The sequence below is a fragment of the Erithacus rubecula genome, assembly GCF_903797595.1.
Source record: "Erithacus rubecula genome assembly, contig: scaffold_118_arrow_ctg1, whole genome shotgun sequence".
Lineage (NCBI taxonomy): Eukaryota > Metazoa > Chordata > Aves > Passeriformes > Muscicapidae > Erithacus > Erithacus rubecula.
The window spans coordinates 156,557-288,312 of NW_027636213.1; the positions used below are offsets into that span (position 1 = coordinate 156,557).

General features: G+C 49.5%; 1 protein-coding gene across 1 annotated transcript; it reads right to left on the minus strand.

The window, feature by feature from the left end:
• Positions 1-41,642: 41,642 nt before the first annotated feature.
• LOC306815350 (olfactory receptor 14J1-like) lies at positions 41,643-106,158 on the minus strand (the record flags this gene model as incomplete). The annotated part of the gene is made up of 2 exons (XM_079331928.1): positions 41,643-42,329; positions 105,865-106,158. The coding sequence occupies 2 exons, from the start codon at positions 106,156-106,158 to the stop codon at positions 41,643-41,645; spliced, it is 981 nt and encodes a 326-aa protein (XP_079188054.1).
• Positions 106,159-131,756: the final 25,598 nt, after the last annotated feature.

The window sequence follows — 131,756 nt, forward strand, 5'->3', positions numbered from 1 at the left end:
CAACCTCCTTTTATCCCAATTTCCCGGCCGCTTTTCCCTCTCTCTTTCCCCATTGGCTGAGGTACTTGAGAGGAACAGACTTCCTGGAATGCCTGACACCTGACATTCCCCTCTAATGTATAACCCTTCCTTTTAATTTTTAATTTTTATACAATTCATAGTTTTTCCCCGTTGCTTCTTTCATCTTCCGATATCCAATTTCATTTACCAGCAAACCTCCAATTTGTTTGTAAAGGCAAATCTCTTTTCCCATTCATCAATCAATATAATCCCTCCCACTGTTTCTTTTTTCTCTAGGTGCTAACTTTATCTACCATCAAATCTACAGCTTGTCTGCCCAAGATGTACCTGAAGGCCCTTCAATAAATAACAACTGCTTTTTGTTCCCTTAATTTTGTCTGGCCTCTGTATTTAGGTAGTGTCAGAAAAGGCATTAGGTTAATACAATGCTTATTTTTAAAAACTCACTGGCCTATGGAACCGCATGATACCTTTTCCATAGGAAGAACTGTAAAGCAACCAGCCCAGTTGTGCCAACTTTTACCAGCTCAGGTGTGACTTTGGGGTTGCCAACCACCAGGGACCACCAGAGACCCCCAGGACAGAAGAAGGCATGCAGAAAGGGAAGACAAAGTATATTAATGATTTTGGGAGAAATAATTATCATATGTATGCTTATTCCAGGAAAATCAGTGAGTATGTATATAAAATGGAGTATAGAAACAGATGCATTTCCTATTATCAGTGAGTGAGCTTAGTGGAGTTATGCCCCACACATCCAGCCAAGTAAAGAACTCCTGCTTTCTACAGGAAATCACAGGAGACATTCCTCAAACATAGAGCTGAAATGCACAAGGAAGAAAATGCTCACAACATATCACCAAACTGTTTCCAAGCCACCAAAAATCCCTGAAATGTAACCAGATAATTTTATTTAAACTGCAGAATGTGACAGACTCTTATCTTTGCTTTGCAAAGAGCAACAAGTATAGTGTGTCCACTTAAGACAATTCTTTCTAGAATAACACATTCCTCAACTTCCCCTGAAGCTGGTATTTTGTACTAAATGCAGACATGATTAAGACTTTTTTTTCCAACCTGACTTTCATGGCAGTTCACTTGTGCCCTGTGAATCCCACCTTAAAGAGCTTTTGAAGAGATTGCTTTAACTGCAATGACTTTGTGCCTGTAATCAGGAAGTATTTTTAATTATTCTTTTAAATATTGCTGCCCTCAAAGTGGGTTTGCCTGAGGAGAACAGAAGCTCAGACATGCGAGTGTGAGCAGTCTGCTTCCCCTGGAGAAATCAGAGCAAACACAGAGCTCACATATGGGATTTGAGGGGTCCCAGTTGGTTGAAAGGTGGCAAATGCTGTCCTGATTGTCAAGGAGGACAAGAAGGACACCAGATACTCCAGGCCAGTCAGTTTCACTTCGATACCTGATAAAATAATGGAAAAGTTTATTCTGGGTAGTATTGAAAAACACTTGGAGGACAATACAGGCATCAGTCAGAGTCAGCATGGCTTCATGAGGGGAAGGTTCTGCTCTGAAGTCTGATTTCTTTCTACGACAGGGTAAAACCCACTCGGTTGATGCAGGAAAACCAGCAGATGGAATCTTTCTGGATTTCAGCAGAGGTTTTTTTCCTGTGTCTCCCAGAATGCTTCTGGACAAAGTGTCCAGCACACAGCAGGATAAACACATGGCGTGAGCAACTGGCTCAGGGGTCAGGCACTGAGGGTGGCACCACACTGGCAGTGGTCACCAGTGGGTTCTGCAGGACTCCACTGTCAGCCCCAGCTCTTCAACATCTTCAGTAAGGACCTGAACATGGGACTTGAAGGGATAGTCAGTAAATTAACTGATGGCACTAAATTGGGAGGAGCTGTCATCTGCCTGGAGGGCAGAGGCTCTGAGAGAAATCTCACAAGTAGAGATGGGCAATCACCAACTGTGTGGAGTTCAACAAGGGCAGTGTCAGATTCTGCCCCTGGGATGGGGCACCCCTGCCTTGGCATATGGACTGGGAAGGACAGGCTGGAGAGCAGCTGCAGGGAGGCACCTGGGGGTCCTGGCCAAGGGCAAGTTGAACATGAGTCAGCAATGCCCTGGCAGTCCAAAGTGCCACCGTGTCCTGGGGCAGCAGGCCCAGCACCAGCAGCTGGGCCAGGGAGGGGATTGTCACACTCTGCTCTGCACTGGGGTGGCCTCACCTTGAGTGACAACACAACATAGAAAAGACATGAAGCCATTGCACAGTGTCCAGAAGAGGTCACTAGGATGAGGAAGGATCTGCAGGGGCTCTGTGAGGACCAGCTTGGTTTGTTCAGCTGGAGAGGAGGAGACTCAGGTCAGACCTCACTGAGCTTTTTAACATCTTCCCAAGGGGCAGTGCAGGGACCAGCACCAATCTCTTCACTCTCATGAGCAGGGACAGGACTCAAGGAAACGGCTGGAGCTGAGTCAGGGAGGCTTAGGTTGGATATCAGGGAAAAGTTTTTCACCTAGAGGGAGCTTGAGCAATTGAACAGGGTCCCCAGGGAAGCGGTCAGTCCCAGCCCCAAGTCTGTCTTGGGACAAAAAGCATTTGGACAATGCTCTCAGGCTCACGGTGGAATTGTGGTGTTCTGTGCAGGGACAGGAGTTGGACTCAATGATCCTGATGGAGTCCTTCCAACTCAGCAGATTCTGAGCTTCTCTGAAATTACTTCAACATCCAGCACTCAGCTTTCACTCAAGACTAAAGCTGTTCCAGCCTGGTGAACTCAGTCATTCCACTCCTCCTAAGTACAGCACCTACAATATCCCTCAACTGCTTTGGATGAACAAAAGAAATAAACTGCATTTAAGTGTCACAGTAACAATTCCCTGCCCTTCCTTACTGGCTGCTTCCAACAGAGGCCATTTACAGGGCTGCTCGGCAGGGGCCATGGTGTGCCCTGGCCATGGGAGGGGGCAGAACAGGGCATGGGTGCCCCCTGTGTGCCTGCCACCCACGAGGGGTGTGGCAGTGACAGAGGACATGTGGCCTGGCCGTGCCACCAGGGATGCTAGGATGGGGGACAGGTAGTCATGGAGGTGCCAAAAGGATGTGGTGACACCAGGGGACAGGCATCCATGGAGGTCCAACCACGAGGGGACACATGGCCAAAGAGGTGCTACCATGACTGTGGTGACACAAGGGCACATGTGGCTATGGAGCAGCCACCATGGGTATGATGACACCAAGGTGGCCATGGAGGTGGCACCACAGGTGTCATGATGCTCATGGAGGTGCCACCACGAGCGTGGCAGGGCCAGGGGACACGTGTCCATGGGTTGCAAATGCTGGCAGGTGTGGCAGTGTGACAGTGACAGACCAGGTGTGGGGCTAGGCTAGGGTGGCTCCATGCCCACCCCATGGGTGGCCCCACAAGTGCCAAGTCAGTTTGGCTGGGTCCTGGTGCCGGAGCCGCAGGACCAAGCCCGGTGCCACTGTCCCCTGGCATGGGGACATGTGGGGACATGGGAGTGACGAGGGGGGGACAAGGCACTCCAGGTGGCTGTGCCAGGCCAGCACCTCCCACCCCATGCCCCAAAGTTCATCACCTCCCAACCATCATCATCATCACCCTAAAAGTCATTTCTTCCCCAAACCATGACCTCAAACCATCCCCATCACCCTCCAGCCATCCTTGTCACCCCGAAATTCATCACCCCCCACCCACCATCATCATCACCACCCACCCATCATCACTCCAAAATTCATCAACCCCACCTATCATCATCATCCCATCACCCACCACCCCCAAAATCATCCTCATCATCCCCCACCCATCATCACCCCCCACCCATTGTAATCACCCCAAAAATCATCACCCCCCACCCATCACCCCAAAATTTCCCCCACTCTCCCACCCTTGTACCCTCTCACCTGCCCTGGTGACAGCACGTCTACTCCTCCTGCCCACGGAGTGCAGGTACTGCTGAAATTCATGTGGCCTCATCCCCTCACATCCCCGTGGCTTCTTGGGTGCCTTGGAGGGGTGGAAAATGCCCTCTGGAACAGTGACCAGCACATGCTGGCCTTGGGGACACTCCTGTCACCAGCCCTGTTGCTGTCGGTGTCAGAGTGGCTGTAGGAGCGTTTCCAGCCCTGCAGCCGCACCCAGCCCGGCTCCCCGGGGATCCCCCACCCCTTTCAGAGTCCTTCTGGGTGTGGCAGTGGTCACGGTGTGCCATTTGCAGGTCTTCGGTAGGGCAGGGGGCTCGGGAGTGTCTGGCGGGGCTTCCACCTCCATGTGTGGTGGGGGGAGTTCATTTCAGGAGGTCCAGGGCCTGCATTACATGGCAGTGGGATGGAGGGAGTAATTTTGGAAGGTCCAGGGGTTGGATTTGGGGGTGGTGGGATGGGGAGAAGAATTTTGGGCTTGGATTTGGGGTCAATGGAACAGGGGAGGCATTTGAGGGGGCTGAATTTGGAATGATGAGACAGAGAAAATAATTTGGAGAGGTCCATGGGGTGGATTTGGGGGTGGTGGGGGTGCACTCCCAGCCTGGCATCCCCACCTTAAAGGGTCCCAATTTGTGGAGTCCCAAATTCTCGAGATGTCCCTGCCCACCCAGGGAAGAGGTCCCCACCCAGTGAGTGCCCACACCAGCCCCCCTGAGGCCCCACCCCTTCTGGTGACCGAGGAACAGAGTGACAGGGGGACAGGGTGATGGGTGCCCCCCCAACCCATGCCGCGGGCACAGGGGAACTCCCCTCGGGAACGCCACTGATCCCCCTTTGTCACCCTCAGGGGCGGGGGCTTGGTGCACAGGACCCCCTTGCTGTGCCATCTCCGAGGTGGCACCTGCGCTTTTTGTCACCGCCACCCACGAGTTTGTCACCAGTGCCCCAAAGCAGGGCATGGCCCACATCCTACAGGACGGTGGGTGACAGCATTTTTGGGGTCAGCCCTGGCCACTTCCACCCCTCATCATCCCCCTGAGGATTCTGTGCAACCCCGCACCCACCACGTTGCAGATTCATGGCTCTGGTGTCCATCTGGATCAGTGTCCATCCAGAATGGGATCCATGGCTCTGGTGTCCATCTGGATCAGTGTCCATCCAGAACGGGATCCATGGCTCTGGTGTCCATCCCTGGCTCCCTGGCCCTGGCTGCTCTTCACTGCAGAGTGGACAAGACCCACATTCAGTCCGAAGATGACACCAAACTCCCTCCCACCAACATCACCAGGCCACCCAACCGGAGTGCCAGTGTCCCCTGGCAGCCGGGCCAGCTCTGAATCTCTTGGAAGTGGAGATCCACAGGCCCGGGCCAGGGACACGAGGGCATCCAGGATGGTGAGCACCGAGTCCATGTAGTACGGGGGGACAGTTGAGGACACACTGCTGCGGGGATTTGTCCTCCCTAGTCTCCATCCTCTGCTCCTTGTCTGGGCGAGGGAAGGGCAAGGAGAGGATGGGATTTGCCTTCGTACCAGAGGGAAGGAGATTCCCCCATTGCGTCCCCGTCAGGACAGCGCACACAGCGGGGCTGTCCTGCAGCCGGGGCCGTGCTGGGCTGGGAGATGAAGCAGGACAGAGGGGGAAAGAGGCAGTGACTTTCTGCTCACCTGCCTCGGGTTCCCGGACCATCTTCCTCACGGCTTTGTCTTCCTCCTTCGGCCAAGGTTTGGGAATGGGAAATCCTGGTTTGGGGGGGAAAACAAGGGCTGAGCGTATTGGGTTCTATGGTCCCGCTGACCAAGTGCTCGGCCCCTTTGCGCCTCAGGGACCCGGAGCCCGCTCAGCACCAACCTCCCGCACCCCTCCAGGCTGCCGGGGGTCCCTCGGCTCCGGGATCGCTCCTCTGCGCTCCCCCCGCTTTGGGGCTCTCGCGTTCCCCTCCAGCTCTCCCGGGGACCCCCACAGCCAATACCGCCCCCTCTCCGCCGGTAAAAAGCGACCCGGCACGATCCATTCAGGGGCATTTCCAGCTCAGCTTTTGGCTCCTGCAAGATCCAAGCATCCCCTGCCCTGGAAAAAGCCGTCCCCTAGAGTCCCGCGATGGATTTGTGGCCAGCGCCCCCTCCCCGCTAACCTCCTCTCCCAGGGGAGGGCCGATGGTGCCGTACCCGCTGAGCTGCCCCCTGAGGGGGCGGCCGGGCTACGCGCGAGGTTCTGCGCTCCTCCTTTTCCCCCCACTCCCCCTCTTTCTGTTCCTGCTCCTGCTCTTGCTTCTCCTGGGTCCCTGCTTTTCCTCCCTCTCCTCCTCTTCCTCCCGCTCCCCCTCCGTTCCCCGCTCAGCCCGGGCAGGTGTCGACACCCAAAAGCAGCCGCGCTCCGGTCTGGGAGGTTCCAAAGCGGCCTCGCCCCGCGCGGCGATGGGAATGATAGTGGGAGCACTGGGAGCGGTACTGGGAGCACCGCAGGCGATCCTGAGAGCCCTGGGAAGGAATTGGGAGCGCTTTCCCCCCAGTACCGCTCTTACTGGGAGCATTGAGAGCAAGGAGCGCCGGGACGCGGCTACAGGCGGCGGTGGGCGGGGCCAAGCACAAGGGCGTGGTTATGCAAATAAAGGAGCGATCGCGCGCTGTGATTGGTGGGCTCGAGCAGCGCGCGGTTTTCCCGGTCATGTGAGAGCCGAGGGGAGCCAGAGCGATGGCGGCGGCGTCTGGTAGGAGGGAACAGGGACCGGGAGTAGGGACAGGGCCGAGAATACGGCAGAGGTACCGGGAACGGGGGATGGAATGGGGACAGAGACTGGGAATGGGAGCTGGGATGGGAGTATGGGAACAGGACAGGGAGTGTGCAACCAGCAAGCGGAGAGAGAATCTGGGATGGGGATCAGTGTTCAGCAGTGCTGCAGTGAAGCCCATTGGGGCTGGGAGCTCTGCAGCTGGGCCTGCCCTGGGCTGCTGCGGCCCAGGGCCCACAGGCTGGAGCTGCAGCCTTGCTCCTGGGGCAGAACAGGAGCCTGGGGCAGGCCCATGGCCCCTGCACGGCCCCAGCAGGAGGGAGGGCTCTGAGCCCAGGGCTGCTGGCAGGATGGGCTGCTGGGGCCAGCTGGGGGCCATGAGCAATGCCCAAAGGAACATGGAATGGGACGGTGAATGTGAAAACAGCAACCAGAGAGAGAATATGGGATGAGGATTAGGAAGATGGGACCAGGATTGGAAATGGGAATACGGGAGTAGAACTGGGAGTGGGAACTATGAAATGGGACAGGGATTATAGAAATGGAAGTATGGGAATGAGAGCAGGAATATGAGAATAGGAACAAACAAGGAATATGGACTGGAAATATGGGAAAGGCAACCAAACAGAATATGGGACAGGGACAGGGAATGAAAGAGGGAATGGGATCCAGACTGGAATGGGAGCAGGATGGGACTGGGAGTGAGGTGACAGGGGAATGGGCAGGGGGACATGGGGACAGTTCCAGGGCAGGGGGTCCTTGATCAACTGTCCCAGAACATCCACCAGGATCTCCCAGTGCAGCTGGAGCTGCTGGGACTGGGGTGCCCAAAGCCCTGTGCAACCCCCCAGTCCCTCCCAGGAACCCTCAACTCCCTCGGACCCAGCATCTCTCTTATCCCTGGGAAGATCCCCCCATGTCCCCTTCCATATCTTAGTTCAACTTATTTATTTTTACCCCAGTTTTGTGTGTTTGGGAAGGGCAAAGAAAATCCAGAAAGAAAAGGCCATGGGGAGCCAGGAGGATGTGGAGCCCCAGCCAGGTGTCTTCCCAACATAGATCACCTGGGACCACTGGGGCTCTGCCCACTGGGGGTCACTGGGGATCATCCTGCCATGGGGGATGGAGATGGAGCAGTGCAGTGTCTTGGTTTGAAAGACAGGTGTCTGCTAAGGAGGGTGGGAGCCTCTCTTGAAACAGAAAATGTAAACTCCCTCCCTCTAAATTAATGTAACTTTGAAATTAATGAGCTCTCAGGCAAAGATGGGAATTGGAATAACAGTTATTCCTTGGGAAAATAAAAATAAAAATATAGTAATACAACAAGCAAAACAGTGACATAGTTGTAATACAACCTAATGCCCTGTTGGTCAGGGTGTTGCTAGCAGTGTGATTAAATGCTGACTATAGCTTTCCTGGAGTGACAGATGTGGTTTGTTGAAACATGATTTTGGAGAAAGATGTAGTTTCTTTTTTAAGGTCTAGTGGTGATGAAGATGGTCCTGGTCTTCCACTGGGAATTTAGTGGGAAAAGGTTGCTCTGATGTTTCAAATTTTGGATTTTATTTAGGTAGGTTATGCCTTTGCTTGAGGTTAGACTCATCTAAACAGCCTTAAAATACCTTTTTTATGTACTACAGGGACTTTATCCCCTTCCACTGTGTGCAAGGGTTCAGACTGGGCAGGACTTGATTGATGGACTTGGGTGTTAAATATTGAGGTTGCTTTTGTTAAGTTAATTTCTCAATTTTTGAAGGCCTCCCCACCAAGTGCCTTTAGGGTAATTTTACGTAGTCTGTTGTACAGTTCAACTTTCCTGGTAGCTGATTTATGATAAGGGATATTATATATTTCTTCAATATCCTGGTTTTGGGCTGAGGTGTTTCTAAGGCTGTTCTTGAAATGGGTCCTGTTGTCTGACGATTCTCTCAGGGGTGCTGGGTCTTTATAGGACTTGCTTTTTTGTGCTTCAGACGGTGTTTTGAGTAGTAGTGTGAGGTACAGGGTGGGTTTCTAATGATCTAGTGGTGGCTTCTACAATTGTGATCACGTAGCACTTGCCTTGAGGGGTTTGAGGCAGTGTGATGTAGTTCATTTGCTGGGCTTCTTTATACTTATATTTGGAATACTGGCCCCCATATTAGAGAGGCATTATCGGCTTGGCTTGCTTGATTTTAGCACATGTCTTACAGTTATGGATAACTTGAGAAATTCTATTTATGGTTAAATCTACTTTTCAGTTTTGTGCCTATTTAGAGGTGGCATTTTTGCCTTGATGGCTTGAGGCACTATAGGCCTATTGAGTTAGGAACAACTCTCCCCTATGCTTGTAATTTAAATTTTTTTGTGCCATCTCTATTTTTGCAGCTTGATCTACTTGTTTGTTCTTTTGGTGTTTTTTATTACCTACCTTTTGGGGACATGCCTATCTACAAAATGGACTTTTACAGAGAGTTTGTCTGAGTGGCAATGTTTTTCCACTCATCATCAGCCTCAATTGGTTTTCCTTTATCTTGCTAGCTGGCCTTTTTTTACCTTTCTAGCTAACTCCACAGAGCATTGGTTACTATTTATGATTCAGTATAAAGGTAGAGCTTTGGCCAGTTCTCTCTTTCAGCAGTGTCCAGGGCCAGCTGAATGGCTTTGAGTTCAGCAAGTGCACTTGATTCACCTTCTCCTTCAGTAGCTTGTGTGACTCGTCGTGTGGGGCTCCCTGCGGCCACTTTCCACTTCTGGTTCATCTCAACCATGAGACAGAAACTGTCAGTGACAAGAGCACAGCGTGTTTCTTGTGCTAGTAGTTAGTGGTATGGTGGAGCTTTTTAGCCTGGGTTACTTGTTTCTGCTCCTTTTTGTTAGTGAGACTAAAGTTTTAATCTTGTGGCCAGTTTGTAATTATTTTTTAAAATTTCAGGGCAATTCAGATTTCCAATGGCTCACTGTGTGATGAAGGCAATCCATTTATTCCATGTAGTGTTGGTGGTGTGGTGGGTAGAGGGATCCTTTTCTTTAAACATCCACTCCAGGACCGGGGTAGTTGGGGTGCCAAGAGGAGTTGTGCTTTTGTACTAATTACTTCTGAGGTGGGTTGAACTTTCTTATTTTTGTGGGAGTGTAGTTGGCTTTGGTCTTTCCGTAACTTTGACTCTAGAATTCTAGTGCTCAGCCTCAAGTCTCCCCAGGCACCTTCTGCTAAAGGCTCCAGGACAAGCCATTGTTCCTGGCTGCAGAGTAAAGCACATTCCTCACTTTTGGTCCTGTCCTGACTGGGATAAAGGCTACTGCATGAGCCATTTTCTGCTTAATGTGGGCAAAGGCTTGTTGCTGTTCAGGGCTGGAGTTGAAATTGTTCTTCTTGAAGGTAACCAGGTAGAGAGGGCTCACAGTCTGGCTGTACTCAGGAATGCATTCTCTAAAAACCTATGGTGCCTAGGAAAGCTTGTGTTTCCTTCTTGCTGGTTGGTGGAGACATTGCAGTGATCTTATTGATAACTTCAGAGGGAATCTGATGCCATCAATCTACTACCTCACTCCCAGGAACTGGATCTCTCAGGCAGGTCCCTTGGCTTTGCTCTTCTTGATGGTGAAGCCAGCTTCCTGCAGAATCTGGATGATCCTCTCTCCTTTCTCACACACTTTTATTGCTGTGTTCATCCACACAATGATATTACTGGTATACTGTAGATGTTTTGGAGCTTTTCCCCTTTCTAGTGCAGTTTGGGTTAGTTTATGGCAGATAATGGGGCTGTGTTTCCAGCCTTGGGGCAGTGGGTTCCAGGTGTGCTGGACACCCCTCCAGGTGAAAGCAAACAGGCCTGCACTCTGCTGCCAAAGGAATGGAGAAAAATGCATTGAAAAATTGCAATGTCAGTGGTGCCACTTTGCTGCCTTGGACTCCAGCTCGTACTGGAGTTCCAGCATGTTTTCACAGCAGCACTCAGCAACTATTGAGAGAGAGACAGGGACTACTGACTGGTGATCAGAATCCAAATTTACTGTGAGCTACATATGCTTATATACTATTTTTAGGAAGGCTAGTATTTTTTTTTTATTGCATTGATTGGGTTAATCATCACACATATTGCAACTGTTCTTCTTAATTCAGTCTTCTTTCCTGTCACCAGTCTTGATCCAATCTTCATGCAATCTTCAAAGCTCTCTGTGTTCTTACCAAGGCCTCTTGGTTATCCAGCTGCTTATGCTAATTAAATCCATGGTACTCTCTGTCTTAGCTCCCACAGTGGAGTCACTCCATTCAAGGCACAATAGCCTACAGTCAATTTCTATTTTCTGTCAGACTTGCCCAAGGATGAGTGGGTTTTACTGACCACCCTTTGGGTTTTGTGAGAGTCCATCTGAGCCTCTCGTCTGTTTCTGCCCAACGACCCTCGCCTGAGGCCTGCGCTGGCCAGGGATGGGAGGAACGCCAAGTGACTGTTCCGCAGGTGATGCCTACCAGGACTGGTTTCACATGACAGCTAGTCACGGGGAGTTTACACAACAAGCTCCCACAGATGAGAGACAATGGACTGGTCAGTATGGGCTGACCTGCGTGTGTTCATGACGACAAAGGTGGTCTGAGCGTCCTGTTTCCACCTGTTCCCCTGCGTAACGAGCTCCACATACAATAGTCCATAAATCTTCCCACCTTTTGGCCAGAAGCCACTCGCTTTGGGAAAGGACTATAAAAGTTACTTTCGCAAAGGAGACCCCCGAGATCTCCCCAGACGGCAACAGACATCGACTGGCTGGCTCCACGAGGATTCGTCTGCCTGTCCTGGTAGCTATAATCCCGACCCCCCTTTCTCTCTCTCTCTCTCTCTCTCTCTCTCTCTCTCTGTCCCACTATCGCATTTTGGTTGGCACTAAATAAATTGCATTTCTGTAGAAGTAAACTGGTTTTGTCCCCTGCTGTGTCTTTTGCGCTCTGAGATCCATAAAAGAACCAGTCGCGACTCGCTCCTGAATTGGGCGGACCGTGACACACCCTCAGCAAGGGACCCTCAGCCCCTCAACACCCCAAATTCCCAGCAGGGGTTGGGGATCTCAACTCCTCTCATTAAACCCTCAGCAAGGGACCCCCCAAACCCCACCAAGGGCTCCTCTTCCTGATCCAAATAAATTCATTTAGCTGTTAAAGTACCCCTTTGTTCTGATACCCAAAGAGGCTGACCTGGAACAGACACTAGACAGAGTTAAAGGAATAAAATAGAATTTAGTAAGAGTATTACACGGATATACCTTGGGGAGTACAAGAGGCTTCACCCAAGCTGGACTCCAAGTCTTGAGTTTTCACAGTTTTATAACTTTTGGTCCATTTCCATAGGGTTAATTGTCCAATTCCAGTTCCAGGTTATGCAATCCCACCCTCCCATATTTCTCTCATCAATTCACTGCTGTTTGCACTTTTTGTATAAATTATACTTTTTAAGGCTGAAGCTGCCACAGTGTCCCTGGTCCTGGGGCTGGAAAAGGATTGTTTTGTCTGACTGAACTGTGAGGAGAACCTCCTAACACTTTACATGGAGTTCAGAGTCACACACTAAGGCAGTGCAGAATCTGGAAAATAGGAAAACTAAAATTTAAGGCATCAGCTCCGATCCCGGGCACGTGCTGGGGGTGTCCCTCCATGGACACGTTCCATCGGGCACCGCTCCCTCGGCTTTACAGACATCCTGATAGTCAAGAGACTGCCCGAACCCCTCCCGAAATCCATCCGCATTTTTCACACGGTGAGTTCCGTCACTTAGGATTTTTTGGATTTTTGTAATTTATGTTTTCCATGGAGTAAGATTGCCACCTTCTGTTCGCTGTTCTGAACTACACAGCGTATTTTGGGGGGCTTGCTTCTATTTTATACGATTCCATCGTTGTTATAAGAATATATTATATTATTGGCTTTTCGCAAATAATAAAATGAATGCTGTATGTATAATGTTGCGAAACTCTGCTGTGTAAATACAGTTTATTTTAGTTCCGCGTGTGCGCGGCTCTGGACTCCATTTCCCAGGGGGCACAGCGCGTCGCTGGGCGTGGCTCAGTGCGTCACTTCCGCCGCGGCTGCGCTGACTCGTCTTTGCGACGCTGGCGGCGGCAGAGACGGTGAGGGGCGGGCGGCCGGAGCATCTCGGGGCCGTGTCCTCGGGCCTCGGGGCGCTGGGGCGGCGCTGGGAAGGGTCTGTAGGAGAGGCTCGGCCGTGGGTGGAGTGGGCAGGAGCAGCCGGGGCTGTGCGCTGGGGAGCGGCTGCAGCAGGGCAGGGCTGGGGGAAGGAAGGGGCTGCTGGCCCCGCGCTGGGCCGGGCTGGGCAGGCGGGTCCGGGCCGAGCCCACGAGGTTCAGCGAGGCCAAAGGCAGGGGCTGCACCTGCACCGAGACAGCGCCGGGCTGGGAATGGAGGGAGAGCAGCCCTGAGAAGGATTTGGGGCATGGGGTGACAAGAAGCTCAGCATGCTGTGGCTGAGCTACCGTGCAATAGGGACACAGAAAGCCAACACTGTCCTGGGCACATCCCCAACAGCTGGGGCAGCGTGTGAAGGGGGGATTGTGCCCCTCAGCACAGCGGCTTATCAAGTCACTGCCTCCTAAGAGTAAAATTGATATTTCCCACAATGTTGTCGGGTTTTTGTTTTTTTTTTTTTTTGTTTTTTTTTGTTTTTTTTGTTTTTTTAATGTTTTAATGCTCTTTTTGGAACATTAAAATTCAATTTGTAAAATTATATTAACCAATTTGATTGTAATTTTCCTTTTTCTTTTTTGATTGTCTGCATATTTTTTTCATTAATTAAGACATATCCTGACGTTCTTTTTATTTTTAAACATTTGGATGAACTATTAAGATGTATCTTTTCCTGTTAGGAGGGCTTGTTCTTTTATTTCCCTCCTTCTGGTATAACCCCTATTCCTAATGGTGTCCGAAAATTTTTCTTCCCAATATGTTATTACTTATTTGAGTAATTAGTAAGATATTTCTCCTCCATACTTTGGTTTTACTTTTAATTATTGCACCTTTAATTAATGACAGCAACTTCAAATTCCTTTTCCCTTTCTCCTGCCATTTCCACAGTGTTACTACACATATCACATTTTTTTGAACACTTACTACACAAGTTCATCTTGTTCCAGTATTTATTATAAATTTTAATACTTTCTTTTGTGGGCCTGTTTTCTTAAAGGCTTTGGATGATAGAGCCCATGATCTCCCCATCTTCTTCCAGATGTACCTCCCGAACTACTCTCAGATCCCTTCCCAGCTGAGGGCACCTCCCTCCACAGTGTATCTTTTCTTCACAGCACAAACAGGCATTCTCAGCCTGCTCCTGGTACCTTGACTGTGCCAGGGCTTCACCCTTTCCCTTCTCCCCGCCTCTAAAACAGGAATGTTTAGGAGTAGTGGGATGGGAGGGACTGTCAGGATGTCTCTGGATTTCAGCTGAACTCTCAGCACTTTGGTATGATATTCTTCCTTTACAGAGGGATTTCCTTTGGGCAGTGGGAGCCGGAGTCACTAAGGGAGCAGTGGCAAGGGCGGGGTTTAGTAACAGACCTGAGAGTGCCCGAGAGAGAGAGAGAGGTGGGGGCAGAAGGCAGCACTTGTGGGGAGAGTGGTTGGAGACAGAGCCTGGCATGGGAACCGCCGAGGAGCCTCCATCAGCAACCAGATCAGTGCACGGCCCGTGCACACGCGGCTGGTGGCGCCTGGGAGGGGACAGGGGACAGGCAGAGGAACCGGCGTGGGTTGTGCTGGCACGGGCGGGGAGCCCAGGGCAGCCGGGCCACGGCTGGAGCAACCTGTGAAAAACCCGCAGCAGCCTGGATGGAGGCTGCGGCAGGCACCGGGAGAAAAGCTTCGGGTGCCGAGGCTGGGGCAAAACCAGAGCCAGGGGGAAGGCAATATTTCCCGAGGATCCCAGCTCTCTTTTCTTTCCTTCTTCTTCTCCTTCTCCTTTCCTTTCTCTGTCTCTGGGGTTTTTGATCTTTTAAAAACTTATTTTTCCAGGGGTTTGGTGTCTCTTGCCCAATACATGGCATACTCCCCATTCTTTGGATCACTGGATTCTCCTCAATTTACAAATACATTCAAGGGCTGGCAAATCTAAGCCTCCCAGGGCATGTCTGCCAACACTTTTCCTTCCCCTTCTTTCTTTGAACCTATCTTACCTGCTTCTTGTCCCATTTTCCCAAGACTTTTCCCATTCTTCCTGGCCTCTGCCTCTCCTTTCTAACCAATTTCTCTGGTAACTTAAATATCACTTCCCTCCCCCACAGCAAAGAAAACTCTTATTTTCCAAGAGTACAATATAATCCACCTCTTTCCAGAAAATAAACTTTTAATTAATAATACATATGCATTCATTCACACATACTCAATTTTATTTCTTCAATATGTTTTTCTCACTAATTCTTACAAGACAACACAATACCAAAGTACCTTTTCTTTACTGTCACATTTTTGTTGGACAACCTTGGATGCTCTTGGGAATTTCATCCCTCAATCCAGCAATGTTTTGGGTCCCCTACTTTTATCCTGTTTCCTAGTAATCCACTACTGTGGACGGTGCTAGGAAACCCTTGGCTCCCTTTATCCTTTGTATCCCAGTTCTTACATGAACCCTGATTTTTATCTGAACCTTTGGTACCTGGGTTCTTTGGTTTTCTAAAAAAACCTGACCCATTCCTGACTGGTCCTTTGGTGCCTCTGGCCTCGACTTTTTAAATAAAATCCCTTTGACAAACGCCCCTGGCCCCTGATTTTTATTTTAAATCCCCTCAAGGAGCTCTCCCAGCCCCTGATTTTATTTAGAAGTCCCCTCTTCACTCACTTTGTTCCTTCACCTGCCGCTTGTCTCTTGAGAAGTCAGAACTGAGGTTAGAAGAACTCAGCACTCGCCCTGTAAATGCTGCATCTCAGAGAGACACCAGTCACACACCACCCAACCAAGCGATACTCACAGTTCACTGATGTTCTTGCCTGGATCTTTATGCACAGGAAATTACAGGTAACTTACTGCAATTTTCCTCGGGGAACTCAAATTCCTTGCCCATGCTATTGCGTAGCGACCTGGTTCAGGGACCCAGCACGGTGACCTTTAGCCCAAGGCCACTCGGTCCATTAGCTCCAGACACCAACGTGGTGGACAGCAAATGGCGTTTATTCAGGGGTCACAGGGGGTTTTATGGCTTTAGGTAGCTTGTGTCATTTCCTCTAGATCATCTCCGGCCAGCGGGGGGGGCTGCCAGGTACAGAGCTAGGGTTTGACCACAAAGGGGAAGGGGTCACCAGCTGCCCATAACAACCCGAAGTTCTTCCGCGCGCATTGTCCCTATCTCTACATTTCCCCCCTCCCTCAGGATTAGTAAAAATCATATAAAGGTTACATAATGTAGGCATTTAAAAATTTCATGGGTTAGTAAAGTTAGTATAAAATTGTAGATGTGTTAGTAACAGGCACACTTTAAAGTAGTTGTCTGCATTCAACAAGCATAATGTTAACTGTTCCTAAACGCTTTTTAATGAATAGCACTAATTTGTTGAATATGCAAGGCCCAAAGATTAGTGTTAGTAAGATTATAATGAGTGGGCCTATGAGGGTAGAAATTAGGGTGGTGAGCCATGGGGACTGGTTGAACCACGATTCAAACCAGCTCTGTTGAGCTTCTCTGTCTATCTTTCCGAGGCTCAATCGGTTTCTCAGTTCGGCCATGGAGTCTCTAACGACTCCTGTGTGGTCGGCATAGAAGCAGCATTCCTCTTTCAAGGCGGCATACAGGCCTCCTTGCTGCATAAACAAAAGGTCCAATCCTCGTCGGTTTTGAAGGACAACTTCAGAGAGTGAGGAAAGGGATTTCTCAAGGGACAAGATGGATTTCTCGATCCTTTGCAAGTCTTCATCGACAGTCATCTGCAGTTGAGTCAGTCCTTGATGCTGGGGTGCCAGGGCCGAGACGCCAATGGCAGTGCTGGCATCTCCTAACTCAAGGAGCATCGCGATGGTGATGCCTGTTATCACTTCTCGCTTGTGAAGCCGACCAGGTTCCTTAAGCAAGTGGAACACCTCGACGTCCTGGTGGTACTGGACTCTGGGAACAATAAGAACTTGGACACAAAAGTCGGTAGAATGATTGAATTTGTCAAGGAGTACACATGGGGTTACCCCAGTTCAGTGACAGACCCACATTCCTGATGCAGTTGGGATCACCCACTGGAACTTTCCCCCTTTAAGTTTGACGAATTCCCGACAGACGTTCCCTCTCTGCTTTGACAAGGTTGCATTGCCGAAGCATCTGCCTTGGCCAGTGACTTGGCTTAGGGCGATGCCTCTCCGGGGGGTGTCCTATCTGCATTGGCGTGGACTGTCTGACTTTGAAAAGATAAATGGGAGATCAAGAGCGACACCTTCGTAAAAAGGGGGTTGTGCATCATAGCATAACCAGCATGATTCTGTGAGGTTTGGGTTGGACTGGTTTAACGATAAAAAGGTAGCATTTAACACACTTAGGAAAGGATCAGAGAGGGTAGGTTTGACTAAGAAACTGCATGGGAAGGAGGTAGATTGTGGCACGTGTGTTTTGTGGCTGGAGCTATGGTTAGCTGCAACTTCCTTCCTGGGTCTACCCACTGCAAGAACACGATTGGGTCTGGCTGATTGGGACATTGAAGGTGGGAATCTGATAACTTGTATGTTTGTCCAGATGCGGCAATCGTGATGGACAAATGCTGTCCACACTTTGCCTGTGGTCCAGCTATTGTGGGTTGGCTGCAGGACTGTCATTACATAGCCTGTGCATGTGTGCTGTTTTCTGCCTTGGGGCATGAGTACGTACTTATCCATAGCAAATTTCGGTTCAATACAGCCGTGAGGAAAATACTTAATTTGTAGGAACTTATCAGGCTGTTGTGGCTTCCATCTATCACTTGTCACTATAGTTTCACACCCCCAATACCCACAATATCCATGCCCTGGGTAATTACAGTAACTTTTCCCTGGGTTGGAAGCAGAACACCAGTAGGTTTGGAACATAGCTGGTTTATCAAACTTGGGGAATCCCGTATGAAAGGGAAAAATGTCTTTCAGTGTGAACTTGAAGGTTGGGGTGTCAGCTGTAACAATTTCTTTGATGACCCTCTCACTTGAGAGATGGCACAGAACCCACCTGAACGGCTGGTGAGGGTAATGCTTCGTGTCTGCCTGTCCTCTGCCTACCACACCTTTTCTTCGGGCTCTGCCCCTGCCTCCTCCCCCAGGGGCGGGACCGTTCCCTCCCCCGGTGCTTCCCCCGCCTCCTGCTGGGGGAGGTTCTTGCCTTATAAGGATCTAATTTAAATTGGGCATTGTGATAGGTCTGACGCTCACTCCCGGGGACCGCCCCTCCTCCCGGCGAGCCTGCGCCTGCGCCGTTCAGAACGCCCGTGGTTTCTCCGCCTCCCGGAGTACACAATGCCTGACCGCGTGGTTCGGCGCCATTTTCAAACTTATACGGCAGCGGGTCTTTAGTCTCTGCCGCCTGTATCTCCGAGATAATGGCCGCATTCCGCGCCTCTTCCGCTAATCCTTGCCACAACACCCGCGTGCCTTGCTCCCCCTCCCCGCACGGAGGTGGGTCTTGAGTCGGCGTTTGCGGGGATGGCTCCGGGGTGCCCGCGACCGCGCGCCCGCCCGACTCAAACTCGTCCGTGGTCTGCGTCGCTGCTCCGATTCCCAGCTGCGGCGCCGGCAGGGAACAAGCCCGGGAGGCCTGCCAGGCGAGCTGTTCCTGCCGGGCAGTTCGCAAAGCCTTAACTACCCTCCCCCAGGCCTTAAGTGCTTTTCCCGAGCCAGAGGACATAGTGTCCTCAGCCAAAGCGGTGGTGCATGCACCCCATATCTCCGGATGGAGAATATCCACCGGGCTGTCTATAGCCCCAAGCTGAATAAGTCTCGGCACCGCAAGACAAAATTATTTCAGCTTACAATCTAACTTCCACTGTTCGTGGAACTGACTCACGACCTTTGCGAGATGTTCCGTCATCCTCGCCGGTCTGGGGACGTCTCTGCCACTGCACTAGGCCAGCCTGTGCAGTCGCCGGGTCCTGTCCAGGAGAACCCCGAAATCCGGGTGATTTTCCAGGGTTTCGGCACCACTTGTTGCGTAGCGACCTGGTTCAGGGACCCAGCACGGTGACCTTTAGCCCAAGGCCACTCGGTCCATTAGCTCCAGACACCAACGTGGTGGACAGCAAATGGCGTTTATTCAGGGGTCACAGGGGGTTTTATGGCTTTAGGTAGCTTGTGTCATTTCCTCTAGATTATCTCCGGCCAGTGGGGGGGCTGCCAGGTACAGAGCTAGGGTTTGACCACCTAGGGGGAAGGGGTCACTAGCTGCCCGTAACAACCCGAAGTTCTTCCGCACGCATTGTCCCTATCTCTACACCTCCGGACACCATACAGTCAGCTACGGCTCTACCTGCTAAAAATTGCCTTCCTCCTCCAGTAGTAAGCTCACCATCTTATTAAAAACGAATTTACATACAAACAGCCCTAAACAACACTAGACACAGCAAGTGCATGGGCAATCCCACGAGCGTGGAAACACACACCCCCATTTCTCTGAGAGTTCCCAGGGAGTGTGTATGGTACCTCGTTTCTGGCATGGCTAGGTAGCAGTACCGCCATGGAACATTCCCTTGGGTTCTCTGCTGTTTCTAGGAATAAAGAGCTCCGTAGTTGAAGGCTTCAGTTCTGGGCACGGGGCTCTCCGGCCGCTCTGCGATTGATGATCACCCACAGCAAGGGGAGAGAACAGGAGAAAGAGAGAGAAGGAGATTGGCAATCAGGGCTCGCAGTCGCAGCGCCCAGTCCTGCTCCGCCGGGGCTCGGAGCCGCAGCCGCAGGAAAAAATGGATCCGCGGCTGGCGGTGCTCGCCCCGCTTTGGGCCGGAGGCGGCGGGTTGCAGGCAGAGCTGGAGCGCAGGCCCCGGGAGCTGAGCACAGCCCGGCCCGGGGGTCCCGCAGTGCGCGGCCGAGGAGGGTCCCGGGGGATCCCGGGAGGGGATCCAGGGGAATTCCCAGGAATTTCCCCGAGCCCTCCCCCCGCTTTTCCCTTCGGGCGCTTTTGCTTTTGCCTTCCGCAGCCGGCGGCAACGCCGGGATCTGCCCGGTGACCAGTGACGCCTCTGCACACTCGGCTGCCATTGGTTGGCTGGAAAGAGCGGCGCCAATGGCGGGGCTGGAGCCTGCTAAGAGGGCGGGGCCGAGCAGCGCCATGGCTCCAGCGCTGGGGCTGGGGCGCTCCTGGGGGCTCTGGAGGGGGCGACCAGAGCTGAGGGGGACTCCCGGCCCCGGGACTCTGATCGCCCATTCCGGAGCACGGAGGGGCCCCTACATCCCCATTCCCGGGTGCCTTGATCCCCCCGAACCCCCATTCCCAGCCATACGTTTCACCCTGCACTCCCTTATCCAGCACCAGTAACCCCGGCACCCCTTTCCCGGCCATCCCGCCTCTCCTGGCCCGCAGAGTCCCCTATTCCTTGACCCAGAGACCCCCTACACCCCTATTCCTGCCTTTCCCAGCACCCAGCCCCTCCTTCCCTCAGCACTGAGGACACCCTTGACCCCTATTCCCGGCCATCCCGGCTTTCCCCGCCCCGTGCTGCAGGTGGGGACACCTTGGAGCTCCCTTTGCTGCATACAGGGAACCCCTGCTGCAGGAGGTTTCCGCCTGTGCCTTCCTGTCCCACGGCAGCGTCCGCGGATCCCATGGGCTCACCAAGGACGGCCGGGAATTCCTCTCCTTCCAGCTGCGATCCGGGACTTTCGTGGTGGCCGCCGGCGCTGCCCAGGTCACCAAGAGGTGCTGGGAAACTGAGGAGATTGAGGCTGAGGAATTCACAGATAACCTGGAGCACACCTGCCAGGAATGTCTCCAGAAATATGGCAGGGATGAAAGCAGAAGGGGAAGAATTCCCTCCTGGAGTGCTCTGCCTGGGGTGTTCTGTGCAGTGCGGCAGACAGTGAGAAACACTCCTAGGCTGTCACTCATCACAGTTCTCAGGGTTTTGGGTGAGATGCTTGCAGCAGATCCAGCACTGAGAGGAGTTCAGGGGAGTCCTTTAGCATTTGGGGTCCCCTGGGATTTGCATAGAACCCCCCGGTCCCCCCAGGATCTCCCTGAACACGCTGGCGCTGTCTGAGCGCAGTGAGAAGGTTCATACCCGGCACGGGGTCCCAGCTCTGTCACCGGCATCGCCCAGGTACCCCCAAAACCTCCCGGGAACCCTCAACCCCCCCTCTGGGACACCTCAGCCTTCCCTGGTATTCTGAAAACATCTTCGGGACCCTCCAAAACCTGTCCAAGGCTGCAAAACCCCATACGGGCCCCCCAAACTCTCTGAGGACATCAAAAGTACCACAGGACCTCCCAACACTCCCCAAGAATCACCTTGAGACAATTTACACCTGGCACGGGATCCCCATGTCCATCACCAGCAGGTATCCATAAACCACCTTGGGACCCCCAATTCCACCCCAGGAATCATTCATATTCCCCCATCTGCACCTCTGAAAACCACCCTTGGGAACTCCCAAAAAGTCCCCTACAAGCCCCGGAGCAACAAACTCCCTGTAGAAACCTTCCCAAGCGTTTATACCCAGCACAGGGTCCCCATCATCATTGGCATCACCCAGGTACCCCCAAACGTCCCAGGACCCCAACCCCCCCGGGGCTGCTCTGCCGGAATCAAGGGAGTCGTGCTGCACTTTTTACGGGGAGTTACAGTGGGCACCGACTATAGACGGCTCTTAAAGCGGTGATGGTAGAGAAAACCCCAAAAAATCCACCCTGGGGGCAAAACATCCCCTACAGGGGGATGTAGTGGGGGCTCTCCTATAAATGTCACTTTAAGTCGCCATGATCCCCCCTTAAAAGGCGCCTTTGGGGCTGCGGCCCCACAAACACCCTAAAATGGAGAGGAAAAAGCACCCTTGTAGTGGTGGGATTGCCCCCAAAAAACAACAAAATGAGAAAAACTTCTCTTCTAAGGTGCCTGAAGAGCCTTAAACGCCCTCAAAGAGGGACAGGATCCCCTCCTGTGCTGGGGCTGCTCTGAGCCGGGAACTCTCCCGTTCGCTGCACTCGGGGAGCCCCGAACGACGACGGGTCCTGGGCTGAGCCCCCCACTCAGCCGGGGGTGCGGAGAGAACTGGGGGGGCTGGGACGGGGCTTGGGGGTCCTGGGGATAACTGGGGGACCCTCAGTGGGTCCCACTTCCCGCTGTCCCCCCTCTCCCACCTCTTTCCCATTTTCCCCTTCAAAGGGTTTGGGGGTGACCCAGCCTTTTCCCTTCATGTCCCGGCCCGACCACGCGGCCAGAGGGTCGGAGGAAGGGGAGGAGGAGCAAGAGGAGAGACAGAGGAGGAGGAAGGATAAGGAGATTGAGAGGAGGCACCACGTGCGTTCCCCACTCTCTGTATCCGCAGCTCCTTCGCCCCCAGACCATCGCCCCCCGCATCCCGCAGGTGCCCGGGGAGGGGGAGCTTGCCCCAAATATCCTGGGTGGTTTTTTGAAGGGGGGAGGGGTATTTGGAGCTGACACGAAATAGATTTGGGGCTCCCTGTTTCATTCTTTCTGCCGGTGCGGGCAGCGCCATGTTTGGAGCTTGTGGCGCTCCAGAGCCGAGCTGCAGATGCCCCTCGGGGGGACATCGGGGGGTCCCCGGGAGGTGTTTTTGGGGGTCCCGGTGGCGGCAGAGCCCCGGCGGGGGCGGGGGGATGCGGGTCTCCCCGCAATGGGGGTTGGGCTTCCCGGGCCGGGCCCTGAGAGCTCTTCCGGGCCCGTGGGGACCGCGCGGGGCCGGCGGCATCGGCGGGGGGACACCGGTTTGGGGGAGCCCCGGGAGAGCCGCAGCTTCCCTGAGCGGGACCCCAGAGAGAGGAGAGCCCCAGAACCCCAAAGCGGGACCCCGAGAGGGGGGAGGGACCCCTGGGATTGCCGGGACCCCGGCGGGGGTGCTGGGGCTGGAGGGGCGCGATGGCCGCAAAGGGGTTCGGGGGTCCCAGTGCCGGGAATGGCTGCTCCCAGTATGAGCCCGGTTGCTCCCAGTATGAGCCCGGTCAGTCCCAGTATGATCCTGGTCACTTCCCCTCGGTGCCGGTGGGATCCCTGTTGCTCCCAGTATGAACCCAGTCATTCCCAGCCATTCCCTGTTGTGACACACTTTGCCCCCAGCAGGGTGCCAGTTGCTGCCAGTTCCTCCAGATTTTGTCCAGTGTGTTCCCAGTTCTCCAAGTTGCCCCCAGTACAGTCGCAGTCACTCCCAGTATGATGCCAGTGGCCCCCACTCTGATCCCAGTTGTTCCCTCTCAATGCCAACATGACCCCAGTAGCCTCCAGAATGATCCCTGTGACTCCCTGTCTTTCCCACTGTATCCCAGTCACTCATATTTCCTCCCAGTCCCCTTCAGCATGGTCCCACTCACTCCCAGTTGTCCCCAGCATGATCCCAGCTGTTATCAGTGTGCCCAGTATGGTTACAGACTCTCCCATTATATCCCAGTTGCTCAGTATGGTTTAGTTACCTCTGAATTATCCTAGTCTTTTCCAGTTACTCCCAGTTGCATCCAGCACGACCTGTTTCTTTCAGTTGCCCAAAGTATAGTCCCACTTACTCCCAGTATGATCCCACTTGAGGTCTCAGTTCCCTCAACATGGTTCCAATACATTCCAATTGATCACAGTTGCTCCCGATGTGTCCATGTTTGCTCCCAACATGGGCCCAGGAGCTCCCAGTAACCCCCAGTCAGGTTCTATTAACACCCATTGTAATCTGAGTGGCTCTCAGGATGATCCCAGTAGCACCCATAGTCACTCCCAGTATGGTCCCAGTCACTTCTGCTACAATCCCAGTTGCTCCAAGTATGAGCCACTGCACCCAGTCGCCCCAGTATGATCCCAGTCATTCCCCGTATTATTCCAGCCATGCCCAGAGTGACTCCCTGTCAGTCCCAGTTTGGGTCCAGTTGCTCCCAGTCACCTGCAGCATGGTTCCAGTCACAGCCAGCAATTTTCCAGTCACTCCCAGTCTGATTCCAGTATGATCCCAGCCAGTTCCCATAGAATCCCAGTTTGGCCTTGGCACAGGCATAGCTGCTCCCATTATTATCCAACGTGGTCCCAGTTGCTCCCATTTATTGCCACTATGGTTTCAATCTTTCCCAGTGCATCCCAGTTGCTGCCGGCATGCTCCCAGTCACTGCCAGTTGCCCTGAGTTTGTTCCAGCCTGATCCCAGTTGCTCAAAGCCACTCCCAGTCATGCTCTGTGCAGTCCCAGTTGCTGCCAGTATGATCCAGTATGATCCCAGTGTCCCTCAGCATGCCTGCAGTAATTCCCAGTCACTCCCAGTGCCAAGAACAGGAGCCTGGGGCAGGCCCATGGCCCCTGCACGGCCCCAGCAGGAGGGAGGGCTCTGAGCCCAGGGCTGCTGGCAGGATGGGCTGCTGTGGCCAGCTGGGGGCCCTGAGCAATGCCCAAAGCCTTGTGCTCTCTGCAGCTGGCCAAGGGCAGCAGCAGGGCTGAAGGGTTCGTGTGGCACAGGCAGCCCGAGCTGTGGAGCCCTCAGGCCCCCGTGGCAGAGGCGCCCTCAGGAACGGCACCGGGACTGGCACCGGCTGTGGGGATTGGTTGTGGCTTTAGATCTTCCCAGAGCAGAGCAGCTGCTGGCTGCTGTAAAGTTGTTTCTTGTGAAGGCACGTCAGGCTCCAAAGGCAAAGAGCCCAAGGCTCTCCAGTCCCTGTTCAATCTCTCTGCCATAAAGTCCCGATGGAAGCAGGAGCAGCTCTCTGCTGCAAGAGGTGGAAGCTGCGGCTGCTGCAGAGTCTCCAGAGGCAGATGCTCCCTGGCCTTTCTTCTCCTGTTCTTTTCTTCTTCATCTTCCTCTTCTTCTTCTCTCACGTGCTGGTAGTGGTGGTGATGATTGCGGTGGAGGAAGAGAGAGTGATGATAGAGGAGCAAGAGAGAGCTCTCACTGTAATACACAGATTTTTATTGAGAAATAACCCAATGAGCCAAAAGCTGAAGCATTTCTCCTAAACCTATTAAAATTCTGCTTCTCAAACACGAATGTTTACGCCAAACTTGTGCACATGGCCTATCTGCTCTATGAGAAGAATATACAAAATATTTTTAGTCTATTTTTATTCTGCATAGAACTGTGCTTTTAAGCTCTCAGTGAAGCTTGCTTTTTACATGAGATTCGATGGCTTTTACTTACTAAGGCATTTAAAACATATTTCTACATACTTCAAACTAAGATTTATACTTCTCCTTCATATCTATGCAACTTAATATTCTAGTTACCTAAACTAAAGCTCAGACCTCTATTTCATGTTGGAGTGGCTTGATTTTATTTTATTTCTCAAAAGGTTTTTAATTTAAATTTTGCATTCTGTTCTCTCTTGGAGGGACTCACAGAGGCGTCTGTGTTACACATTCAACAACTGGGAATGGGGACAAGGAATTGGAATGGGAATGAAAAGAGGAAGTGGGAATGGGAATATGCAAGGGACACAGAATATAGAAATAGTAATTGGAGAGAGAATATGGGATGGGGACTTAGAAAATGGGACAGGGAATGGAAATTGGAATATGGGAATAGGGAATACGAGAACCAACACTGGAAATACAGAAATGGAAATTTTGTACATGCATTGAGAGCTTCCTGTCAAATCCAGATCCTTCTCAACTGACAGGGAATATGGGACTGGGAATATGGGAACGACAAGTGGGCAGAGTAATGGGGACAGGGAGAGGGAATGAGAGCAGGAATGGGAATTGGATTGGGATGGGAGCCAGGAGGATATGAAACCTCCAGCCAGGTGTCTTCCCAAAACGGATCAGCAGCACCAGGGCTCAGGGGGGCTCTGCCCACCGGGGGTCCCTGGGGATCATCCAGCGCGGATCCTGCCATAGGGATGGAGCTGCAGCAGGGCACTGTCTTGGTTTGACAGACAGGTGTCTGCTGAGGAGCTCTGGAGCTTCTCTTGAAACGGAAAATGTAAACTCCCTCCCCCTAAATTAATATCACTTGGAAATTAAGGAGCTCCTTGGCAAAGATATGGGATTTAGAATAGCAGTTTTCCACTGGGAAAATGAAAATAAAAGTATAGTAATATAAAGACCAAAACACTGGCAAGGTCAGAATGCAACCTGTAACCCTGTTGCTCAGGGTGTTGGTTACAGTCTGAATAATGGTACCTGTAGTTTTCTTGGAGTGACAGATGTGGTTTTGTTGAAGCAATGATTTTGGAGAAGGGTGTAGTTACTTTTTTAACATCAATGGTGATGGAGATAGACCTGGTCTTCTTCTGGGAATTTAGTTGGAAAGGCTGCTCTGATGTTTCAAATTTCAGATTTTATTTAGGTAGGAAATCCTTGGCTTTTCTCCTTGGGTGGGGCATCTCCCATAAGGTATAACTCCTTGTGGGGAGGAGTTGTGAGGGATGGGTCATGGCAGAGATAAGGAGCCCTGCTCCACCTGGTTTCAGCAGATGGTGATAGAATGTAAACTTCTGCTTGCATCTTGCATTGCAACTTAAGACATTATCTACTCCTTATTCAATTAATGTCCAGCCTAAACCTGCCCTGCTGCATTTTATGACTGTGTCCTCTTATCCTGTGGCTGTTTCCTGGGAACAAAACCTGACCCCCACCTGGTTGCACCCTCCTATCAGGGAGTTGTAGAGAGTGATGAGATCTCCCGTGAACCTCCTTCAGGATAAACGTCCCCAGCTCCTTCAGCCCCTCCTTACAGCACTTGTGTTCCAGAACCGTTTACCAGCATTCTTGCCCTTCTCTGGACACACTCCAGCCCCTACATTTCTTTCCTAATCTGGGGGGCCCAGAACTGGACACAGCACTTGAGGTGTGCCCAACTAGTTCTGAGCACAGGGGAAGAATCACTGCCCTGCTCCTGCTGGCTACCCAGTTCCTGACCCAGGCCAGGAGCCATTGGCCTTCTTGGCCACCTGGGAACACTGCTGGCTCATGTCCAGCCTGCTGTCCATCAGTGCCTTCAGGTCCCTTTGTGCCTGGCTGCTCTCCAGCCACTCTGTCGCCAGCCTGGAGCACTGCAGGGGTTGTTGTGGCCAAAGTGCAGGACCCAACACCTGGTCTTGTTAACCCTCACATTACTGAATTTGGGCCCTGGATCAGCCTGTCCAGGTCCCTCTGCAGAGGCTTCTACCCTCCAGCAGATCCATACTCACACCCAGCTTGGTGTCATCTGCACATTTGCTGATGGTGCACACAATGCCCTCATCCCGATCATCAGTGCAGGTACTGAAATCCATGCTGGCTGGCTCTGATCCCTCATTCATCCTGCAGGTGCCCTGTGATGGCTCTCAAGATGATCTGTTCCATCACCTTGCTGGGCACTGAGGTCAGGCTGACAGGCCTGGAGTTCCCCAGATCCTCCTTCCAGCCCTTCTTGGGGATGGGCTCACATTGGCACCTCCAGCCCTCTGAGACCTCCCTGGTGAGCCAGGACTGATGAGAAATGATGGAGAGCAGCATGGGGAGCTCATCCAGCAGCTCCCTCATCCCCCTAATATAGATCCCATCTGGTGCCAGAGGCACCTGTGAGCATCTGAGTGGCTCAGCAGGACCCCAGCTGCTTCCTCCTGGATTTCAGGGAGTCTGTTCTGCTCCCCTTCCCCATCTACCAGGTCAGGAGATCACTTGTCCTGAGGACAAAATGTCTTATACTTGAAAACTGAGGAAAAGAAGGGGTTAAGTTCCTCAAACTTTTCTTCATCTTTGGCAACCATATCTTCCCCCAATAAGGAATGAAGGTTCTCCTTGTCCCTGCTTTTCCTGCTAATGTGTTTATAAAATAAATTTTTTTTATCCTTCGCAGACACGGCCAGGCTATATCCTAATTGAGTTTTCACCTCTTATTTTTCTGGATGACCTAACCACATCTATAAACACTTCCTGATTTGCCTGTCCTTCTGTCCAAAGGTGATGCAGCCTCTTTTGTCCCTGAGTCCCTGGAAAAAGCTCCATGCCCAGCCAGACCAGTTATTTTCATTGCTACCTGACTTTTGGCACATGGGACAGGCTGTTTCTGCTCCCTGAAGATTTCTTTCTTGAAGTGTCTCCATCCTTCCTGTCATAGTTGGTTTTTAAAGACTCTTTCCCTTAAAAAAAAATCAGCAGACCTCAGAGCGGCACCTGGGGGTCCAGGAGGGCACTTGGAGGTCATGGAGGAAAATCTGGGACCCTTCGGGATCCGGGCGGGCACTGGGGGGGCCCCAATGGGGCTCTCTGGGGCGCGGGGGATGATGGGAGTTGTAGACGTGGGTATAATACAGTTTAAAGGGGCTGCGGAGCATCATGGGAGCTGTAGACACTGCTGCAATGACTCTCTGTGAGGCACAGGGCATGATGGGGGATGAAGTCTCAGCTGGAATGGCGTTTTACCGGAACCACAGAGCATGATGGGAGCTGTAGTCCCGGAAGTAGATCTTGCAGAAAGTTTGGGGTTCGGGAGGACCTTTCAGGGACACTTTTGCCTCTGAACACAGACTTGAGGTTCTCAGGAGGGAACGTGTACGGTTCGGGAGAGCTTGGGGGGATCTTGGGGAGCTCTAACCGGGCTCTTCAGGGCACGGGGCATGGGAGGAATTTTAGGTGACTGACTGTGTTATGAGGTGCTCTGAACTCAGGGGAGTTCAGAGAGGAATTCCCAGAAGTGACTGTAATGGGTGTCTGTGGGCTTGGGAGCATTCAGGGGATTCAGGGATGTTTTTGGGAGGTTCCCAAATGGATGCTGAGGGGACACTTAGGGGTCCTGGAGGTTCTGGAGGAATTCTATTGGACATATTGGGGGGGGGGGGGGAATACCGGGGTTCAGTGGAGCGCGGGGTTTTATGGGTATTGTAGTCCCGGCTCCAATGGGGCTCTGGGGGGCCGCGGAGCATGATGGGAGTTAGAGGCAGAAAGGAAAGATGGCACCGGCTCCAGGCACCACCTGTGAGGCCCTGGTCCACGATGCTGAACCTCCTTGGTGGCACCTTGTGTTGGCACACACCTGAGGAATGTGTCTGTTTTCCATGGGGAAAATTAAGAGTTTTAAACTGCGTCAAAAATAACAAAAAGGAAAAACTTCCCTTTCCCTGAGAACAGCCAACTATCCAAGCAAAGCAGGTCCCAGGTGGGTGAGGACAGACAGGATGGGGCTGGGAATGTGGAGCAAGATTGTCCACACTGGGTCAGACTGCAAGGCACAGCTTCTCTGAGCAGGCCAGATCTCCTGGGGAGTGACTCTGGAACAATATCAGTCACAGAATGCTGCAATCACCTTTGCTCTAAGAGAGCAGTAATAAATACACCCTTTAAAATTAGAATGGATATTTTTAAGATGCACTTCAAAATATTTTTCCATAACTATAAGAAAACTTCCTAATGAACTGCACCAGACCAGAGGGAAATCAAGGCAGAGCCATGGTTTGTTAGCAAACCTCTCAAGAACTCCAAGTGAGAATCAAACTCCAAAGTTTCCTAAAGTTTTAATGGTTCCCAGGAAGGAACACGAGTGAGAAAGTGTCTCCAAGCCTCAATCAGAGCAGAGAATTGGAGGCAGAGATGACAGGTGGGAACAAAGAGAAGCCAAGTCTTGGTTCACTGGGGCACAGCAGGGTCTGTGCCACCAAGGGCTCTGAGGAGAGACCTTATCCTGAGCCACTGGGGCCTCCTGGCACAGCCCCAGCAAGGCTGGGCACTGTCATCCCTTGTGCTGCCTTCAGCATCCCCCCACATCCCAGTGGCTTCAGCGATCTGGTGGGACCAGTCCCTGGGGAGCCTTGGTCAGGAATGGCCCTGGAGGCTCCTTCATGCTCCCAGGGACTGCAGGTTTTTCAGAGGACTTTGGGTTTTGCTTTTGTTTTGGAGTTTTCGAGAGCTTTGTGTAATCATGGCCTCCAGTTATCTGCTTTAATTAGTCTCTTGAGATCCTTTGTCAGTAACAACACTCAGTGTTCATTAATACTTCAAAGTACTTCAGTTTTTTAAGGTACTTTCCTTTTTCCTTTCTTCTCTGAGTGTCTGAGAGGTTTTTTGGCAACCATGGCCTCTTATTCTCTCCTCTAAGGAGTCCATGAGGAGCCTGTGTTGGGGATGGACCTCAGTGAATTCCATTAACGCTTTGAGACACTTTGGATTTTTCTTCTGAATTGGACTCCTGGAAAGGTTTGTGCAATCTCCCCTCAGGCCCTGAGGTTCAAGGGCTCAGCACCAAATGCACCACGGGGCTCATTTTAAAAAAGCAAACCATGATAAACATGACAAACCGTGGCTCTGCTTTGATTTTCCTCTGGTTGAGAACATATACAGCAATTTGTTAGATTCAGTATTTTCGCTGCTTTGATCTTGACATTTTCATGACCATTTTTATGAATAATCTTTGATAAAACTCTGGAGGTGTTTCTGCAAACAATGATTCTGGCTGACTATCAAGATACAATTTACAGGCATCTGTAGTAGTTTAGTAACACAGTTCTACATTCTTTTTCCTCAACCTCATTCAGGTTAGGAACAATATTTCTGTTGTCCACAGAGCTCACACCTGTTTAATTCCAGAATAATGTCCCCAAAGTCCTTTGCTGTTCAGCTTTCCTGCACTGTCTGTGGCTGACAAGGCTTGGTGGGTCCTTTCCCCTCCAGCTGGAGAGGGGCTGGGTCCCAGTCCCTGAGGGCACCCAGGCTCCTGGTTGGAATTCCTGTCAAAGTGCCTCAGTATCACATCAGCCTTCACATGGAGCCTCATGGATCAGGGCATTTTTCAAAGAGATGTTGGGACAAACAGGGAGATTTGATCTGGCAGGATCTGTAAAACAATATCCCATAACATCCACTTGTTCTGGCACAGAACACTTGGCTGCAGGGACATATTCCCATCCTTCTCACCCAGGGTTCAGGATTCAAACAGTGCTGTTTTCCCCAGAGCTGTTCCTTCAGCTGGCCTGGGAGGTCCATTTGGCCTCTGCACCCAGACTCTGGCTCTGTATTAGGACTGGTGCATCCAAACCCTTTATCTTCATGAGCAGCAGAGATTTGAGGTGGATGTCCTTTTCTCACAATTGTTCTAAAAACTGCAATATCAATAATTGTGCTACTGTTCCACAATTAAATATGGGGTTGAATAATCCAATTGTTCATTATTGTTTAAGAGAATTATTTTAATTTCTCCTTGATAATCTGCCCCAATTACTCCTCCCAAGACATGAACATTTCAAGGCCAAGCTTGAGTGAGCATTTATCAAATCAAAAGCATCCTGAAGGAATCTGAATAACTGTTCTGATATTGATCATTCTCATTTGCTTCTGATTTATCCTAACTAATTCCAGTGCATAATGGTCCAGGCCTGCAGCCTCTAGGGTGGCCCTGTCAGGGGCCATCACGCCTGGAATAATTTCCCAGGCAGTCCAAGTCTCATTGTCCATGGTTGTATTTGCAAACTGGGTGCAGCCATGCATATCCAGGGGATTTCCATTTCCCACTGGGCCCATTGTTAAAGGGATGGAGCACATCTGTGAGATGGATTTTCATTGCAATTAATTTCCATCTCCTATTATTTTTCAACTGCTCTTTTAAAAACCCTCTCATCTGTCAATCAGTGCTGCTGCTTCTGGGTAGTCTGGTGCATGAAAAACCTAGCAGTCTTACTCACTTTATTTTTCACAGAAACAGACAAAGCATTTTACATCCTAGTGTCAGCAAACCCTATAAAAACTGCCAATATCATCCCTTCCTCCTTCATTCTTTGTATGCAATCTCACAGAGTTCATCAGTGATGTTTGGGTCCTGGCCCGTAATTTTGTGTAGAGTATTATGCGTTACATCTCTGAGCAGTAAAAGATAAAATTTTGTATTTGGAGCATTATTTTACAATGTCATTATTCATATCTGAATGTACATGCATCAAATTTTCATTGTATTATACATATATATATATAATTATTGATTATAATATTACTCTATCCTTTGCACAAACAAATCCAAGTTCAAGATTAAAAGCCTTTTCTGTCACTCCATGTTGTAGCATTTTGACAGCAATCATTCTCTCTGTAGATGCTGTTTTTGAGATGCCATTAATAAAATTCATCCTCATCTTCCCAAACACACAAGTTCTTTTCATTTTTCCATATTTCAATACATGCAGTGGTTCAGCTTATTTCAGCTGACTTCCCCATTGCTGTCATGATGCTCTGACCAGCAAATTCTAGGGAAGGTTTTCCCTCTACCTGGCAATTTCAGATAGGACTGATTTCTTACATTTACATACAAAAGGCAACATTTTTTGGTGATCTAGCCAGACCACACCAGCTCTGTTTTACCAGTGGGCAGGGTCAGCAGTAGAGACACAGACACCAAGCTCAGGAATCAGTGTCATTTACTGTAGTTCAAAGCAGCAAAATGTCACAAAAGGAGAAGCTCAGCAATGCACCCAACCATCACTACCAAAGATTGCCTGCAGTGATAGAGACAGCACCAGTTACCCCCAGACTTTGCCACTACCAAGGTGCACACATCAGCTGGGGGAAGCTGTCACAGCCAAGGGCTGCAGAGCCACTCCCGGACACTGGGAATTCCTGCAGGTGCCTCCAGCCACAGGTGAGGCTTCCAACCCTGCTGTGAGAGGGCCCAGCTCTGACAGTGCTGAAGAAACAATCTGACAGCACTGCTAGTGCGGGAACATCTGGTTTCATTCTCCTCTTGGGTTCCTCCCAAAGCCTGGCCAGGGCTCAAGGAGGAACCAAGGCAGGCTTTGGTCACACACCCCCAAACATGGCCAGGTGACAGATTTCATGGCATTGTCCAGTTTCTAAATGCAGAAAGGCCAATATATGTTTTACTAGTGAGTGAATACATCTATGACAGTACTAATGACCATGCATATTTTTTTAATGAGTAGATAGAAAAATAACTTTTGGTTGGAAGGTTCATCCAGAGGTCACCTGTGGCTCAGGGCCTGTTGTCCAGGCCAAGGCACTTCAGGGATGTTCTTTACTGTTGGGCTTGACAGTGCTGGGTGAATGACTGGACACACTGTGCTCAGTCTTTTCCAACAGAAAGGATTCTATATTCCAGGATTCCATCTGCTGCATTCAGCCTGGTCCATGTTGGCAGCATTACTTTGGTCAAAGTCCCCTCTTGCTCAGTTCTTGTGGCCTAAGACTCCTTTAGATCCTGATGCTCAGCTGCTCATGCTGAACCAGATACTGGCAGAGAAGAATACAGTCCATCCAATTCCTTCTGGGACGCTCAGAGTGGAGGCTGTGGAACCAGGAGCATTGTTTGTTGTGGTCTCTTCTCTGCCCTTCACACCTTTCAGCACTTTGAATCAGCCAAGAGCTTTCTCCAAGGGTGCAGTGAAGCAGCTGTTCCTGCTGTTCCTGCTGTTCCCAGCTCTGGCTCTTGCCAGTCTCTGATCTTGACTGGTTTTGTCCCTCTTGCTGTCCCCTCTGTTCCCCCTGTGCTCAGTGGCTGATGCCCAGGACTGTGGAACTGGCACAGATCAAGGGCTCCAGCCCCTCCTTTCTCTGCCCTTGGAGCTGCCTGGGCACAGCAGCCTTTTCCATCTGGAAGCTCCACATGAGAGGGAGTCCTCACCGCTGCTCCCTGCACTCCTTCAGGAGCCCAGAGCTGCCATCTCGAGTCCCTGCTGGCACTGGGGGCTCCCAGGTGCCCCAGCCTGCTGTGACCCCACTGCACACAGGAGGGAAGAGTGGCAGGGGCTGTGCTGAAAGTCAGCTCCATGTGCTGCTGCTGCTGTGGGGGTCATTTATCCAGCTCTGCCCCAGAGTCAGGGATCAGATCCAGGCACTGCTGCTGCTTCCTCGGGATCCATGAGATGGGGAACATATATAGTTGTGAAAATTCAGTATTTTAGAAGACTATAATATGCTTAAGCATGTGGAGGAGGAATAGATCACATAGGAGAAACAGTATCTAACAGACCTTATAGGAGCTTAGTTATCTGGAAAAAAACATTAAGATAAGATATATTGCGAAAACTCAGCAAAGCAAGACCTAGGTGTTATAGAAGCCTGACGAAGCAGAAACCTGAAGCTCCAAAAACCAGCCAGAACCAGACAAGTGGTTTTCAGGGAAAAAGGTTAATGTGACGAAGAGCCAGACCTGCACTTTGCCTGCCCAGAAGCAGAGGTCAAACAGCAATCACCAAGGAAGACATACGGCCTTCATCCCAAGGACCACAGAGCATGATAGCAGGAGATGTTGCAGCTAATTACAGTCCAAAGTGGGAAAAGGCAGAGATGGGTGGGCAGGGAGATGGGGGCTTCTGGGATCAATATGTATTTATACCTGGAACCTGTCTTGACCAGGTACCCATGGTTTGGAGGAGATATCCGCCCATGTGTCCCAGCTGGAAATGAAACATATGCTCTAAAATTTTGCTGTCAGTTCCTGATTCCCAAAATCAGTGTGACACTCCAGATGCTCATGGAACCAAGGGCCAGTGTGACACAGCAGGGACTCATGGAAACAAGAGGTCATTGTGAGCCTAGGGGGCTGTAACACTCCAGAACACTGAAATGCTGGGGGTGAACAAAGGTTCCTTTACTCAAGTTTGGTGCACAGGAGAAAACCCAGCCAGATATCCTCAATAGGTCAAAATGACATAAAAACTTTACTGGAAAAGTATATAAAATTAAGGAACTCTTGAAAAGGATTTAATACAACATCCAATTCAACACAAAACACATACCATAGAAGGAACTTCATTATCTTAACCTCATTTAACCTAGAAGCCTTTAAACACTTCAGTTGCTTTGGTACTTGAAACTGTTCCATATAAAGAGTATTAGGAGAGGAAAGAAAGACAGACATAAAGACATAAGCTCAATAGAAAGACACACACATGGCTACCAACTCCTCGGGTTCCAGTGTGGGTGAGACACAGACCCCAGCAGAAGCAGGATACAGACCATGGGCTCAGTGCCTGCTCTGTGTTTTGAGCCTCTGGACCTTCGTGTGTCTCCCCCAGGTGGGACTTGTGATTGCTCCAGCAATCAGAGCCTGGGTCAGCACCAGCCCACTGTGTGACTGATTGACAGCTCATCCCAAGGTGTCTGGGACATTGATCTCATCCAGGCTCTGAAAGTGACCATGGTGACACTGTGGAACCTCATGTAACCTCCTGGGTCAGTTGCGACAATGCAGGTTCAGGGACATCATGGAGACACCATGAAACCTCATGGAATCAAAGAGACCATTGTGACAACGTGGTGCCTCATGGAATCAGGGAGACCGTTATGAAACTCAGGGATCCCATGGAGCCAAAAGTCAGTGATGAGGCTGTGGGGCGGTAGAACCAAGGATCCATTGACACAACCGAGCCACATGGTGCCCAGGGGCCATGGTGACACTTCAGAAGCAAGGAAAGCATTGTGACAAGGAGAATATTGTAACAAGGAGAGTATTGTGACACTAGAGGGACTCATGGAAGCAAGGAGAACTTTGTGACACTGTGGGGCCCCGTGGAACCAAAGGAACATGAAACAGGTCTGGCTGGCTGGGACTCCTGGGGCCACGTGACAGGTCTGGCTGACCTTGGCATGTCGAGGGCTGTTGCTCATCAGCCCCTCAAGTGCTGGGGCTTTGTGATTTCCTTCCTGTGGAAAAGAACCATCCTTCTCATTGAAGTAGCCATGGCCAAAATTTGGATTCCTTCTCCTAACTTCCTTATATGCAAAGATTGTTTCCAGATGTAATCTGTCATGACAGACAGATCTGGGTGGTTTGGCTACCCAGAGGTCACTTCTCATCTGCCTTTGAAACACTGCGACCCATGTGCTTTTCTTTCTTATGGGGAAAAACCCCCACCTTTGACATCCAGGAATCCATGTCCAAATTTGGGATTCCACTTCCAGAATTCCTTATATGCAAGGATAACTCCAAGACAAAAGCTGCCATGACTGACAAGTCTGGCTGGCCTTGGCATTCTGACAGCTGGCTCTCATCTGCATTTTGAAACACTGGGGCTCAGTGCTTTCCTTCCTAATGAAAAGAACTCTCTTTCCATGCCAGGCACTCATGGCCAAAATTGATATTGCACCTCCAAAAATCCCTATGCCCAAGAATTGCCCCAGATGAAAGGTGCCAGGAGAGACAGGTCAGGCTGGCTTGGCCTATGGTGCTCACACCTCATCTTCTTCCAAAATATTTGGGCTTCACACTTTTCTTTCCTATGAAAAAAAAAAAAAAAAAGCATTCACCTCAACCAGGTGCCCATGGCCAAAATTTGGATTCCACCTCCAAAACTCTGTACATCCATGGATTGCTCCCAAGTGAAAACTGCCAGGACAGACAGGTCTGGCTGTCCTCGGCCTCTTGGAGGCTGCCTCTCCCCTGCTTTTGAAACACTGGGGCTCAGTGCTTTCCTTAAAATGGAAAAGAACAATGGTTCTTGTCAAGGTGTCTATGACTGTTCGGCCTCCCAAATTCTGTATGTCCAAAAAATTTCTCCCAAGCAAAGCTGCCAGGTCAAAATGGTCTGGCTGCCTTGGCCTCCCAGGAGCCACCTCTCTCCTTTTCTGCCTTTGAAATACTGGGGCTCGGTGCATTTCTTCCTATGGAAAAGAACCAACCCTCTTATCAATGCAGAAATGGCCAAAACTGGGACTCCGCCTCCAAAATTCTGTGTATCCAAGAATTACTTTCCGACAAAAGTTGCCAGGACAGAATTCAGGCTGCCTTTGGCCTATGATGGCCGCCTTCCATCTGCCTCTGAAACACCAGTGCTCCATTCTTTCCTTCTTATGGGAAAGAACTGTTTCTCCTCCAGGTGTTAATGTCCAAAATTGGTATTCTGCCTCTGAAATTCCATATATCTGGAGATGGTTACCAGACAAAATTGCCAACACAGTCAAGTCTGGCTGTCCCAGTCCATCTGATGACTGCCCTTCATCTGCCCCTGCAACACTGGGGCTCGGTTGCTTCCTTCCTATAGAGACCATGGTGAAATTATGGGGACATCAAGGAACCATGGAGACCATTGTGACACTGCAGGGTGCCATGGATCCAAGGGGCCATTGTGACATTGTGGAGACACAATGGAACCAAGGGGTGATTGTGACACTGTGGAACTTCGTGGAACCAAGGACATCATCGTGGCACTATGGGCCGCTTGGTCCCAAGGGGCCAGTGTGCAGCAGCAGGGCTGTGTGGAACCAAGAGGCCATTGCTGCATTACAGGGCCTCGTGCAGCCAAAGGGCCATTGTGATCCTGCAGGGCACCGTGGATCCATGGAGATCATTGTGGCATTGCAAGGCCCCATGGAACCATGGAGACCATTATGACACTGTGGGGCCTCATGGAACCAAGGGGACATCGAACAGATCTGGCTGGTTTCGCTTCTCAAAATCCACCTGAGAGGTCCAGCTGACGCTGCTATGTCAAGGGCTGTCCCTCATCAGCCCCTGGGGCACTGGGGCCCTGTGCTTTCTTTCCTATGGAAAAGAACCATCCATCTTTCCAGGTACCTATGGCCAAAATTTATATTTCTGCTGAAAAATTCCTTGTATGCAAGGGTTCTCCCAAAAATAAGCTGCCAAAACAGGATGGAGAGCTCTGCCTGGCCTTGCCTCTAGAGGTCATGTCTCATCTCAAGGAAGCCCTAAGAAAAGTATTTGAACAGGTTTTACTACTGGAACATCAATGAGACTCTCATTCTCTGAAAAAGTCAGACGCTCATCTGATTATATGTGCCTTTTTTGTTCTCATTGTATATTATGCAGGTAATAATTTTTTTTGAGCTAAATAATATTATTCTTGTCACTCCACCAGTGTTATCTGACACAAAACACCTCCTCTACACATGGATGCAGGTCATCTATATAAGCAAACATAAGAAAGAATCCAGCAGGAATTACTTGTCTCTGCTCCTATCTGTCACATCTCCTCTGGAGCTGGAGGTGCAGCCGTGATACCCACAGCAGCCCTGGGGCTCTCTGCCCCATGGCCTCCCTGCTGCGCAGCCTCTGCCAGCTCCTGCACAGCCCGTGGCACCTGTGGGCTGTACTGACAGCCCTGCCCCGGGCTCTGCCAGGCTCTGGGCCAGCAGAGAGGCCAGGCAGGGCTGGCCATGGCTGGGAACAGGCCCTGAGCCCCACAGGAGGATGGAGCTGGGCCACAGCCAAACTCAGGCCAGGGCAAACCTGGGCTCAGCAGCCAGAGCTGGCAATGGCTGGGGACAGAGGCTGGTGCTGACAAATGTCCTGGGCCCCCTCCCTGCCCTGTGCATGCCACCAAGGGCACAGAGCAGCCTCCTCTCTGGGCCACTTGCCTGTTTCCAATCCCTTCCCCAGGTGCTGGCCCTGCCCCACAAGGGCTGGGCTGAGTCCTGCCCCTGCACGCTCAGCCAGGCTGAGATGGACACTGCTGGTGTCTCTGGCAGGCTCTCTCAGGCCAGCCCAGCTCCCTGCAAGCTGTGCCAGCTGCCCTGAGCTCTGTGCAGCACCAAGGGCCTCTCCCCAGCACAGCCCAGCCGGCTCTGGCCCCACAGCTCTGCTCAGGGCAGGGGGCTCTGGGCAGTGGCCCCACAGCCTCAGCCCCAGGCCAGGGCACAGCAGCAGCTGCAGCTCAGACAGGACTCAGCCCCAGCCACGGGCAAGGTGCTTGGCCAAGGCAAAAGGAGGCTCCCTGTGTGCCCTGCTCCCCTCTCCCTGAGCTCCTGAGAGCTCTGCAGCCCCTGCTGCCATCCCATCTGCCCAGGCCAGCACAACAGCCCCGGCCTTGGGGCTCTCCAGAGCTGCTCCTGCTCCAGGCCCAGGGCCCATCCCAGAGCTGGGGCAGCCACAAAGCTGTGCCCATTTCTGTTCATTGCTGATCTGATGAGGATGGATCCTCAACCACTTGGAGGCTGCTGATGTATTTTACTGCCCCAGAGGCCTCTTCTTTCTTGAGCTATTCAATTCAAGAATTCAGGGAGAAAGGCTCATAAACATTTTTTTCAAAACACCCAAACAAGAAAAGCCCCTGGGAATAATTTCAGTTTTCAATTCTTCTGTGGCTAATCAGATTTCCAAGTGAATATACTATCATGAAAACAAAGCAGATAAAACTAGTTTATCCTGTTGCAGGTTTTTTTCCTGTTTAGAGATGGATGTCATCAATGTCCAATTGATATTGACATCCAGCACCTTCTAAGGTAGTCAGAATAGATATGAAAATCATCATTCATGGCTGACAATCAATAACACTTTGTCCCCACCCCCTTCCCAGCATTTCCCTCATCCAAGCCCTGGGTCTCCTATGGATCAGGAGTGGTGTAGCCAGCAGGACCAAGCCAGTGATTCTCCCACTGGGCTCTGCACTGGTGAGGTCATGCTTTGAGTACAGTGTCCAGTTCTGAGCCCCCCCACTTAAGAAAGGACATGGAGAGGCTGGAGGAGACAAAGGCAAAAAAGGCTGGTGAGGGGTCTGGAACACAGGTCCTGTGAGGAGCAGCTGAGGGAGCTGGGCATGTTTATCCTGGAGGAAGCTCAGGGGAGACCTCATCACTTTTTGCAACTCCCTGACAGGAGGATGCAGCGAGGTGGGGGTAGGGTTCTTCTGCCAGGGACCAGGGACAGGAAAAGAGGACACAACCTTTAAGTGCACCAGGGGAAGTTTAGTGAGGATATTAGGAAATAGTCTTCACAAAAAGGGTGATTGGGCATTGCATTGGGCTGCCCAGGGAGGTGGGTGAGTCACTATCCCTGGAAGAGTTTCAGGATAGACTGGATGTGGCACTGAGTGCCATAGTCTGGGTGACAAGCTGGTGTTGGTCACAGGTTGGACTTGATGCTCTCAAAGTTCTTTTCCAGCCTGGGTGATTCTGTGATGATTGTGACACTGCAGGGCCCTGGGGAAACAAGGGGACATTGTGACACTGCAGGGTCTTGTGCAACTGAGAAGACCATGGTGACATTGTGTATGACACGGCACCACAGAGCCAAGGGGCCACTGTGACACTGTGGGGCTACATGGAAGCAAGGAGTCCATAGTGACACTCTGGATCCTTGTGGAACCACAGAGGCCACTATGACACTGCAGGGCCTTGTGAAACCGAGGGGCCATTGTGACACTGTGGGACCAAGGAGAACCTTGTGACAGCCTGACGCCAACAGAATCAAGGGACTGTTTTTCCACTGCAGGGACTCTTGGAAGTCCTCAGTTTAGGAAAAAATACGGAGAAGCTAGAGCATGTTTAGAGAAGGGCAACAAGGCTGCTGAGGGGTCTGGAACACAAGACCTGTGAGGAGTGGCTGAGGGAGCTGGGGATGTTTATCTTGGAGACGAGAAATCTCAGCAGGACAAGGTGGTGTCAGGGCACAGGTTGGACTTAATGATCTCCAAGATATTTTCCAGACTGGCTGATTCCGTGATTCTCTGAAACCACTCCTGGAGCAGTTTCAGGTTGAGCCCTGAGTCTCCTCTTCAGAAGGTCCAGCAGCCCAGGTCCCTCAGCTTCTCCACACAGCCCCAAAGCCAATCCTGTCAGTCCTGCAGAGCCTCTCCAGCCCCTCCTCACTGCCCAGAACAGGGAGCCCACACCCAGACACACCAGCCCAGATGTCCCCCCTGGCCTGTGGTGCCTGTGGGAAGGGAGCAGCACGAGGCACTGCAGGACCCTGCAGACAATTCCTGAAGCACTTGTAGGATGATCCTGCTGTACATGGTGCCAGCTCAGGAATTGAAATGCAGAGTGGTGCCAGAGAGGACAGGGATAACAGGGATGGGCTCTTTGCAGGGGAAGGGACATGGATAGGCAATAGGAAGAAATTTAGATCAGAAAAGGTGAAAAAAAATCACTAGTGAAGCAAAGGAAATACTAAGGGCAGTTTCAGGGTGGCTGCCAGGCAACCCTGGCTCTTGTAACAAGGTTTGCAGTGGGACAGGAAACACACAGCTCATGGAAACAAACTTTCTGGCTGATTGCAGAGGCCATGACAAACCTGAGTGGTTTCCCTCCCGTCTCCCAGCCCTTGCTGGCCCCAGGGGCTGAGGGCATTTGTGCTCACTCAGATCCATCTCCCCACATCAGCACCATAGGGGTGCTGACGCCTGCTCTGTGCAGTGCAAACAGGGGCTCCTGAGCCAGTGCTGCCGTGTCTGTGCCTGCAAGGATGCAGCACCTGTGTGAGCTGGGGGAGAGGCCAGGGCTGCAGAGGGGGGATGTTGTTGGCAGGTGCATGAGGACGCTCTGGGATGCTGCCCTGGGCTGTCCAGCAGAGTGGGGATGGATCAGCCCCTGCTCTGCTGCTCCTTGCCAGGGTCTCCCTCTTGCAGGGACCTTGCAGAGCACCAGCCATGCTGTTTGCCCTCAGTCTGCCCACAGCCAGCCTGGGGCTGCTCACGGGGGTTTTCTCTGCTCAGCACTGGCCTGGCCAAGTGTTGTGGAGAGAGCCTGGCCAAGGAGACTGGAGCCCCCAGGTCCTGCCCTGAGGCGTCAGCGCTGCCCCAGCAGTGTCCATGGCCTGTCCCTGCTGCAGACCCAGCGCTGCCACCCCCAGGGTGTGCCCAGCCCCGAGAGCACTCAGGCCCTGCAGCAACATGAGGGGCAGGAGGGCAGTGGGGCAGTGGCATGGGAGCAGCACTGGCAACACCAAGTGCTGCTGCTGGGCACAGCTGCTGTGCCAGCACTGATCTGCCCCAGCTCTGCACACAGACATTGCTGCTGCAGCAAAAACAAAAGCGGCCCCCCCAGAGAAGGGAACAAAAGGGGCATCTGTGCAGAAAACTTTGCTGAGAGAGAAATCCTTCAATGTGTTTAAAGCCGTGAAGACTGCAAACCTTTATTGACACATTGTGTATCCACAGGGAAGATGAAGAAACATAACGAGCAATGGAACACAGAGTGGTTTTTTTTTTATGGACAATGTGATAAAACTAAAACAAAGGAAAAATAACCCCACAACCAAACCAAGAAAAAGTATCAAAGATTGCTTTTATTACAAGTGGATTTCAGAAGCTGCCCAGCAGTTTTATGCTTCTGAAAGCAGCCAGTCATCAGTGTCCACACTGAAGCCTTGAGATCTTGGTTCCTCAGGCTGTAGATGAGGGGGTTCAAGGATGGGGGCACCACTGAGTACAAAATTGACAGTGCCAGATCCATGGATGGTGAGGAGATGGAGGGGGGTTTCAGGTAAGCAAATGCAGCACTGCTGAAAAACAGGAAGACCACAGCCAGGTGAGGGAGGCAGGTGGAAAAGGCTTTGTTCCTTCCCTGCTCAGAGGGGATCCTCAGCACAGCCCTGAAGATCTGCACATAGGAGAAAACAATGAACACAAAACAGCCAAAACATAAACAGATACCAGTAGCAAGAAGCCCAAGTTCCCTGAGATTGGATTTGGAGCAGGAGAGTTTGAGGATCTGTGGGATTTCACAGAAGAACTGGTCCAGGGCATTGCCCTGACACAGGGGCAGGGAAAATGTATTGGCTGTGTGCAGCAGAGCATTCAGAAAGCCACTGGCCCAAGCAGCTGCTGCCATGTGGGCACAAGCTCTGCTGCCCAGGAGGGTCCCGTAGTGCAGGGGTTTGCAGATGGACACGTAGCGGTCGTAGCACATGATGGTCAGGAGGGAAAACTCTGATCCAATGAAAAACGCAAAGGAAAATACCTGTGCCACACATCCTGAATAGGAGATGTTCCTGGTGTCCCAGAGGGAATTGTGCATGGCTTTGGGGACAGTGGTACAGATGGAGCCCAGGTCAGTGAGGGCCAGGTTGAGCAGGAAGAAGAACATGGGGGTGTGCAGGTGGTGGCTGCAGGCTACGGCACTGATGATGAGGCTGTTGGCCAGGAGGGCAGCCAGGGAGATGCCCAGGAAGAGGCAGAAGTGCAGGAGCTGCAGCTGCCGCGTTTCTGCCAATGGCAGCAGGAGGAAGTGGCTGATGGAGCTGCTGTTGGACATCTCTCCACTCTGGGCATTCTGAGCTGTTGAAAGGAGACTTTGGCAAGGTGGGAACAAATTCTTTGAGCCAATCCTACGAAATATTCTTCAGAATCCTTTCAAATTATCTCCTCATGCTTTGGTAGTAATTTGTTAATGTTTTTCTTTTTTGAGTTTAAGGTTTTGCTGGTGAGTTGATGGCTCAATTTGAGCATTGCTCTCAGCCTGAGCTTTTAGGATCCCTTTGGGATAAAAGGCCTCCCTGTGTCCCAGTGCAGTCAGACCTGCTGGTCCTACACATCTGCCCTTTTCTCATTACCTCCTGCTTTTACAGGGTTCTCACACATAAAATTTTCTAAAAAAAACTTTTTCAGACTCCAGTTTCAGAATGAATGTCTCTAAACCCCCACCTATTTTCCTCTGCAGAAGGACAGGGAGGGATATTCAGGGCTGGTGTGGCTCTCTACTGCCTGGTGTTGTGCCTATTGGGAGCTGTTTCTCTGCAACCAAAGCTTGTCCCTGCCAGTGCTCCCAGAGCCCAGCCCAGCCCTGGGGGCACAGCTCTGTCCTGCACACACGTCCCAGCACAGGGCACTGCCCAGGGACATCTCCCTGCCAGCAGGGCCCCAAGGGCAGCTCAGACAAACTAAGATGCTGCAAGTTATGGTGCTGTTGCTGCTGTCTGTAGGCAGAGGAGAGTGAGGAGGCACTTTGTGAGGGAGATCTGAGGCAGATCTGCTGACGCCAGGTGGGAAAGTGCAGGAGTCTCAGTGACACAGACACACCTGACAGCCCCTTTGCCTTGCATTGAGGAGAAAGCTGAGAGTAGCCCTGGACATGCAGCACCATCTGCACAGCAGGAGAAATCTGTCCTGATGGGGGGTCACTCCTTCCACCTCTGTCTTCGCCCAGCAGTCCATGGGGAGGTACCAGGCAGGCGGCACATGCCCTGGGCTGACCAAGAGCCCTGAGGTCTGCAGGAGCTGCTCTGCAGGACAGCCCTGGGCAGCCCTGGCTGCAGCCCTAGCTTCAGCCCCTGCAGCCGTCCCTGGCAGCAGGAGCCGTCCTGCCCTGTCCCTCTCACAGTGCCCAGGGCAGCCCTGCTCTGCAGCACATCCTCCTGCTCCTCCTGTGCCTCAGAGAAACTGGGAGAGTCCTCCTGACACATCACCCAGGCATTGGGCTGTGCTGGCTCCAGGAGATCCCTCCAGGAGCACAGGGGACATTGCTCTGCACCCAGAAACTCACCATGTCCAGGGAAGTGAAAATGTTTCCCCAAGTGAAGTCTCAGCTCAATGTCTTCCCAGTCCTGATTGCCTTTAGCCTGTCTGTGCCTGGCTTCTGTCCCCTCAGTGCCTGCAGGCAGTGCCCTCAGCCCTGCTGGGCTGGGAGAGGAGCAGCTTCTAAGCAGAAATGTCTTTTTGAAGCTTTTCTTGGTTGAGCCTGGGATCTGCATCTGTGCCAGGAGACCAGCCCAGCTCAGCAGCACAAGGATTTTAATGACCCTCACAGGGATTTGGTGCTGTTTACATCAGATTAAGTCCCTCAGTGTGTTAAAGAAACGTCTTAAGAATTCAAAGTTTAATTGAAACACCAAATTTTCCTGAAGTTTTAATGGATTCTGCTGAGGGCTATGTCTGTGAAAGTTGATCGAACTTTGCTATATTTCAGTGCCCCCATACCCTACTAACTCTTTCCAGTGTGTCAAAACACAGGCTAAAGGACTGGCCTTAGAAATCTCCTTGCTTTGTCTAGTACTCATTACCTCCTCCTCCTTGTCTTATCCTGTTTCCACCCAAATCTCTCTCCACACAGCCTCACAGTCCTTTCCCAATCTTTCTACCACACACATGCCTGAGTTGCAGGTATTGAATGTGATTTGCCACACACAAACTTGAGGAACTTAGCTTCAAAATCAACGTGTTTAGGATGTCTCGATTTACACTGAGGGCATAGACCTTGCCGTCTCTCAGAGGAACAATAACAACGTTTTTCACAAATCTTGCACTGTAACAGTAACCATGCAGAGTGCCAACTTCTAGAAGTCCCAAAAGCCTCATAACACCTACAAAAGCAAGCTATTCCTCTTCTCTCTTGAATGTCCAGACCCTCTTGTGCAGACCCTTCCCAGTCTAAAGCTACCAACCTCCCTGCTGAAGTTCGATATATTCCATCCAGTTAACAACACATAAAACACAGAGAAAAATGACCAGTTTGCTGCAATTGTAACTTTTGTCACAAGGTGGCAATAATACTCTAAAATACACAATGACCCGTGGCAGCAGGGGACCGGTTAAGCCCGAACACCGAGTGCTACAGGGAATGCTGTCCTCCTTAAACAGGAATTCCCCACACACAACCCGAATCCAAAAGTCAAAAGCATTGCAAGGAAGGGTATCTCTTTATTAAGGGACAAAGCATCCACCTCTTGTCAACACAGCACACAGTATACAGCAATTTTAAACGATCACCCAATCACTTTGTTCTTCTCCAGCCGTTTCAGTAGCCCAAAACAAAAACAGAGATCCAAGCTCCCACTCGCTTCTTCCTAAGTACATCTCACCAATCAAACAGTCATTCAGAGAGGCAGGACTCAATCAAAATAATGATTAAAATAGCAGCAATAAGTAAGGATTTGCCCAGTTCACCCAAAGAACTGCTGGTGGATCTCCCTGACAGAACAAACCCTTTCTGTGGCCACTGCACCCTCCCGATGATTGCAAGAAAAACTGCCCAGGCTTGCACTGAGCACAGAACGTCTTCTGCGTCTTGTCAGCTGCCTTTTAGCCATGTGTAGGCCTGACAGGCATACACATAATTTCAAACATGCAATTTTGTCTGCAGTCCAGCAACATGTCTTGTCTGTCCCCATGATGAGCAGCTGGGGATCGGAGGTCCCTCCAGGAAGGTCCCAGAGACATCCATAGCCCAGGCTGCTCTTGCAGCCAAACAGAGTTTCCCATGGGAAACTCGATAACTGATAGAGAAAAAAGGACTCTCCAGCCAGTTTAATTTAGAAAGTAGTATATTTATTACAATGCTGGGCAAGCCCAGGAGAAATCTCCCACAAGGATGTGCAAAATACCCAGGGCTCTTGCCTTATTTTTTCCATCAAAATCTTACCTATTCATTTAGTTACCCAATATGCATCTAGATATGAATTACCTAACACCCCATATCCTCACTTTGTATTAAAATTAGCTCAAAGTACTTTTGCACTGTCCTTGCGCAGTTCTTTCCTTCAAATGGGTCAGTGGGTGTTTGAAATGGGTCAGAGGTCTCCTAATGATGAAGTCAGGGAGCCTTCCTTGTTTTCACCTTTTCACCTTGGTCTTGTTCCTAGGTTCTCGGGCCCTTTGACCATAGTTCAAGTTCCCAGGCTGGTTCTGGCTGGTTGCAGTGCCCAGGTGCAGTTACAGTTTCTTCACTTCAATAATATTGCAACTGCCCAACTTGACACAACAAAGCCAAGCAAATGATTTATTTTCTTATCTCTACTGGCTCAGCCACTGCTTATTGACTTTCTACATTGTTTCTACACTGATCATTATATGTACAGCTTCTATTCCTCAGCTAAGCTCTTAACCCTTTGATTTTTGCATAAGAAAGATGTTGCTATGATAAATATAAACACAATTGAGGTGTTGTATCAGGATTCTCCGCCTGGAGTGCGGTGAAAATGGCTTGAAAAATGCCCTTGCATTTTTGTTTGCAAAACTTTCAGAGGTGGATGGAGAAAGGTAAGCCATGCTGCTTTTGAATGTTGAGGAAATGCTGAAACCAGCCTGACTCACTTAAACTCTTGCTGTCCTTGCTGGGATAAGGAGCCCTTCAGCCTTCCCTGCTCCAGGCTGGACAAGCCCAGCTCCCTCTGCCTCTCCTCACAGTGAAAGAGCTCCAGCCACATCCTGGAGGCTCTTCCTCACCCTGGTCCAGCTGCAGACATTTTTCCTGCCCTGGGGAACCCAAACCAGGCCCCAGTGACCTGGATGATCCCCATCCTTGATGACCTGATCACACAGCCCTGGCCCCTTGTCCCCGTGTCAGGCTCTGGGGTGGATTTGTGGAACATCTTTGCTGGAAGCTGTGGCCCAGGTGGAACTGGGGGAACCCAGGGGAACGGAGGACCCTGCTAGGCATGAACAGCATTGGACTTCTCTGAGTAAACTGCGAGTGGATGCTAAGGCAGAGGGACCAGCCAGAATAACAACACAGAAAACACAGAGAAAGATTACCAGTTTGCTGCAATGGTAACTTTTGTCACAAGACGGCCATCTTACTCTAAAATACACAATGACCTCCTGCAGGCTGCACTGGAGGCACTGCAGGTCAGGGACAGCCACTCTGAGTCTGGAATGCTCAGCAGATGCTCAGCTCAGGCATTTCCTGCAGCCACAGGGCCAGCCCTGCTGCCCAGCACAGCAGCAGAGAGTTGGGCCCGGGGCTCTTCAGGCAGCTGCTGCTTCCCCAGGGACAGGGCAGCCTCTTTCCAGGACTTCTCTGCATCCCAGGGGCTCCTGCTCTGATCCTGGCACATGCCAGCTACCCACAGAGCCTGTGCCAGGGAACACGTCTGTGCTGGCCTGAGCAGCCACTGCTGCAGCCCCTGCCCTGCTCCCAGAGCCCGAGCTGGGGCTGCTGCTCTGCAGGGCACGGGGGCTGTGCTGCCCGGGGCCCTGGGCTGCCTCTGCTGGGCTCTGCTGCTCAGCCTGGGACACAGAGGCAGCTGATGGTGCTCCCTGCATGACCCCCTCCCACACAGGCTCTGCTGGGGCTGTGGAGGGGCTCAGAGGAGCCTGCCTTGTTCCAGGGCTGCCAGATGGCCTTGGGGCTGCCCTGCATCCTCCTGGGGAAGGTATCTGGGGCTCAGAGCACTTAGTGCCAGACTTCTTTCCCTGTGCCTGCTGTGTCCCTGGAGCTGCTGAGCTCTCCTGGTCACAGCAGACATTCAGTCCTTGATCTCCAGTAGACCCCACCGTGGGCAGGCCTGTGCCCAGTGAGCTCCACTCCCTGCTGCACCCCGGCACACCTTGTGCCTGCAGGTCCCCTGTGCTCTCCTGGCAGCTCCCAAGGCCCTGCAGCCAAACATTGCCCTGCCATCAGCCCTGGGACAAGCTGCAGAGCCCCAGCAAGGTTCAGCACAGACCATTCACCATCTGATGGGCACTGGCCACCAACAAGCCAAACCTGACCCAGACCTGAGTCCCTTGAGTCACTGGGACCCTGATCTCATCCCACTGAGCCCTGGGAGAACAGGGAACACAAGGCGCCTCTTCAGAGTCTGTTCTTTGGGCCTGTTTCTGAGACTGACTGTGGAGGAGAACCAAGCATTCCTGCCCTGCCCTCAGGAAATCCCTTTGCTGGTGGAGCTGCTGTGCTGGAGCCCAGCTGTGTCCCAGCAGTTCCCATGGCCTGTCCCGGCCTGTGCTCACAGCAGGGACACGCAGCAGGACAGTGACCAAGCTGCCAGAGCACAGCAGCCTTACAGCCACAGAAGGGCTGGCAAGGAGAGGGTGGAGTTGGGAAGAGTAGATATGAGAAAAGCCAGGGCCATTTTCCCTGGCTGTGCTGCTGTGCTGGGAGTCCCTCCACCTCTGCTCACAGGCACTGCCCTTGCAGAGACAGAGAAGGTCTGGGGAAGCACCTGGGTCACACAGGGCAGAGCAGGACACTTTATTTTACCTCAATGCACAATGATCATGGCTCCTTACTGTCTATGCTGAACACAAGCACAGTAGATACTGATGTAGCAATACTGTGACTAAAGGCATCCCTTTATGGAAAATACTATGAAAAGTTAAAAAAAAAAACAAAAAAACAAAGGAAAAGTAGAACACACCAAATAGAAACACATGGAACTAAGCAGTCTGGGCAGTCTGTAATGAGTTCCATTCTGAATGCTATGCAGAAACAAACAGGCACTTGATTGTTTCTGGAAACACAGAGTGATCATATTCCTCAGAGCATCCTCAAGCTCCTGATTCCTCAGGCTGTAGATGAGGGTGTTATAAACGAGATTAAGCTGAATTAAATTGAATTAGAATTAGCGGTAATTTATTTTGCGACTGAAATACGATCCTCCTTACCCACAATCAAAAAGGGACAGCACTGAGCCCGGGATTGGCGCCAGGTGAGCACACTCTGATCCAACCTCTATGGCATCGGATCCCCCAGTGCTCACAAAGCTGCCTTGGTCAGTCCAGTTTTTATACAGTTTTTCACAGCCTGGAGCAGAGGTCTTTCTTTTTGTTGTTGCACATATTCATGTAGTCTTTCTCTGCATTGGGCTGGACAAAACCATGTCTGGGAAATGATGAATTTGGTGAATGCAGATCTCGGTTTATGGGAAGCCGACATTCAGATGTAGCTTTCCTGATGGCTCTGGTTGTCTTAATCATCAAGAATTGACGGGTGCTCATCGCTTGGGTGTTTCCTAGACAGTTTCTGAAAGGGTTATCTTCGAACAAGTAATTATTTGGCTTTTGACTAGGAATTACTACCATTTGAGAATAATTTCAGAAACCCACAACTCTGGGGACTAATAAGGGTAACTCCTTGTTTTTTGTGTGGGCGGACAGTTATTCATTGTGGACCAGGGTAACAACCAAGTTGGGTCCTTCTCTGTAGAGGCTGCAACAAGAGATGGTATTGTATATATAATAAAAGGAGACCTATGTGCCCCAGGTATGCCCTGGAACTCTTGAGATCCTATAATTGGGAAGTAGCACATGAACAGTTCGAGATAGTGAGTCCAGTCTGTGGGTAAGGTTTAAAGCCGGAGAATTTGGATATTTTTGAAAAAGACTGGGAATGGTGCCAGCTTGGTAAAATGAATTATAAGGCTCCCCTTGTAGTTGAAGTTTCAGTATTTGAGATACAAGTGTGTATTTTTGGAATTTTTGTCTGGTCAAATAGGAGAAGGAAGCAGCCAGCTGTTTGAGGTATTGGAGAATGGGGATTTTGAATAACTTAGAGGAGAGAGCAGAAATAATCAGGACTGTGTTTGCTCAGTATTTTCGGAGGGGTTGTCGTTGGGTTGGTCAGCGGAGTGTGGTCAATGGGATTTGTCATTGGGGTGGTCAGTGGGTGTGGTCAGTGGGGTGTTGGCACTGGTTTCTAGGATATGGGTGTGGTCAGTGAGTGTGTGTAGTGGTTATGGTCAGTGGGTGTGATCATTGGAGGTATGGTCATTTGGGTGGTGAGTGGGATTTGGTCAGTGGGTAAGGTCAGTGGGTGTGATCAGTCAGCAGGTAATCAGTGTGTCATCTGTTCCTATTTCATTTGATCATTCCTGCTCTGATGAGAATGGATCCTCAGCCACTTGGAGGATGCTGATGAATGTTACTACTCCAGAGGCCTCTTCTTTCTTGAGCTCATCAGTTCCGGGATTCAGTGACAAAGGCTCATAAACATCTGTTAAAAACATCCATAAGAAAAGCTCCTGGGAATAACTTAAGTTTTCAAATCTTTGGTGGTTAATTGGATAGATTTCAAAAATGTATTCCAAGTGAATATACTATATTGAAAACAATGCTGAGAGATGTGATTTCTCCTGGTTCTTTTCCTGTTTATAGATGGATATTAGAACTGTCCAACTGATATTGACTCCCAGAACCTTTTAATGCAGTCTGAATAGATATGAAAATCAAGACCCTTCATGATGGTCAATCAATCACACTTTGTCCCCATCCCCATCCCCTCCTCACCATCTCACTCATCCATCCCCTCAGACTCCTGTGGACCAAGAACAGTGCAACCAGCAGGCTCAGAGCAGTGATTCTTCCCCTGTGCTCAGCAGTGGCTGGGCAGCATCTCAAGTGCTGTGTCCACTTCTGGGCCCCCAATTTAGGAAGGACATGGAGGAGCTGGAGAGTGTCCAGAGAAGGGCTACAAGGCTGGTGAGGGATCTGGAACACAAGTCCCGTGAGGAGTAGCTGAGGGAGTTGGGGATGTTTATCGTGGAGTAGACTCAGAGGGGATCTCATCACCCTCTACAACTTCCTGACAGGAGGGTGCAGCCAGGTGGAGTTGGGCTCTTTCCCCAGGGAACAGTGACAGGACAAGAGGACACAACCTTAAAGCTGCCCCAAAGAAGGTTTAGGCTGGACATTAATAAATATTCTTCACAAAGAAGGTGACTGGGAATTTGAATGGTCTTCCCAGGGAGGTGGATGAGTCACTGTCCCAGGAATAGTTTCAGCACAGACTGGATGTGGCACTGAGTGCCATGGTCTGGGTAACAGGGTGGTGTTAGTTAGTTAGTTGGTTAGTTAGTTAGAAGTTTAAGATATATCATTACAAGTTTTGAAGTGTTATATGATTGGTTTAAAAATGCACATGGCAGCAAAACTGTGGGAAGCAAAGCAATTTATGATTGGTGATAAAAGACGTTAGCAAAGTTCATAGAAATATGTGATTGGCTAAAAAACTAATGTAAGGCATTGTAACTAAGAATGAGGTGGCTTCTGATATTATGGCATTGGATGTAACACCTTTAATGTCTCACCCTTCCATGAGACTGGTGCAATAAAGCAATAAACTGTCTTTTACAATGTCTCTGAGTTGCTCATCTTTTGTTATAATGATGTTCTGACAGGCATATTTTGGATATCAAGCCTGCCAATTGAAATCAATAGGGATACAAAGATACCAGGTCTACCCAAAAGAAATCAATAGGGATTTAGAGACAGCAGGTCTACCCTGTTTAAGTCTCGGTGGATTTAGGGACACCCAGCCTATCCATTGACTTCAACAGGGGTTTTGTGGAACTTTGGTGCTAAAATGGGACGATTTGGGTAAATCTCGGCGAAATGTTGGGCTCAGTTCCAGGAATTTGCCTTCCAGGATCATGATGCTGATTCTGTAGAATTCCTGGATGAATTCCTGGAAGCCAGTTCCGAAAACCTGATCCGACACCTGCAACTTGTCTTGGAGCTGTGCCTCCAGGTAAGCCCAAAAATCTCCATTTTCAGTCCAAATTCTGGGAATTCCAAAGCCAAAATCAAGATTTTCAGCAACAAAATTTTTGGGGCACTGGGTTTAGCCATTGAAGTCAATGGGAATTTACGGACACCAGGTCCACCCAGTCAAAGCAATGAGGATTTTTGGGACAGAAGTTTTGGGGGGCCCTAGGGGTTTTGGGTGATTCAGTTATCCAAGAGGTACCCAGGTGTATCCAGGTGGTTTTTGCCATAATCCAGGATATACTGGGGGCTACCTAGGTGTATGCAGGTGATTTTTGGGGATGTCCAGGTGATGTTTGGAGCACCCAAGTGTCCCGACTCCTGTTGAATCCTTTCAGTCAATATGGACACAGATGACCCTCCCTGGTGGGGGGGCTGTCAGTGGGCACTCAAACTGTCAGGGTTACCCCAAAACTCCAGGCAAGGGCCCCAGAGGTGGGAGGGTGCCCTGAGTTACCTCAGGAGATGATGCAGTGCAGATACACGCTGGTGCTTTGGTCTGTGTGGTTGGTGCAGATGGGTTTCTGCACCGGCTCCAGCTCTGAGGTGGGCAAAGAGTGTGTCCCAAAATCTATGGGGAGCAGCGGGGTCACCCAAATTGATGCACAGAAAAACTTTATAACCCACAAAGTAAATTATAGGTATGTATTTTATTCAGCACTGAGGTGAATGGGGGGTAGCTCCTCCAAAAACATGCACACCTTTGACGACCTGCACCTCTCTTTTTATTCTCTACAAACTAGGATTGCAAAATGCACCTGATACATATTCATTTCCTAATCCCCCCTGTCCCTGCTTCATATTAAAATTAGCTCCACAGCACTTTATGACTGCACACTGCTCCTTGTTGGTTTTTCTGGGATGAAGTAAACAGTCTTCTTCTCAGTTTGAACTGTTTACCTCACCTTCTTTGCATATTAGTCTTAGGTTCCTTTCCAGACCTTAATACCATTTTTTGCTGGCTCAGGGGTCTAAGGAATCCCCATTATCTGGAATGGGTCTCACTCTTCCATCCTGCTTGCAAATTCTTGCCCCTCTATCTTATCTTGAAGCCTTGCTCTGTCCTCCTGCTCTTGCAAAGGCAGTGAATGTTAAGCACTCAGAGAATATTGTCAGTCCCCTTCTAGTTAAAGCATCCTCCTGTATTTTAAATCTTAACTCATTAATTTTAATTTTAATTTTCCCTGTTTCAGTTTCACAATGGCTCCTTGGTTCTATGAGCCCCAGAGCATCATCCTTGACCCCTGGTTCCATAGGGGTCTGGAGTCACAATGGTCCCCCTGAATCCATGAGGCACAAGAATGTCACAATGGTCTCTTTGATTCCATGAGGCTCCATGGTGTCTCCATGGTGTCCTTGGATCTACTAGTGTCCTTGTCACAAGTGACCCATGGTTCCCTGAGGTTCCCCAGTGTCACCATGGTCGCTCTCAGAGGCTGGATGAGATCAATATCCTAGACTCCTCAGGATGAGCTGTCAATCAGTCACACAGTGGGCTGGTGCTGACCCAGGCTCTGATTGCCTGAGCAATCACAATACCCACATGGGGGAGTCCCATGAAGGCCCAGAGGCTTAAAAAAACACGGAGCACATACTCAGTCCAAGTCCCTACCTTCTCCTGTGGTCTGTGTCACACCAAAGGCAATGCTCCACACTCATCCCTGGAGCCCCAGCCCAGCTCCTGAGTGACCAAATGACCAAAAGTCCTACCTGGGGGAAGTACCTAGGAAGACCAAGGAGAATTTCAGGCAGACCACTGAGCAAGTGCACGTCTTGACCCTACCTCCTTTTGGAATTTCTGTTTGAACAGTACTGGAATCCAAGAGTGTGCATCTCTGTATCTTTTTTGTCGTTCTCTCTCTATGTTTTCTATTTCTTCTGTTTCTGTCCTCTTCCAAATTTTGAGTAACTTGGGGAAACGGGAAATCCTAGACAGCGCCATCGGCTGCTGAGATCCTGCCTGCTTCCCCCTCCCCCCAGAGTGGCCAGACTGGCCCATGACGTACCTGGAATGCTGCCCCTGATAAGATTTTCCAAAAACCCCAGGGCCAAGGGGAAGGGAAGTCATCAGCCTGTGAGTGCTGCCTCATAAGTTGATATGGTCCTCAAAAACAGTTATGGGAAAACTGTAAGTCGAGGAAGGGATTTTTACACAGTGATCAGATTTACATTCTCCTGAATGGCTGATTCGCTTTGTCACAGGGCCGGGAGAAAACTGTTTTCTTGTGGTAAAATCTCCATAGACTGATGAAAAGTTCTCCTCACCCAAGCAAATGGGTGAAAGGCTATTAATAAAGATGGTAATTTGACTGATCTGTTTCTGTATGTTATCAGTGTGAAAGAAAAGAAGTTGTAGGGGGAAGAGAAATGTTCTGAAATATTTATTGAGATTTTTTTTTCCTTGTTGTTTCTAGTAATAAAGTTTTATCTTTGTACCTTTTAAAGTTTGAGCTAGTTTTGCCTTTCTCCTTATCCCATCTCACAGCAGAAAATGAGTAAATAATTCCAGTGGGTGCACTGGCAATCTGGCCAATGTTAAATGCACAGCAAACTTAATATTGAACTCTTCTTTCTTGACCTTTTCAGTTCAAGGATTCAATGAGAAAAACTCAAAAGTATTTGTTCAAAACACCCAAACAAGGAAAGCCCCCGGGAATAATTTAAGTTTTCAATTCTTCTGTGATTAATTAGACAGATTTCAGTAGTGTATTCAAAGTGAATATGCTATATACTATATTGAAAACAATGCAGGGAGAAGTATTTTGTCCTGATTTCTTTTTGTATTTATTGGTTGATACCAGCACTGTCCAATTGATATTGAACCCCTGAATCTTCTAATGAAGTCTGAATAGGTATGAAAATCAAGACCCTTCATGGATGACAATAAATAACACTTTGTCCCCACCCCCTCCCTCTAATTCCCTCATCTGACAACTGGAACTACAATGGATCAGGAATGGTGTGGCCAGCAGGAACAGGACAGTGATTCTTCCCTTGTGTTCAGCGCTGGCTGGGCAGCACCTCAAGTGCTGTGTCCAGTTCTGGACCACAAATTAGGGAAGACATGGAGAGGCTGGAGTGTGTCCAGAGAAGGGAACCAAGGCTGGTGAGGGGTCTGGAATACCAGTCCTGTGAGAATCAGCTGAGGGAGCTGGGGATGTTTATCTTGGAGAAGAGGAAGCTCAGGTGAGACCTCATCACTCTCTACAACTCCCTGACAGGAGGGTGCAGGCAGGTGGAGGTCGGGCTGTTTTTTCAGGGAAAAGTCACAGGGAAAGAGGACACAGACTTAAGCTACACCAGGGGACAATTAGGCTGGACATTTGGTAATATTCTTCACTGAAAGGGTGATTGGGCATTGGAATGGGCTGCCCAGGGAAGTTGGTGAGTCACCATCCCTGGAAGTCTTTAAGGAAAGACTGGACATGGCACTGTGTGCCACAGTCTGGGTGACAAGGTGGTGTTGGGTTACAGGTTTGACTTGATGCTCTCCAAGGTCTTTTCCAGCCTGGGTGATTCTGTGATGATTGTGACACTGCAGGGCCCTGGGGAGGCAAGGGGCCATTGTGACACTGCAGGGCCTCATGGAACTGAGAGGACAATAGTGACACTGTGTAGACATGGCACCACAGAGCCAAGGGACCACTGTGACACTGTGGGGCTACATGGAAGCAAGGAGCCCATTGTGGCACCCTGGGTCCTCGTGGAACCACAGAGGCCACTGTGACACTGCAGGGCCTTGTGGAACCAAGGGGCCATTGTGCCACTGCAGAACCAAGGAGAGCCTTGTGAGAGCCTGGGCCCAATGGAATCAAGGGGCCAATGGAATCAAGGGGCCACTGCTCCACTGCAAGGACTCTTGGAACTAAGGGAACAATTGTGACACTGTGGTACCCCATGGAACCAAGTGTCCCTGTGACACTGCAGGATCTTGTGTAACCAGGTCTCCATTGTGACACTGCAGTACCAAGGAATTCATGGCAGCACTTGGGGCCTCATGGAACCAAGAGGCCAGTGTGACACTGCAGGGCCTTGTGGGACCATGCAGAGCATAGTGACAGAGCAGGACCCATTGTAAGGATGGGACCATTGTGACACTGCAGGGACCTGTGGAACCAAGGGGCCAGTGTTGCTCCTCAGGGACTCAGGGAATGAAGGAAACATGTCTGACACCATGGTGACTAAGAGGCCATTGTGGCCCTGTGGAACCAAGGAGAGCATTGCTGGACTGTGAGACCTCATGGAACCAAGGAATCACTGTGCTGACACTGTGGAACCCAAGGATCTGAGGGACTTTGTGACGCTAAGTCTCCCAAGGAACCAAAGGGATATTGTGACACTGGGAGGCCTTATGGAATAATGGAGACCATTGTGACACTCTAGGGCCTCATGCTACCCAGGTGACACCAAGTTAGCTGGGAATCAAACCTCCCTTGAGACTTAGGCTGGATCCAGGGTCCAAATCCAACAAGATGAGGTTTAACAAGACCAAGAGCTGGACCTATCCTGAAACACCTCCAGGTACAGGGACACACTCACCTCTCTGGGCAGTCCAATGCAGTGCCCAATCACCCTCTTAGTAAAGAATATTTCCTAATGTCCAGCCTAAACCTCTCCTGGTGCAGCCTTAGGCTGTGTCCTCCTGTCTTGTTTCTATTCCTTGTGAAAAGAGCCTGAGTCCCATCTGGCTGCACTCCCCAGTCAGTGAGTTGTAGAGAGTGATGAGGTCTCCCCTGAGCCTCCTCTCCTGCAGGATAAACAACCGCAGCTCTCTCAGCCACTCCTCACAGGAATTGTGTTCCAGACCCCTCACCAGCCTTGTTACCCTTCTCTGGACACGCTCCAGCCCCTCCAGGTCCCTCCTAAATTGGTAGGCAAAAACTGCACACAGCACTCGAGGTGCTGCCCAACCAGTGCTGAGCACAGGGGAAGAATCACTGCCCTGCTTCTGGTGGCAACTCTGTCCCTGATCCATAAAAGTTCTAGGGCTGGGACGAGGGAAATAGTGGGGAGGGTGTGGGGACAAAATCTGACCAATTGTCATGTCAGTCATGAAGGGTCTTGATTTTCATATCCGTTCAGCCTGCATTAGAAGGTGCTGGGGGTCAATATCAATTGGACATGGCTGATATCAATCTATAAACAGGAAAAGACAACAGGACAAAACTGTTCTCTCTGTATTTTTTTCAATATAGTATATTTACTTGGAATACACTTCTGAAATCTTTCTAATTAACCACAGAAGAATGGAGAAATGAAATAATTCCCAAGGGCTTTTTTGTTCTGGTGTTTTCAAGAGATGTTTATGAACCTTGTCACTGAATTCCTGAACTGAGGAGCTCAAGAAAGAAGAGGCCTCTGGAAAAGTAAAATTCATCAACAGCCTCCAAGTGGCTGAAGATCCATCCTCATCAGATCAGGAATGAACAGAAATGGGCACAGCTTTGTGGCTGCCCCAGCTCTGGAGCAGGAGCAGCTCAGGAGGGCCTCAAGGCTGGGGCTGTTGTGCTGGCCTGGGCAGATGGGATGGCAGCAGGGGCTGCAGAGCTCTCAGGAGCTCAGGGAGAGGGGAGCAGGGCACACAGGGAGCCTCCTTTTGCCTTGGCCAAGCACCTTCTCATTCATCACCCAAAGGGACACACCCACTGACCACTCACACTGACCACACTCAGTGTACCCAGTGACCACCCCCACTGACCACAACCAAATGACCACATCCTACTGACCACAACCCTCTAACTACACCCACTGCAAAGACACCAATGCCCACACCCCACAGACCACATCCACTGACCACCCAACTGACCACACTGCCACTGACCAAAACCACTGACCAACTCCTACTTACCACTCCCACTGACCATGCCACTGACTATCCCATATGGCAACACCCACTGATCAGACCTCACTGAGCTTCCATACTGACCACAACCACTGACCACGCCCAGTAAACACACTCACAGACCACCTCTGCATACCATGCCTCAATGACCGTAGCCCACTGACCATACCCACTGACCACAACCAGTGACTACACCTATTGACCACAGCCAGTGACCACACCTATTGACCACAACAACTGACTGCACCCACTGACCACACTCACTGGCCACACCCATTGACTATAGGCACTGGCCACACGCTACTCACTGCCCTAATGACCATACCTCCACTGAGCACATCTCACTGAACACACCAATGGACCACACCACAATGACCCCCAAACTGACCATACCCCAACTGAACATAACCACTGAGCACACCCATATCCAAGAAAGCAATGCCTACACCCCACTGACCACACCCATTGACCACACTCCACTGACAAACTGACCATACCTTCACTGACCGCACCAACAACCACATCCCTGACCACCCTACTGACCCCCCCCACCCAACTACCGAATTGACCACATTCACTGACCACAGCCACTGACCATACCCACTGACCACTCTCTAGTGGCAACCTATCTGATCAAATCCTCTGGCTAGAAATGCTTACCACACTCCCTTTGACCACCTGCACTCGCCATCCCCAGTGACAACCCAAGTGACCACACTACCACGGACTACCACAGCCACTGACCACATCCCACTACCCACACTTCCAGCACTGACCACCCCAAATGGCCACACCCACTGACCAGGACCCACTGACCACCCCCACTGACCACTCTCACTGTCCATACCCACTGACCACAAGCCACTGACCACCCAACTGACCAAGCTGACCACCCAACTGACCATACCCTGACTGACCACATGCTGCTGGCCATACCAACTTGCCACCCCATCACTGAACATATCCACTGACCACACCCACTGCCCAGACACCAAGGCCCACACCCCACTGACCACACCTACTAATCACACCCCGCTGACCACCACAAGGACCACTACCCACTGGCCCTAACCACTGATCACACCTACTGACCACCCCACTGACCAGACCCAATGGTCACCCCACTGACCACAATGCAATGACCACCCAAGTGACCACACCCCCACTGACCACATCCACTGACCACACCCCCACTGATCACCCCCACTGCCCACAAAGACCACACCAAGTGACCATCCCTCACTGACCAAACCCACCAACCACACCCACTGACCACACCAATGACCACACCAATGACCACATCCCTTGATCACCCAACTGACAATCCTCACCCGTTACCCAATTGACCACATTCACTGACCACACCCACTGACCACAGCTAGTGACCACACCCACTGACCACACTCACAAACCATCTTCGCTAACCACACCCCAATAACCGCAGCCCACTGAGCACACCCACTGCCTACACACCACTGTCCACACCCTTTTCCCAAAACCAGTGACCACACCCCACTGACCACACCCACTGACTGCACCCACCCTTCACCCTAACTGACCACAACCAGTGACCACACCCCTATGACCACACCGACTATGAAGACACCAATGCCTACACCCCACTGACCACATCCACCGAATAGCAACTGACCACACCGCCACTGACCATTCTGCCACTGACAACAAACACTGACCACCTCCTACTGATCAAACCCACTGACCATGCCACTGACCACACCATTGACCACCCCCACTGATCACAACTACTGACCACACCCAGTGAACATACCCATTGCCAAGACACCAATGCCCTCAGCCCACTGACCACACCCACTGGCCACACCCCAATGAATTCTCCCACTGACCACATCCACAGTCCACTCCTACTGACCACAATCCACTGGCCACCCAACTAACCACACCATGACTGACCACAGCCATTGATCACATCCACTGACCACCCCAATGACCATGCCCACTGACTGTACGCACTGACCACACAACACTGACCACCCCCAGTAACTGCAAAAACTGGCCACATCCACTGACCACACCAACTGACCATACTCACTAACCACCTCAATGACCACACATACTGACCACGTCCATTGACTACCCTGACTGACTACACCTACTTCCAGGCCACCAATGTCCACACCCCACTGCCCACTCCTGCTGATGACACCCACTGACCAAACACAATGACTACCCCACCGACCCAACCATATGGTCCTGAGAAATGACCACCCCCACTGACCACATCCTCTGACCACTCTACCGCTGACCACAACCACTGACTACCCTGTAGTTTACCCTTAATGACCACACCCTTTGACCACAACCCACTGATCATTGCCACTGACTGCACCCATTGACCACTACCCATGGCCACACCAACTGACCACACCCAGTTACCAAGCCCCACCGACCTCCCAACTGACCACATCCACTGACTATAGCTACTGATCACACCCACTGGCCACACACAATGACAACACCCACTGGTCACACCCACTGACCACATCCACTGACCATAAGCCACTGACCACACAGACTGGCTGCACCCATTGCCAAAATGCTCACACCCCACTTACCACCCACTGAGTACGTCCCACTTACCACCCAACTGACCATACCTCCACTGAGCACACCCACTGAACACATCCACTCAGCCCATCCACTGACCACACCCCAATGACCACCCAACTGACCACACACCCATTGACCATAACCACTGACCACACCCGATGACCACATCCACTGACCACACCCACTGGCCACACCTCACCAGCCACTTACACTGACCACACCTATTGGCCATACTCACTTCCCATTCCAATGAGCACAACCACTGACCACTCTTCACTCCCTTCCTTAATGACCACACTTACTGGCAACACCCACCAACCACACCTCACTGACCACTGCAATGACCATGGCCCACTGACCTCACTCACTGACCAAACCCACGGACAACACCCCAGTGACCAAACCACTGACCACATTCCCACTGACCACACTCACTGACCACATGCCACTGACCACCTAACTGAGCACTCCAACTGACCACACCTATTACATCAATTCAGGTTGTGGTGGGAGACAGAGATCATATGAACCCTCAGTGATCCATATGACAAAAGCTTTCTTTATTGTTTGGGACTCTTCTTAATCGAGGGTTTGAATGTCCCAGATAAGCACATGTGATTGGTTGGGGTCTTAACACACCCATTTCCCTGGCCAATGATGCATCTGCCCTTAGGGTTCAATGCATTGGCTGGGATCTATTCTATGTGTTCAAATCCATCAGACCATATCTCACACAGGGACCCTGTTACTTCTAGGCTGCTGTGATGGTTTGTAAAGATTCCCTGAAATTTTTCTCAGCCAGGACCTGCGCAGCCTTCCATGGGCCTGACAAGGACCAATTGGTGTCTGATTTTTAATATTGAAACACTGTTACACTAACGCAGGCCAGGGGTTTATGCACAGAATCACCAATGGGATGGGACTGCTGTGGAACGTTTCTCAAGCTGCTTTATTATTTTTTCTTTCTTCCCAAACATCAGTGTCATTACAAGGTTGGAACAGCAGGAAGATGCCAGCAGCTCATGCTCTCAGCAACAGCCAAAAAATAGTGATGTTACAACGCATTTTGAAAGTTTTTTGACCAATCACAAAAGTAAAAGCGTGATGACAATAGTTTCATCCTACCACTATAAGTGCATGTACCTTTGGTTAAAATAATACTTGCTTATTTTGAATACAATATCTGCTTGTAAGCCTTAAAATACAATGCACAGAGCTCCATTATTAATCTTAGACCTTCCTAATATCTTGCTAGATATACTTTTCTGCAGCTTAGAGAGATATTCTAGCCAAGTGTTAATACATAGACCATTGCTCTATTTGTCCTTGCTTTCTACAAGTCATATAACTTTTCTGCTGACATGCCTTATGCTTTCTTCTCAGTTCTAATTGCAGTTCTGTTGTTTCTGAGGCCTGCTTTATTGCAGCTTTCCCACAACCTTCTGATTTTAACGATTCCCACGTTACACCAATGAGAAAGGTTCTTTGTGAAACACACATGTAAAGGTGAAAAAACGCTGAGAAAGTTCTCTTTTGCTTCTGGACTCAGTACAGGTAACACCAGCCAGGCCCCTCCGTGCAGCCCACAGGCCTGGCCGGGCCTGGGCCGGGGCCGGGCTCTGACTCTGGGCCCCGTTTTCAGCAGGGTCCCCAATAGAAATGGGGAGGGGAGGCCCACGCAGCTGCTTGGATCTTGGATTCCCCCCTGGCACAGCCAGGGAGCCCGTGGCTCAGCAGAACACTGAGCTGACATTCAAACCCTGCCCTGCCCTGGTCCACGGGGCCTTTTTCCCACCGGGAGAGTGGCTCCGGGTGACCGGGCCCTCCTGGGCAGCGCAGCCTGGGGCAGACACAGCTGGGCCCGTCCTGGCAAGGGACTCACCCTTCACTGCTGGGCAGGGGAAGGGAAACCCATCCGCCCGCGGCTGGAATTGAATGCAGCAAACACCAGAAAACAGCCATGCAGCCACAACAACCACCACCACTCTATGGCTGGGCCCTTATGATCCCATCCCAGTTCCAGCTGGTCTGAAATGCTCTATCCCACCTGCTCCAGCCACTGCCTGAGCAAGATATTAACTCTGTCATTGCCCAGAATGAGACTTGCAGACACTTTGTTCTTTGTCCTGAGTGAAAGAAAAGGACCAAGATGAAGATATGCACAGAAATAGTATGAAAACACCAAGCTCAGACAAAGGGAAGAGTCAGGCCCCAGATGAGGGAAAGAGGAGAGTCATGGACTAAAATTTCTTTTTTTTAAGCTATGGAGAAGAGACTCATTTCCCTATAGCACATAGAGATTACAGGTTTAATTGCAGGTATGAGCAGAGGCATTTGTGCTGAAATGAGCAGATGTGGGAAGAGTTGTGTTCCCATAAGTTTGAATAAAAAGGAGAGATGAAGATTCCTGCTGCCCCCCAGCAAAGAGAAGAAGAAAAACCTCTGTTTTCAAAGATGAAGATAGCTTTTGTTTGAACTGGTATAATGTGGAGGAACTGCAGAGAGGGAAATATGCAACCAATCAGTGTGATTGATAAAGCATAGTTTGATTTATTGAAGGCACCATCTATATTTAGAATCCAAAATACAATGACTTAAGCATATTTAGCATACTTTCATTTGTTTCAGGAACATACGCCTCTTCTACTCTTGGCTCTTGCAAGCATGATATGACGACCCCTTCTACTTTTTCAGCTACGTCTGTATGCATGCTTTTTAGCAGCAAACCTACTGCATCTATCCTCTATATAGCAACAAACTAACCATCTCTTCCTTCTCTCATATCCTCTAGCTGCAGTAGTATCAATTTTATGAATAGGCTGCTATAGCCTGACCTTGCTAATACATGCAGTTTAGCAGCTAGATTCTTGCCCTGAATCCTCAGACAAGCCATTTTCATGGCCTGCTAATAAGGCCTTAGCTGAGCCATGTCCGTTCCTTGCTTAAACAATTCCTATTTTTTCATTTTGTGCGATAAAAGCTCGGTTCATAGCTGATTCTGCTATGCGTTCCATACTACGCTGCAAACATTGTAAAATGCAAGGAATAAACAAAAGGGCTACCACCAAAATTATTGCCACTATAATAAATTGCTGAAGCAATGAAGTTAACCGTGGCCCCAAATGTAAAGACTTCAACCAATCAGTCAATCATAACCCAGTGTTTTTCTGCAAATAATTGGTAAGCTCTTGCAGCCTGCTCAGCTGTGCATGAATAGAGACTGAATGGTCAGAAAGGTTCATACAGCACATCCCTTCAAAGTCCTCACAACCATGGCCCTGTGCTAAAAGTAAAAAATCTATTGCTGCTCGGTTTTTTAAGGTAGCATGTCTAACAAAATCAACATCAGTTAATAGCTGTGAAAGACCTGTAGCGGTTGCATTGGTCTGTTTTGCTAGCCAGCAGCCAAGCTTATTAAGCTGGCCCAAAGCTCATGCACTAGCTATGCCTGGAGTAAAAAGAGATGCTGCAACAATTTTTCCTGTGCACCAGAATTGTACATTATCCTGACAGTCAGGCTTAAAGGCATGGGTAATCTTTTGGTGCGAAGGTGTTTCTGATGGGCCTGCAAGATCATTGATGTATTGGGTGTAAGCAAAGTAAGCCTTCCTAATGTATATGCATCACCTCTTAATCTGGATGGTATATCTGGCCAAGCTCTATCTCCACAAATCAAAAATGTTCCTGAAGGTAGGGCAATAGGTGTATTTGCAGATACTGAAATGTTGGCAAGAGGTATAATTACACCACTGTGAGGCGTTCCGATATACTGGGAGAGTTGCATTTACCAACACTGTGTAATTAAATCCTGGTCGTCGTGAGGACTTACCAGAGTAATTAAAGATCACACAGGCATCGGCTCCAACGGACCCAAGTAATTCCAACTCTTGGGGTTCTAATGCTGCATGCCCCAAGTAAGGCACCCATTGATCCCAAGAATCAACATTATTTTTTGGACCCGTAGTGTTGCAGGTTGGAATGTCCCTGGGGCATGGCCAGGTGTCAAGAGGTATGCCAATTAAATAGGTGGAAAAAGGATTGCCTGGTGATGCTAAGGACAGGCAGATGGCATCTTGCCCAGTTTTGTTTGCCAAAGTAACCCAGATATTAGTTTTAGGTTGTGCTGGGGCCTGTACTGGTACCCATGCCTGTATTGGGAGGATGCTAAGAATTATTACTCCCAAGATTAGGTTGTCGGAGCCTCTTAACAGCAACATCCCACTCCTCCTCTCTTATAATACGGTGTCGGAAAATGCCTATATCTCGAGAACAGATGACCCTGAGTGCTACTGTAGCAAGATAGCACTTAATCTGTTTGATAGCCTGCAGAAGACAGCAACGTACTAACAGTCGATATATCTGTTTTCCCGATTATCAAAAACAAGTTCAGCAGCTCCTTGTGAGCAATTCTCAGTGTCGTTTTGAATGTCTCGCTGCCAGCTACTACTATTGAGGACCCACAAACATGGCCTGCATACAGGTTGACACAACTATGATTGATGTACCCAAAGTTACCCTCCACAACATATTTACACCCAAGCACCACTCCCACATCCCTTAACATAGCTTAAAGACCATCTTCTCCCAAGTCCAGTATGGTCACAAACCTTTCAGGGTTCCTGATGAGCAAGTGTCTCTAAATCAAAAAGGATTGTCCACTCAATATCTTCCTTAGAAGGCTCTGGAGTTGGAGAACCAGCAGCTGTACTGCTAGAAAGTCCCTCAGATAGTTCTCTCTCTTGATGTGTGGAGCTATCTTCAGACGGGGTTTGTGTGGTGTTGCCATCAATCACTGCTGTGGTTGTTTTTGTACATAAAGGTGGCCTTCCTCAAGACTTTCCCTTTTTAGCGGCCACTGCTCAGTTGGGAAGTCAAAGTAGTGGCTGCCGTTAAAAAGGGCCATTGTCCATGCATAGCACCAGTCCCATTTGAGCAAGCACATCTCGCCCGATTAATGCCTGTACTCCAGTACGGAGCTGATACTGCATTTTGTTCAATAGCAATGGATACTTGTTCACAACTTTTCTGGACCCGTCCTGCTCCACCGACCCCCTCAACCGCCTCCAAGCGGTTTTGTAGAGGCCAGTTAGATGGCCACTGACGCCAGGCAATAATAGTAATGTCTGCACCAGTGTCCAATAAGGCTCAAAGCTGTTTTTCTTGAGAGCCATGCCGTGAAATAATTTCCACTACCGGACGTTGTTCCATTGTGAGGGTCAGTAGTACCAAGCCTCCTGTAGATCCAAATTCACCAGCTCCTTGCACAGATCCTTGTGCCTCCTTGACCAGTTGCTGCTGTGGGACCAGTTGAGCTATACGGCTTCCTGCAGGGATACTAATAGGAGGAAAACGTGTATGAGCCATAATCATGATTTCTCCTGTATAGTCTGCATTGATAACTCCAGGTTCCACAGTCAAACCCTGTAAGGTGGTTGAGGATCTACCTAACAACAAAGCCCCATAAGGTTGTCCATTTAACATTAAGAGTCCACACACTCCAGTAGGGATTTTTACCAGCTTAGTATTTTTTAATACAATGTCTATTGTGGCTGCCAAGTCCAAGCCGAGGCTGCCTCTTGTGGCTGGCCGGAGTTCACCGGCTGGGAGTAGGGAGGGGCTGCTTGGAATGCTTGGGAGGTTTGGGCCGCAGTTGGTGTCCTGGCGCCACATCCCCTTACGCTCGTCCATCTGTTTTATGTCTTCTGTCTGCAGGCTTCAGTGGAATGAGAGTCGAGCTGACACTTTCGACACCACACATTTGTAATCCAACACTCTTGGCATATATGGCCAGACTGACCACATCTAAAGCAACTGCTGTTTGAACAAGTCTTGCCAGCACTCTGGGAGTCAGGCGATTTTAGTGGTGCCAGTGCAGCAGCAAAGGCTTGACTCTGAGACTGCCCCTCTTTTAAGGTTGATGTCAAACTGCTTCAACCAACATAGCTTGAGTTCCCTATGGAATCTTACTCGTGTGTTCTAAAAGCTCTACTACTTCCCAATTGCTTGGTAAGGTAGCTATCACTGATTTTACCCGGGAATTGCTATTTTGTGTAACACACTCACTAAGTTGAGCTCCTTGCATAAACAGAGGTACCCCTGATCTTTCTATTGCTGCAGTAAGTTTGTGAACAAAACTAGAAAAAGATTCCTCTGGACCTTGTCTAATGTTCATATGAGATGGTAATTCCCCTTGTTCTGGTCTAACCTTATCATATGCAACAGGAGCTAACCGCATTGCCTCTTATACTACATCTGGCCCCAGTAGAGCTTGAGTCTCAGGTGTGGCAAATCAACCAATCCCCATAAACTGTTCCAATGTAATCCCATGAAGCAGATCATCCTGCGGTCTCTGAATAAGTGCAGCACCTTGAAAAAGGCCTTGGAAATGAGCCTGCCATAGCATAAATTGTGAGCTTGTCATAATTAGTTTGAAAACATTTTTTATATCCTCTTGCAACAATAACCCTGATCCCCAAATTTAATTAAGCACTTGTTTTGTTGGTTCCCCATGCATGCCAGCTTCATTAACTGTACTACAAAGCTGCATTAACAATTTCCAATCTAAAGGAGTTATTGTTGCTTCCATTCTATTTTCCGCAGCAGGGGTAAATGCAACTGGAAATGCTTGCTGTGTTGCACATGGCTCCTGTAATTTTGCCACATAATCCCTTTCTCCCATCGCTGTTGCTTCCTTCATAATCTCTCCCCATTCTACTCTTCCCTTGATTTTACCTCTGCTTTTCAGCACCTTAGTATCACTGGAATGTGCCACTGCTTTTTCTAATTCAGCTGTCTTCTTTGAAGGCAGCTCCTCCTGCTGTGATAGCAGCGGGGAGGGGGCGGGGGGGGGAGGGGGCAGAGGGCACTGCTTCAGAGGCAGACTTAGGAGGTAATAAAACTTGTTGTGTAGTCAGTGCTTGAGGAAGATTGTCTCCTCCAAAAATATACATCCCTGGCTGTGCAGCAGGGGGTTTATTTTGTCCTGTGATGGACAGCATAGTGGACAGTTTGCCATCCAAGTGCATAGAGGCAACAGCAGCAATATTTTTCTCTGCCTTATATGCCTCTAAGCAATTATGATGCACTAGGGTTGAGACAACTGTTTTGCTACCTTATCCTTATCAATAACTGCTCTATACAAACAATCTCCTAGATTTTGCCACTCCTCAATTTTGAAAAAGTCATCTGGGTTGGTAAAAAAGCCCTGTTCTTTAGCATAGTCTAACACCTTGGGCAAATTTTTATTAAGATCAAGTTCTACCTTTCGCTTTTCTAAAAAGCATTTAAATAAATAATATGACGCTTGCTTATCCATATCCATCCCTTTTTACAAAAGAAGGAAAGGGGCAGTCCAGCAACCAAATCCAATTGCCTGCTAACGTGTGCGCATTGCAGCCTTTGATAGGTGGCGTAACCGGGACAATGAGCTTCCTTTATCGGGAGCGGCTCAGGCACGGGATCCATTTGTATGCCAGCATACAGAGATCCTTGCCCTCCAAGCGCTGCTACTTGGTGCTTGCCAGCTCGCTTACCTCTGGCGGTGGGTCAGTGCAGAGTGGCAGAGCTTCAAGGTCCCTGTTCTGGATGCCACTTGTGGAGAAGCTTCGGCGAGGGAAATATGCAACCAATCAGTGTTATTGATAAAGCATAGTTCAATTTATTGAAGACACCATCTACATTTATAATCCAAAATATAATGACTAATGCATATTTGGCATACTTTCATTTGTTTTAGGTACATATACTTCTCCTACTATTGGTTCTTGCAAGGATGAGAAGACCACCCCTTCTACTTTTTTAGCTAAGTCTGTATACGTGCTTTTTAGCAGCAAACCTACTGCACCTATCCTCTATATAGCAACAAACTATCCATCTCTTCCTTCTCTCTTATATTCTAGCTGCAGTAGTATCAATTTTATGAATAGGCTGCTATAGCCTGACCTTTTTAATACGTGCAGTTTAGCAGCTAGATTGTTGCACTGAACCTTCAGACAAGCCATTTTCATGGCCTGCTAATAAGGCCTTAGCTGAGCCATGTCCATTGGTTGCTAACCAAGCATCAACACTTTATTAAATACTTCTCATTATTTCTTTCAGCCAACTCTGACCCTTTCCTCATATGGAGCTCCACACAGCACTGACTTCTTCTCTCCTCTCTCTAAATTTCCTTCTGCAAGACAGGTTGATCCCAACCTGTCCCCTAGGCGGACACCTAACCCTGTGTGTCCCTCACACAGCATCTTACCTTGTTTGTCCCTTCCACAACAACTTCCCCCTCACAGCACAGCCTGCAGACTCCATCCCAAACTGCAGCAGACTCTGGGTCTCAAGCTCTAACTGCATCAGTAACTTATCCTTCACTAGTTAGCCCACACTTTTAGAATACCCATCCTCATTATGCAGGCAAGGCTGTTTTCATTTCCCAGCAATCAGTACGGCTGTAATTCATCGGGAAAGATTGCCTTCTGTACTATCCCTACAAACTATCCTCCCACATTGGACACATCAGATACTGCTTTGACATTGCACAGAGCTGAGGAGAAATTGTGATGTTTATGGAATTATATCATTATATTTGTTTTTGTTGGCCATGAAGAGAAACCTATCTATGCTTCTGAGTCTCATCAGTTCCTGACCCCCAAAGAACACAAACCTGATGAGTTGTGGTTCCCACTGCAGGGAAGGTGCACTTGCACCTCCCTCCATCCCCAGAGCAAAGCTCCCCTGTCCCAGAAAGTGCCTGGCACTGCAGGAATGAAGGAAACAGGACAGGCTGTGGGGATCAGGGGCAGGGCACAGTCAGGGATTTGGGGTGGTGGTGAGCCCAGGCCCAGGCCCTTGGCCTTGGTGAACCTCATCCCATTGTCCTGGGCCCACGGCTCCAGCCTGTGCAGATCCCTCTGCAGAGCTTCCTGCCCTGCAGCACAGCCACACTGCCAGCCAGCCTGGGCTCACCAGGCATCTGACTGAGGGTGCCTTCGATGGCCTCGTCTAGATCAGCAAGAAAGAGATTGAACTGCCCTGGCCCCAATCCTGAACACTGTGAACACCCCTGGATGTGGCTCCATTGGCCAGCACTCCTTGTGCCTGGCCATCCAGCCAGATTTCTACCCAGGGAACAGATGCAGTAGAGCGTGTTGGATCAAGGTATTGTGAGCCCAGAACATTGGCATGTGCACAAGAGAGCTCTTCAGCCACTTTCTCTCTTTTCCTTCCTCTGGGCATTGGAGGCAGCTCATGACTTCAGTGTGGGGCTCGTGTGCAAAGAGCAAATCTGGGCAGAATCGGGGCTGGGAGGGTTTGGGGCATCCTGGGATCTGTGCTGGGCACAGGATGTGTTTTCCATTGCTCTGAGACTGTCTGCTGTGGAAAGGGGATGTAATATTCAGTAGAGGAATGATTTTTGTTTTTTATGGAGCTGTGCCTCCCATGGTTAGTTTGCTCACAATAAATGAACATTCTTCTGTGTCTTGAGCAGTTCCTTCTCCAAGGAAAGCAGGTGGGAGTTGGTGCCATGGAGCTGAAAGCTGCAGGCACAGACTGGAGTGGGGGAAGTTCAGATTTGCACAAGGCTGCTCTGAGTGTCAGGGGTTGGATAAGGGAAATGGTGGGGTGGGGGTAAGGACAAAGTGTGATTGATGGTCAGCCATAAAGCGTCTTGATTTTCATATCTATTCAGACTGCATTAGGAGGTGCTGGGGATCAATGTCAACTAGAGATTGCTGATATCAGTGTATAAACAGGAAAGGAATAAATGTGGAAAAGAAAAGATCTTCTCTCATTTTGTTCTTAAATGAAATACGTTACAAATGGAATGAAAGCTTAGACAAGTCCTGCCCTATGCTCAGGTTTCTGGCAGTAACTCTGTTTCAGGTAGCCTGCAGCCCAAATTGCTCTTGCTCACAAGTTCTTTACCATGGCTGTTTAGGTCTATTCTAAAATGAATTATTTACTGAATGGATTCAACATAAACAGACAAGAATCTTTAAATTGACTACTTACTGTACAGGATAAACAAAAGAAGTGCAGGTAGATACAAACACAGTGCACATTAAACTTACCTTTATTACAGCTAGTGAAGAAATAGCAGAGATCAGGAGTCAATGTAACTTACCACCAAATTGATGAGGGAGTACACATGGAGCCCTTTCACTCAGCTTGCAGAAAAGAAACCACAAAGATGCATCCAGAACTGGGAGAGAAGCCCTGCCCGTTTGCAGGGACTATGCAGAAGACTTCTGCTTTGTAAAAATTTTGTGTGGCTTTTATTGTTTGTAAAGTGAAGTGTGTGTCGCTCAGGAATTCAAGGTTTATCTCCCTTCAGCTGCTTTCAGACCAAGATGCTCATGGTCAGCTGGGAATTCCACCTGTCTGGCACCAAAGAGAATTCAGGACAAGACTGATGTCCAGCCTGGGTTATATCAGCAATTGCTGAGAGGGGGAAGATGCCCTGAGTGATGGCCCAGCTGATGGACAGAACAGATGAGCTCTGCTGGGCCATAGGGGAAGTCCTGCTGCAGGAACCTCGTGGAACCAAGGGTGTGTTGTGACATTGGGATGGCTCATGGAACTAAGGAGACCATGGTGACACCAATGAACCTCATGGAACCAGGGGTCCATTGTGACAGATCAAGGCCTCATGGAACCAAAAAGAACATTGTGACACCGTGGGGCCCCCATGGACCCAAATCTCCACTGTGACAGCCCAGAACCTCATGGAACCAAGGGGCCTTTGTGACACTGCAAGGCCTCAGGGAACCAAGGAGTTCAAAGGTCTCAAACATTGCTTGCAGGGTTCTGCCTTAGGGATGAGGAATTTCCTTGGTGGCACCTTGTGCCTGTATGCAGTGGGAAACCTTAAAAATTTTGGATTGCTTAAAAAAAATTGAAACCCCCTCTTTGTCTGAGTGTTGTCAGTTCTCAGAAAGTCAGTGTAGAAAGGAAAAAGTAAAGAACCTTTGAAAACTGAAGCACCTAGAGGCATTGAGCTCTACTGAATGTTGTTACTGACAACGGCTCTCAAAAGACTAATTAAAGAAGGTAACTGGAGGCCATGGTTGCAGAAAGTTCTCAGAGACTCCAAGGCAAAAGCAAAACCCAAAGCCCTTGGAAAACCTGTAGTTCCTGGGAGCATGAAGGAGCTCCCAGGGCCATTCCTGACCAAGGCTCTCCAGGGACTGGTCCCAGCAGATCCCTGAGGCCACTGGGATGTGGGGGGATGCTGAGGGCAGCACAAGGGGTGACAGTGCTCAGCCTTGCTGGGGCTGTGCCAGGAGGCCCCAGTGCCTCAAGACAAGGTGTCTCCTCACAGCCCTTGGTGGCACAGACCCTGCTGTGCCCCAGGGCACCAAGGCTTGGCTTCTCTTTGTGCCCACCTGTCAGCTCTGCCTCCAGTTCTCTGCTCTGATTGTGTCGTGGGGATACTTTCTCACCTGTGTTCCTCGATGGGAACCATTAAAACTTGAAGAAACTTCGGAGTTTGATTCTCACTTGGAGTTCTTGAGAGGTTTCCTAACAAGCCATGGCTCTGCCTTGATTTCCCTCTGGTCTGGTGTAGTTCATTAGGAATATTTCCCATTATAGTTATTGAAATAAATAAGCGCGGGCCGAAGCCTTTATTAAATAGCAGCTCTTTTATTAATGGGGGTCGTAGGGAGGCTCAACGCCTGTTGCTGTTGCTCGTCCAACGTGGAAAGGAGGATCCCGTGCAATCCTGTCCAAGGGCAGGAATGGGAGTTCCAACCTCACAGGCACGTCCAGAACTCGCTTGTGGCTCGTTGGTCTGGGGGTGTCAATCTCCTCAACTGCTCTTCAGATTGCGGTAATTAAATAGTTACAAAGGGCACATTGCAGATGACTCAGCTCACTAGTTGAGGTGATCCGTGTACTTGGATTCAGTGCTGGTTGACTACTTTTGTGAATCTTTTCTTTTGCAACAACTTCCGGTAATGGTGGTACTGGGAAACTTCTGGGGATTTACATATAGGGTGTTGCTACCTTGATAGGCAGGCAGCAGTAGGCCGGAAATGAGGTAAGGGAAAGGGCGGAAACGGTAAGAAGAAAGGGCGGAAGTGGGAAGTGGAGAGGGCGGAAATGGGAAGTGGAAGGGCGGAAATGGAGAACTGGGATAGGGGAATACAATAAACTGGGATTTGAAGTATATAGGGACTGTACATTCAACTGGGGAAGACAACACAGCAACCTGACCAGAGAACTAGCGAATCAACAAGTGGATAAAACAATAAGGTAACAACAATCCCTTTAACTCTTCTAACAACTCCTAACATTTCTCAACTGAGATTATTTACCACAATCCCCCCTTTATCTTTTTGATCGGGTCTTGGCCCGCATCAATCTGAAATTTGAGTCTCTTGGGAATAGAATTTCCTTAGTTTTTGGTATTGATCAAAAATTTGTTTTGCAGACTCATGTTCTGACTCTTGGCTTTCCATCATCATAATTTTAGCTTTGGTTTGATTAGCCATATTTGAAATGCTAGCTTGTATTGTCGAATTTATAATTTTGATTAAACAGGGGAACAAGCATGGGAAAAACAAAAAGCTTATAACTGCACTTACAATCAGAAAGGCTGCCTTTTTCCACCACTTGGTCTTAAATGACCAAAAATCATCCCACCAGCTTGAGCTTACCAAGGGGGTCCATTTTTGAGCGCCCACATAGGCCACTTTACGTATCTCTTTAGAGATGTTACGGATTACTTCACTTTTATCGTCTATTTCCAGACAGCATTCCGATGTATTGAATTTTCCACATATTCCACCTTCATTCGCTAGCAGGTAGTCTACTGCAAGTCGGATTTGGTAAACTACTGCTCTGGTTTGGGTCAGCTGGTCGGTGACATAATCTAGGGCCAAGGCAGTTTGGTTTGATATTACTTCCAGCACTGCCTGGAGTCTTATAATTCGGTTTAGCATATAAATTGGGGTGCGATATCCCCAGGATCCATCCTGTGCCCAGGTAGCTGGTCCATAAACTTCAATAATCCGCTCAGGTGTCCACACTTCCCCTTTCCATTTTTGGGTGCCACTTATATCAATTACACTTCTTTTTTCCCGGTCATTTCTCTTCAAGTCATCATATAAAGGAACTCCTAATTTAGCACCTGAGTCTCTGGGGAGTAGGAAAAAGGCCGGCTTAATGATTCCTATCGTGCAGCTCCCAAACCAATCTCCAGGGAGATTGGTATACGCAGTATTTCCACATATCCAAAATAAATGTTTAGGTGCTTCCCAAAATGTTTCATTTGTTTCTGTTGGGCATTCCCAATATTTGGATAATTCTCTTATCTCCCAGAAGGGATTTATCCGCTTTTCAGCACATTCATACAAATTGTACCCTTCGTGATAAATACATCCTTTTTCCTTTTTGTTCACAGACCAATATTTGTTTGGTTCTCTAGGAATCCACCTTATAATTGAATTCTTTGTAGTTAGGTATCTTTTGCATGCCATGGTTCCTACAAATGTTTTGTACGGGTTTCCCGTTCTTTTTATACATTCTTCTCCAATTATTTTGTATTTTAAATTCCATTGTTCTTTCTTTTGCCTTTGTCCCTGCATTTGGGGTGCTTGCTTCATTTGTTTCCACTTTAAGATTTCTAAGGGCTTCAAGCTAATTCCTTCCCAAGGCCAAATTCCTGACATTTGTGTGTTCCCGCATACCCAACAATCTGTTATATTTAGCTCTTTACTAACTCTTTCGACCAAATCTATGAACAAATTTTTTCCCAAGGATATTTCCAATTCATTTTCTTTTTTAGTAGCCACTACCAATTGTTTTTCCTTAACTAAATCTATTGGTTCTCTTTGGTTTCCTGTATGTTCGAAACAAAGCCAGGCTTCTCCTGCAGGGCACTCCCCAAGTAAGCGCTGGCGATAAGTCGCAGTGTTTTTAGCGATCCAGTAAGTCTTTCCATTCTCCCGACAGGTGGTTATTTGGGAGTTGTTAAAACAACTGGGATTTATGTTAGTATGGACTCTGATTAGAGACCCCAAAGTTTCTCCATCATAAAGTGGGTGGTAGCACTTAGTGCACTGCATTTCTTCGCTCCTCGCGAAACTGCTTGCAAGCAGGGCCATCAAAATTTTTCCCAGGAGTCCGGTATGAACCCCTCTGGGTCTCACCCGGTCTTGCCTCCTGGGGGTGGAGATCCCTTTGGGTAAAGCAACCGCTTCCCAGAGTCTCTTCATTTCCCTCTCCCAGGCTATTTGATTAATAGCTTTTGGGGGATGCTCTGCAGGAGAACTGGCCCTATATTGTAACTGGGGGCTTAATTTGGTGGTAGAAGATTAGGTGCTATTTAAACTTGGAGAAGAATGTATGAACTTGCAACATGAATTGTGCTAAACTGGTACAAAACTCATCATTTTACAATGTTATTTTATGGTTACAACAACAAGTAACTAAACCAGCGGGGATTTAACCTCGTACAAAGTTGCCTCTGAACTTTTAGTAACAGCAGTAACTGTTTGAACTGTTTTAACTGTCTTTTGCTTTCCTTTTAAAAGCAAGTCGGAGACCAGTAGGACTCTTAGCCACAGTCCATTCAGGAGTTCCTGAGTGAGATATCACGGGATTTGTTTCGCCAGTGGGAGGTGGAATAGGTCCTTTTATTCTGGAAATGTGGGTCCAACCTCTTTCTTGCGTTCTCACGGCAGTGTGTGTAGTGAGTAAGACTTGGAAGGGGCCTTCGTATCTAGGAGATAAAGGAGTGTGAGTCCAGGATTTAATAAGAACCCAATCCCCCGGGCTAATCTGGTGAGCATCTGAGTCAAGCGGGGAGGTTTGAGGTAGATAGGCTTTCTTTTTAAGAGACTCTATAGTTTTTCCAATAACTCTTAGATACTCTCGGGTTGCAGCTTCTCCCTCTAAATAGTTTGCTGAACTGAAGGGGGTGATTAAGAAGGGGAGCCCAAACATAATTTCATAGGGGGAGACCCCTATGTCAGCACGCGGCCTTGTTCTAATACGTAATAAGGCAAGGGGCAAACACTTGAGCCAATTCATTTGTGTTTCCTCAATTAATTTTGTTAACACATTTTTTAGGGTTTTATTCATTCTTTCCACCCTTCCGGAGCTTTGGGGGTGCCACGGAGTGTGCAATCTCCATTTAATTCCCAGGGCTTCGATAATTTGGTGTAGTACTCGGGAGGTAAAGTGTGGGCCTCTATCAGAGTCAATATTGTTAACCAACCCATACCTAGGAATAATTTGCTCCAGAATTATTTTTACAACCACTTCTGATGTTTCCTTTACTGTGGGGAAGGCTTCCACCCAATGGGTGAGATGGTCTACCATAACTAATAAGTGTCTATACTTTTGGACTGGGGGCATTTCGGTAAAATCTATTTGGATGCTTTGGAATGGCCTTAAGGCTAATTTTCTTCCTCCGGGTTCTGCCTTACGCATTACTTTCTGGTTGACTTTTTGACAGATTAGACATCCCTTTGTTATTGCCTTCGCTAGATCGTATATTCCAACACAAAAATTTTCTTTCAGGAAATGATCGCATAATCCTTGAACCCCCCAGTGGGTTAGTCCATGTATTTCTGACAACAATTTCCGGGCTAGTGCCTTATTTAGAAACTTGCGCCCATCTGACATTACCCACTCCCCCTGGTTCCCTTGGCGTAATTTTAGTTCCTTTATTACTTTTAACTCCTTTTCACTGAAAATAGGCTCCTCTTTTTCTGGTTCTCGGGGTGCATCATTTAACTTTAGGATTTTTACAGGCCTTTCTGAACTTAAGGTGGCCTCCTTAGCTATTTGGTCAGCAAAACGATTGCCTCTTTCCTCAAAAGTATCTCCTTTTTGGTGACCCCTTATGTGAACTACTGCAATTTCTGCAGGCTTAAGTAAGGACTCCAATACCAGCTTTATTAAATCTTTGTGTATTAGATCTTTTCCCTTCGAATTTAGATAGCCACGTTCTTCCCAGATTTTTCCAAAGGTATGGACTACCCCAAACGCGTATTTCGAGTCTGTATAGATAGTTCCCTGTTCCCCTTCCAGCAAATCTAATCCTCTTTTTAAAGCGTAAATTTCACAGCATTGGGCTGACCAATTAGAGGGCAGCTTCCCTTTTTCTAAAACCTCCAAGTTTTTGCCCTTTGCTCCTTCAATGACAGCATACCCAGATGCTCTCTTCCCATGTATTACCTTTGATGACCCATCAATGAATAATGTTTTTCCATAGGGCAGTGGTATACTCTCAAGGTCCTCTCTTATTTTGGTCTGGAAATTTATAAGCTCCAGACAATTGTGCTCCAGTTTCTGTAAAGGTTCTCCCGAAAGAAACTGGGCTGGATTTAGGCTCTGGGAGGTGACTAACGTTAAGTTATCTGTAGTCATTAATATAATTTCGTATTTTAATATTCTGGCCTCCGTTAACCACTGCTGAGCTCCTTGGTTTAGAATTGTTTTAATGTCATGTGGGGTATGCACTTTAATTTTTCCTTGCAGGGTTACTTTTTGGGCATCCTCTATTAGGGTAGCTGCAGCTGCAACCGCTTGGAGACACGTGGGCCACCCCTTTGCCACTGGATCTAGCAACTTGGAAAGGTAAGCTATTGGTTTTCGGCAACCTCCCCATTCCTGCGTTAATACCCCATAAGCAACTCCCCCTTCTGTATTAATAAACAAATCAAACTCCTTTTTAAGGTCGGGCAAGCTTAGAACTGGTGCTGAGGATAATTTTTCTTTTAATTTATCCAATTGCTCTTCATCTTTAGGTGTCCAATTTATAGGCTCAGAATCCACAAGCTTGTCATAGAGGAATTTAACACTCTGAGTATATTTATCTAACCAAAATTTACAATATCCAAAGAGACCCAAAAGTTTCCTTACATCACGTTTTGTTTTTGGGGTCGGTATGGATAGAATTCCTGAGATTCTTTCTGGACTTAACTTTTTGTATCCTTTCCCAATTATGTGGCCAAGGAAAATAACTTCAGACTCAACAAACTGCAATTTGTCCCGGGATACTTTTAACCCCTTTGCCCCTAGAAAATTTAGGAGATTGATACTAGTTACTTTTACTTGTTCTTGTTCTTCCCCAGAGATTAGCAAATCGTCTACATATTGGAGGATTTGGACTTCATTTTCCGGAATGAACTGCTCCAATATCCCCTCTAGAGCTTGCCCGAAAAGGTTGGGAGATTCTGTAAATCCTTGAGGTAATCGTGTCCATCTCAACTGCTGTTTCCTATTTCCATCTGGATTTTCCCATTCAAAAGCAAACCAATCCCGGCACTCCTCAGCCAGTGGGCATGCCCAAAATGCATCCTTCAGATCTATGATAGTAAACCAAGCATGCTCTCTTGGGATTTTGCTCAAAAGATTATAGGGGTTGGGCACGACAGGATACCTGGTAATAGTTCTTTTATTGATTTCCCTCAGATCCTGCACCAGTCTGTATTTGCCATTTGCTTTTTTCACTGCCAGTATAGGTGTATTATGGGGAGACATGCATGGTTCCAAGATGCCTTCCACTAATAGATGTTCTATAACCGGGGCTAAACCCCTTTTCCCTTCCAAGGACATGGGGTACTGCTTAATTCTGATAGGGGGAGTGTCTGCCTTCATTTGTATAGTTATTGGTGGGATGTTTAAGAAACCACTTTTCTCTCCCTCTGCCCATACCTCAGAATTAATTTCCTTTATATCTCCTTCAGTTAACTTCATTATGTGAACTATCATTTTTCCATCCTTTGGGATGACTGCCACGCCCAATTGAATTTGGAGATCCCTCCCCAGCAAGTTCTTCTCTAAATGGGGAAGGTAAATCAGGTCCGCCACACACCGTCTGAAATTCCCTTTTATTTCAACTTTTTCAATTATGGCAGCCTTGAACGGCTTTCCTTCTGCCCCTATCACTTCACAAGTTCTATTACTTATATTAACTCCTGCTGGGAGCTCCTTTAAGCTGGATCGGTCAGCTCCTGTATCAACCAAGAACTCAAGTTCTAAATTTTGGGGACCAACGTCAAAATTTACCAAGGGCTCCTCTTGATGGTCCATGAGGTCCCCTAATGGGTAGAGCCCCTGACACCCCTAATCATCACCCCTTAAGATCTTCTCCAGGGTGTCCTGCTCTTTGGCAATGGCTTCATCTAGGGAAAGCTTCTTACACCACTTTTTTATGTGTCCTACTTCCCCACAGTAATAACACCTTCTTTCAGTTTGGAACCCTCCAAATTTCTTGTTATGGTTATTTTCACTTACTTCAGAATAGTCCCTGGATCCCCTTAGTAAGGGTCTGGGTTCTCCCCCATTGGGTTTCAACGGCCCTCCTAGTTGGTCTTTATTTGCCCCCACACATTCTCTGGCAACTGCCACCATAACCCTTGCTTTTGCCTTCGCTTTTTCTTCCTCTCTCCTCAAGTACACTCTTAAGGCCTCTTTAAGTAAATCATTAATTCCCTTTTCTTGCCAGTCCTCGAGTTTTTCCAGTTTCCTTCTGATATCAGGCCAAGCTTTTGTAACAAAGTGTACCTTTAATAATACTTGGCCTTCAGGGCTATCCGGGTCTATATTCGAATAAAGTTGGAAGTTCCTCCTTAGTCGACTAAGCCAGGCTGCCGGGGTCTCATCTTTTTCCTGTACTCCATCAAAGGCTAGTTTAGTGTTACTATTGCGAGGCACAGACTCTTTTATTCCTCTGATTATTAAAGACCTATAATCGCTCATATTTCTTCTCCCTTCCTCCTGATTGGGATCCCACCCAGGATCTGCTAGAGGTAATTTCTGGTCACCAGGTGGTCCCTGTCTGTTCTCTCTATCCCAGATACGTAAGGCTGCTGCTCGTATCATACGGACCTCCTCTGAGCTGAATAGTATGTTAATGATTGAGTTCATCTCTCCCCAGGTATAGATATTGGGTCCTAGGAATTGGTCCACCTGATTTGAAATGCCCACCGGATCCTCTATTATGCTTCCTATTTCCTTTTTGAACCCCCTAACTTCGGATGCTGTTAACGGGGCATTCACAAACCCTACTCCACCAGCTATCCCGCCCATTGGGACTTCCCTAAGTGGGAATAGTTTTTCTGCCCTTGTTTTAGACCGGGTATTACAGTGGGGCCCTTCCATTAGTTTACTACCTGACACGTAGGTGGATGCTTCTTGGCTATTGCAGGATACACTACTATCCGTTGGGGACAGGTTTAACTCCCAACTGGAAGGGGGTGAGGGGACTGCTATTGGTGAAGGTGCAGGGACCAAACTAGCAGTAGGGGTTAAGGAAGGTGGAGGAAGTAGCGGCAAAGGTAAGGTCGAGGGTGAAGGCGTGGGGATGGTGTTTTGATTCGAAACTGGGGTGTTAGGTGGGGGTGGTAAAGAACAAGTCTCAGTGGATTTGGGATGAAGGGGAATTGAGAGTTCAAGTGAAGATGAGTGGGGAAATGTTAGTGGCGGAGGCAAGGAGCTCGGTAACAGTGGAGGTAAGGAGCTTGGTAGAGGATTAAGAGGAGCAGGGGGAGGGGGAGGAGGTAGGTTATCAAGGGGATCCCAGTTCTTAACCTTTTCCCTTTCCTGCTCTTCTCTTTTTTGCTCTTGAACTTTACATATTCTCACAGGTTCTTTGTTTATAGTGTTAGTTTCCCAACAGGCTGCATACTGAAGTTGCTCAATATTAGAACTCTCCCAAGTTTTTAAATACTGATTTAATAGGGAACACATCCATGGGTCTTGGGTTCCGTACCAAGGCCATTGTCCTGGTAGATTTAACTCAGGCCACACCTCTATACAATAGTGGATCATTTTAATTTTATCCAGATTCTTTGTGGCCTCTCGGGTGTCCCATTGATTTAACATTATTGCCAGGGGACTGTCAGGGGGAATGTTCTTTCCCTTTTCTTTTTCTTTTTTAGCGCCACCACTACCTTTGCTCATACAAGCCCCCATGGCTGTGGCTCTGATTAGGCCCGAAAGAAATTCTAAGGTGCCTCTACCCAAACAGAAATTTAATGACAGGCAACACAACTTTTAACAACAAAAAAAATTTGGCCCTTTCTAAATTATAATATAGATTCCCTTTTTACAGAAAGTTATAAGGTGCCCCTACTCAAAAGGAAAATTACTGACGGGCAATAAAACTGATAAAGGAAAGAACTGGTCTCCAACAGGATTCACTTGACAGTTACCTCACTCACTCCGCAGCCCGTTCAAAACAGTTAGGCTGCCAGTCCTTTTGCAACAGTCGGACTGCCACTCTTCTCACACTCACTCCGCAGCCCTTTCAAAACAGTCGGACTGCCACTCTTCTCACACTCACTCCGCAGCCCTTTCAAAACAGTCGGACTGCCACTCCCCACTACACTCACTCTCCCACAGCCCTTTCCAAACAGTCGGACTGTCGCTTCCACTCTTAACCACACAAGAGTTGGGTCCCTAACGGGGTTGGTCTCCACCCCTCCCCACACTCCTGACAACCAAGTAAAAACTGGGACAGAGCCGGTCTCTAGCGGGGCCCCGGTCACCCCTCCCTCTACTCTTCCCAGATATTGGAGGGAGTTGGGTTAGGTCCCAGCGGGGCCCGGATACCCCTTCCTAAACCCTCGTCCCTGGGGGGCTCGGTCCCAGCGGGGCGCCGGCTACCCCTTCCTGCACCCCCCCCTTAAAGTTAGGCCTACCAGGGTTCGCGTTGCTCGCCCCAGTCCAACCACTGCCGCGTGCCACACACACTAGCCACCCTAGCCCTCCGCACGCCCGGAGATCTAGGGGGGGGGCTACTACCCCAGGAGACGCCTCTTTCAACCTCCAGGCCTTGGTAGGCCTCACTCGCTTCCCCCTTTTTCCGGCCGGCCCCCTCGCGGGAGTCCGGAACCGCGGTACTCAGGGGTCCACACTCGCTTCGGGGGTCTGAGCTGCCAGCCCCCGTCTCATCCACACCACACTCGCTCGCCTCCCGTGCCCGCCGCCGGTCTTCTTACCAGCTCTTCCCGCGTTGTCCTGGTCCCGCGCAGCTCCGGGTCCGGGGTGGCCAGCTGTCCCAGAGGGCCTCTTCGGGGTGGCGCCTCCCCCTCCGACGTCCTCTTCTGGGCGTGGCCAATCCCGGACGAGCCCCCAAAACTGAAATAAATAAGCGCGGGCCGAAGCCTTTATTAAATAGCAGCTCTTTTATTAATGGGGGTCGTAGGGAGGCTCAACGCCTGTTGCTGTTGCTCGTCCAACGTGGAAAGGAGGATCCCGTGCAATCCTGTCCAAGGGCAGGAATGGGAGTTCCAACCTCACAGGCACGTCCAGAACTCGCTTGTGGCTCGTTGGTCTGGGGGTGTCAATCTCCTCAACTGCTCTTCAGATTGCGGTAATTAAATAGTTACAAAGGGCACATTGCAGATGACTCAGCTCACTAGTTGAGGTGATCCGTGTACTTGGATTCAGTGCTGGTTGACTACTTTTGTGAATCTTTTCTTTTGCAACAACTTCCGGTAATGGTGGTACTGGGAAACTTCTGGGGATTTACATATAGGGTGTTGCTACCTTGATAGGCAGGCAGCAGTAGGCCGGAAATGAGGTAAGGGAAAGGGCGGAAACGGTAAGAAGAAAGGGCGGAAGTGGGAAGTGGAGAGGGCGGAAATGGGAAGTGGAAGGGCGGAAATGGAGAACTGGGATAGGGGAATACAATAAACTGGGATTTGAAGTATATAGGGACTGTACATTCAACTGGGGAAGACAACACAGCAACCTGACCAGAGAACTAGCGAATCAACAAGTGGATAAAACAATAAGGTAACAACAATCCCTTTAACTCTTCTAACAACTCCTAACATTTCTCAACTGAGATTATTTACCACAGTTATGGAAAAACACTTCAAAGTGCATCTTAAAAATATCCATTTCTATTTTAAAGGATGGATTTTATTACTGTTCTCTTTAAGCAGAGGTGATTGCAGCATTCTGTGATTGATATTGATCCAGAGTTTCTCCTCAGGAGGTCTGGCCTGCTCAGAGAAGCTGTGCCTTGAGGTCTGATCCAGTGTGGACAACCTTGCTCCACATTCCCCAACCCCATCCTGTCTGTCCTCACTCACCTGGGACCTGCTTTGCTTAGAGAACTGCCTCCACTCAAGCAAACAGGGTTTTCTCCCCTTTGTTTTACTTTTGAAGCAATCTAAAACACCTTATTTTCCCCTGTGAAAACAGACACTCTCCTGAGGTATGTGTCAGCCCAAGGTGCCACCAAGGAGGTTCAGGCCGGAGACCGGAGCCTTAGGGGTGGTGCCTGGATTTGACGCCATCTTTCCTTTCTGCCTCTAACTCCCAGCATGCATTGCAGCCTCATAGAGCCCCATTGGAGCTGGGACTACAATACCCATCATGCCCCGTGCTCCACAGAACCCCGGTATCCCCCCTGTATGTCCAATAGATGTCCTCCAGAAACTCCAAAGATCTCTAAGTGTCCCCTCTGCACCCATTTGGGTACCCCCAAAAACGTCCCCAAATTCCCTGAATGATCCCAAGCCCACAGATGCCCGTTGCAGCCACTTCTGGGAATTCATCTCCTGCCATCCCCCACGATATCAGAGCACCTCATAACACAGTCCTGTGCCTAAAACTCCTGCCAACCCCCGTGCCCTAAAGAGCCAGGTTGGAGCTCCCCAAGCTCCCCCAAGTGCTCCCGAACTATACACATTCCTCCCTGAGGACTTGAAGTTACCATTCAGAGGCAAAAGTGTCTCCCAAGTGCCCTCCTCCTGTAAACACTCCGTTAGAATCACTTCCGGGACTACAGCTCCCATCATGCTTTGTGGTGCCATAGAATGCTATTCAAGGAATGACTTCATCACCCATCATGCCCTGCGCTCCTCCAAGAGACATTGCAGCTGCACCTGGAATAACCATGATGCTCTGCGGCCCCATTAAACTGTATTGTACCTACTCCTACAACTCCCATCATCCCCTGCGCCCTGGAGAACCCCTTACAGACCCCCATGAGCCACTTCAAAGCCCAGACTTTCCATCAGGATCTCTAAGTTCTTTTTTAGTGCCCATTCAATTCCCCCAAGTGTCCTCCTGTCCCTCAAAATTCTTCCCCCAGACCCAAAACTGCCCCCAATGTGCCCCAGAAATGTCTCCCTGGACCCCAAAGTGCCCACCCTGAACCTGTCTGAAAAAAAAAGATATAAAAAAGATAAAAAAAATAACTCAAACATTATGAATTATCCTAAAAAGGGAGAAATAAATAACCAATAGAGCTTAATTAATTAAGGAAATTGTATTGCATAAAAGCAATGACAAATAATTTTTTTGGTTGCTAATAAAATATTTTTATTACAAATATAAAAATTTGGTCTAAAAAATAGAATAACAATATTACAAATAAGGAAAATTAATTTTAATTTTAAAATTAAATAACATTTTTATTACAAAGAGAAATTAATGATGTTTTTTATATTTTGGGTTGTTGGCACCAGGTGGGAGACATCATGATATGGTGATGATGGGGGTGAGGAGCAGGTTGTCCAAACAGGGTCAGCCTGCAAAGGGGCTCATTCTTCAATGTGCCCAGACCTCCTAAGGAGACATTGTGCATCAAGGTCACTTGGGAAATGCTTCTATCACTTCACCTCTGAACCGAAAAATTGAAAAACATTCCCTTGAGTAAAGTCATGATGCACTTTCAAATCTTCCTTCTTAGGAAAACTTCAAAATGTCTCCAAGCGTCTGCACAAGCCCTTGGGACTTGAAGACAATTGAAGAAATACAAAGAGCTCCTGGAATCTTTCTGTATTTTAATGATCCCCAAAATTGTTATGAATGGAGTCTTCAATTGTTCAGTTAATCAAACACCAAATATAAATTTAGCAGCAATTCATTGATAATAGCAGTAATTGTATATAAATGAATACAATCAAAGTATATTAGTTATGTATATTTAAGTAAATACAAAATTTGGCAGTGAGTATTTTAGTGTAATTGAGGTTTGGTTCAAATAAAGCATAAGCAAAACCAACCAGGGGTACAGGGACGGCCCTTCCTCTCAGACCATGCCAACTGAATCCAGCTAAAATCTCACTTATATAGTTTACTAATACATATTTATACAGAATATTCTGGAAAGCTCCTCCTCATTTCTATTACTAAAATCTCCATCACTATGTTGTGTTGCTCGTGCTTCAACAATGGTCTGGGGTCTCTCCTCCTTTGGAGATATTGTTTCTGATTAAGGCTCTGGGTCTTCCTCAGTGTTCACTAGTTGACCTCTCAGATAGAGCAGGCGTACTGAGCTTAGAGTTATATAATTAAGCCGATGTTCCAATAACAAGCCAAGTGTCTAATGCTTGGAATCATCCCAATTTGGCTCAATTCAAGGTCAAAAGTTTTATTTCTAGATGCTGTTTTTAGACCTATACCCTTACTATCTCTACTCCCACCAAACAACTGGAGAATGATACCATCTGCTTTGATTAACCTTCTGTTATCTTTTATGCATTGGAACAATTAAGTACAATTTTTCCATTGCTACAAAGCAACAATTTTGGTAATATAATTACAATTTAATTAGCAGGAATCATATTTATAAGAGGGCAGATTTGGGGCTGAGTCCAGGAGCCCCAGGCACTGAGAGAATGTTGGAGAATCTGCTCAAGGAGGCAGAAGCAAAACTCCAAGTCCCTTGGAGCACCACTGGCCCCACTGAGGGCAGAGACTGCCAAAGGCTCCCCAGGGACTGGTGGGAGCAGATCCTTGAGGGCAGGATTGCAGGAGCCAAAGGCTGTGAGCAGGAACTGCAATGCTGAGCAAGGCCTGGGCTGGTTGGAGGCAGCAGAAAGGCCAAGGGCTGAGCCCAGGCCTGGCCCAGCAGGGCCTGTCCCTCACGGGTGGCTCGGTGTTATTCCTGGGGCACTGGGATGGGAGGGGCAGCAAGGTCTGCAAGCCTTGCCAGCCTGCTCAGGGAGGGCCGAGGCAGCAGCAAAGTGCAGACCCTGCAGGGAAAGTTCCTCCTGTGGGGCTCCAGAGGCGCTGCCCAGCCCAGGGCACAAAGGCCTGGGTGCCTCTGGCCCTGCCAGCCCTGCCCAGCCCTTGGCCATCTCTCCTGCAGCCTGTGCCCCTGTGCGTGCTGCTCCTCTGCCCTGGCTGGCTGCACACGCCCATCTCTCTGTCCCCGCTGCATTTCTCAGCCCAGCATTGCTGTGCCCTCCCTGGGCTCCCTGCACCCAGCGCTGCCGGCTCCTGGCACACAGAGCCATGGCATGGCCCAGCCTCAGCTGGGACACCTCGGCCACCAACATTCTGCCCTGGCAGGGACTTTGCTGTTTCCTCAGTTCCAGGCTGAACCATCCAGGCTGCACCTTGGGGAGGTTTCCTTCTCTTCCCACTGCCAAGGAAAGCTCTGTGTTCTGCTGTTCACAAACAGAGAAGGGCTGGTGGGAGATGTGGTGATCAGAGGCTATTTGGGGTACAATTATCATGAAATAATTAAGTTTTTAAACATCCTGTGAAAGAAGGAGGGACATCAACTGTGGGAGTCCAGGGTTTTTCCCTGGCTCATTTGGAGATGCAAAAAACCCCCTGGCAGACCCCTCAGAGACCCCCGAGTGCTGCCCAGGAGCTGCAGGGGCTGGATTTGGCTTTTTGGGAGAATCTGCCCACGTTGAGGGAAGAGACACAGAAAATAACGATGAGTAGAGTGTAAATTAGAATGTTAGAATGTAGTATAAGTAGGTTTTTAGATTGTTTATATTAAAGGCCATGTGGCCAAGATGGAGGATCCTGGGTGTGGTGGGCTTCTTCCTCCTTCTTCTTCATGTCATCCATGCTGAAGTTGCACCCTGGGAACCACAGTTTGGACGGGGAAAGAACTGGACATCGTAAAGAGGTTGCATGGCATTGGGGAGAATTTGTAAATATTGTACACATAGTTTAGAGTATAAAGACTTGGCACAGCCCTCCCAGGAAACCTGCAATGGTCGACCTGCAGAGCGGACCCGTGCTGGGCTGGCAGAAACATTTTTAAGAGAAGATAAGTAAACAGCCCTGAAAAAACACAAGGTCATCTCAAGCTGCTTTCTTGCCAGTGCCTCCAAGAGAACCAGATTTTTTACCACCCTCATGCCCTCTCTGGGGAGGTCTCAAGCCTGAAGAGACCCTCAGAGACGGGACAATCAACAAAATTTCTAACACTGGAGTTACAGAGAGCAGACTTCAACCTATTCAGGATGCAGATTTGTGTTGTACAAATCCGGTACTGATTGTTTTTGAGGGAAACAGTCCTTAAAACAAACGATTCCAAAAAGGATGGATATTTTTAAAGAAAGAAATCTTGAAGAAGCAGGAGCAGCCTGTACCAGTGTCCCAGAAGATGAGCCAGTGAGGAAAACAACTGGCCTGGTTGGACATGGAGCTTTTTTCAGGAACTCAGGAAAAAGAGGATGCATCAACTTTAGACAAAGGCGCAAGCAACTCAGGAAGTGTTTAAGGATGTTGTCAGGTCATGAAGAAAGAAAAGGAGGTGAAAGCTCAATCAACTTAAGATGGCAGTTCTGTGTAGGAAAACAAAAAATATTTTATCCATATATTAATGGCAAAAAGAGGGAAAAGGAGAACCTTGATTTCTTACTGGGGGTGGGGGGACAGGACGGGATATTTTACCAAAGAGAAAAGGCTGAGGTACTTAGCCCTTTCCTGGCCTCAGTTTTCAACAATAACACAGGTTGTCCTCAGGACAAGTGTTCTCCTGAGCTGGTAGATGGGGACAGGGAGCAGAACAGACCCTTGTAATCCAGGGAGAAATAAGAGGGGACCTGCTAAACCACTCAGATGCTTACAGGTGCCTCTACAATCAGATGGGATCCATTCTAGGGGGATATGGGAGCTGCTGGATGAGCTCCCCAAGTTGCTCTCCATCATTTATCATCAGTCCTGGCTCACCAGGGAGGTCCCAGAGGACTGGATGTGCCAATGTGAGCCCATCCCCAAGAAGGGCTGGAAGGAGAATCTAGAGAACTCCAGGCCTGTCAGTCTGACCTCAGTGCCCAGCCAGGTGATGGAACAGATCACCTTGAGAGTCATTACAGGGCACCTACAGGATGAATGAGGGATCAGAACCAGCCAGCATGGATTTCTGTATCTGCATTGATGATCTGAATGAGGGCATTGAGTGCGCCATCAGCATATTTGCAGATGACACCAAACTGGGTGTGAGTGTTCTGGAGGTTAGGAAGCTCTCCAGAGGGATCTGGACAGGCTGGATCCAGGGATTAAGTCCATCAGTTTGAGGTTTAACAAGTGCTGGGTCCTGTACTTTGGCCACAACAACCCCTGAAGCGCTTCAGGCTGGGGACAGAGTGGCTGTACAGTGACCAGGCAGAAAGGGACCTGGGCCCACTGATGGACAGCAGGCTGGACATGAGCCAGCAGTGTGCCCAGGTGGCCAAGAAGGCAAATGACTCCTGGCCTGGGTCAGTAATGGTGTGGTCAGCAGGACCAGGGCAGTGATTCTTTCCCTATGCTGAGCACTGGCTGTGCATCACCTAAAGTGCTGTGTCCAGTTCTGGGCCCCCCCAGTTTGGGAAGGACAAGGAGGGGCTGGAGTGTGTCCAGACAAGGGAAACAAGGCTGGTGAGGGGTGGGGAACACAAGTCCTGTGAGGAGTGGCTGAAGGAGCTGGAGTTGTTTATCCTGGAGAAAGGAGGACTCAGAGGTTACCTTATCACTCTCTTCAACTTCCTGAACCATGGTTTTAGTCAGGTGGAGGTTTGTGTCTTTCACCAGGCAGCAACTGACAGAATGAGAAGACACAGTGTTTAGCTTCAGCATAGGAAATACAGGTTGGATATTAGGAAAAATGTTTTTTACAGGAAATGCAGTAAAATTCTGGAATGATCTCTCCAGGGGTTGGTGGAGACACCATCCCTTTATGTTTAAAAAAAGACTAGGTATGGCAATTGGTGCCATATAGAGGTGTTAGGCAGAGGTTGGACTTGATCTTGAAGTTCTCTTGCAACCTAGTGATTCTGTGATCTGTGAATTCACAGAGTCTTTCAACTTTTCAACAAGTCTTTCAGTGTTTTCAACAAGAAGTCTCTGTCCCTGTCCTTTCCCTGGGTCTGTGCTGCAGATGGAAGCTGCTGGTGCCATTCTCACCTTTAATCCCTAATTTGAATGGAGACAGATGCTCTTGGGTATGTCAAGCAGGTGTTGCTCAATGTTTATGTGGAATTTCTGTATCCTCATGGCACCAAGGAGACCATTGTGGCACAGTGGAAACTCAGGGAACAAAGCCATTGTGACACTGGGGCAGGATGGTACCATTGTGATACTGCAGATCCAAGGACACCGTGGTGACTCCATGGAAACTCATGGAATCATGGGCACTGTGAATCAGCAGGGCCTCGTGGAACCAAGAAGTGAATTGTGACTGTATCAAACCTCTTGGAACCAAAGAGCCATTGTGGAACTTCAGAGCCTTGTGGACCAAGGGGACCACAGTGACACTGTGAGGGTCCATTGAACCAAGTGGCCATGGTGACACTGGAGCCTCATTGACCAATGGTGCATTGTGACACTGCATGGCAGTATGGAATCATGGAGACCACTGTGACATTACACAGTGTCATGGCAACAAGGGGCCATTGTGACACTGTGGGGCTTCATGGGACCAAGGAACAGTTGTGGTATCATGGAAATTGTGGCTACTGTGTCACCATGGAACCAAGGAGATCATTGTGACAGTTCACAGTACCATGGAACTAATGATTCATATAACAGTGTGGGACAAATGGAACCAAGGAACCATTGTGACACTGTGGGGCCTCATGGATCCAAGGAGAGCATTGTGACACTGAACCTAATGGAATTGTTGCAAATGATACAACTTATAGGTTCAGGACAAGGTGTCTCCTCACAGCCCTTGGTGGCACAGACCCTGCTGTACTTCAGGGCACCAAGACTTGGCTTCTCCTGGGCACTGCCAGCCCTGCCAGGGCCCTTGGCCATTTCCAGCACAGCTTGTTGTGTTCTGTCCCACAGCTGCTGCTGTGTCCCTGCAGGCTGCACACTCCCATCTCACTGTCCCTGGATCTTCCCTGCCACTGCCAGCCCTGCCCTGACCTCTGCCACCCTCACCTCTGTGCCTTGGGACACACACACATGCATCCTCACGTGTGAGCTCATCCTTCTCCTCCTGGATGCTTCTCCTGCCACAGCACTGCCCTGGGAGGGGTCATTGCTCACAGGAGCTGCTGTGTTTGTACTGGTGCATTTTATAGCTCTGCTTCTGCCTGTCTCTCAATTCTGTCTTCAAAGAGATCTCCAAGGAAAAGATTAATTGAATTGCTGAATAAGGGAGGTGGGAAGAGCTCCCTGAGCCCCCTTGGCCTTGGTGTGGCTGGGATGGAGTTCCCTTTGCCCAGAGTAGCCCTTGTCCTGCTGTGCTTGGCTGTTGGAGCTGGAGTGGGTTTGGCCCCAGCCCAAGGCTTTGGCTGCTCCTGAGCAGGGCTGGCCCCACATGAGACATCTCTGCAACCCCTAAACCAATGGCCTGGGGAGGGGGGGGCAAAAAATCACCTGGGGGGGTAAAAAACACCTGGGGGGGGGTCCCAAAATTTACCTGGGGGGGCATAAAAATACCTGGAGGGTCCCAAAAAACACCTGGGGGGGTCTCAAAAAACACCTGGGGGGGTCTCAAAAAACACCTGGGGGGTCCCAAAAAAATTCTGGGGGGGTCCCAAAAAAATTCTGGGGGGGTCCCAAAATTACCTGGGGGGTCCCAAAAACACCTGGGGGGGCAAAAAATCACCTGGGGGGTCCCAAAAATTACCTGGGGGGGCCAAAAAATCACCTGGGGGTCCCAAAATTTACCTGGGGGGGCAAAAAACACCTGGGGGTCCCAAAAATTACCTGGGGGGTCCCAAAAAACACCTGGGGGGTCCCAAAAACAATTTGGGGGGGCCAAAAAAATCACCTGGGGGTCCCAAAATTTACCTGGGGGGGCAAAAAAACACCTGGAGGGTCCCAGAAAACACCTGGGGGGGGTCCCAAAATTTACCTGGGGGGTCCCAAAAACATCTGGGGGCGTCCCAAAAAAATTCTGGGGGGGTCCCAAAATTACCTGGGGGGTCCCAAAAATCACCTGAGGGGTCCCAAAAAACACCTGGGGGTCCCAAAAATCACCTGGGGGTGGCGACCCCTCCCCCCCAACACCGCAGGGGGCGGGGCAGAAAGAGGGGGGTCCCCGCCCTGTGACGTCACAACGTGACGTCACAGTCCCTTCCCCCCAACCCCCAACAAAAGGGCCCGAGGGGGGAGGGGGGAACCCCGGGATTGGGGAACCCCCCCAAAAAAATAAAAAAACGGGGAACCCCCCCCAAAATAAAATTTAATTTAATTTAAATTAATTTAATTTAAATTAATTTAATTTAATTTAATTTAATTTTAAAAAATGGGGACCCCCTCCCCCAAAAGTAAATTAAAAAAATTAAAAAAAAAAAAAAAAAAAATTAAATTAAATTTCAAAAAACGGGAGACCCCTCCCCATAAAAAAAAAAAAAAAAAAATAAAATAAAATAAAATAAAATAAAATAAAATAAAATAAAAATAAAATAAAATTGAAATAAAAATAAAATAAAATAAAAATAAAATAAAACGGGGACCCCTCCCCCATTTTCGGTGTCAATTCGGTACCGGGACCCCCAAAGCCCCCCGGGATCGGGACCCCCTTTTTCGGTACCAATTCGGTACCGGGACCCCTCCCCAATACCGGATCCCCATCCCCGGTACCGAAACCCCTTATTCGGTACCAGTTCGGTACCGGGATCCTCTCCGGTAACACCGGGACCCCTCCCCAGTACCGAACCCCCTTTTACGGTACCAATTTGGTAGCGGGACCCCTCCCCAGTACCAAAACCCATCCCCGGTAACACCGAGACCCCTCCCCAATACCGAACCCGCTTTTACGGTACCAATTCGGTACCGGGATCCTCCACAGTAACACCGAGACCCCTCCCCAATACCGAACCCGCTTTTACGGTACCAATTCGGTACCGGGATCCTCCACAGTAACACCGAGACCCCTCCCCAATACCGAACCCGCTTTTACGGTACCAATTCGGTACCGGGATCCTCCACAGTAACACCGAGACCCCTCCCCAATACCGAACCCCCCTTTTTCGGTACCAATTCAATACCGGGACCCCTCCCCGGTACCGAACCCTCCTATTCTCCACCAAACCCCCCCGAATCCGGTACCGGTACCCCCGAACCCCCTCCCCGGTACCCAGAACCGCATCCCCCACTCCACCATCCCCCTCCCCCCGCCGCCGCTCGCCGCTCCCCGCCCGCTCTTACCGGCGCCGCCGTAGCCGGTGGCGATGGCCCAGGCCAGGCTGGCGGCGCTGCGAGCCCGAGCCCCGTCGTACTGGTCCAGCGGGCGAATCTCGGGCACCAGGAACCCGCGGCGCATGGCGGCGGCGGCGGCCGGAGGGGCCGCCACCATCCCGGGGCCACCGCCGGGGCCACCGGGGCCACCGGCGCCCGCTCGGGCTTCGGCTGGGGCTCGGAAAAGCTTCGGGTGGGCTCGGAGAAGCTTCGGGTGGGTTCGGCCGCCTCGGCTCCGCTTCTTTTGGGTTCGGCTCCGCTTCGGCCGCTTCTTTTGGGTTCGGCCGCTTCGGGTGGGTTCGGAAAAGCTTCGTGAGGGTTCGGGAAGGTTTCAAGGGGGGGGTTCGGGTGGGTTCGGGCGGTTCCGGGCGGGTTCGGGCGGGCGCGGCGCGAGCGCCAGGTGCGGGGAGGGGAGGGGTGGGGGGGGTGGGGGGGAGGGGGCGGGGCGCACCTGAGGTCACGTGATTGGGTTGAGTGATGTGAGGCCACGCCCCCTTTTCTCCGGAGCGCGGGGAGAGGGGGCGGGGCGGGGAGAGGGACTGGGAATACTGGGGGGACTGGGAATACTGGGAGGATACTGGGAATGCTGGGGGGATACTGGGAATGGTGGAGGACTGGGGATACTGGGAATACTGGGAGGATACTGGGAATGTTGGGGGTCTGGGAATGGTGGGGGATACTGGGGATACTGGGGATACTGGGAATGCTGGGGATGTTTGGACTGGGGATACTGGGAACGCTGGGGATGTTTGGACTGGGGATACTGGGAATGCTGGCGGAATACTGGGATAACCGGTGGCACTGGGAATACTGGGGAGACTGGAGAGACTGGGAATGCTGGGGGGATACTGGGAGGGACTGGGAGCACTGTGTTGTCCCCGTGTCCCTGTCAGTGTCCCCTTGTCCGGTGTCCTCATGTCCCCGTGTCCATTTCAATGTCCCCATGTCCCTGTCAATGTCCCCGTGTCCCCATGTCCCCGTGTCCGGTGTCCCCAGCCCCTCCCCATGTCCTCATGTCCCCATATCCCCGTGTCCCCATGTCCCCGTGTCCCTGTCCGTGTTCCTGTGTCCGGTGTCCCCCTGTCCCCATGTCCCCGTGTCCCTGTCCGTGTTCCTGTGTCCGGTGTCCCCAGACCCTCCCCGTGTCCCTATGTCGCTGTCAATGTCCCCATGTCCCTGTCAGTGTCCCCGTGTCCCTGTCAGTGTCCCCATGTCCCCGTGTCCGGTGTCCCCGGCTCCTCCCCGTGTCCCCATGTCCCTGTCAATGTCCCCATGTCTGCATGTCCCTGTCAGTGTCCCCGTGTCCCTGTCAGTGTCCCCATGTCCCCATGTCCCTGTCAGTGTCCCCGTGTCCCTGTCAGTGTCCCCATGTCCCCGTGTCCCTGTCAGTGTCCCCATGTCTCCATGTCCCTGTCAGTGTCCCCGTGTCCCCGTGTCCGGTGTCCCCGGCCCCTCCCCGTGCCCTATTTTCCGCCGCGGCCATGGCAACGCGGGGACCGACACGGGACACGGGGACACGGGGGGGGCACGGCGGGGGGGACACGGCGGGGACACGGGAATGGACTTGGGGACAGGGAAGGGACAGGGACAGGGATGGAGACATGGAGGGGACACGGGAATGGACTTGGGGACAGGGAAGGGACAGGGACAGGGATGGAGACATGGAGGGGACACGGGAATGGACTTGGGGACAAGGATGCGACAGGGACAGTGAGAGGGACACGAATGGGGACATGGAAGGGACACGGGAATGGACCTGGGGACAGGGAAGAGAACGGGATGGGGACATCGAGAGGGACAGGGGGACAGGGATGGGGACATGGAGGGGACACGGGAATGGACTTGGGGACAGGGAAGGAACAGAGAGGGGACATCGAGAGGGACAGAGGGACAGGGATGGGGACATGGAGGGGACACGGGAATGGACTTGGGGACAGGGAAGGGACAGAGAGGGGACATCGAGAGGGACAGGGGGACAGGGATGGGGACACAGAAGGGACACGGGAATGGACTTGGGGACAGGGAAGGGACAGAGAGGGGACATCGAGAGGGACAGGGGGACAGGGATGGGGACACAGAAGGGACACGGGAATGGACTTGGGGACAGGGAAGGGACAGGCACAGGGACAGTGAGAGGGACAGGGAAGGGACAGGGATGGGGACATGGAGGGGACACGGGAATGGACTTGGGGACAGGGACAGGGAGGGGGACAGGGATGGGGACATGAAAGAGACATGGCAGGGACAGGGATGGGGACACAGAGGGGACATGGAGAGGGACAGGAAAGGGGACAGGGATGGGGACACGGGAATGGACTTGGGGACAGGGACAGCGATGAGGACAGGGACAGGGAGGGGGACATCTAGAGGGACAGGGAAGGGACAGGGATGGGGACAGGGACAGGGATGGGGACACGGAGGGGACACGGGAATGGGCTTGGGGACAGGGAGGGGACATCGAGAGGGACAGGGGGACAGGGATGGGGACATAGAGGGGACACAGGAATGGACTTGGGGACAGGGATGGGGACATGAAAGAGACATGGCAGGGACAGGGATGGGGACAGAGGGGACACGGAGAGGGACAGGAATGGGGACAGGGAAGGCACAGGGATGGGGACATGAAGGGGACATGGGAATGGACTTGGGGACAGGGAGAGGGACATCTAGAGGGACAGGGAAGGGACAGGGATGGGGACACAGAGGGGACATGGAGAGGGACAGGAATGGGGACAGGGATGGGGACACGGGAATGGACTTGGGGACAGGGAGGGGACACAGAGGGGACATGGCAGTGACAGGGATGGGGACAGGGAAGGGACACGGGGACACAGAAAGGACACGGTGGGGACACGATGGGGACACGGAGAGGGACCTGGGGACACCAAAGGGACACGATGGGGACACCAAAGGGACTTGGGGACACCGGAGGTTGCACCGCGGGGATTTGGGGACGCGGAGGCGACATCGCGGCCGCCCCGCGGGGTGGGGGAGGAGCGCTGGGCGTTTCCCCTCCCCCCACCGCCCCATTCCCAGCCCGGCCGGTCCAACTGGTTAAACTGGGAGTGGGGGAGGGGCGGGCGGGGCGCACCCCGGGGTGGGGGAGGGGAGGGGGAAGGGTGGAGGAGGGGCAGCGCGGGGTCTCCCCCTCCCCTCCCCCTCCCCCGTTAATCCGCGGCCGCCGGGGCCCCTTAAGAGGCTTAAAAATGGGGGAGGGGAGAAACCCAAATTCCTCGCGCCTCTCCCCCACCCCAAATTCTCACCCCCCCATCCCCCAAAATTCCCGCCCACCCCCCAAATTTCCCCTTCCCCCCCACTTAAAAAAAAAAAAAAAGCCCCTCCCCCACTTTTTTTTTTTGTCTCGACCAAATTTATTTGGGGGTGACCCCGCCAGATGTTTGGGGGGTTCCCCGTACAGCTGTTGCAATCCAGATGTTGGGGGGGTGTGGTCACCACGTTGGGGCTTTGTCCAGATGTTTGGGGAGGAGGGGCGGGGGGGGTGTCCCCCTCCCCCACCGAGCAAGGCCGTCCAGATGTTGGGGTCCCCAGCCAGATGTTGGGGGTCCCATCCAGATGTTGGGGCCCCCACCCAGATTTTTAAGGTCCTGATCCAGATGTTGGGGTCCCAACGCTGACATTGGGGTTCCACATCCAGATGTTGAGACCCCCCCCACCCAGATTTCGGGGTCCCCATCCAGATGTTAGGGTCCCGATCGGATTTTGAGGCCCCTGATCCAGGTGTTGGGGTCCCAATCCAGATGTTGGGGGTCCCCGATCCAGATGTTGGGGTCCCGCCAGGATCCTCCCAAAATTGGGGCCCCCATCCAGATGTTGAGGTCCCCACCCAAATCTCGGCGTCCCCCATCCAGATGTTGGGGTGCCCATTCCAGATGTTGGGCTCCCTGCCCAGATTTCCAAAACCCACAAAAAATCTCCCCCCCAAAAAAGTAAAAAAAAACCCACTCAAAAAAATCCCTAAAAATTCAAAAAAAAAAAAAAACCCCAAAAAATCCCATTGAAAAAAATCCCAAAAACTTCCCAACCCACCTCCAAAATTCCAAAAAAATTCCCAACCTCCCCCCCAAAACCCTCAAAAATCCCCCCAAAAATCCCAAAAAAAACCCCAAAAATGCAAAAAAAGCTCCAAACCCCACCCAACCCCCACAAAAAACCCTTAAAAATCCCCCAAAATTCCAAAAAGAAATCCCCCAAAAACCCCAAATAACCCTCAAAAAATCCACAAAAAATCCCAAAAAATCCCCAAATTTCCCCCCAAAATTCCCAACATTCTGAGGCCACACTCTGGATTTTGGGTTTTCCTTTATTCCCCCTCTGGAGCCCTTTGGGGTTTTTTCTCCAGGAGCCTCCGCACGGGGGATCTCGGAAGATTCCGGAACGTTCTGGAAGCTGAAAAAAAAAAACCAAAAAAATCTCATAAAAACCTCCAAAAACTCCCCAACCCCCACCAAAAAAAGCCTTAAAAATAAAAAAAAAAATCCCAAAAGAAATTCCAAAAAACCGCCCAAAAAATCTCAAAAAAATCACCAAAAATTCCAAAAGAAATCCCAAAAAACCCCCCAAGAAATCCCCAAAAATTAAAAAAAAATCCCCAAAAAACCTTCAAAAAAATCCCCAAAAAATCTCTCCAAAATCCCCAAAAACCCCCAAAAAACCTTCAAAAGCATCCCCAAAAATCCCCCCAAAAAATCCCAAAGACCCCAAAAAAAATCCAAAAAAATCCCCCCAAAATCCCAAAAAACCCCCAAAAACCCTCAAAAAAATCCCCGAAAAATCCCAAAAACCATCAAAAAAGTCCCTGAAAAATCCCAAAAAATCCCCCAAAAAAGCTTCTGGAACATTCTGGAAGCTGAAAAAAAAAACCCCCAAAAAATCTCATAAAAACCTCCAAAAACCCCCTAACCCCCACCAAAAAAAACCCTTAAAAATCCCCAAAAATTCCAAAAGAAATCCCAAAAACCCCCCCCAAGAAATCCCCCAAAATTCAAAAAAAAATCCCCAAAAAACCTTCCAAAAAATCCCCCAAAAAATCCCTCCAAAATCCCCAAAAACCCCCAAAAAACCTTCAAAATAATCCCCAAAAATTCCAAAAAAATCCCCCCAAAAAAACGCAAAAACCCTCCCAAAAATCTCGAAAAATTCCAAAAAACTCCCCAAAAAATCCCCAAAAATCCCCCCAAAAAATCCCAAAAAATCCCAAAAAAATCCAAAAAAATCCCCCAAAAATCCCCAAAAAACCCCCCCAAAAACCCTCAAAAAAATCCCCAAAAAATCCCCAAAAACCCTCAAAAAAACCCCCAAAAACCCTCAAAATAATCCCCCAAAACCCTTTAAAAAACCCAAAAAATTCTCCAAAAAACCCCTAAAAACCCTCAAAAAATCCTCAAAACTTCCAAAAAAATCCCCCCAAAAACCCTTGAAAAAAACCCCAAAAATTCTCCAAAAAACCCCTAAAAACCCTCAAAAAATCCCCAAAAAATCCCAAAACCTCCCAAAAACTCTCAAAATAATCCCCTAAACCCCCCCAAAAACACTCAAAAAAATCCCCGAAAAATCCCAAAAAATCCCCAAAAAATCCCCCAAAAATCCCATAAAAACCTCAAAAAATCCTCAAAAAATCCCCAAAAACCCTCAAAAAAACCCCCAAAAACCCTCAAAATAATCCCCCAAACCCCCCCAAAACACTCAAAAAAATCCCCCAAAAAATCCCCCCAAAAAAGCTCCCGGAACGTTCTGGAAGCTGAAAAAAAACCCCAAAAAATCCCTTAAATTCCCAAAATTCCACCCAAAATTTTGAAGATTTTGGTTTTTTTTTTCTCACTCAGTTTTTCTGAGAGCTGGGTCAGGTATTTTGTGCTCTCCCTGCGGAATTCCAGGAGGGTTTTTCCAGCTTGATTTGCTGCATCCACCTGAAAATTTAAATTTTTTTTGTAGAAATTTAAGCAAAAAAATTTGAAACATTTTAGGGAATTCTGTGAAATTCTCGTAAGTTCCTGGAAAATTTTATAGAATTTTTGGAAATGACATGAATTCCAAAAAAATGCCATAAGTTTATAAAAAAATGTCATAAATTCGTAAAAAATCCTCAAATATCCCATAAATTTCCTAAAATTCCATAAAATCCCCAAAATCCCATAACTTCCCAAAAAAATTGCCAAAAAAAAATCCCATAAAATCTCTAAAATTTTATAAATACCCAAAAATCCCATAAAATACAAAAAAATCACCCCTACAAGATTAAAAAAAAAAAAAATCCAAAAAAAAACCACAAAAAAATCACAGAAATGCCCCAAAATCCCAAAATAAATCCCAAAAATAAATCCCATAAAATCCCCAAAAATCCCAAAATTCCCAAAAATTCCCCCAAATCCCAAAAAGTCAAAAAATTATCCAAAAATCTCCCCCGAAAACCCTCAAAAAAAAAAAAAAAAAAAATTAAAAAAAATTTCAAAAATATGCACAAAAAAATTGCAAAAATCCCAAAAAATTCCCCCAAAAAATCCCAAAAATTCCCAAAAAATCCACAAAAAAATCCCAAAAGATTCCACAAAAAATCCCATAAAATCTCCCCCAAAATCCCTTAAGAAATTTTAAAAAAATCAAAAAAATTCCCAAAAAATCCCCAAAAAATCCAAAAATTTATCCAAAAATCTCCCCCAAAAACCCTCAAAAAATTAAAAAAAAATCCAAAAAAATCCACAAAAAATCCCAAAAATTCCCCAAAAATTCCCAAAATCCCAAAACCCCCCAAAATTCCCAAAATTCCCAAAAAATTATCCAAAAATCTCCCTCAAAAAATTAAAAAATAAAATCAAAAAAAATCCCAAAAAATCCACAAAAAATCCCAAAAAAATCCCCAAGAAAATCCCCAAAAATTCCCCAAATCCCCCAAATTTCCCCCAAAATTCCCAAATTTCCCCTCGGGTCTCACCTGCAGCCTCAGGGATTCCAGAACTGCTTTTTGCTGACTCAGCATTTCCCCATAATCGGGTTTGGAATCCCAAATTTGGGATTTGGGAATTGGGGGAGGGGCCCAGGGGGGGAACCCGGCTCGGAGCTGCTCCAGATTCCTGAGGGGAAAATGGGAAATTTGGGGCAAAATTTGGGAATTTTTGGGGGAAAATTTGGGTGAAAATTTGGGAATTTTGGGTGTGAATTTGGGGATTTTGGGGAAAAATTTGGAAGTTTTGGGTGAAAATTTGGGTGAGAATTTGGGAATTTGGGTGAAAATTTGGGGAATTTTGGGTGGGAATTTGGGAATTTTGGGTGGGAATTTTGGAATTTTGGGAGGGAATTTGGGAATTTTGAGTGGGAATTTGGGTGAAAAATTTGGGGAATTTTGGGTGAAAATTTGGGAATTTTGGGTGGGAATTTTGGAATTTTGGGAGGGAATTTGGGAATTTTGGGTGGGAATTTGGGTGAAAATTTGGGGAATTTTGGGTGGGAATTTGGGAATTTTGGGTGGGAATTTGGGTGAAAATTTGGGGAATTTTGGGAGGGAATTTGAGGAATTTTGGGAGGGAATTTGGGAATTTTGGGTGGGAATTTGGGGGAGAATTTGGAAATTTGGGGTGAAAATTTGGAATTTGGGGTGAAAATTTGGGGAATTTGGGGTGGGAATTTTGGGTGGGAATTTGGGAATTTTGGGAGGAAATTTGGGTGAGAATTTGGGAATTTTGGGTGGGAATTTGGGTGGGAATTTGGGAATTTTGGGAGAAAATTTGGGGAATTTTGGGTGGGAATTTGGGGATTTTTGGTGGGAATTTGGGTGAGAATTTGGGGAGTTTTGGGTGAAAATTTGGGCAAAAATTTGGGGAATTTGAGGGAGAATTTTGAGGGATTTGGGGTGGGAATTTGGGAAAATTTGGGAATTTTGGGTGAGAATTTGGGGTGAAAATTTGGGGATTTAGGGTGGGAATTTGGAAATTTGGGTGAGAATTTGGGGAATTTTGGATGAGAATTTGGGGAATTTGAGTGGAAATTTGGAATTTTGGAAGGGAATTTGGATGGGAATTTTGGGGAATTTTGGGTGAAAATTTGGGAAAATTTGGATAAGAATTTTGGGTGGAATTTGGAAATTTTGGGAGGGAATTTGGAGATTTTTGGTGGGAATTTGGGTGATAATTTGGGGAATTTTGGGAGGAAATTTGGTTGAAAATTTGGGAATTTTGGGTGGGAATTTGGGAATTTTGGGTGAAAATTTGGAATTTTGGATGGGAATTTGGGGAATTTTGGGTGGGAATTTGGGCAATTTTGGGAGGGAATTTAGGGTGAAAATTTGGGGAATTTTGGGTGAGAATTTTGGGATTTTTGGGAGGAAATTTGGTTGAAAATTTGGGAATTTTGGGTGGGAATTTGGGGAGTTTGGGGTGGGAATTTGGGTGAGAATTTGGGGAATTTTGGGTGGGAATTTGGGAGAGAATTTGGGAATTTTGGGAGGGAATTTGGGCAAAAATTTGGGGAATTTGGGAATTTTGGGGGAGAATTTTGGGTGGGATTTTGGGTGGGAATTTGGGAATTTTGGGGGAAAATTTGGAACTTTGGGAGGAAATTTGGGAATTTTGGGTGAAAATTTGGAATTTTGGATGGAATTTGGGGAATTTTGGGTGGGAATTTGGGCAATTTTGGGAGGGAATTTAGGGTGAAAATTTGGGGAATTTTGGGTGAGAATTTTGGGATTTTTGGGAGGAAATTTGGTTGAAAATTTGGGAATTTTGGGTGGGAATTTGGGGAGTTTTGGGTGGGAATTTGGGTGAGAATTTGGGGAATTTTGGGTGGGAATTTGGGAGAGAATTTGGGAATTTTGGGAGGGAATTTGGGCAAAAATTTGGGGAATTTGGGAATTTTGGGGGAGAATTTTGGGTGGGATTTTGGGTGGGAATTTGGGAATTTTGGGGGAAAATTTGGAACTTTGGGAGGGAATTTGGGAATTTTGGGGGAAAATTTGGGAATTTTGGGGGAAAATTTGGGGGAGAATTTGGAAATTCGGAATGAAGATTTGGGGAATTTTGGGAGGGAATTTGGGGGTTGTCACCTGGAGGCCTCCTGGGAGCTCTGCAGGTGCTGCTGCAGGAGCTGATCCCAGGCCTGGAGCTCCCCTGAGAAACTGGGGGGAGGGGACAGGAGAGGGACAGGGGAGGGGACAGAGGGGACAGGAGAGGGACAGAGGGGCAGGGGAGGGACAGGAGAGGGACAGGAGAGGGACAGGGGAGGAAACAGGAGAGGGACAGGGGAGGGACAGGGGAGGGACAGGAGAGGGACAGAGGGGACAGGAGAGGGACAGAGGGGACAGGGGAGGGACAGGAGAGGGACAGGAGAGGGACAGGGGAGGAAACAGGAGAGGGACAGGGGAGGGACAGGGGAGGGACAGGGGAGGGGACAGGTGAGGGACAGTAGAGGGACAGGAGAGGGACAGGGGAGGGACAGGAGAGGGACAGAGGGGACAGGAGAGGGACAGAGGGGACAGGTGAGGGACAGGAGAGGGACAGGAGAGGGACAGGGGAGGGACAGGTGAGGGACAGGGGAGGGACAGGAGAGGGACAGAGGGGACAGGTGAGGGACAGGAGAGGGACAGGGGAGGGACAGGGGAGGGACAGGAGAGGGACAGAGGGGACAGGTGAGGGACAGGAGAGGGACAGGTGAGGGACAGGGGAGGGACAGGGGAGGCACAGGAGAGGGACAGGGGAGGGACAGAGGGGACAGGAGAGGGACAGGGGAGGGACAGAGGGGACAGGGGAGGGACAGGTGAGGGACAGGGGAGGGACAGAGGGGACAGGAGAGGGACAGAGGGGACAGGTGAGGGACAGGAGAGGGACAGGAGAGGGACAGAGGGGACAGGGGAGGGACAGGGGAGGGACAGGAGAGGGACAGGGGAGGGACAGGGGAGCGACAGGAGAGGGACAGGGGAGGGACAGGGGAGGGACAGGGGAGGGACAGGGGAGGGACAGAGGGGACAGGGGAGGGACAGGGGAGGGACAGAGGGGACAGGAGAGGGACAGAGGGGACAGGGGAGGGACAGGGGAGGGACAGAGGGGACAGGAGAGGGACAGGGGAGGGACAGAGGGGACAGGGGAGGGACAGGAGAGGGACAGGGGAGGGACAGGTGAGGGACAGGGGAGAGACAGGGGAGGGACAGGAGAGGGACAGGGGAGGGACAGGAGAGGGACAGAGGGGACAGGGGAGGGACAGGGGAGGGACAGGAGAGGGACAGGAGAGGGACAGGGGAGGGACAGGGGAGGGACAGGAGAGGGACAGGGGAGGGACAGGGGAGGGACAGAGGGGACAGGGGAGAGACAGGGGAGGGACAGGAGAGGGACAGGGGAGGGACAGAGGGGACAGAAGAGGGACAGAGGGGACAGGGGAGGGACAGGAGAGGGACAGGGCAGGGACAGGTGAGGGACAGGAGAGGGACAGGAGAGGGACAGGAGAGGGACAGGGGAGGGACAGGGGAGGGACAGGAGAGGGACAGAGGGGACAGGAGAGGGACAGAGGGGACAGGGGAGGGACAGGAGAGGGACAGGGCAGGGACAGGTGAGGGACAGGAGAGGGACAGGAGAGGGACAGGAGAGGGACAGGTGAGGGACAGGAGAGGGACAGGAGAGGGACAGGGGAGGGACAGGGGAGGGACAGAGGGGACAGGAGAGGGACAGAGGGGACAGGGGAGGGACAGGAGAGGGACAGGGCAGGGGACAGGAGAGGGACAGGGGAGGGACAGGAGAGGACAATTCAGGAAGGGGAAAATCCTTAAAGCTGAGCTCAGATTTGGGATGGGAAGAAACAAGAAGCAGGAAAATCATGGTCGGATGCAGCTTGGGGGAAGGGGCAGAGATGAGTTTAAACCAGGTTTAAACTGGGAGAATCATTCCCAAAGGGAATCCTGAATGAGGTTTTAAAAATTTTTAATTATTTTTTTTTAATTTTTAATTTTTTTTTTCACCTCAGGATGACAATGCCAGGTTCAGCTCAGCAAAACTCAGCAGGAGAAGCTCCAAAAATCCTGGATCCAAAGCTTGTCCCATGCCCTGATTTCCCTCCAAGGCTTCAGCAAACTTCCCAAGGGATCACTGAAATCCTGGAATTTTGGGATCTCAGCTCAGCAGGGTCAACCCCCTGTCCAGCCTGGACTGGGATATTCCCAGGGGTCCAGGGGATTCTCTGGAATTCCATCCCAGCCCCTCCTCACCCTCCCAGGGAAGGATTTATCCCAATATCCCAATCCTGGAATGGTTTGGGATGGAAAGGACCAACCCACACAGGGAGGAATTCCTTCCCTGAATCCAACCTGAATTTCTAAAAATCCCTCCAGGATCACCAAATCCAAGCTGGGAGTGATTCCCCACCTTGTCCCCAGCCAGAGCACTCAGTGCCCCAGCCAGGAATTCCTGGGATGTCTCTGGGGATGGGGAATCCAAATTTCCCTGAGCACTGACTGCCCTTTCCATGGGGAATTCCTGCTGGTTCTATGGGGAAATTCTTCCTTATTCCATGGGGAGATTCTTCTTTATTCCATGGGGAATTCCTCCTTGTTCCATGGAGAAATTCCTGCTGATTCCATTTCCAGTTCCTCCTGTTTTCATCCTGAGCCCTTTACCTGCCCCTGCCCCCTTTACCTGCCCCATCACCCCTTTACCTGCCCCTGCCCCGCCCCCCTTTATCTACCCCTGCCCCATCACCCCTTTACCTGCCCCTGCCTCCTTCATCTACCCTGACACTCCTTTATCTGCCCCAACACCCCTCTACCTGCCCCAGCCCCCCTTTATCTGCCCCCCTTTATCTGCCCCATCACCCCTTTACCTGCCCAGGTCACCTCCAGACACAATAAAACACCTGCTTCACCTCTGTGCTTTGGGACACACACACATGCATCCTCACGTGTGAGCTCATCCTTCTCCTCCTGGATGCTTCTCCTGCCACAGCACTGCCCTGGGAGGGGTCATTGCTCACAGGAGCTGCTGTGTTTGTACTGGTGCATTTTATAGCTCTGCTTCTGCCTGTCTCTCAATTCTGTCTTCAAAGAGATCTCCAAGGAAAAGATTAATTGAATTGCTGAATAAGGGAGGTGGGAAGAGCTCCCTGAGCCCCCTTGGCCTGGGTGTGGCTGGGATGGAGTTCCCTTTGCCCAGAGTAGCCCTTGTCCTGCTGTGCTTGGCTGTTGGAGCTGGAGTGGGTTTGGTCCCAGCCCAAGGCTTTGGCTGCTCCTGAGCAGGGCTGGCCCCACATGAGACATCTCTGCAACCCCCAAACCAATGGCCTGGGGAGGGGGGGGCAAGTGTTCTTGGGGACACAGGGATGGGAAAGCTGGGATAGACTGACCCAAGGGATCTTCCATTCCATGGGATGTTCTGATCAGCAGGGACATGAGGGGGATAAGAGGGCCTCTGGATTTTCTGTATTAATACACTTGTCTTCTAAAGCAACTATGACATGTGTTGAATTCTTATGCTGAATTCTTGTCTCTCCATGGTTTTCCTTGCTTCTGCATTTGGCCCTTGCTTTGTAGTCCCCCTGACATTAATCTCTCTTTATAGTGACCTACAACTGTTCACCTTATTTTCTCCTGTTTTCTGTGTAAGGAGGGACCGTGACAGAGACACTCTGTTGTCACTGGATGCCCAGAGGGTTTTAACCACAGCCACCTTCCCCAACTTTGCTCCTATGGACACTCCCAGAAATGTCAGGGTTCTGTCAGGTGCCCACCCCTGAGCTGGGCTTATGCCCTGCTCACAGCCCCAGGGGTGTCCAGGGACATGAGTCCTTCCCTGGCACACACACAGACAGTTCATTGCAGCCTGGGCAGGGGCTCCCTGGGCTCTGCTGCCACTGCCAGAGCCTGGCAGGGACCTCAGCCCTGTGGTGTCACCCTGCCCTGCCCCTGCCTGAGGTGCCCCACTGCCAGAGGGATGGACACGGGGAGCTCTGGGCACAGGAGCTCATCTCAGCCCTGCATCCAGGGTATCACAGGAGACATTAACCTCCGGAAACTCCAGCACCAGCTGAAGGTGTTTGTGCTCACTGGGTTTATGTCCCCTCACACACACACAGAGGATATTCAGGACTGTGGAATGTCCCTGCACTGCAAACACAGACTCCTGACCCAGTCACTTGATGTCCCTTCACAGAGGGAAGAACAAACTCTGTGCCCTGGGGTGAGAGGGCACTGCTGGAAGCAGCTCTGGCTTTGCAAGGACACTGCTGGGACAGCCCCACCCTGAACACTGCCACACTTTGGCTGTCACTGCTCTTCTCCTCTCCAGGACACTGTTGGGAACATCCTTGAGAGCAAACTGGGAAGGAGGTTGAAGCTTTCAGGTCCTGCACTGGGGAGATGCCCTTGCATGATGGAAATGCTGTTGCAGAGCCCAGCTCTGTCCCAGCAGTGCCCACAGCCTGTCCCTGCCTGCAGTCCCTGGACAGTCACACAGCAAGATTGAAACTGAGCTAAAAGAGCCCTGAGGCCTTAAACCAACACAGGGGCTCTGAAGGGAAGTGTGGAACTGAAGGAAGGGGAGGTTATGGAGCAGAAGCCCTGGGGGTGCCTGGCAGTGAGGAGCACTGGGGTTCCCTTTTCACCCCAGCTCTGCACAGAGGCACCAACCCTGCAGAGAAGCCAAGGAGGAAAGATGACAGACAAACACAGCAATACCAAGTCCTTTATTTTGCGTAAGCACATATGTAGTACAACTCCAGGATTATATAGTCTATGGTTCACACTAGGAATGCAAATATTGAATTAAAAATGGTAAAGATAAAGATTCTCTTGTGAAAAAATTCTAAAATATGTCATACCTGTGACAGAAAAAAAGCAATAAAACCACAGGACATAGAGTTGGCATTGATGAGTAATATTATAATAGTGATACAGGAGAATGAGAGTTTATTTTTTCTGAGAAGCATTCATGATGATTTTCCTCAAGCCATCCTTGAGCTTCTGGTTCCTCAGGCTGTAGATGAGGGGGTTCAAGGCTGGAGGCACCACCGAGTACAGATACGACAGTGCCAGATCTAGAGTTGGGGAGGAGATGGAGGGGGGCTTAAGGTAGGAAAATGTGCCAGTGCTGAGGAGCAGGGAGACCACAGCCAGGTGAGGGAGGCAGGTGGAAAAGGCTTTATGCCGTCCCTGCTCAGAAGGGATCCTCAGCACAGCCCTGAAGATTTGCACATAGGAGAAAACAATGAACACAAAGCAAACACATGATAAACAGGCACTAACAGCAAGAAGCCCAAGTTCCCTGAAGTGGGAGTGTGCACAGGAGAGCTTGAGGATGTGTGGGATTTCACAGAAGAACTGGCCCAGGGCATTGCCATGGCACAGGGGCAGGGAAAATGTATTGACTGTGTGCAGCAGAGCATTGAGAAAGCCACTGGCCCAGGCAGCTGCTGCCATGTGGGCACAAGCTCTGCTGCCCAGGAGGGTCCCGTAGTGCAGGGGTTTGCAGATGGACACGTAGCGGTCATAGCACATGATGGTCAGGAGGGAAAACTCTGATGAAATGAAGAACATAAACAGAAATACTTGAGCAGCACATCCTGCATAGGAGATGTTCCTAGTGTCCCAGAGGGAATTGTGCATGGCTTTGGGAACAGTGGTACAGATGCAGCCCAGGTCAGTGAGGGCCAGGTTGAACAGGAAGAAGAACATGGGGGTGTGCAGGTGGTGGCCGCAGGCTACGGCGCTGATGATGAGGCCGTTGGCCAGGAGGGCAGCCAGGGAGATGCCCAGGAAGAGGCAGAAATGCAGGAGCTGCAGCTGCCGTGTGTCCGCCAGTGCCAGCAGGAGGAAGTGGCTGATGGAGCTGCTGTTGGACATTTGTTGTGTCTTGCCATAATGATCTGTAAGAAAAGCAATAATGGAATAGTTTGGTTTGTAGGGGACTTTAAATATCCCAGCCCAGCTTGGGACCCCTTTCCCCCCACTGCCTGCCCAGGTCTCTGCTGCCTGGAGCTGTCCCTGCCAGCAGCTGCTTCCCTGTGCCCAGGGCTTGTCTCTACAAGTGCTGCCAGAACCCAGCCCAGCCCTGGGGGCTCAGCTCTGCCCTGCGGACCCCTCCCAGCACAGGGCACTGCCCAGGGTCATCTCTGCCCTTGCAGTCTCTATTGACAACATCACAGCAGCCCTGATGTGGCTGGAAAAGACACACAGATGCTGCCTATAAGGGACCCTGTGATGATATCTCTCACTGACTACTTTATTGAGATTTGAGAGAGTTTTTAAAAATTTTTCTCCTTCTGAACTGAGAGATGAATATCAGTGTGCAATTTCCCATCCAGGCAACCGAGAGCAGTAGATGAAATACCAGGATTTTCACTTTTATGCAGCCCCTGTTTTGCGGTTCTCCCTGTATAGTCTACTTAAAAATATTCTGCAGTTAAATGTCATGCTGGGAGCAGTCTTGAACAATGCAGCATCCTCACCACACAAGGAGAACACTTTCAAGCCATATGAGCTCTTTCCTTCCACCCAGACCTTGTCCCCCAGTGCTGGGGCAGCTCCCAGGGCTGGCTGAGAGCTGTCCCTGGCTGGCAGCAGAGTCCCTGTCCCAGCACAGTGCCCTGGGCTGCAGGACCCTGCTCTGCAGAACAGCTCTGGGCACCCCTGGCTGCTCTAGAAAAGAGAGAATCAGAGAATGTACTCACAGAGTCTGCAGGCATTTGGATGTTCCAGCTTTAGGAGATCACTCCAGGAGCTGCAGCTCCATGACAATGCATCCAGAGGCTTCCTGTGTCAAGGGCTGGGTCTGATTCTGCCCCAGTCACTTCTGAGCATCTTTCCAGCCCTGATTGATTTAAACACTCTGTGCCTCTGTGCTGTGCCCGGGGTGGCTGCATGCAGACCCCCAGCCCTGCTGGGCTGGGAAAAGAGCTGGTCATCTAGAGAAATGTGCTTTTGAAGCTTTTCTTAATAGCTAGGATGGCCCTCTGTGCCAGGAGCCCAACCCTGCTGAGCAGCACAGACAGAGTACAAGGACTTTTAATGACCCTCTTGGGGTTTGTGCTGAAGTACTGAACATCAATCCCTGAGAGGGATCTGGAGAAACCTCTCAAGAACTCCAAGTCAGAATCAAACTCCAAAGTTTCTTCAAGATTTAATGGGTCCCTCAGAAGGACACAACTGAGAAAGTGTCCCCAAGCCTCAATCAGAGCAGAGAACTGGAGGCAGAGATGACAGATGGGGACAAAGAGAAGCCAAGTCTTGGTGCCCTGGGGCACAGCAGGGTCTGTGCCACCAAGGGCTGTGAGGAGACACCTTGTCCTGAGGCACTGGGGCCTCCTGGCACAGCCCCAGCAAGGCTGGGCACTGTCACCCCTTGTGCTGCCCTCAACATCCCCCCCACATTCCAGTGGCCTCAGGGATCTGCTGGGACCAGTCCCTGGGGAGCCTTGGTCAGGAATTGCCCTGGGGGCTCCTTCATGCTCCCAGGGACAGCAAGTTTTTCAAAGGACTTTGGATTTTGCTTTTGCCTTGGAGTCTCTGAAAGCTTTGTGCAATCATGGCCTCCAATGATCTGTTTTAATTAGTCTCTTGAGATCCTTTCTCAGTAATAACACTCAGTAGGGCTCATTAATGCTTTAAGGTACTTCAGTTTTTTAGGGTACTTTCCTTTTTCCTTTCTTTGAGTCTCTGAAAAAATTTTATGCAATTATGGCCTCCAATTCTCTCCTTCAAGGAGTTCATGAGGAGCCTGTGTTGGAGATGGACCTCAGAGGGACCCATTAATGCTCTGGGACGCTTTGGGTTTTTCTTCTCACTTTGATTCCTGGAAAGGTTTGTGCAATCTCCTCTCAGGTGTGAGGTTCAACATCTCAGCACCAAAGGCACCTCGAGGATCACTGATATCATGCAGTCCTGACAAAGCAAGCCCTGCCTTGATTTCCCTCTGGTTTGGTGCACTTCATTAGGGAGATTTCCTGATACTGTTATGAAGAAATATTTCAAAGAGCTTCTAAGAAATTCACATTCCTGTTTTAAGGAGTATATTTTATTACTGTTCTCTTTAGAGCAGCGGTGATGCAGCATTCTGTGATTGGTATTGAGTCCATGTTCTCTCCTCAGGAGGTCTGTCCTGCTCAGACAAGCTGTGTCTTGAGGTCTGACCCAGTGTGGACAATCTTGCTCCACATTCCTCACCCCCATGTTGTCTGTCCTCATTCACCTGGGACCTGCTTTGCTGGATAACTGACTGCAGTCAGGCCAAAAGACATTTTCTTGGGTTTTTTAAGTAATCCAAAACTTTTTAGTTTCCCCATTGAAAAGAGACACACTCCTCAGGTGTGTGCCAAGCCCAAGGTGCCACCAAGGAGGTTCCCCTTCTCCAAGGCAGAACCCTTCAAGGAATGTTTGAGACCTTTGCACTCCTTGGTTCCACAAGGCATTGCTGTGTCACCATGGACTCTTGGTTCCATGAGGCTCCGTACATTCGCAATGGATATTTGGTTTCATGGGGCCTTACAGTGCCTCAATGCTCTTTTTGGTTCCATGACACTTTAATATGTCAAGTGGACTTTTGGTTCCTTGACATTCAGTACTCTAAAAATGATCTCTATAGTTTCAAAGTCTCACAATGGACCCTTAGTTCCATGAAGTTCCTCAGTATCAAAAAGGAATCCTTGGTTCCATGTGGCCCCACAGTGTCTTCTTGGTTCCACAAGTCTGTGCAGTGTCACAATGCCCCGTAGGTTTCATGAGGCCCTACAATGTCTCAGTGGACCCTTGGTTCCATGAGCTTCTTTAGTGTCACAATATTCTCCTTTGATCTACAGTGTCACAATAGTTCCTTGGTTTCACATAGCCCTGCTGTGTCACGATGAATTCTTGGTTCCATGTGGCCCCACAGTGTCACCTTTTTCCTGTGACAACCACCAGCAAACCGCACATCCAGGGCCCCATGCCTGGGAAGAAGGAGGATGGGGGACATTTGGAGTGCTGGTTTTTGTCTTCCTACGTCACAGTGTCGTGGGGTGGGGCCCTGCTGTCCTGGAGATGGCTGAACACCAGCCTGCCCATGGAAGGGGGAAGAGACAACAACCGCCTTCCATGGAACTACAATGGCAGAGAGGTCAGGCTGAGGGCTGGGTTTAAAAGACTGTCAGCAGCACAGGTAACCTCAGTCTGAGAGGAAAGATATGTGCTAATGTCTTTACAAATCATTTGATGGGTGAAGGGATGGGTGTTAATGTCTTTGAAACAGATCATAAGTTTTCTCAGGTTTGTTACTGGGCCCAGACAGATTAGCTCCTGAAACAGACAAGGATCTGCGCAAGGCTGAACTTCTGAATTTTGGAGGCAAATGCCAGGTTCAAGGGGGGATATGGAACAGCAGGTCTGGGGAGGCTGTACCTTCCTATTACCTCATCCAATGGGGAAAGGAAGAGGGCAACATGCAGCCGGCAGTTTAGGATAAAAGGAGGCTGCACCCTCTGAAACCTTAAGAGAGAAAAACCCCATGAGTGTGTGCCCCAGCGAACTCTCTCCATTTATTCAAAAGAAGTTGAAGGACTCCTCTGTCTCATTTTTGGACATAAACTTCTGGCATTTCTGGATTTTCCTGGGAGTGGCAACATGAAATCTCATGGAACCAAGTGTCCACAGTTCCATGGTGCAACCTCATAGAGCGCTGGAGACCATTGTGTCACAGAGGGAACACATGGAACAAAGGCTCCATAGTGACACTGCAGGGCCTCATGGAATGCAAGAGATCATCCTGATGGAATGGAAACTCATGGAGCCAAGTGTCCACTCTTTTACAGCAGGTCCTCATGGAATCCAATAGACCATTGTGGTGCACTAGAAATACATGGAATGCAGTGTGACAAAGCTGGGCCTGATGCAACCAAGGAGACCATTGTGATGCAATGAAACCTCAAGGAATCAAGAGCCAATTGTCAACACATCAGGCTCTCATAAAACTAAAGAGAGCATTGTGACACAATGGATTCTCATGGAACTGAAGCCCCATTGTGAGAAAACATGGCCTGATGGAAACCTGGTGCCACTGGGACATCTCCAGCCTTGGAGGAAGCAAGTGTCCAGTGTGACACAGCACAGCCTCATGAATCACAGCAGAGCACAGTGACTCCATGGGATCTTGGGGAACCAAGCATCAGCTGTAAACACAGCAGAGACTCATGGAACCCAGGAGATCATTGTGATTCCACACTGTCACAATGAGCCTTCTTTCTGTGAGAATCCGTTTCCCCACAATGTTCTCCTAGGTTCCAAGCTGTGCCTCAATGGCCCCTTGCTTCCACAAGCCATGGCACAGTCCCACTTGTCCCTGGGTTCCATGAAGCCATGCCATGTTCACAACTGACACTTGCTTCCATGAGATTCCATTGTGTCACAATGGTCCCTGTGTTTCCATGAGGCTGTGCTGTGTCACAATGGACACTGGATTCCACAAAACCTGGCAATGTCCCAGTGGCACCTGTGTCCCATGAGAACCCACTTGGTCAAAGTAGAGCCTTGGATCTGTGAGATTCCAGGTTGTCCCAATGGTCTGCTGAGTTCCATGAGGCTGTGCTGTGTCACAATACACACTGAGTTCCACATGCCCTGGCAATGTCCAAGTGGCACCTGTGTGTCATGAGGCCCCATTTGGTCAAAGTGGATCCTTGGGCTGATGTGGATGAGGGTCCATAGTGATGCAGAGTCCTCAGGCAGGTGCAAAGGTGAATACTTTATTGCAAAACAAGGCCTTTTAAAGCAATGAGACAATTATCAGTTGCACTGTTTTAAAGCATAACAAACATACTGGCTTACCTTCTGTCCATCTGTAATTAAAGCACCCTCAATTGTCATCTCACCTTTTGCTGCTTCTTTTGCCTCTCTGTCTGCCCACTCATTTCCTTCCTGCAGTTCCGAGCTCACCTTCTGATGTGCCTTAATGTGTATAATTGGTACCTGCTCAGGTAGCTGAACTGCTTACAGCAGCTGCAATATTTCCTGCACATTTGACTTTTTTCCCTTGTGAGTTTAACAGTCTGCTTTCTATCCAGATGGCTCCATATGCATGTGCAACTCAAATGCATACCTTGAGTCTGTATAAATATTTTTTTTCTTTCCTTTGTGATCTCAGGCACAGGTTAGAGTGATTATCTCAGCTTTTTGTTCAGAGGTATCTATTGACAAGGGTCCAGACTCTATTATCTCTTTGCAGGTGCTAACTGCATACCCAGCATGTTGCTTTCCACTGACGACATTGCTGCTTCCATCAGTGAACCAGATTCTGTGCCATCCAAAGGGGTGTCCTTCAGATCAGGGTGGCTGGAGTCGGAGGCTTCAATAGTCTCCAGGCAGTCATGGTGTCCCGGTTCCTCTTGATTTCCACTAAGGAAAGAAGCTGATTTGATCATGTTAGTTACAACTACCTCTACATTGTCTTGTTCCACCATGATGGCTTGGCATTTCAGGAACCTTTGTGGGGAGAGCCAATGCCCTCCCTTTGCTTCCAGGACCACAGACACTGTGTGAGACACCAGTACAGTCATTTTCTGGCCCAAGGTGGATTTGTGTACATCTTGAATATTCAGCACCACTGCTGCAAGGGCTCTGAGGCATCCCGGCCATCCCTTGGTTGTTGTGTCCAGTTGCTTGGATAATTCAGCAGCTGCTCTCTGGTATGGACTCAGGTCCTGGGCCAGTATCCCCAGGGCAATTCCCTGCTTCTCACAGGAAACCAGAAAGAATGGTTTGCTTACGCCTGGGAGTCTGAGAGCTCCAGCTGGCATTACAGCATTCTTCAGCTGGTGAAAGGCCCACGTGGCCTCTTTTGTCCACTGGAGGCCTCTGTTCCCATTTGCAATGAGCACATAGAGAAGTTTTACAAGCAACCCATAGCTGTGTATTCACAGCCTACACCACCCTGTCATTCCTAAGAAAGTCCACATTTCCTTTGCTGTCTAAGGTTTTGGGGTTTGACATATCGCTTCCTTCTGATTTGACCTAGAGTCTGTTGTCCCATACGAATTTCATAACCCAGATAAATTATCTTTTGGTTCACTACCTGGGCCTTTTTCTTTGGTGTCCTGTATCCCTGAAGTCCTAGAAAGTTTAGGAGGCTTACTGTCCAGGCTACACATGCCTCTTTCATCTGGGTGGCTATGAAGATATCATCCATTACTTCAGTAACTTTCCTCCTTCTGGGGAAGCCTTCCAGGATTCCAGATCTTTGGCAAGTTGTTCCCCAAAAGGAGTAGGAGAGTTTTTAAATCCCAGAGGCAACACCATCCATGTGAGCTGGGATCTGTGCCCACTTTTTGAGTTTTCCCATTCAAATGCAATTTTTTTCTGGCTCTCTTCATTGAGAGGGAGGCAAAAGAAGGTATTTTTCAAGTCTAAAATGGTAAACCAAGTAAGCTCTGGTGTTAGGCACATTAGCCAAGTGTATGGGTTTGGTACCATGGGATGGAGATCTTCAGTTATTTTGTTAACAGCCCTTAGATTCTGTACTATCCCATATGACTCATCTGGTTTTTGGACTGGTAAAATGGAAGTGTTGAACTCAGATTGGCACTCTTCTAACAACCCTAATTGCAAGAAGTTTTCAACTATTGGACTAATTCCTTCCCCATCTCTTTTTCCAAGGGGTTCTGTTTAATTCTAACTGGTTGTTTTCCTTCCTTCAGTTTAATTACTATAGGAGGTGCATTTTTCACCCTCCATGGTACATTGGAGGTCCACACTCCCATAAACACTTGATTTATTATTTCTTCACTAAATTCTCCCTCCATATGAGCAGCTGTTAACATTAAAATTAATCCCTCAATGTACTGTTCATAATTTATCTCCAGAATAACCTCCACATTTTAAAATTTAATGGTTACTTGAAATTGTTCTAACAAGTGTCTCCCCAAAAGTTGTCTCAGGAAACTGGGCAGATAGAGAAATTTATGAATATCCCATTGCTTTCCAAGCCTATACCTTTATGGTTTGCAAAAACATGCTTTTTAAAGTTGGGCAGCCCCTCCTATATACTGTAATATAATCCTTCTCCACAGGTGCCATAGTTTAATTCAGAACTGAATATGTTGCCCCCATGTCAACTAGAAATTCCACCTTTTTTCCCTTTCTCCCCAGCTTTTGCTTACAACCAGTGGATCTCCTTCAGTGAGATCTCCTGGTCCTCCTCAGTCTTCTTTCACATGTGCAATCACTTTTCCCTTTTCCTGGTCTCCTTTTTCCTGAGGGTCACCCTGTCTTCATTCTGGACATTATTTTTTCCAGTGACCATATTTCTTACAGATCACACGCTGGTCTCTGCCCAAGTGGGACAGACCTTGTCTAGGTGATCCCTGTCTGCATCTTCCTCTCTCCCTCTCACTTATGAAACTAGGAACTTCCTCATTTCTTGTTTATATCCTTCTTCCCAGTTACTAAAGACTCTCCACACCTTGTCCAGCAGTCTCTCTAAGTTCCTCCCATCCTCGCCCTGAAGCTTTGGAAGTTTACATCTTATGTCATCCATAGATTGCCCCAGGAATAAATTGACAAGCTGCTGTATCCCTACATCAAACCCAGAGTCCAGTGATGTGTGGCAGCCCATTGCATCCCTTAATTCATCGAGGAATTTGGATGGTGACTCAGAGGGCCCCAGCTTGATTCAATATAAAGCTGACCAATTCATAGTTTTGGGAATGGCCCTTTCCATCCCCTTTGCAAATCACTCCTGATAGCTTTCCAACTCTCTCAATTCAGCTGATCTGTTTGGGTCCCACCGTGGATTTTGGAATGGGAAATAATCTTTCACATCCAATTGTTGGGTTTTGTAATAATCTTCCACTAGATCCACTGCTGTTTTTATAACTGATTGTTTTTCTGTCTCCGTCACTGCATTCAATAACAATCGCATATCGTGCCAATCTGGATTGTGTTGTTTTATTATATATTGCAGACATTTAGCAGTGTTAACTGGATTGCTGTGGTAATTTTTAGCAACCTTTTCCCATGCCTCCAAGCCAATTGTGGAGAAGGGAACTTTAACCATTACCATTTCTCCCTCTGGTCTCACTGCCTCTTTTACAGGTGCCTGTAATATCTGTGTCTGTTGTCTAGTCTGGTGCATGATCAGAGGGAGATCTGCATCCTCTGAGTCTGCATCCTCATCCTCATCCCTTTCCTGTCTTATGTGGGGAGACTTGAGCAAATTGTCCTCCAGATCTCACTCCTCAGCTACAATCTGGTAAACCTTATCTGATTTTGTGCATCTTTGCCCTATGCTGCACACTGAACAACACCACTTAAACTTTCCTCTCTTACTCTAATTCTCCTTCTCCTAGGGCCAATACCAGAGGGTCAGATGGAGCCTTGATCCCACAGTCCCTCTGCCATTCAGGGTCATCTCAAATGGAGAAAAGCGTATCAGCATATGATACCTCTCCCACTTCTCTCCTAAGAAGTAGCATGAGCTGTAATAGTGTGTTACAATCCAAAGTTCCACTAGGTGTCCACTTTGCTCAATTGTCCAATTTATATAAAGGGGCACGAGTCCTTGCAGAATCTAATAAGGTCTCTCTGTTTCTGAATCCCCTTGCCCAGCAACATCTTTCCAATGTGCAATAATACAGCCTAGTGGACTGCCTTTAGGGATCCCCTACTTTGTTCAGTTCCCAGTATCTCCTCCTCCTTGTCCTGTCCCATTTCCACCCAAATCTCTCTTTGCAATCTCTCACAGTTCTTTCCCAATCTTCCTCCCACACACACGCCCAGGTTGCAGGGATTGAATGTGATTTGCCACAAACTTTAGGATCTCAGGTTCAAAATCAGCTTGGTTAGGATGCCTCCATTTACACTGAGGGCATAGAGCTTGTCGTCTCTCAGAGAAGCAATACCAACGTTTTTCACAAGTCCTACACTGTAACAGTAACCACGCGGGGTGCCAAACTCTAGAAGCCCCAAATGCCCCATAACACCCGCAAAAACAAGCTATTCCACTTCTCTCTTGAATGTCCAGATCCTCTTATGTAGCCTGTTCCCAATCCAAAGCTACCAACCTCCCTGTTGAAGTTCTATATATACCTTCCAGATAAAATTGAGCATTTCCTCTTTCTATACAATAGTTCACTGGATTCAGAAATTCCCAAGGATCCTGCCCAAACCACTGAGGGAGGGGGATCCTTTCTATTCATCAATTCAAAATATGCTCAAACCACCACACTGTAATTCTGACAGTCCACAAATATGAGCCCCTTGTATCTTAAATTCCCAAGGGTCAAAGACACAGCACTGCAGGTAGGAAGTTCCTTTAATTTCTCTTGCCAAGCTCACATTGTCCTTTCACCCTACAGTGGTCCGGTTCCCCTCTGTATTCAAAACTCTCCTGGTTCACGCTGAAGCCACATGGAAAGAGCCTGCCTACACAGCTGGGCTCTTTCAGCTTGGGGTCGATCTTCAACTACCACTTCTGAGCAAACTAAAACAAAGCAGCCAACAACACAGTCAGAGTAACAACACAGAACAAGATTACCAGTTTACTGCAATTATAACTTTTGTCACAAGACGGCAGCATTACTCTAAAATACACAATGACCAGCAGTGGCAGGGGACTGAACACCAAGACTTACAGGGAATACCATCCCCCACAAACAGGCATTCCCACCACACAACCTGAATCCCAAAGCCAAAATCACGGCAGGGAAGGGTATCTCTCTATTAAGGGACTGTGATAAATGTGATTCATGCTAACTAAATTGTAACTATATTAGCAAAATTATTGTTTCATATCAATAGAAAATAATTGTTGCAAAGCAAAAAGGACATCACAGAACAGGCTGTGATATTGCTGAGTGGGCTGTGACAGCACTGGATGGTTGTGTGACACCATAGAGAGGGCAGTGAGGTCACAGAGGAGACTGTGCCATCATAGAGGGTGGCTCTGTGATATCAGACAGCAGGCTGTGACATTACAGAGCAGCTGTGTGATGTCCCAGAGAAGGCTGTGGCATCAGAGAGTGTGTTCTGCCATCACAGGGTGGCTATGTGACATCAGAGAGGGGCTGTGACATCCTGGAGCAGGCTGTGACATCACAGAATGGCCGTGTGACATCCCAGGGCAGATTGTGTGACATCACAGCAATGACTGTGACTTCACAGATCACAGAGGATGAGTGACATCACAGGGGTTATATGACATCACAGGGCAGTGTGACATCACAGGGGGCTGTATGACATCACAGGAACAGTATGACATCACAGGGGCTGTGTGACAGCACATGTGGCTGTGTGACATCACTGGGGGCTGTGTGACATCACATGGGTTGTGTGACATCACAGGACTGTGTGACCTCATAGGGTGCTGTGTGACATCACAGGGGCTGAGTGACATCATAGGGTGTTGTGTGACATCGCAATGACTGTGTGACATCATAGGGTGCTGCATGGCACCCCAGGGCTGTGTGACATCACAGGGGCTGTGTGACATCATAGGGTGCTGTGTGACATCACAGGGGGCTGTGTGGCACCCCAGGGCTGTGTGACATCACAGGGGCTGTGTGACATCATAGGGTGCTGTGTGACATCACAGGGGGCTGTGTGGCATCCCAGGGCTGTGTGACATCACAGGGTCTGTGTGACATCATAGGGTGCGGTGTGACATCACAGGGTTGTGTGACATCACAATGACTTTGTGACATCACAGGGGTTGTGTGACATCATAGGGTCCTGTGTGACATCACCGGGGCTGTCTGACATCACAAAGCTGTGTGACATCACAGGGCTGTGTGAGGTCACTGCGGAGGTCACTCTACCCTGTTCCATTCCTCACAGTCCAACGCTGCTTGTGCACAGGGGGGTCCCCTGTCCCCCCAGGTCCCCCTGCCCCCGGTGCCGCAGCCTCCCCCAGAGGATGTTCCATGAGATCGACCCTGGAGCCTGACACGGGGACAGGGGCCGGGCCCTGGGGGTGGCACAGGGGGACAGGGACCCCCTGGCAGCGTCCCCGTGTCCCAGGGCCAGAACCTGGGCCAGGGTTCCTTAACCCTGTTATGAGCCAGGGGCTGAGAGCGTTTAAAAAATCCCCAGCATGGGATCAGCAAAAACCAGATTTAATATTGAGCTACAGCACTGTTATAAATGATCTCCCCTGAAGGTTGTAAATGAGGATTGTTAGAGAGCTGGAATTGGCACTTAGCTTATCACCGTTCTGTATGACCCCTGTTCATTCTTTAATCTGGTTGTTCTATTCCCTTCATTAAATCCAGTTCGTTGTATTCCCTGTTCCAGTTTGTTCCCTGTTACTTCCCATTTCTGCCCTCTCCCCTTCCTCATTTCCGGCCTGGCTGCTGCTGCTCCCCTCCTGTCCATCAATTGAAAGAACGCGCCCAACATGTAAAATCGCAAAGCTCCCGAAACACCACTCTTCAGGGGAGTTCCCTTGAAGAGAAAAAGCCCCTGGAACAGCGAGCCAATACAAGATTCGGGAACCCTTCAGACACCATACACTCAGCTACGGGACCAACTGCTAAAAGTTGCCTTCGTCCTCCAGTTGTAATGTCACCATCTTTTAAAAAGCGAATTTACATACAAACAGCCCTAAACAACACTGGACACAGCAAATCCATGGGCAGTCCCACGAGCTTGGAAACACACACCCCCGTTTCTGTGAGAGTTCACTGGGGGTGTGTGTGGTACCTCCTTTCTGGCGTGGCTATGCAGCAGTACCGCCATGGAAAATTCCTTTAGGATCCCTGCTGCTTCTAGTAATAAAGAGCTCTGTAGTTAAAGGCTTCGGTTCTGGGCACGGGGCTCTCCGGCCGCTCTGGGATTGATGATCACCCACAGCAAAGGGAGAGAACAGGAGAAAGAGAGAGAAGGAGATTGGCAATCAGGGCTCGCAGTCGCAGCGCCCAGTCCTGCTCCGCCGGGGCTCGGAGCCGCAGCCGCAGGAAAAAATGGATCCGCGGCTGGCGGTGCTCGCCCCGCTTTGGGCCGAAGGCGGCGGGTTGCAGGCAGAGCTGGAGCGCAGGCCCCGGGAGCTGAGCACAGCCCGGCCCGGGGGTCCCGCAGTGCGCGGGCAAGGAGGGTCCCGGGGGATCCCGGGAGGGGATCCAGGGGAATTCCCGGCAATTGCCCCGTGCTCTCCCCCCGCGCTCTCCCCCCGCGCTCCTCTGACGCTGTGGCTTTTCCCTTCCGCAGCCGGCGGCAATGCCGGGATCTGCCCAGCGACCGGTGACGCCTCTAAACACTCGGGCTGCCATTGGCTGGCAGGAAAGAGCGGGGCCAATGGCGAGACCGGAGGCTGCTCAGGGGGCGGGGCCGCAGCCGAGCAGCGCCATGGCTCCAGCGCTGGGGCTGGGGCGCTCCTGGGGGCTCCGGGGGGCGGCCAGAGCTAAGGGGGACCCCCGGCCCCGGGACTCTTTGATCGCCCATTCCGGAGCACGGAGAGGCCCCTACACCCACATTCCCGGGCGCCTTGATCCCCCCGAACCCCCATTCCCGGCCATGCGCTCCACCCTGCACCCCCTTATCCGGCACCAGTAACCCCGGCACCCCTTTCCCGGCCATCCCGCCTCTCCTGGCCCGCAGAGTCCCCTTCTCCTTGACTCAGAGACCCCCTGCACCCCTATTCCTGCCTTTCCCAGCACCCAGCCCCTCCTTCCCTCAACACTGGGGACACCCCTGACCCCTATTCCCGGCCATCCCGGCTTTCCCCACCCTGTGCTGCAGGTGGGGACACCGGGGACCCTTGGAGGTCCCTTTGCTGCATCCAGGGAACCCCTGCTGCAGGAGGTTTCCGCCTGTGCCCTCCTGTCCCGCAGCAGCGTCCGCGGATCCCATGGGCTCGCCAAGGACGGCCGGGAATTCCTCTCCTTCCAGCTGCGATCCGGGACATTCGTGGTGGCCGCCGGCGCTGCCCAGGTCACCAAGAGGTGCTGGGAAACTGAGGAGATCGAGACTGAGGAATTCACACATGACCTGGGGCACACCTGCCAGGAATGTCTCTGGAAATATGGCAGGGATGAAACCAGAAGGGGAAGAAACCCATGGAAGTTTCCTCCTGGAGTGCTCTGCCTGGGGTGTTCTGTGCAGTGCGGCAGACAGTGAGAAACACGCCTAGGCTGTCACTCATCACAGTTCTCAGGGTTTTGGGTGAGATGCTGGCAGCAGATCCAGCACTGAGGGGAGTTCAGGGAGGTCCCTCAGCATTTGGGGTCCCCTGGGATTTGCAGAGAACCCCCTGGTCCCCCCAGGATATCCCTGAACACGCTGGCGCTGCCCGAGCGCAGTGAGAAGGTTCATTCCTGGCACGGGGTCTCAGCTCTGTCACCGGCATCGCCCAGGTACCCCCAAAACCTACCGGGAATCCTCAACCCCCCTCTGGGGCACCTCAGCCTTCCCTGGGATCACGAAAACATCCTCGGGACCCTGCAAAACCTCTTCAAGGCCGCAAAAGCCCATTCGAGCCCCCAAACCCTTTTAGGACATCACAAGTCCCACAGGACCTCCCAACACTCCCACAGAATCACCTTGAGACAATTTGCATCTGGCACGGGGTCCTCATCTCCATCACAGCAGGTATCCCAAAACAATCTTGGGATCCCCAATTCCACCCCAGGGATCACCCAAATTCCCCCATCGGGACCTCTGGAAACCACCCTCGGAAACCTCCAAAAAGCCACCATGTCCCCAAACACACCCCGGAGACATAAAGACCCCCAGGAAACCCTCAGAAATGGTTATACCCAGCAAACGGTCCCCATCATCATCATCGGCATCACCCAAATACCCCCAAAACCTCCCAGGATCCCCAAATCCACCCAGGTACCCCCAAGTCCCCAGAGCTCCTCTGCCAGAATAAAGGGAGTGGTGTTGCCCTTTTAAGGGGAATTTTAGTGGGCACCGACTATAGACAGCTCTTAAAGTGGCAATGGTAGAGAGAACCCCAACAATCCACCCTGGAGGCAAAACATCCCCTACAGGGGGTTGTGGTGGGGGCTCCCCTACAAATATCGTTTTAAGCCGTCATTATCCCCCCTTAAAAGGGGCCTTTGGGGCTGTGGCCCCACTAACACCCTAAAATGGGGAGGTAAAAGCATCCTTGTAGTGGTGGGATCCCCCCAAGAAAAGCCTTAAAAAGACAAAAACTCCTCTTCAAATGGACCTGAATAGCCTTAAACGTCCTCACAGAGGGACAGGATCCCCTCCTGTGCTGGGGCCGCTCCGAGCCGGGAACTCTCCTGTTCGCTGCACTCGGGGGAGCCCCGAACGACGACGGGTCCTGGGCTGAGCCCCCCACTCAGCCGGGGGTGTGGAGGGAACTGGAAGGGCTGGGACGGAGCTTGGGGGTCCTGGGGTTAACTGGGGGACCCTCAGTGGGTCTCACTTCCTGCTGTCCCCCCTCTTCCACCCCTTTCCCATTTTCCCTTTCAAAGTTCTGCTCCCCCCAGCTGGGTTTGGGGGTCACCAGGTCTTTTCCCTTCGTGTCCTGGCCTGGCCATGCAGCCAGAGGGTCGGATGAAGGGCAGGAGGAGGAGGAAGAGGAGAGACAGAGGAGGAGGAAGGATAAGGAGATCGAGAGGAGGCACCATGTGCGTTCCCCGCTCTCTGTATCCGCAGCTCCTTCGCCCCCAGACCATCGCCCCCCGCATCCCGCAGGTGCCCGGGGAGGGGGAGCTCGCCCCAAATATCCTGGGTGGTTTTTTTGAAGCGGGGAGGGGTATTTGGAGCTGACAGGAAATATATTTGTGTTACAAATGCATGACATGTTGTTGGCTCTTTGCAAGTATTGGGATAAATGCTATATGTATAATGTCAAAATAGCATTTCTATATGGATATATTCTTGGTGAATAGTAAAAGTTAGACATAAGTTTTTTAGAGATAGTAAGCCTAAACTACCTGCTTAGTCAAGAATAACAGGTTATGAACATGTGATGGGGACCCTGCAGCTGACAAGACAATTATCAACACTCACCAGCTGGGACCACACACTCCGACCATTTCAAAGTGTTCAAGGAGACTTCACTGAACTTCCTCAAGTACAGAGATGGAAGTTTTTATTAGTAATAACAGATCATCTAACTCATTGGGTGGAAGCTGTTCCCACTGTCAGAGCCACAGCTAATGTGGTCTGTAAAACCCTTTTGGAACAAATTATTCCCAGGTATGGAATGGTTAATAGAATAGACTCAGACACAGGAACACATTTTACATCAAAAGTCCTACAGCAGATAATTCAAACTTTGGGAATAAAGTGGGAATTACACACACCATGGCATCCACAAAGTTTGGGCCAGGTAGAAAGAAAAAAACAGACTTTAAAAAGAACTCTAACAAAATTAATGATTGAAACCCAGATGTCCTGGGTGAAATGTTTACCTTTGGCTCTACTGAGGATCCCAACACAACCTAGGTCTGACCTAGGAGTGTCACCTTATGAAATGAGGTTTGGGTCACTCTTTTCTGACCACCCAACATGAAACTGCCACTTATGAATTAGGGGAAAAGAGTGTTAAAGGATATATCAACACAATTGCAACAACCCTTGAAAATTTGCAATTAAAAGGAATAATCCCTCAAACCACACGTCTAGATTTAAAATCCACAATATCCAGCCAGGGGAATGGGTACTGGTGAAGACATGGAAAGAACAATCTTTAACCCCACAATGGGAAGGTCCTTTTCAGGTACTGCTGACAACTGAAGCCGCTGTCTGGACAGGGAACACGGGTGGATCCACGGCAGTAGAATCAAAGGAGCTGTGGAGAAACCTAAAGAGTGGAATATAACATCTGAACCTGGTGACACTAAATTGACTCTTCAGAGAGGACCAGTTGGTGACAAACTGGGAGGACCCAAATGACAACTTCCATCATTGCCACATGGTATATCCTGTCTGACTCATTCTAAACATTGAACATACTCACTGCATTAAGTATAAAAGGTCTAAATTATCAAACTGATGTTGTAAGATATACAATTAGCAGTCTCATTATGAAAAGTTCTGCATATCAAATCTTGTCCCTATCCACATAAAATTAAGAACCACTAAAATAGTAACTTTATTTCGTGGATGGGAGTTACTAAATACCTCTTGACTGGGAAATACCTGAGCTGGGGAAACAGTAAGGATCTACAGCTAAGGAGTGTCAAAACCAGCAAGTGACAAGGAAATAGAGGGCAAGACCAGACTGGCCTCTGTATCTGCCACTGAGAAGATCATAACACCTGCTATGGGCTGCAACCCCACAGGCATGGGAGGTGGAGGTATAAGCCATACCAGACCTCTGTTATTCCTTTCTCTGTCACTCATTTTTGCCTTTTCCCCGTCGGGAGGTTGGCAAGGCCATGTTACAGATGCTGCTGGAAGCTGCACATGGAGAGACACCGAGGTTCTTTCCTTATTACACACACCCATGCCAACAGCCACTGTTATAACCCATCCAAATTAAGTACTTGTGAACACAATGGAAATAAATTTTGGATTGCAGAAAACCTTGGAATAAGTGATGACAAATTGGAAAATGCATGTCCAAAAGGAGAGAAATGTATTTGTTTTACATATATCATTAAAAGTAATGCTCAAGATTTGGTAAAAGAACAATTAATAAATATAAAATGAAAAATAGCAGCACAGCCTAAATTTGTACCAATTTCACTTCAACATTTGTATGCAAAACTTAAAAAGTAACTGGAAGGAGAGATAAATATCTCGAGACTGGGAAAGAACCAATTTGTAGAATTAGGAGAAAGAATAAGTAAAAAGCTTAATGTAACTAACTGCTGGGTCTGTGGGGGGCTCTCATGTCAGTAGAATGGCCATGGAAAGGCAGCAGCTCAGGTCCAATTGAACTCCTTAAGTGGAATCAGACAAATCCCAAGGGGAGAAGGCGACCAGAAGGGTGGATTTTAAGTTCAGCATTGATAGAGGAAGCATGTCTCTGGTGCACTGGGAAAAATTTTCATAAAGAAGTAGGAAATACTCCTTGTAAGAAATGCAAAGTGAGTAATGGAACATTGACGTGGTTGGATCCCAGAGGAACCAACCCAGTATTGGACCCAGGGAGAAACAAAAAGGGAAAAGTGTGCATAGAATGACAGAATTAGACTTTTCAATGTAATGATACAGGCAAAAATCCTTACTATGGAATTCCAGAATTATCAAAATTTTGGGAAAACATAAATCAACCAAAATAAAAAAAAAAAACCCCAAAAAAACAAACCAAACCAAACCAAACAAACAAACAAACAAAAAAACAAAAACAAAAAAAAAAAAACTATTGGAAAGCACCTGATGGCTTATTTTGGATATGTGGGAAAAGAGCATACCCTGAACTCCCTTCCCAGTGGAAAGGGAGTTGTATTCTGGGAATTACACAGCCAGGATTTTTTTTCTTTTACCAGGACCAAAAGGAGACCAATTATGAATATCAGTTTATAAAGACTTAAAAAGAAACAAAAGATAATTGATTGGAGGGTTCCAAAAATGGGGAGAGGAAGAATGGTCCCTTGAATGCATAATTGAAACATATGGACCAGTCACCTGGGCACAAGATGGGAGCTGGGGATACTGAACTCCAATTTACATGTTAAATCACATTACAAGGCTCCAGGCAGTGGTAGAGATAATAACAAACAAAACTGGTCCAGCAATGGAATTAATAGCAAACCAACAAAGTCCAACAAGGGCTGCAGTGTATCAAAACAGACTGGCTTTAGATTACTTGTTGGCAGAAGAAGGAGGTGTGTGTGGAAAATTTAATATATCAGATTGTTGTTTGAAGATAAATGACAATGGGGATGCTGTACTGGATGTAGTCAATGATATCAGAAAAATAGCTCATGTATCAGTACAAAAATGGGAATCAAGGCTAAACACCAGCTAGTGGGACAATGTATTGGGAACTGAATGGTGGAAGCAGCTGGGCTTCTTCCTTTTATGTGCTACAGCTGGCTTGATCTTTCTTCCTTGTCTGATCCTGCTTTATTCAGCTGATTACCAGCCTGATTCAAGGCATGCAAGTTCTAAAAATGCCTGTGGACCCAAAATTTGCCACACCTGGAACAACACAAAAGATCATGGGATTAAAGGAACAAAAAGATATAAAAGGCCCCTTGAAGGAAGCAAAAATGATCAAACAAACCACAGCCAGCCCTGCTCCTTGGGATGGCACAGGCACCACAGCACATCACAGCCCCGCTCCTTGGGATGGCTCAGCCCCTCTGAGTGTCTCAAGTGTGGGAAGAGCTTCTCACAGAGCTCTCATTGCACCAGATACCAACAGACACCACTGAGGGAAGCCCTGGGAGTGCCCTGAGTGTGGGAAGAGCTTTGTGCCAGTCTTAGGCCGCAATGCCAGATGAAACCAGAAGTATATATTCTATCACCATCTGTTAAAACCAGGTGGGGCAGTGCTCCTTGTCTCTTTCATGACCCATCCCTCATAACTCCGGGGAGGATATCCTCTTTTAATAGGCCAGGTGTTAAAGCCAGGTAGAGAAGTTTTCTTTATCTCTTCCAGGACCCATCCTTTGCCCAGGAAGATATCTTCTGTTAATAAACCATTAAGTCCCATTGCATGACTGATCAAATTACATCATCCCATTTCACATGCCCCACCCAAGGGAAATAGCCAAGCATTTCCTGCCTAAATAAAACCTGAAATTTGAAACATCAGAGCAGCCTTTTTCCCCTAAATTCCCAGAGGAAGGCCAAGCCCACCTTCATCACCACTAGACCTTAAAAAAGAGACTACGCCCTTCTCCAAAATCATTGTTTCATCAAAACCACATCTGTCACTCCAAGAAAACTGCAGCCATCATTTAATCAGACTGCTGCCAACACCCTGACCAACAGGGTGTCAGGCTGTATTCTGACTGTGTCAGTACTCTGATTTTTATATTACTATATTTTTATATTAATTTTCCTAATAAAACACTCTTCCTATTCCCATATGCTGAAGGATTACACTGCCCCAGCTGGTGAGAAACCCTCCCCCTGCCTCACAGAGGGACAGTCTGATGCTGCATCAGTGGAACCCACAGACGTTACAACCATCCAGGCTCCAGCTGAACCGCAGGGGCAGGCACAGCCAGCAGCAGTGGCCCCTGGAAATAGGAAAAATCTAAGATGAAATCAGAGCACCCAGTCAATAAAGATAAGAAAGGAGGGCCCTCACAACCCGTAGAGGAGCCAGAGGTTGAGATCATCACCAAGACCTCATCTTATAAAAGTCTGAAATCTGCAAAAAGACATTGTACCATGGGGGTGTGAGGATTATACAACCAGGTTCCTTCAGGTGTGGGAGCTTATGGGTACAGGTGTGCAACTGGATGGTTCTGAGACAAGGAATTTGGGACCCTTGATCCAGGACTGAGGTGTGGATCAGGTATTCCTAAGGGAGCAGGGCCTCCTTTCCCTCTGGGAGCAGCTTTTAATGAGTGTGAGAGAGAGGTTTGTCCACAGAGAGAGAATGCAGGAGGAGCACCATAGAATGTGCTGGGAGACCCTTGAAGAAGGGATCCAGCAGCTGAGAGAAGTGGCAGCACTGGAGGGGCTCTTTGGGAGGGGTGGACAGCAGGACAATGACCCTGACAAGGCCAGGTGCACAGGGCAGATGTGGAATTTGGCAAACCTGGGGCCATCCAAATACACCTTTACTGTGACAATTAATGCTGATATAACAACCCAGAGACAGTGGGTTCTGTCACCAACAAACTCAGAAATTATGAGAGTGTGATCAATGGCCCGAGGCAGGCTCATGTCTCTGCTGTGGTTAAGGAACTCAAAGACGAGTTTAAGGAAGAGATGAGGGAGATAAGGGAAGAGGTGAGGAAGATCAGTGCAGCATCAATGCCAGTCACAGGCCCCAAAGACAGAGCCCAACATCCCCCAGCTAGGGAGAGAGGGTACACCCCACAAGCTGACCTGTGGATCTTTTTGCACAACCATGGGGAAATCATGAAAAGGCAAAATGAGAAACCCACTTCTGTGCTGGCAGCACGAGTGCATCAGCTCAGGGAGGGAAGCACTAAGAGAGGGCGTTCCACTCAAGTGAAGGCAGCCTCAACCTCCCATGACCAAGCTGCCAGGTATTAGAGAAAGGAAGATGACATGTGGGATCCTCTTAAAAGAACCTCTAGTATGTATGCCCAGGAAGGAAATGATAACCAGGGTTAGAGGGGCCCTGCCTCTAGCCAGGGAGAGGCACAGGACAGCCAGGTCTTTTGGATGGAGTAGATCCAATGGCCTGGCACATCAGAGCCTTTAGTTGATCCTGGTGCACAGTGTACCCCAATGCCACTGGGACATGTGGGGGCAGAACCTGTTTCCATTGCTGGGGTGATGGGGGATCACAGGAATTGACTCTGCTGGAGGCTGAAATGAGCCTGACTGGGAAGGGGTGGCAGAAACATCCCAGTGTGACTGCCCAGAGGCTCCATGAATTCTGGGCATACTCTTCCTCTGGAATGGCTATTACAAAGACCCAAAGGGACTCAGGTGGGCTTTTGGAACAGCTGCTGTAGAGGCAGAGGGCACTGAGAAATTAAACACCTTTCCTGGACTATCAGAAAACCCATCTGCAGTAGGTTCCTGAAGGTGAAAGTGCAACAAGTACAAACTGCCACCTCAACAGCACACAGCCAGCAGCATCAGATGAATCAAGATGCCATTATCCCCATCCATAAAATTTTGGCTAGAAAGTCAAAGGGTGCTCAGTAAAACCCACTCACCCTTCAACAGCCCTGTGGGCAAGTTTAACAGACAATAGAAATTGACTGTAGACTTGTGCCTTGAATAAAGTGACTCCACTGTGGGAGCTAAGACAGAGTGCTGTGGATTTAATTAGCATAAGCAGCTTGATAACCAAGATGCCTTGGCAAGAGCAAACAGAGCTTTGAAGACTCCATGAAGATTGGATCAAGACTGGTGACAGGAAAGAAGAATGAATCAAGTAGAAACGTTGCAAAATGTGTAAGCCTGTCTGTGTGATGTTTAACTCAGGCAATGTGGTAAAAGCTTTCCTAAAAATAGTATATAAGCATATGTAGCTGAGAGTAAATTTGGATTCTGATCAGCAGTCAGTAGACCCCCTCTCTCTCCCAGTCGTTGATTCTCCAGTGCTGAGCGCTACCGTGCCGGACGCACTGGATCTCCAGGAGGAGCTGGAGCCCAAGGCAGCAAAGTGGCTCCATTGACATTGCCAATGCATTTTTCTCCATTCCTTTGGCAGCAGAGTGCAGGCCTACCTTTGCTTTCACCTGGAGGGACGTGCAGTACACCTGGAACCGACTGCCCCAGGGGTGGTAACACAGCCCCACCATCTGCCACAGGCTGATCCAGGCTGCACTGGAAAAGGGTAAAGCTCCAAAACATCTGCAATACATCAATGACTTCATTGTGTGGAGGAACAGGGCAATAAAAGTATTTGAGAAAGGAGAGAGGATCATCCAGATTCTGCTGGAAGGAGGTTTCGCCATCAAGAAGAGCAAATCAAGGGACTTGCCTGAGAGATCCTGTTCCTGGGAGTAAAGTGGCAAGATGGACAGAGCCAGATCCCCACTGAAATGAGCAATGAGATCATCACAGTGTCTCCACCAACCAGCAAGAAGGAAACACAAGCTTTCCTAGGGGCCATAGATTTTTAGAGAATGCATTCCTGAGTGCAGCCACATTGTGAGCCCTCTCTACCTGTCACCCTCAGAAGAACAATTCCAGCTGTTGCCCTGAACAGCAACAAACCTTCACCCAGAACAAGCAGAAAATCGTTCATGCAGTGCCCTTGGCCCAGTCAGGACAGGACCAGAGGTGAGGAATGTGCTTTACTCTGCAGCCAAGAACAATGGCTTGTCCTGGAGCCTTTAGCAGAAGGTGCCTGGGGAGACTCGAGGCCGAGCACTAGAATTCTAGAGTCAAAGTTACAGAAAGTCTGAATCAAACAGCACTCACATAAAAAACCAATAACCCAACATAATGTTATCCGCCTATAATAAGAAAGTTCAGGCCACCTCAAAAGAAATTATCACAAAAGCACAACTCCTCCTGGCACCTTGACTCCCGGTGCTGGGGTGGATGTATAAAGAAAAGGCTCCTCTACCCACCACGCCACCCACACCACATGGAGCCCATGGATTGCTCTCATCACACAGCACGGCCAGATTAGAAACACAAATCACCCTGAAATTTTAAACACATTTCAAACCGGCCACAAGATAAAAACTTTAGTCTCACTAACCAAAAGGAGCAGAAACAAGTAACCCAGGCTAAAAAGCTCCACCATACAACCAACTACCAGCACAAGAAACATGCTGTGCTCTTGTCACTGACAGTTTCTGTCTCATGGTTGAGATGAACCAGAAGTGGAAAGTGGCCGCAGGGAGCCCCACACGACAAGTCACACAAGCTACTGAAGGAGAAGGTGAATCAAGTGCACTTGCTGAACTCAAAGCCATTCAGCTGGCCCTGGACACTGCTGAAAGAGACAACTGGCCACAGCTCTACCTTTATACTGAATCATAAATAGTAACCAATGCTCTGTGGAGTTAGCAAGAAAGGTAAAAAAAGACCAGCTAGCAACATAAAGGAAAACCAATTGAGGCTGCTGCTGAGTGCAAAAACATTGCCACTGAGACAAACTCTCTGTCAAAGTCCATCATGTAGATGACCATGACCCCAAAAGTCAGGCTAACAAAGAACACTGAACAAGGCAAGTAGATCAAGCTGCAAAAATACAGATCTCACCAATAAATTTAAATTAGCAATATAAGTAAGAGTTGTTTCTAGATCAATAGGCCCATAGTGCCTCAAGCCATCAAGCCAAAAATGCCACCTATATGTAGGCACAAAAACTGAAAAGGAGTTAACCATAAATTGCATTTCTCAGTTATCCATGTGGGAGTCCAGGGTTTTTCCCTGGCTCCTTTGGGGGTGCAAAAACCTCCCTGGCAGACCTCAGGACCCCTGAGTGCTGCCAGGAGCTGCAGGGGCGGATTTGGCTCTTGGGGAACCTGCACATTGAGAGAAGAGACACAGAAAATAATGATGAGTAGAGTGTAATTAGAATGTTAGAACGTAGATAAATAGGTTTTCTTGAATGTTTATGATAAGGGACACGTGGCCAAGATGGAGAATTTGGGGGGTGGACACCTTTTCCTCCTTCTTCTCCATGTCATCCATGTTGGGTGACACGTTGGCCTCTTGGATTGGTTGGGGTCAGGGCTGGACCATTTAATAAAATTGTATTGTATTGGTAAAATTTTGTAAACATGTAATACGTAGTACTAACTATATAAGATAAGCCCTGCCTTGACCAGGCAGATTCCACCATGGATGCCAGGCTGAGCAGACCGCTGCTGGCCAGGCAAAGTGTCCCAGAGATAAGAAACAATAAACTGTCCTTGGAAAAAGAGAAAACTGTCTCCGGCAGTCTCTCTTCGGCGGCTTCGGGGAAAACCAGGTTTTGAACCACCTTCGTGTCCCTCTGGGGTGATCTCGGGGCAGAGGAGGAACCCCAGACTGGGACACCTGGCGTCCCTGGCTGAGCATTGACATCTGGCATCCCCCTGGCTGGGCAGTGACATCTGACGTCTCTGGATGCACCACAGCCCACAAAGGTGGGTGCGGACCCCCAGAAGGGCAAGCTCAAGAAGACGCACAGAGATGGAGGAGACCCCCCAGGCAGAGACATTTGGCACGGACCCTGGTGGATCCTTGTAGCCTGCAAAGGCAGGTACAGACCCCCAAAAGACAGAACTTCAGAAGAGGCAAGCTGTTGAAAAGGACTGTGGAGGAGATTTATGGCCCTCTGCCAAGAAAAGCCGAGTTCCAGACGCGAGTCGGAGAGGAGGTGTCCCGGGAAGCCTCGCTCCTGTGCACTGCTGGTCGGTTTCAGGAACCTCCGAATCGATTTTGGACGGATTGCTTTTGGGTAAGATGGTTCAGAATCAGACACATCATAGGATTCCCACCTAGCCATGAGCAGGGGGTGGGAGGTTTACGGCTGCCTTGCTATCAGCAGGCAGGAGAAAGCAATTAAAGTTCCTCAGAGACTGGGGAAGGATTCTCACCTAGCTATGAGCTGGGGGAGGGAAGTTTATGACTGCCTTGCCAGCAGCAGGTGGTTCAGCAAGGGCCTTGCCATCAGCAAGGCCAGGGGAAAAATTAAGTTAGAAATATTTCCAAGTGAGTTGCAGGACATACATTTTTGCTATTTCACCCCTTCAGAATCCCTGACCCCAGAAGGCGGGAGGGCGCTGCAGGCTGACTCCCCGGGCCTGGGGGACAGAGGGGAGGGGGACGGGACCACGAAAAAATGCGGGCTCGGTGCCGCAGGGATGTCCAGGGAGAGGCAACCTGCGGGGACTGGGACGCAGAAGGACAGGACCATGCGGGCGGCTCTCAGCCCAAAGGAGGGAGGGAGCGGCAGCCTTCACACTGACCGGGACAAAAACAGGAAAAAAGCGCGGATTCGGTGCATTTAGCTGCAAGGGATGTCCAGGGAGGGGCAACCTGCGGCAATGGCCGGGACGCAGAAAAGCGAGAATTGCGAAAAGACACAGACAGACCTGTCTCCAGCTGTCAGAAATGCTGGGGGAGGAGATGAATGCCCTGTTTCAGGGAAACCTGAGTTGTCCACATTAGAACTGGCAGATTCTAATGGGGAGAGAAATTTATGCTTTTTAAGTCAAAGGTGAAAAAATTAACAACTTTGAAGCAATTGCAGGCAGCTGCCCGGACAGAGCCGGACAGAGCAAACCCAGGCACAGCAGCGTGAGGTCACAGCCCAGGCTCACCGAGAGAGGGGGGGGAGGCACAGCCACCCTGCTCCAGAGGCTCCAGCAGCACCCCCACTGCTCCCCCTGTGCCTGCACAGACCCAGTGCTGCAGACGGGAGGGGAATGGGGGATGGAGAGAGGCCAAGAGCTGCTTTTTATCTATACTGTGGAGAACAAACAGAACAAGGGAACAGGACAAGAGAGTCAGTTTTATTTTCAGTTCTTGTATGTTAAACTAAAGGTGTTTGTTTTTGCATTTTTGTTAAAAAAATAGCTGAAACTTTAAGAATGGTAAAGGTATTTTAATAGTATTAGGTATTTAATAATTGAAGGTATAATAAGGTATTTTGTATTTTATTTGAATATATATCATCTATATTTAGTGATTTGTTATTGGTCAGATATGAGTGGACATTTATTTAATGTCAACATTGAGTTTAATTTTCCTATAGTTAATGGGTTTTAGAGAAGCCAGTTTATAAGTATTTGCAATATTGTCAATATAATCAATAGATTTTGAGTTGGATTTTAAAATTTAAATTTAGTTTCTGTATTTAATTTTAAAAACACTGTAATAAGATTATATGAATTCTATATTACAGAATGATTTGTTTTCTGTTTCATTGTTTAATTTGAAATCTTTCAATACTTTTAAGTAAGTTTTGGAAAGCCTCCAGATATGTCCTTGAATCAAATGTATGA